The sequence below is a fragment of the Triturus cristatus genome, chromosome 4_2 (genome assembly GCF_964204655.1).
Source record: "Triturus cristatus chromosome 4_2, aTriCri1.1, whole genome shotgun sequence".
NCBI lineage: Eukaryota > Metazoa > Chordata > Amphibia > Caudata > Salamandridae > Triturus > Triturus cristatus.
Genome location: NC_140586.1, coordinates 230220484 through 230342379, shown reverse-complemented (window position 1 = coordinate 230342379; position 121896 = coordinate 230220484). Strand labels below are relative to the sequence as shown.

The window sequence follows — 121896 nt, the reverse complement described above, 5'->3', positions numbered from 1 at the left end:
AGGAGGGACTAACCAGCCTCATAATGAATCGGAAGCCAGCGTTCAGGAAGGACAATGGCACAAGCCAATTAAAAATATGGACGGAGAGTGGGCGGGGCTTTATAGTGCATACCCTAATATAGCATCCTTCGCTGACTGAGCAGCGCATGCGCGCTGCGCTGCTAGGATCCACCTAAAAAGGATTAAAGTAAGGAAACGCAGAGAGAGGAAAATGGAATGAGTGAGAGAGATGAAGAGTGTAAAGTAAGGATGGGGAGAAAAAAAATCTGAGTAGTTGCAATGGGAAAATAAAGAAAGGGAAAAGGGAACAAGGGCGAAAGAAAGGAAGAAAACAAGAACGAAAAGAAGAAAGGGCAGGTAAATAATGAAATGGAAGGGTAGAGTGGAAGGAAGGTGAATTAATGGTGGGTAGGCTGAAAGGATGGACAGAATGCAGGGGTAAATGGATAGGTGGAAGAGGGAAATGAATAATAAAGGAAAAGTGAATGGATGGAATGAAATGTGAAAGGGAGGATCGATAAGTAATAGTCTGAGGGGATGGAAGAATGGACAGATAAGTGAAAAGATGGAGGAAGGAAGAGAGACCGGATTGATCGTTGCAGAGATGGATTTAATACTTGGCTATATTGGTAGGTGAAACATTCAATATATATATGAACCGTTGAAAGGATAGATGGATTGAAGAAAGTATAGTTATATGGTGAGTGGAAGGAAGAGTGAAGGGAAAAATAGATGGTAAAGTGAGAGCACTGATAGTTAGCAGAATGGAGGAAGAAGGTGTGAATGGGACTCTCTAAGCAGGGGCGGGTTCGCTGGCTTTGTGTGCTCTCTGTGACTAGAGTTATGGTTCAAAGTGGGGATGATTTTCGTTTTCTGGCTATTCCTTTGGAACCTTAACCCATGCCCGGCGCCAGTCATGTCAGGACACGACCATGATGACTCTTTGGCAATTTGACAAAAAATAGGAAGCTGCTGCACCCCACACACATGCAGAGCCACCTGACCTCAAGTCAGCACTCAATGTGGAGTTTTAGGACGACAGCAGCTAATTGCTGCATTACTTAAAGTCAACACTAACAAATAATTTACCTGTCTATGTGCACCTGATGCAAGAACAACAGGTAAAGATCAGGATTGCGTGGCAGAATTAGGACCAGGCAAAATTTCAGGTATGTGAGTGTAATCTTGCATAATTTGCCACGTTTCGCATTACGCTTGTTACGCGAAATGCCCTGGATCACCATGTTGCATAATTCAGATGTCGTTGGGGTAAAAAGCCTATCATGGGAACACCTGAACAGTATGAAGGAACAGAACACTAGATGCTGCTGTGTACGTCATTCACAATTTTACACTATTTTTAGTTCAAAATGTGTTCTTATGTACATTTCCAGTAGATGCATGTATGTAAAAAAAATAACACAAAATGCAGAATCGAGTTTTCCGCATAATTTTGGGCGTAATGTCGCGTAATATCCGCAGAGCAAACTGTGAGAATTTAACACAGGCCAAGAAAATAATGTTTCAGTGCTGTTATGCCGTAACCAGTGGCCTATTTGAATTTAGTTAGCCCCTGGTGACTGACAGTTGGTAGGGGTGTGATGGGCCCTGTTTATTGTGTGCTTCGCACAGGCCTTGTGAGAGCCATAAGAAGGAATCGCTCTGAGGTCATGGTCTTTTCTTGGGGGTTCTACCCTAATTTAAACTAGGAGTGGAATTGACAGCACCGGCGCCCTCCCATCTATAGCAAACAGAAGCAGCCAGTCTTGGGGCCCTGCTATTCTGTTCTACGGGGGGCAGGATTTAAGCAACCATTGCTGAACATCTTAACAGCCCCGCTGATGTAAATCATGAGTCCCACTCTATAGGTGATGGGTCCTTCCAATCATACCTCTGCTGCTCTTCTACAGGGGCTATAAGCTGCCAATATTCGAGTTGTATTCAGTGCTTCTTTTGTAAACTATTAAGTGCCGGGGCTCTGACCAGGAGGCTACTGTTGCTTGCACCACCCATCGCCCCCGTCATCACTGCCAAAACAACTCCTCACCATCTCTATCGCATGTAAATGCGACAGCTCAGATTATTCCAGGTCCCCAAAGCTAAAGGAATGGCTGAGGAGGCAGTTATTAGTATTTTTTTTTAATGTATATTGTTTTCCTAAACAACTGTTATATTGCTGATCTCTAAATTACATGAGCAGCGCCACCTTGTGGCAGACTGCCCGGAGTGTGGTGTTGACAATTAGGTGCCGGTGCCGAGCACCGGAAACCAATTAAGTGCCGGTGCTTAGCACCAGAAAGCTGGGTGGCCACTCACATTTTAATGTCGCACTCTTCTATAGGGGACAGGAACTGGCAGTTCTTTCAGGGCCGGCTTTCGGGCAGTACGACCGGTGCAGGTGCACCTGGCGCTGTGCTCGGGAGAGGGCGCTGTATATAGAAATATCTTATGGGTTTGAAAGAAGTACCTGTTGCAGAGTTTCTTGCATGTCCAGCCTTTTTCGGGCAACGATACAAATGTCAAGATAGCTCTAGTGATGAATGTTTCTGCTGGAGAGAGATACGAGTTTTGCCTAGTGGCAGTTTTGATTCATCATAAAGTAGCACAGAGAGTTAATGTGCCTGCTGCAACGAACGTGTACCATGCAGAACACAGAACTGTATTTATTTGGATAGCTCAGAGGGTTAATGCTTTTGTCACAGAGATCCTTCTGTTACCTACAGTTCATAAAACACAATGTTAATATGGCACAGTGTGTGACCTGTGAACTGTCACCAAAGAGATGCATGTAACCTGCATAGCGTAGGTTAGAACGTTATGATTTGTCTCTAGACTTCCATTAACGTAATGGTGCTAAAAAGGGGTCCGTTTGTGAGAGGGGGGCTATGGAGAGATGAGGGGCCTGGTTGTAGGGTGGTAGTGAGAGAATCTCTGGAAAAGGAGGGGGGGGGGCAAAAGTGTCAATCGCACTGGGCGCCACCAGCACTAAAGCTGGCTGTGAGTTCTTGTGTCACATTCTGTGAAGTTCTGACATTATGTTAGGAAATGGAGCAGTCGAGAGTCACGATTTTTTTGTTTTGCACTTATATATGGGACAACATCACTTAGTCTCAGTGTAACCACCTCAGTGATCCAGGCCCCTTATATTAAAGAGAGCAGGCAGTTTTGGGTCACTGAACCTCTGTCTTTCCTTTCTCTAGGGCAGTGGATTTTAACCTTTTGACTTCTGTGGATCCCCACCTAACTATTACTGGAACCCAGGGACTCCCAGTGAATCATTATTGGTATCCGGGAACCCCCACCGAGTCCTTACTGGAAGCCCGACCCGACCTAAACATTTCTGATGATTTGAACAGCAAAACAATACACCAAAATACAGAAATAAGCATCCATCAAACTAGTCCACAAATGATGAAATATTTTATTCAATTTTATTTTATTCAATTCACAAACTTATTTAGAAAAATCTAAATCTTAATGGGAAGGTTCGCTTTACTAAATTTATTTGAGGCCACTCATTGTCCATACGATGTTCTGTTTGATGCATTTGTGCTGCTCGGACAAATCTTTCTAAGGATACTAACTTAATTTTTAGCCTCCAATTTTAAATTCCTTAACATTTACAGAACATCCGAAAATTTTCAATTTTGCGTTTTGTTTCTATATTTGTATACACTTTATTAATCTGTTAATAATCTTTAATTTTCCAACCAGTTGTGGACCCCTTGAGTACGTTTCATGGACCCTCGGGTCCCCTGACCACAGGTTTAGAACCACTGCTCTAGGGGATGGTGCTGCCATTCCCGGATTCTTGTGCCTTAGTAGTGGACAGGAGGTGGATAGTCATGTCCCATGGCTTCGGCTTCTGCCTTTCCGTCCGGAACAGGAGCTGCCAGCCCTAGTGTCTCATCCATGAGGTTCTGGGGTATTGTCCTTCTGTAGTAGAAATGAGCCATCAATCCTAGGTTTACAGATCCTGGCTTAGGCCCTTGAGTAGGTGATTAGAGCCATCAGTCCTGGAGTGACTGGTCATTTGGTCGTGCTGTTCTATAGAGGATAGAATCCGTTAGTCCTGGAGTTGTGTTCTTGTGCAGTGTACAGTATCAGTTAGTCCTAGATCCACAGACCCTGGCACCAGCCCTTCTATAGGGAAGGGGCGAGATCCATGTATCCTAAAGTCACAGAGCCTGGGATCATGTTCTTCAGTAAGGGCAGGATCCATAGTTCCTGGGGTTCTGTATCCTGGGATTCTGTATCCTGGGACCATGCTCGTCTGTAAGGTGCAGAACCTGTTTCTCTTAGGATAGCAGTCCTCGCTCTTGCACTTCATGGGGGCCAAGAGTCATCTTTCCAGGGATCTAGTATTCCTCTTCTCAGGGGAGCTGGATTAGTATGTCCTGGGGTCTTGTTTACACTCAAAACCTCCGCCTTGTTCTTGTTTGGAGGCAGGGCCTGACACAACCTCGGTAAGAGAGCCTGGAGGCTTGGTCTACCACGGGGAAAGAATCTTTCCGTCCTGGGGTCACAGATTTAGGGGTGTGGCTGTTCTATAGTGGTATGGTTCACAGATCTGTGCCCATGATCTTTTGTAGGGGAACAGAAGCCATCTTTCCTAGGGTCATAGCTTGTGGAGTCTTTTTCTTTTACTGGAGCCCTTGGTCCTGGGGTAACAGATCCAGGAGCGATGCAGGTGCAGACTGTTCTGGTTCACTGACCTTGTTCCTGTGTGCCTGATGTTCTCCTAGTCCTGGGCTTACTGACAGTGGAGCCTTCATATTCTGTAGGGGACTGGAACCATCATCCCTGTTTTGTTTTTTTCTATAGGGGATTAGAGCCATTTGTCTTGGGGTCACAAATAGTGTCAGCTTACTTTTCTAATGGGGATAGGAGCCGTTAGGTTCACAGATCCAAGGGTCTTGATTTTCTGTAGGGGACAGGAGCCTTTAGACCTTGCTCACAGATCTCCTGGCTCCAGCCTTTCAAAAGGAGCCATGATTTTATAGTCCTGGGGCTAGAGTTGCAGTTTTGGGGGTTGCTCAGTTTCAGTGTGCAGTAGCTAGCGAGGCCCCATTTTAGGCTGAGCTCACCAGATAATGGAAGCTGTCTGGTTACAAAAGACCTATTGTAGGCTACCAAGGACTTACTTGGGTTTACAACATGCCCATTGCTCATCATTGGGTGGCTTTCCTGACACTCTTATTTGCTTACTTTATATTCGATGGCTTGCATTGTTTGTTTGTCCATCTTCTGTCGCTGCCTTTGAAGCATAGCTTCTTCACATTCTCTCTGATTGACTGGCTTCTATCCTTCCACTGCTCACATTTAGGAAACTGCTTTTGTTTTTGCTTAAGCACTCCATGAGAGCTCACGTTTTCAAGCTTTCTCCTTTGTGTGCTTCACCCTCGCCAAATACCCGCCTCCCATGCTCTGTGTTGCTGTTTCCCTTGTATTGTAAGCTTTCTAACCCACCAAACTCCCTGCCTCCCTTGCACTCCCAGTTGTTTTTTTTTGCTAGTTTGCTTCTCCACCTGCCACCCATGTTGCTTGCCCTTGAATGCTGCTTTACCCCTCACCCGCCCACTCCCCGTTGCTTGACCCCATGCCCATCGTAGGTTTTAAACATTATTTTATTTATTTGTGGGTGGGGCAGGAAGACCCAGCAGCAAGTTGCTGCTTGCCCCTCCGTATTAAAAAACATTTTCAGGCTACTTCTTTTTTATTTTTTTAAATTAACTGGCCCACCTTTGCTCAGTATATTTAAAAAAAAGTCTCCCCAGTAGTTTTGTAGCCAGGCATATGTAATGACACATGCACACACACGTCATCATGCATGAGCATGCCTACATAATGACGCGGCTGCTGCATCCTTGTGCCTTTTTTGTTTGCTTTTTCCAATTATTTTTTGCCATGCTACACAGCATCTTGCTGATGCTATATAGCATCACAAAAAGGCATTGGCGAAGCCGACGGGTGAAAAGGCGAGAGCTATTGATTTTGACATTGCTTCTTTTTTGGATTAACTTTTCTATGCCTGCAATCATTTCTCACAGGTGCGTTTGCTCCTCGGGGGGGGGGGGGGGGGCTGTCTTCCCAGAGCACTTTGATAAGTAGCATTTGGATAATACAATGAGGCTTCTTAGGTCTATAAATAAGCCCAACGAAACTACTGCCACGATCAATGACTTTATTCAATGAACATAAAACACACAGAAAGAATAATGATACAATTAAATATATTTAAAAAAAAATCCAACAGATTGCAGCTAAATGAGCAAACATGACATGAGGATAGTAAAAAACAAGAAAAAATCTCCCTAACATACTCGTCCCACTCACTGTGTCCTGTACCCTTTTCGTCAGTTGGCCATAGTTGCCTTCCTTAAACCTCATTTCTCTATATCAGACTCAAACACTGTATAAACCAGAGGAAGCTGAGTTGAATTTGTCCTGCCTCTTGTGAACAAGGCTTGACATACCATGGTCACTATGGCAGATGTGGTCAAAGCATCCGAATATCCGAATACAGCCCATGGGCAGCTGGGTAAATAAGATGCTGCAGTCTTTGCTCATTAGTAGCTGCCATGCACCCTGCACTGACTGAACAGACGAGGTACAGCTGCACCCAAAACACATGGCCCCATTAGCACCCACTTTCATGCCACACAGAACTAAGTGAAATGCAGTCCCATCTTGTTAGTAGTGGCCCTACATATCCCTCCCATTTTCACATTCCTGGCAGCCATCATGCATCTGCAACTGACACACGTCCCCATGAGTACCCTTGATGCACCCCTTACTTTCCTCTCTAGGCAAGATGCAGCACCTCCCTTTTTATGTACATTCTTTAGCACCCCAAATTTGACTGACTTGGTATGTGCAGCTTCCCTCTTTCGTCCATCCATTGTATATCTCGAAATTTGGCAGACCGTGTAAGGCGCAGGTGCCCCCTTCCCGTCATTTGCATGGTTCGTACACACCAAAGTTATCTGGATGAGTGAGGTGCAGCTGCCAGGGAATGAAGGTCTTCCTAACAGGAGGCCTGTGGCTCTGTGACACCATCACACTCACATCCTGGTCATCCAGTAGCCGGATCATGTCCCCGTTGTCATCCCGGTAGTTCAGAACTATCTTCTCCTCTTCTGGCAGCTCCTTCCTGCAGGGGGAAGATCAACATAAACAGAATCATGGAAGGGAAAGGTAAGGACAATATGAAGTGGCGAGAGAAACTGGGGACATGCAGCAGGTATAGAGAGAATATAGGACAACTAACCATTGGCAAAGTTACTGGTATTGGCTTTGTCATTGTGCGTCATTTCAAGAGCACTCTTTGTGTGAATAAGAGTAGTCACACAGTCATCCAAACAGGAAGGAGAGATGCTTCCCAGGACTTCCAGTCATGTGCCCTGATAAACTTCCTGTGAATGCTCTTCTTTTTACCTCACCATTAAACTCTTCAAAGTATCTAATAGGTCTCCTGGCCTGGCCTAACCATGGCAGAGGGAGGGAGATGCTGGTCAATTTTCTTGAACAGCTACAAAAAACACAGGGAGTGAGGGTAAAAGCAGTGCATGGCGAGGGTGCATGTTTCAGTCTGCATGTCAGAATATTTGAACGGAATAGAAGAGGAAGATATTTGAGAACTCATTTAAAATGTGTCGTAATGTTGCTTTCTACAGGACTAATCATAATTTCTATGACAAAATGAACCCCCTTACTTTGTTGCTAAGTGACATGTTTTAAGTTTTACCAGTCTGATTCAATCAAGATGGCTTCAGGTGTGCCACATTTTTGTCATAAGTTAGGCTGCTAGCGCTGTAGTTGTCCTTTAGAACACTCCGGGGGGCTCAAGTCGCACACAGATGAATCAATTGACAGGCTGCTTCGGTTGGAGGTACATTTTACTTGGAATGTCAGACTTTATTTTCACATGGCTGAGAAGGGTAGCTTATGGAGCACCTCCCTTCCATAACCCCTATGAGAAAATCATGAGAAAACTGTTTTCTCTTAAACACGATTCATGAAATCCCAGCTGAAGTTCAGCTTTTCACAAAGTAAAATCACTTTATAACACATCACAATTTCTAAAATTAGGATGGTACATCACGGACCATTCCAAAATATATCTGAAGGTCAGAGTTTACGGTTAATCCAGCACTGTCGCATTGACACCACCTACTAACGACGCGTTTTTTCTTATTATACCGCATTAACGTTAAGCATGCCATTCCTAAATTCACTAATTTCGGTGCTATTTACATCACTGTTTGTGCACTTCTCATTGAGAGTTACACACGAGCACGCGATCTGATTTTTGCCATTAAGTAATTGATTCGTTGAGTATACGAGCACTAAAAAGAAGCGCGGGCTTTCTCAATGTTGTTGATTTCACTATGCAATTTCGTTTTTGCGCCCTTTCCACTTTTCACCTTTTCACTCAGTTTGCTACTTGAAACGGTCAATATCACAACACACCTGTCTTTTCAACATATGAAAATAATATTGATTTTGATTCAATGTCTTATCACAACATTTTTTAATGCTTTCAAAATACAAGCCCCCTGATGAAGGGCACGCCCGAAATGCATTGGGCAGAAATATGTGAAATGAGCAAATAATGTTCGGAACACTATGATTGGAATAGTATGAATTCCTAATGAAATTGAAATAAAATTTAAAAAGAATAAGTTAAACAATTTAACGCCTTCAGTACAATTATTGGAAATCCTTCTCATGACGGAGTGCTGAGTAAGATACGCTACTCCCACGGAAGATACCGCTTTCATTCTTGTTATTTCGCCCTCATGCTCAGGAGGGTCCACTTACCAGGCACCCTAAATTAATTCATCTTTAATCACCTGCTTACACCAGGAGTGCGAGGATCCACATTCCATTTGGATTACTACTAGTAGGGACTTGGCCATCTAATATGGCTTGCATGTCTAAGGGATTGGTCTACAGTCTAATTATTTAATATAAGCAAAGGTAATTTATGCTTTACATGATTCTGGGCCATTTATTACTTATTTACGTATTTCAATGGTTGTACTTGGTTTTAGAGTAAACTGAACATCAGTATGGTGGATAACTTCATCAGTGATGACATCAGTTATCTTATTTGAGATGTCATCGGTGTCAGGATTGAAGTAACCGCGCCTGCCTAGCGCGTCCAGCACTACAACTCCCATGATGCCCAGCGGGAGGAAGTACTTGAGGGGAGGACGCACATCGGCCGATGCGCGCAAGTCCGGTTTCCCGTCTGCCGACTCTTTCGAGCAGCCGGATGGAGAACTGATGTGAGCCAGGGAGAATGTCCTGCTGCCTTTGTTTCGTTCATGTTCCGGACAGCGACTGATGTTGGTGAGCGCCCCTGTCTCCCATGGAGGTTCAAGACGGTCCGGTAGGGTTGCTCACCTTTTCACCCCCCCCCCCCAAAGCGGAATGCAGTAGTTGGCTGCTACGCATTGCCGTGTTTGGTGAGACGTTATCAGAGGAGCTTCTTTGTTTGTCGTTTTTGATGCTGCAGGAGTGGCTTGTCAGACAGTGCTTAAAGCGGAGTGTGGTGGTGCCCTAAACCACACGTTACCGTTTTCAAATCGTCAAAAGAAAGTAACTGTTTGGGTGCTACTGCGGAACGCGGTGGTGATTGGAACCACGCGTTGCCGTGTTTTCTTTGTTTGTACATTCTTTGATTTACGAACTGGCTCAAAGAGCGGAATGTGGTGGTAGGCAACCACGCATTACCGTTTCTAAGGATAGCTCCTTTCTGTTTTGCCTTTGGCGTATGATTTAGAGCTTCCGGGAAGGAAGGGACTCTAGACTGTTCACAGTTGCTATCACTAGGCCATTTGTGACATTTCACCTATATTACTGCATATATGTGTTCTAGACCGAACATTTTCAGTTAGGCTTCAATGGCGCTTGATGGCAGAAAACCCAATATGAGAAGGGTCCTGAGGGTTCTACTGAACTGAGAGGGTGTTCAGTTCCTGGAGAAGGTACAAGAGGGGTTAGTGAGAATATATGAGAGTAGCATGTGTTAAGCTCTGTTTATATCTGTTGTTGTTTGTTGTTTCTGGCTCCTTTCCCCGCTGTCCCTTCCCTTTCCCTCGCCTGATCCCTCGAACTCCCTGTGTACTGTGTCGGGGTGTTGGTGATATCAGGAGGTGGACCCTTATTTGCTGCAACAGGATCCTGCGGAGCATATCTTGACAATCGGTGATGGTATCAATGATGAAACTGAACATATCATCAGTGATGTAATATTGAGGTCATAAGCAGTGCGTGGCGGGGGAGCAAGTGATAGTTAGCTCATTAAATTATAACTGGTAAATTTCAGTGTGTTTTTCTAGTTTACAATTGTATATTTTAGCTGGCATTTTCACCTAACTATAATGTCACTTTAACCTTTTTTTCAGTGAAGTTCTATCGGTTTTAGTTAACGTTAAATAAGATATTACCATACCTAGCCATAATGTCACTTTAACCTTTGTTTTTTTCAGTGAATTTCTATTTTTTTTTTTAACATGAACTAACACATTTTTACCACCTCTAACTAGAACATCACTTTAACCTTTGCTTTTGTCAGTGAATTTCTCTGGTAATTTTTTGACATAGAAAGTTAAATATTACTAACATACCTATTTGTATGTACTAGGACCATGGCTACATGAGGAAGCTCAAGTATGTGAAGGTAGTGGGCTGTCTGTGAAGAGCTGCATAGAGAACACAGGCTGTGTGTAGAATGGGCTTTCCACCTAATGGGGCTAGGTGTCTGGAAGGAGTGGTCTGTACACACACATTCTGCACACACAGGACAGACTGTGGTTAGTAGGGTTTTGTTAGGGTCTGGCTTCTTCACAGAGACCTATGTAAAGCAGGAAGGCTGTGTAAAGTAGGGTTTCTTGAGGAACTTGCATCTTCGCAAAGACGTCTGTACACGGTTAGGACTGTGCATAGTAGGATTTGTTGAGGGACTGGCCTCTTCGTGAAGACCTCTATACAGGGAAAAGGCTGTGAATAGGTTTGGTGAGGGATTCGCCTCTCAGTGAAGACCGCTGTACAGGGCGAAGGCTGTGCGTTGTATGGTTTGATGTGATGTGGGAACGGCATCTCCATGAAGACCCATGTACAGGAAGAAAGGCTGTGCATAGTAGGGCTTGGTGTTGGATAGGCCTCTCAGTGAACACCTCTGTACAGGGTGAAGGCTGTGCACAGTAGGGTGTGGTGAGGGACTCTCCTCTCCTTGAACACCTGTACAAGGCAATGACTATGCAGAGTAGGGTTTGATGAGGGAGAAATTGGTCTCTGCGTGAAAACCTCTATACAGAACAAAGGCGGTGCATTGCAAGGTTTGGTGAGGGACTGGACTCTTCACGAAGACCGCTGAGCACGGCGTAGGCTGTAATTAGTAGGGTTTGGTGCCGGAAAATCCTCTGCACAAAGACCTCTCTCTGTACAGGGCAAAATGTTTTGTTTTTTAAAATTCATTTTTGTACCGTGGAACACCCGCAAGAGTCTCACGGGTGTTCACGAGACTGCAGGGCAGCCGCAATGGTTCCCCCAAGACTCCAATGTGATCGCTAAAATCATATATATATTGTTTTTTAATGTGAACCCAGGGAGGACCCTATTGGACCTACCACATAGGATCAGGTACCCCTATACTGCCCCCTTGTGTTGTTTTAACATTTTTGAGAAAACAGGGCCGAGTCTCCACAACATTTTTCTTCATGTTGGGGTCGCCAGTCACATTGCTTGTGCCCGCAAGTCACTGTGGCCTGACCAATAAGAACGTATGTTGCTCCCCATGCAAGAATCCAGCGGAGACCAATATCTATAGATTTCTAACCTTAATTGCTCAAAAACTACTGAACAGAATTACACAAAATCACAAAAGCAGGCTTTCTGAGTAAAGATGTTGCTTTCTGCCAAATTTAGTGTCATTCTCTTCAGCCCTTTTGGCTGTAGTCTTATCTAAAATTCCCTATGGAAATTGCATGGGGGTAAAGCATTTTGCCCCGCGCTCAATTCTCCCTTTTTCTTGGCCCTCGCTTAACAGATCATCCAGAATCTTTTCAGGAAGGAGCTGAGGTGGATGAACTTTGTTGCTTGGAAAGGTTTGTGGAGATACGTCAAATGGCGCCAAAAGAATTAACAAAACCAAAAAGGCACTTCCTATGGAAAGTCTAACCTAACTAAAAGTACACAATGGCCACCACCACTTTTTTTTTAAAAAGTGAAAAATTATTTACATTTTTAACTTTTAAACAAGTTTACTAAAAGTAAATAAAATATATATTTTTGTGAGGTGTCAAATTTTGTAATTATTATTTTAAAATTTATATGTATACATGAAATGTATATAGTTACAATCTTTTATTATTTAACACACATTCACTTTGTTGAGTTAATGTTCTGTAACATTTTTATTAGCTACAGATTAATAATTAATATTTTTAATTTACATTTATACTCTATGTTAAACTATATTGTAAATCAGGCCCATTCAAAGTTAAGGGTGCCACTTAGCCATGTGGCCACTAGATGGCAGCAAAAAAAAGACCACAAACAGATCTAAAGGTAAAGATGACAACTTGAAACTACTTTAGTAAAGGACATAAAGAGTAGGCCTGGGCAGTGACCTCCGCTCCATTTGCGGAGTTTTCTGCACTCCGCGAGCAGGAGTTTTCTGCACTCCGCGGAGCTCGCGGTGTGCAGAAAACTCCACTTCGCTTAGTGCAGCGGAGTTTTTCCCCTCCTCGCGATCGCGAATGGTAAGTTCGCGAGTGCGAGTTGCCGCTCGGGTAGAATTTCTACCCGAGCGGCAGGAAGCCCAGCACGAACGGCAGTTCGCACTGCACTCTGCCACTTGTGAAACTCCGCTGAGTTTTTTTGTAACTTCACGGAGTTCTGCGTAGCAAGACTCCACAAACTACGCCCAGGCCTGATAAGGTGGGAAAGTAGAAGGCATAGGAAAATGTGTTGCATGATTTAGATTGATGTAGCTAAGAGAGGGAAAATGAAGAGGGAGAGCATTAGGAAGAGGTATTAATATAGGGGTTATTTGGGCTACTAGGATGCTCATAGGGAAGTTGCCAGGATACTTCTGGATGGTGGACATGTTATATATGTTTGGTGTTGGCATGGGAGAATTGTGGGGCGTTTGCAGAGTAGGAGGAAGTGTTAGCCACCAATTGCTTAAATGGTGTAGACAAATCCTACTGATGGAATACTCTAGGGTATAAAGATAGGAGTATTCTAGAGTGCAGGGTTGAGAGTACTCTATGGTGTACAAAATGTCATTGTGTTTGGTGCATTGATGGGAGTGCTTTTGGGTGATGAAATAAGAATACTATTGGGTGTGGGGCAAAAGTCCTTTAGGGTATAGGAATGGTAGACCTCCATGGTGTAGCGATAGAAGCTCCAGAGGGAGTAGGTTTCAAACAACTCAAGGATTAAGCAGTAACAATGCTCTGGGAGATATAAATGGGAATTCTCTAGGGTGCTGGGCTGATAGTACTCTAGTGTTTAGAGATGAGAACACTCTGGAGAGTAGATATGGGGGTATTCTATGGTGTACAGTTGACACTCTTGGCTGTACAGCTGGGAGCACTCTAATATGTATGAGTGGGAATACTCTAGGGTGTAGTGTTCAGAGTACTCTATGTTGTAGAGATAGAAATACTATAGGTCACATGGTTTGGAGTATTCAGAAGTGCAGGGATAATAGTAGTGTTGGGGTGGGAGTGCTGTATAGGGTGCAAGGGTGATAGCCCCCAGAGTCTCACAAGTTGATCCTGACACCAGAGTAGCAAACAAGGGGACTGCATGATATTTTAGAATAGGGTAAACATCATGTGGCTACTGTAATCGATTCCAGACTTGAAACGCATTAATTCCACTGACATCTTATCAATTGAACTTGTACACCCTTGCAGGGACCACGGATTAGAATCTACGTTTGTCACCTTTTCTTTTCACTCATGGGTGGAAGCAGTCTTTGCAAAAACAACTCTACTACAAGGCAGAGGAGTCTCACCCAAAACAGTGAAGGCAAAAGGATACCTGAATGTGATTACCTGCCAGATTAAATCCCCTACATACTTTGTATTAAAAAATGCACAAGGAGCGCAAGGTCTTAAAGATCCAGAGGATAACTTCAGTGAGTGGAACTAGCCTCCACCCGTCCTTCTTGCCAAAAACAGTTGCTGACAAAATGATGAGAACCCCTACATTGAACAAAATACCCACACCAAAAATGAAAATATGGAGGGAGGAGCCAAGATGGCGACCGGAGCAGACGCTTGAGCGCCCGGCTCCGCCGGCCCTTGGCCTCGGACTATCATCCTGATTCCTATCCTCGCCGATTTTCGAGGTGCAACGTGCGCGACGACGCGCTGACCGCGCCGCCGCTTTCCCGGAGTCTGAGCCCGCCCGGATGCCGGAGCTCTTGGTGCCTTTGTTCTCCGCGCTGGACCCCTGCTCCATTGTGGCCTTGGTCGGCCCCCTGGAAGCTCCGCAGTCACTGGACCCCCGGCGCAAATCAGAGCCCCGCGGCCCCGATCCCGCCTCACACCACGGTCTGTCGCCAGACGAGCCGGGGGAGAGACGCCCGGACACCTCCTTCACCTTTCACCTGACGGGCTGGAGCTATAGGGTAAGCCCCGGTGTGGCGGGTCTCCTGCCCCGCTCTGTGGCCCGCGCTGTGGAAGGCTGCAGACCCCCTTCTTCTATTGCCTAGTCGGCTGCAAAGAGAGTCCGAGAGAGGGGAAGCGACTGTTGGCTTTCACCTGTTGCGGCGCAGACCGGCGGGGAATTGCCTCCTTGTTACGACCCCCCCCCTGGCCACTGTACCGTTCAGCGGTAAAACATGGCGTTGATTGCCTGCTCGCTGCTGGGGGGTGATGCTCCGGTCTCGCCCGCTGCCTGCTTCGCCCTCCCTCTACCGGACTCCAGCTCCACAGTGCCGTCCCGGATTGCTGCCGATGTGGGGGCGCAGCTTCCGCTGACATGCGGCTCCGTTCTGGCTGCCCTGCGGGACTTTCGTCTGCAATTGTGTGTTGGCTTGCAAACGCTGAGTGAGCGGTTCGACTCCATACTGTCGGCTGCGGGTCGTGAGCGCCCCGTTTGTTCTCAACAAGACGTGGGTCTGCCAGTGCTTCTGTCCTCTTGCGGGGACGCAACGACTGGGTATAACCGTGCTGCACTGGTGTCTGCATCTGGCTTTCCCGGCACCCAGGATCAATCGATCTCCTGCTCAATTGTGGACACTTTGTTTCCCCGTTCATTGCTGCCTGCTTTGTTGTTGCCTGCCTCACCGCGCCCGCAAGAGTATCCAGCTGAGCGACACCTGACGTCCTCGAGGAACTGTTCATGGTGGCCTACGGCTTCTTTTATGTGGAACTCCTGTACTTTACAGGCCAGGTCTGGATTTTATATGGTGCACAAGGGGACCTCAATAGATGATCGGCGGCCATTTTGTGACTCTACTTCTTCATCTTCTCCCAAGCGGCCATATTGTCTTTGTTTGCACGGGCTGCGGGGCCTTCATGTGGGGGCTAGTCTAATCTTACGCCCGCGATCGGGCCAGGGCTAGATTGCTTTCTATCACCAGGGTTTCACGGATGGGCTGGACTGGGACTGGAACTGTCTGCATAGGTTGTGCGCACTCGTCGCGATTTGTCTGCCTTCCTTATATTGTTGTGACACGTTATCTTCACACGACCGCCTTTGGGTGTAGCGGGTTCTCAGTGTGTGGAGACGTAGTTGGCCGGTGGTTTCGGGCGCTCCGAGGTTACGTGGGCTCCTCCCCGCTTTCTTCTTTGTTTTCTTATTTTCTTTCCTCTATTCCTACTTTCTCTCTTGACTATATTTCGGGTTCATTGGGCGACAGGCACTATGCTGGGGGGGGGGCAGGCCGTAGCCTCCGCATTGGTGTAGGGTGGGGGGGTAATTAACTGTTTCTTTTTAGTTCTATGGGCCTTTTTCTTCTATGTCTCTGCGCTATCCTTGTTTCCGATTCGGGGTCCGGGTGTGGGGTGGATTGAGTGGGGGCGGCTTTGGAGAGGTGCGTATTTACTCATGTGACTATCCTGTTATATAACTGCAACGCCTCACTGTCTGAGATTTTCTATGGCCGTTTCTAATGATGCTGCTGCTCTCCTGTGTGATGAAGCCATCTTGCGGACTCGAATCTCCTTGGTTCTATCCTCTACTGACTTTTTTCCTCGATAAAATCATTTTGAAAACCTTAAAATTAACCTTTACTTCTCCTTCCCCTGGTGTCAAGGATCTCTCCAGTGTATAACTCCTGAATCGTTGCTAATCTTGACCATTGATGCACAGGGGATGTAATGTTTGTCTCAGTGCTTAACCGTTTTGTGGCCGGCCTGATGGTTGTAGGCCCGTATTTGTTCTTTTAATATGCACAAATAAAGGTTTTTAAAAAAAAAAAAAAAAAAAAAAAAATGAAAATATGTTCATGGAACATTCAAGGCCTGACTCAAAAACTTAACGACATGACATCACAACTTTCTAGAGCAACTTCGAGATCCTCATCTTTGAGGAAACCTGGGCCCAAACAACTGTCCCTCTGATGGTTTACATAGTACACCAGAATCCAGCCTCCAAAATCTACAGTTACGGACACCCAATGGGAGGCCTAACAATTTATATCTCGCCATCTTTGCACTGCACAGCGGAGGAAATCCCCTAGACGGAATCAAGGGTGCATGCAATGAGTTTTAGTACCTCCCTCATCAACGAGAGGCAATTCCTTCTGAAAAGATGCAATCCGACTCCGATTGACGAAGACACACTAGGGATGCAGTCTCAGGTCGAGTCTGCGCAGACTCGATTCCTCGGCTTACCGCCTGCCACACCCTTTTCCCAACTCGTCACAGGGTGGCCCACCACGCCCTGTAATGAGTTGGGAAAGGGCTGGGTGACAAGCTCTCCACTCTCTGATTGACGTGGAGGGTTAGCGATACCGGGCTTGGATTGAAAACTCCTGGGGCTAACTTTACCTCCACGCCATCGGGGGGTGGAAACTGGGCCTTGAAGCAAGGTCTTTGCCGAGCTGATGACCTCACAGGCTTCAGGGCTGAGAGGTTATCAGCACGGCAATACACTTAGGCTTCTCTCGGCCCGCCGAGGCACAAGCAAGCAGAGTCAGTGTCACGTGACTCTGTCTGTTTACAATCGTCACTGGAGAACGGCAGCAGTGTTGGTAAGTGGGGCAGACAGTGCCCGTGTTCTATAAATACTTACACTACATAAAGGGGATATTTTGTTTATTGAAAACAAATATGAGCATTGCCATTGTGAAAGTAACGGGCGGAGCCCCGACGCCCTTGAAGAGAAACCACCACTGGGAGCCGAGGGTCTGAGGCAGTCTGAATCTGAACAGGTTGCTGTCCGGAGTACTTGGACAGTAGGACTACTAAATTGTGAACTTGGGACTTCGGGTCCAGGAATCGGGTGGTTCAAAGGTAAGGCCAAGGCGGGCATTTCTAAATTATATATGCCCATTTAGGGCCGTTTACAATCATGGATGGATGTCGGGATCAGTCTGGGCATCTAGTTTAAGCTGCAGAGTCTCTGCACAAGCCCTTGTATCACCCGGTGTTACAGGGGTACTATCTAGTTTGTCATTTGCTTGAATCATTCTTCTTAAATGGAAACTTTTAAATTAGATAACCGATGATTTTAACAGAGGCTTTAAGGGTGATAGGAGTGTCGGTGCGCAACGATGAGTCCTTGCACAGTTTTGAAAAAGTCATTAGTTTTTTGGGGGAAACTTTATCACACTACAAGTTTGTTGTGTGCATATTTTTAGAAGAAAGGATGCAGGTCAGAGAGCTGAATTGAATTGTTTGCAAGCCTTGGTCGCCTCCTCAAACCACTGCCATGAAAGAGATTTCATGTGGAAATGTTGCGTCTCTTTTCTTTTCAAAACGATGGTGCAATGTCACTCTAAACGTGAACTTTTGCACAGTGGCAATTCAAGAGGTCAGACATTGAGATGATTTAACTCTGCGAATTCAGGCCAAAGTGGCCATCTTGCAGGTGGCATCTTTGTATGTGTTCATTGCTCACTGATTCATGATTCGCTTCTGGATAGTGTTAGGTGCCAACTTGCACAAATCAGGTTAGAGGTACATGAAAGCACGCCTTACCTCTTCAAGATGAATCTTCAAATAACAGACTTCATCTGTTTGCTTTTACAAAGTGAAAAACGGAGAGGCAATCAGAAAGCTATTTAATAGTCTTTAACGGGCTAAGTAATGGAATGATCGATATTTTAAGGCATATTACTTGGAGAAGCTGGAAGGGTGAAATGTCCCATAAGTTCTGTGACTCGTAGCGGAAATGGCCTACCCTTGAAGATCCTGATCCCTGCTTGTTCTTTCTGTGAGAAAAGTACCCCTTTTCAAGATGCGTAAGTTTGTGTGTGTGAAACAGGGAGACCTTCTCCTTCCCAGGCTTTGACTGCTGTACAGGTGCTGTATGGCTGAAGGAAGCGTGCATGACCTCTGCTCATGTTGTATCTATGCTCTGCAAGGAATAGCTTCTACTGCCAGTGCTGGTCATAGATGGGCACACTTAGGGCAAATTTACCAACACTAAACAATCTGACATAAAGTGATGCAAAGTGTTGTTAAAGTATTTACTTTCCAAATGCTCTTAAAGTAAAAGCAGACATCAGACATACAGGGAGGTGACAACTACACCAGACAGATGCGGGTGAACATTCTATTCATTTCAGGGCTTCTATCGACATCACTCTTTGCAGATCGACTACACAAAAGTTTCCTTGGTCTTTAGGCAGTGACTGGTGGGATGGACGGTGTGGGATTAAGATAGTACCCTACACTCACTGTTCAGTTATTTTTGCACATCTACGTTATACATATTTTCAATTTGCCGCATGGGAAGATACAATGATTTGCTAAGGAGCATACAGTGTTTTAGTGAATTATAGAAGCACTGCACAGTAAATGAATGTATTTATTGTATAGTTAAAACCATTACAAGTGTATCAGTAGGCGGATATAACAGTTTATCACTGGCCCATAAATCAGCCACAGTGACCCCGTGTTCCAGTCTGAAGTGTCCCCCACAACAGTACAAGAGGAAATAAAGCAAATAGTCTACTTTCTCAAAATGTTTAATGTTCATGTGGCCACATAGTTGTGCTCTATAGATTGCTGCTGCTTGCACCGGCTTTCTTTCATAATACAAAATATCTTTCCATTAATGAGTAAAGCATGATTATATTTTATTTAAGAATTGAAGTCTCAGGTCGTTTTGGACAATTAGTTAAGCAACAGCAGCTTTTTGGTGAAAACATTGAATCTAATGAATGACTGTTGTGAGGAGTGTGTGATGTTTGTAAAATGTTTGTAAAATCTGGGCACAACAGTGTTCGCTATTTGTGCTTGGACACTGTCACTGTTGATCATGTTAGTGACATAAACAGACAGAAAGAAGTGCACGAGTGCAGTGTGGTTTTTCTGTGGACTCTGGAGGGTTTTGGTGTAACTGGAAGCATGGTGCTGCTATGTACATAAACCAGAGCGTTGCTCTAGACTAATTATTAATTAGTTTAGGCCAACCCTCACCTCGTTTTTGACTGTGAAGAGTAAAGTGCATGTGTTCTCAAATTTGCTTGGAAATGCACCATTTGCCCACTCATTTTTCAACATTTTCTCAGGGGGAAAACCCTCCCGAACCCTCTTTAGGTCGTTCAGGCTCGCTCGCTCGCTACGGTGTGCTCCACCACTAATTGTGTGCCTCACCACTTTCAAACAGCACCAGCCACTACTGCTTCTGATCATCAACATTTACATATTGCCTGACAGATTAGGAAAGAGGGCGAAACTGAAAAGATTGCTAACAATTACAAGAGAGATAAATATAACATTCCCATTTGTTAACATCCTGCTATCTGGAGATTTCAACATAAACTTGTTTGGCAGCATGATAGGACAGGAAGTCAATGACCTTGACATAATATGTGATATCCTACCGTAAAAGGTGCCTGCTAAAACTCACGCGAGCAACCTAGCAGATTCCTTTCTGACAGACTGCGAAGTTTTGGACCTCAGGCTCTTGAATGAGTGGGGACACCCGTCCTTTCTCGATGCGTGCATTAGGAAAGTCCATCTCCTACACCGACTTGACTTTGTGTCAGCCGTCTTATTCAGATCCATTAATAATTTCTCCCTTAGGGGCTGCCTCGAAGATCATTACAGACCGCAGCAAATTGCTCTAGCATGTCACATCTTACAACTGGAGGCTGACCCGACTACTAGTTCAGGAGTCTACACTGAACACTTTAAGAGGGTGATAGACGACCACCTGGATCTGGTGCCAATACAAAGCTATCGCCTCATGCATCAGCTCTCGGATCAAACAAACCATGATTACTACTCCCAGACCATATACTTCAGACTAAGCACTCCCCCCTTACAAAGACATCTGAGCCTTGACAAGGAACCGGAAGGTCTTAAAGAGGGAAGTGAATCATAATATATGTGACCTCCTGCGGCATCCTTTCTCTCCAGCTGCAAAACTGAAGCTAAAAATATCCAGGGCCAACTTTAGAAGCTCAATCTGGCTGTCCAAATGAAAAAATAATGATGAGTTTTGGGCCCATCTCTTGTATGCAAGCAAAAAAAAGAACATCAAACAATTTTGGCCCATGGTTAACCAAATTCTAACAGGTGGTAAAAAAGGCACAAACGCAAACATCACCGAAACTGCATGATATAATCTCGGACAACACACTACACAATCAACAATAATTCTAATGAGTCATTGTCTCCAAACCAACAGTCATGTGTGCTCCCTGATGTAATTGAAATCTCCAAGAGCAACGTCGCAGCTCTGTTAGTGGTACGCTCTGTCAATTCAACTCCAAAGACTTGTCTAACCAGCTTAACGGAGGAACGGACTAGACTCAAACTGGCGATAATGCGGAAAGATGGGTAACCTTGGCGAAACGTTCTACAGACACCCCTTTTACATCTGACCCTCATTCTGAGCCAAGGTAATGTCATCACTGTTAGGATTCCCCTGGTAACAAACTGCATTCCAGACTCCTGGAGAGGATTGATTATTCAATCAATCTTTAGGGGGGCTCTAACGCCTGCTCCAGCCACTATCCACATATAGCGCTCACTGACAACAGCGCTTAATTATTTGCTAGCCTTCTGCTTGATGACCTGAAAGCCGGGGCCGACAAAGCCCGGTTATACCCAGAAATCACTGCGGCTTCAGAGATATCTGCAGTACCACAGCAAATTTGATGGTGCTGACACTAATGCGTGACAAAGCCCTCCAGAGAGGATCTGCTCTCCACTCCTGCTTCATAGACTTCAAAGCCGCTTAAGACAGCGGTCCGAGAGGCTCTTTGTGGCGCAAACTGCAGGACTGGAGCCTCCTAGCTGACATAATGAAATCGATTGTGAAGCTGTATTCGAACACCTGGTTGCAGGTCAAACTAGGGGACGGCACATATATTTTGAGGAAGATCCCAACAAACGTGGGGCTGAAACAAGGTTGTGTACTTGCCCCCATGCTTTCAATCTATATATCGCTGATATGTTGGAGGCCTTAGAGAAAGTCAACTGCCATCCTTCCAACCTGGGAGGCCACTGTATGACACACCTATTATACGTGATGACTTTGTTTTGCTAAGTCAAACTAAAGAAGGCCGTCAACCCCAACTTTCCTGCTTGTTCAACTATACCATCAGGAACAGTATCTTGAAATAAATCACAATAAAACCATGACGGTTATCTTCAGAAGGAAAACAGCAGGCTGTCGCAGGTGGCACCTCAATGGGGTACGGCTTTTGCACAGCACTGAGCATAAATACCTGGGTATTTTATTTTGGACAGTCAAGGGTCATTTAAATCTCATCTGCTCATTGAAAAAGAAAGACACATGCCTCATGCTCGCTCTTACTACTCTTGCCCAGAACTTCAAAGCACCGAGCCAAGACCCCTTACTCCAAGTGATAAAAGCAAAGGTCACTCCTGCCCTGTCTTATAGAAGTGAAATCACCCTGTGCATTGAGGCCACATTGTTGGGCCAGATCATCACTCGAATCTGCCATAGCGAGTGCCACCAGCACAAATAAGGCTTGAATTCAACATAATACAGCAATCCTGGGCCAGAAGCACAGAATTTTTAAATTTCTGCCACAGGTCAGACTTGCCCTGCCAGACACATTGAACTGCTTACTTTGGCTGGATTTAGACAGCCCAGGATCCTCGTTCAGGCACCATCTCTGGGTCAAATGAAATGGCCTCTACCTAACAGAAGCCTGGGGGAAATACCTCCTACAATCCTCATTCAAAAAAGTCACTGCAATCAATGTGAAAAGGCTGGATGACTTGACAGTGCTGATCAAGTTTTCACACACCTGGGCAGGAATAAACTTCTACGCCCCATGGAACCAGTAGAAATATACCACTTGCACCTACCTGCTGTGGCTTAAAGCCAGATTTGGAGCACTGAGACTGGGGGATTGTAACAAGTGGGGGCATCGAACACTGCAGCTCAGGGTGTGAAGTGTCGTCTCTGCGACATGTGTGCGGAAACCATCACTCACATGCTAATCATCTGCCCCTAGCTGCTTCAGCTAGGAAAAGACTTGCTTTGCAGAGACTTAGGGCCTGATTTATACTTCGGCGAATGTGTTACTCTGTCACATCGGTGATGGATATCCTGTCTGCCGAAATATAAATCCCATATTATCCTATGGGATTTCTATTTCGGCGAACGGGATATCCATCACCGTTGTGACAGAGTAACCCATCCGCTGAAATCTAAATCAGGCCCTTAGTTTGCTTGGGAGTCCGAACCTGCTGTCAGGCAGTAATTGCCAGCATGAACCCAGAAAACACCACCTTATATGATAAAACAGTCAAATTCCTCCAGGTGGCTGCAGAAGTTGTGGAAAACGTGTAATATTTTACTTGGCCTAAGCGACAGCCATTTTGGCTGTGGTGTCCATTTAAGTTTCCTTCGTAATTCTTTCGTCTTTTCACTCTGCCTGTGCTATCTATTTTAGTTGACTTCCTGACTCAGCTAAAAGCAATGTACGTGCTGAGAGTTTGTAGCTGCCAGAGCACCTGGTCTCAGATGTTAACTGGCAATCATTTACTGCTGCCTTAAGCACTCCTGCTCCCCCTCTCACTTTTGCTGACCAAGTGGTTATTCATCTGCCCTTGTTTGCTGAAAACTATTCCTAAACCTTGTTCTCCCTATTTCTGTTCACATGCTTACAGTGCAGAAAACCTGTATAAAAGCCCTGTGTTCTGTGACTTCAGTGTACTACCTCAGGCAGCACTTGAGAGTGCTGTGTGGACGTGGCCCACTCATGAGTGATTAATAAACTTATTTATTTCTTACTCCAGTGCTGATCTCTACTTTGTTGGTCTTTGAACCCGTGGACAAAAGGGTGACCCTGCACCACTGTACCCCTAAAAAGGTACATTTCCACAAAGTGGCTGCAATAAAACTGGGGTCAGTCTACACCATTGGTGGCCCAGAGCCAGGCACCTAAAATCGTTTACATCACAGCACAGCTGCCAACAAACATCCAATGTACTCTTGGACACTCATTATGGTTGTCTCTTCACTTTGCATAGGCTGCATTCACCAGTGTGAACCTAGAGCATTTCATATGATATGATAGCCTTGTAGCCCGCCGTAGCGGGCTATACCGGCAATTAAAGGCCTGCTCCAGCATTAAACGCCCGAGCCGAAGGCGAGCTACTTTAACAAGGGACCGGGACTTTAATAGCCGGTATAGTCCTGCTACCAAGGGCTATAAGGCTATTAGAACATTCTGCCACTAGAGGGCAGAATGTTCTAACAAATAATACAAAGGCCTCTCGAAGCTCGAGGGGATTTAAATCCCCTCGAGCTCCGCAAGGCTTTTGTAAAACATTGGAATGTTGCTCTGCTGGCCTTTACCGGCCCTTAGAAGCGTGGAGCACTCCATTGTCTACAATGGAGCTCCCAACATTCCAATGTTCTAATAAATGATACATATTAATATCTGTGTTGCCCTGAGCCCCTTTGATGCTAAGTTTACTCTTCAAAAGTAATTTCTTGCCATTAAGTACCTGACTAACAATGATCACTGCTCTTTCTTTGCTGCTAAGTTCTTGACTAATATTGACAGCCTGCCTTGTACTTTAGTTCCTCAAGCCTTTTAACTAACCACTTCAGGTGCCTAGCGGCCCATTCCATTGTGCTCATCCTTTAAGATGCCAATTCTTAAACTCTGTCTGTTTTTCACTAACAAAACACACTTTACTAACCAACTCGTTCGGGGGGCTCGGCGGCAGGTTTTAACATCCTTACAATGTATTTATAATTGTGTGTTTTGAACCGGTAATCAATGAGATATATTTTTGTAAAGGTTTTAATTAACTGCACAATAAACTACTACTACTTTGGGTGAGTACTTTATTGTGTAGAGATTGGGGTTCTCTGAAAATATTCAGGAGTGAAAGGATGGATTAGCAAGCAGTGTAGTATTGAGAGCTCATTAGTGTGTAGAGAAGGAATTATTTTACGGTGTTGGGTAGAGAGTACTCCAGCATATTGGCATAGAAGTGCTCCAGGGTGCATGGATGGGAGTACTCTTAAGGTTTAGAGATGGAAGTACTTTAGGTGCTGGGCTGTAGTGCAGAGGATAGAGAACTTTGCATTGTAAGAAGAGTGTACTATAGGTTTTACAGAGAGGAGTACTCTGGGGACGGGGTGTTATGGGTGTAGGGAGAGGAGTATTCTGTGAATTAGGAGTACTGTGGGTGCTGAGAATGAGTTCCAATGTACCTGATTAACTCCAGTAGCTCCTGGAAAGAGGGTATAACTTTGACGTCATCTTCCAAAGCGATGTCCCTAAAAGAAAAAGCTTCATCAGAAACGGGGGATTGAAGCAAGCATCAAACACTGCATCACCCAACACCCTCCGACCAAACACTCCCTTGATCTATTCCTCTATACTGACACCAGACACTCCCTACCACCCACCCAATGCCTCTCACTTCACCCCCGCCCATCCCCTGCCCTGTGTACCACTGATTCAGCTTACACTATCACCCGGCACTGAAGTCTTCACACAAGATACTCCTTTCTAAACAACCATGAAAGTCCACTCACATGATCCAGGTCAGAGGCCAGCAGGGGCGGCGTCTCCGCTATGGCGGAGGAGCATTGCCCCACTGCTTTTAAGCCGTACACTGCAGAGTAAAGGAAACATAAAATTATAGTAACTTTTAGTTATTATCATTTTATGTTCCCGCTGCTTTGCGGGGGCTGCTCTGCTCTCGGGCAGAGCAGGGGAGGAGTGGTTTTCCTACTCTTAAGTGCACATGACTGGCCGGCCCTCTCGGGCTGCCAAAAACTGTCAGGTGCACTTTCCCTATTCTCCATGCAGGCTGCATTACAGCCTGCATGGAGAACATGGTCAGGCCCCTATTCCCTGACTGAGCATCCAACCTGGACGCTCAGCCCAATCACAGCGCTATTTTGTTTTACATTGCACACCATTTCCCCCCTCGGCGTGTCCCGTTCCGCATTTACCACCCTCGCCACCCGCGAACCATGCCCGTCTGCCACTGGAGGATAGTCCTCATTATATATATATATATATATATATATATATATATATATATATTCACTGAAAAAACCATAGGTTTCACACATGTTATAGTTAGCGGAAATTTTACTGATAAAAAACCAGTGAAATTGCCCCGTTATAGTTAGTGCTGGCAACTATAACTCACGGGACCGCAATCTTCTGCTGATGCTAATACTGTATTTAGACACTTATTTGCCCATGTCTTCTTCCATACATTTTTAGCTATACATATATTACAAATATTTTTTTTTCATAAAGACACATATGTCATCAGCAGAAGATTGCGGTCGCGTGAGTTATAGTTGCCAGCACTAACTATAACGGGGCAATTTCACTGGTTTTTTATCAGTAAAATTTCCGCTAACTATAACATGTGTGAAACCTATGGTTTTTTCAGTGAATTTGCAAGGTTTTTTAAATGCTAATTCCTAACTATAACGTGTGTGAAACCTATGGTTTTTTCAGTGAATTTGTACGTTTTTTTAAATGCTAAGTTACTTTACGCCATTCGAGGCGTGCGCGCCCACTTAACGCAGTTCGTTCCGTACACGGTTTTTATCAACTTTAATAAGCCCTGTACATTTGGTGGCCTTCGGCCACCAAAAGCACAGGGGGTGGGGTCAATGTGGATAGTGTTTTTTTTATTTCGATTTTATAATTTCATGTTGCCAAAATTTAGTTTTTTTTACCTATTAATAAGCCCTGTACATTTGGTGGCCTCCGGCCACCAAAAGCACAGGGGGTGGGGTAAGTGTGGATAGTGTTTTTTTTTTTTTTTTTACCGTACGCTTACGGTAAGCGTACGGTAAGCGTACTCGGCGAAATTGACGAAAAAAAAATAAAACCGTTTTTGCTCTTGGGGGATGTTTGGGGACTCCCTCAACATGACTGTGTGGGAGGGAGTTGTCAAAAATGCCCCGTAACATGTTTTTGGGCATCAAGTTTGAGAAATAACTCTCAATGCGAGAGACAAAATGGCGGACGCCGCTTCCTGGTTTCGGCCGATTCGAATGTTTACTAAGATCTAAGAGCCAATCAGAATCGCGCTCGCGCACGCCACCGTACGCTTACGGTAAGCGTACGGTAAGCGTACCGTAAGCGGGCTCAGATATATATATTGATTTAAAGGCTATTTTCTCAGAATCTACTGAACAGATTTACACCAAACCTACAAAAGGCACTTCCTTGACCTAGGGACTACCTCTCTGCCAAATTTCTAGTAATTCTGTTCAGCCGTTCGGGCTGTAGCTCGTTCTAAAGGTCCTATGGAAAAATGCATGGGAAAAACGCGTTTTGGGACCCCCCTTTTATCTCAGCCCCCGCTTGACGAATCCCCCCGAGACTTTCAGGGTAGGAGCGGAGCGTAGCGCCCCACCTATTTTGAGAAATTCGCGAGGATTCATCGACCGGCGCCAAAGTTATTCAAAATAGAATGTTGAGGTTTTCCTATGGAAAAGGGGTCCTAACTATAACTACCTACTGGCGACCGCCAGTAGGTAATATATATATATATATATATATACAGTATTTTTAAAAAGTCACTTTTCAATGGTCTTTTTCTGCCTTTTTCTCCCCTCACCCTACACTCTCGTTGCAACATGTGTATATACAGATCTGCCAACTTAGGAATAAAATTTGCAGTGTGAGAAGGGGCTTAGCCCTGGTGTGGGTTGGGGTTTTATACTGAGAACTACCTTTTAGGCTCCTCTGCCCCTGGCCCCATCGACCTCTTCCCCCTTCAATAAACCAAAAACACAAAGGTTGCTGGGGCTGCAGCCTATGTCCTCGGGTGTTTCCACATCTCTCAAAGGACTTCGGCTGCTTACGGCCTCCAAAGAGGAGCTGAAAATCCACACTTTTCAGTGGTTTTCAGATCCTCTTGTCTGCCACCGTGTGATTATGGCTCCTTACCAGGTGACCGAGTAAAGAGAGCTGAAATCATGTGACACACTGTGGCACTGTGTGAGTTGGTAGGTCTGCATATATGATCCCCATTGGTTATGTGGGACTGACAAAGTCTGCTGAACCCTGGTACTGAGACCCCACCTGCTGGTCATACAAAAATATGTTCTCTTGAAGCTACCTTCCAATCTTTCAAGCATGCTGCTACTGCTGTGTTGCATTTCGCTTTATTTGCACTGGGAACCCTATGGGACACACTAATGTCTAAACAGGTGGGTAGACATGATATTTATATCAATGTTGCCATATTATATACAGTGGCCAAAAAACCTGTGCTGTACATATAAGGATATTACAAGTCACCCAGGAGAATTGTGACCATATAGATGAGCAGGCTGAAGGCTTACAACAGCTTTTTACTGTATGACAGAGGGTATTTTATTCCTTATAATACATGGTCACACTCTCCACAAAAGCTTAAAATCTGGCTTCTTATTCTTTCATATGCAAGAGATAGTAAAATTGCAAACATGAAAAATAAAAGCCAAATCTGCACTGCAAAATGAACAGGCAACAAGAAAGTAGTAATTTGTTGCACAAATATATTAAAACGAGTTTAATGTTAGTCATATTAAAATTTGCTACATCTCAGAATGTGTAGAAGCATCCATAATAAATAATCACTATTATTATATAAAAAAAAAAACATCACTAGAAGAAAAGGCCATTTCTGTTTTTTGTTCTTTGACAGATGTAATTATGCTCTGTGACCTGCTTTTCACCTTGCTGTTGGCAACAGGCATTACGACATAAGAACTCAACTGTAATAATCTATTACGTTAAGCAGCTACGTCATTTCTTATTAAAGAGGACTAAAGATGTCCCAACTCAACTGTAAACAAGAAATTTGAGACTGGGTTTTATATGTTGATTGCAGTTGCCCATGCTTTGTAATATATTTTACTGGAGTTTAAACCTCCCAATTCAAAACTTTCTCATAATGAGAGCAACTGAGGGGGTCGGTGGGGGGAGATGGAAATTGCAGGAATGTCTTACTTGAATAATAGAGGTGACTAGACAGGGGAAACATCTGTTACATTGCGGTGTTTACACTGCAATACCTTTACAACGCGGGTATTACAACGCAAGTCATTACAATGACTTGCGCTGGATGGCGCTCTAACCTAAGGAATTGTATGATTTACTATTCCAACACCTTCCCTACTGTACGTAGAATGGAGTTGGAATAGTAAATCATACTATTTCTAAGTCCCGCACCCTCCAGCGCATGTTGTTGTAACGACTTGCATTGTAATGCTTGCGTTGTAAAGGTATCGTGGTGTAAACACTGCGATGTAACGTCGTATATTCGGCTAGGCAGTGGCAGGAGAACTCCTGGTGTTGTTCTCCCCACTCTCACACATGCCAATTATCCTGCTTGGTGTGTGAGTGCTGGAAAGAAACACAATGAAACTTGTTGGGCCCTACAACATCAAGGCCCTTTATATATAAATGCATTTACATATAAACACCAACAGGCAAATCCAAACAGGATTTCGTCCAGGAAGAGGTTTAAAACCTGACCTCATCGCCATCTGGGATGACTGTAAAAACGTAGTAGACCGGAAGGGGTAGTTGCAATACGTCTCTTGGACGTTTCAGTTGCCTTTGACACAGTTTGACACAGTTGACCATGAAACTCAAATCTAAAGACTTTATGAAGCCGAGATAGAGGGGACTGCTCTCGACTGGATCATATATATCTATCCGTGGAGGATTGCACCGGCTGGCTCAATGATTTCAGGACTGCTGTAATGGAATGGCAGCCCGATCGCAGCACAGAGGAGAAATTGATTTAAAACTGCACATCCTTTCTCGAGGCCCACTGGAGGGCTATAAACATTGTGAGAACATTGTGAATGTTGTAACTTTGGACAAATACATGGACTCTACTGAGGGAAATATCGGCACTGCAACACCCAACATGCTATTCACTGGAGAGTGCATGCTAATGGAACAGTATGTTTGCAGTGTGTTCTCCATGGTTTGTTTTTGCCCCGCCCACGATTAAGGTGAAGTGTCACCGAAACGCGTGAGGGACTGTTAAATTGATTAAGAAAGGGTGTGCTGTTTTTTTAATAAAAAGTTCTGTTGAACTCTCTTCCGCAGGAGTGGCGTCCTTGAGCTCTGGGGCAACTTTGGAGGATATATATATATAAGTCAATCGTTATGGCAATAATAGTCTGTTGTTCGTATCTATTGAGGAGCGAATCATGTGACCCTGTATTTTTTGCTTAAAATGAAAACGTTTGGTCCACATTAGATTGTGTGAGCAAGGGATACGTCCCGAAACGCGTTATGTAAGAAAATAAAACCCAAGCCGGACGGCTGAAAGCATCCTGAGTGTCGGTGTCTGATTTTGGAGAAAGTCGGATTTGGTAGCAAATATTGTGCCGCTGAATTGCTGGAACAGCGGCGAACCGACGCGACCTCGTTCAGGAGCATCCTCGACTTTCTGGCAGTTTGGAACGGAGTGTTGTGAACACTACGAGGAAGCCCCCCCAGAGCCGCCTACCTGTATATTCGATCGGTGTTTCTGAGAAGACGTCTTCTGTAAGCAGCGAGCATCCACGGAAGCAGCTTGCCGAACGAAGGCGCCAAGGAAAATAACGGTCAGTGAATCAAGGCAACGGGGAGAGGAGCTGGGTCCTAGAAAACCCGGCGGGATACGCTCAGCAGGCAGAGGGTATTTTCAACGTAAACTATATCTAATAACTAACGTTTTTTGCAATCCGTTGTGAGAATGGATACCATTATTGAACAACGTGAGGCAGCGGCTGACTCTGTGTTTAGTGAAAGAAGCAACACAGAAGTAATTTCAAAACCAGGAGTGGATTCGGGAGTAAAGGAGTCTAATGACAACATTGTAGCGCTAAAGAAAAAAATTGAGAAACTTTATCGAAATGAAATCTCTAAGTGGTGGGAAGTCAAGTCGCTAAGCAGATACCTGGATGTGGGGAGGGTTCCCCGAGGTCTGCGAGTATTGACAGCCCCTACGTATGAAAACCCTGATCCTGAAATGTTAAAGGAGTGGGCAGCCAATAATGCACAGGCTTCTGAGTGCATGATGAAAATTTTGGTGAAATATGCTGTGAGAGACCGAGAGAAAATTCTAGTTGAAATTACCATGTTGGAAGCGGAGTTACTAAAATGTTTGGGAGAGGATGAAACAGCTAAATTCAAAGCTGACGTCAAAACCCGCTTAACCAAGTACGAGCAATCAATAACGGCACGAAAAGCAACTAAGTTTCAACGTGACAGACAAGATTACTTACTCGGTCAAATCTATACTTTTGCACGACGCTTCGACACAATTAGGAAGCAGCGTCTTTCACAGGTACAGACCTCAGCAAGTAAAGAAGCAACAACTAATACCCCACCCAACATCTCAGGAGAAACGTCGGATCTGAGCTCAGTAGCAAGCTCGGATGTTGAATCGCTTTCTGAAGACGGAGGAGCACAATCACTGGCTATGGTAAACCCTCCATCGGTAATTGAGGAGTTTGGTTTTTTATACAAGGACCGGACTCAAAACCAACGTCCCTCGTTCCAAAATCAAAATCAAAGAAAAGAAAGCTACGCAAGCGAAAAAACCGACGGAGTAGCCATGGAATTACGTTCAGGGAAGAAGAAGCAATTTCAACGCAAGGGCTGGAAGAAATAGAGTCAACGGTTGTAAATCTAACGGATCTTGTTTTAACGGATGAAGAAACAAGAATCCTCTCACTAGGCTTTTCTTTCTGCAAACGAACTAACTTTAATTATACTCAAACGCGCATTGACTTCTTTAAGTTTGTAAGAAAACTAAAACTACAAAAATTCTTTGATGTAAAAAATACTAATCGGAAGGAAATGAGACCAGTTGTCAGCGAGGAACCAGGAAATCTAGATGTTGGGGACATGCAGGTACTTTTTGAATGTCAACAACTCATAAGAGAAGGGGAAGGTATGGGTGTGGCAGATTCAGTCAGTCAAGTTAGTCAAGCAGATGAACTTTTTTGTTTAGATGTTTTTGACAGTACCACCATGAATTTTAGACCTAAATCGAGTTTCACACCCAATACCCCTAGAGATACTCTGGATATATACTCTGACCTGGTAATAAAAGATTTAAAGGAAATATCCTTAAACTCTAGCAAAGAATTTTTAAAGAAAGCTTCAGGTTTTGATAAAAAATATGAATCTGTGATGGTTAAAATTCAAAGTAGACAGGATATAGTTGTAAGGCAAGCAGATAAAGGTGGAAACCTAGTGTTGTGGTCCCTTAAAGCATACAATTGTGAAGCAGCCTTACAATTGGGAGACAGAGAATGTTATTCTGTAGTCCCCAATAGCAATCTAATTGAAATCAAACTTAAATACCAGAAAGACCTTGCACGATGGCGAGGAATTGGGTTGATTAATCAACCAGAATATTTGTTTTTGAAGGTGGACAACCCAGTGGTACCTATATTATATTTAATACCAAAAATACACAAAACACAAGGATAAACCACCAGGGCGTCCCATCATTTCTGCCATCGGGAGTCTCTTTGAACCAACCTCCAGATATTTAGACTCATTTTTACAACAATATGTGAGGGCATTACCCGCTTATATTCAAGATTCAAGGGATTTCTTGAATCAATTAGAGAATATAAGATGGGAGGAGTCTTATCTCCTCATAACATTGGACGTCGTGAGTCTGTACACAAGTATTGCCCATGAAGATGGTCTAAGGGCAATGAGGCATTTTTTAAATTCGCGACCTATTAATCTCTACCAGCATACTAATATGCTGTTGGAGATGTGTAGGCTATGTCTCACCAACAATCACTTCCTTTTTGGAGGTGATACTTACAGACAGAATAAGGGCACGGCGATGGGCACCTGCTTCGCCCCCAGCTATGCCAATCTACACATGGGCTGGTGGGAGGAGCAGGTGCTCAAAGTTGACTACATGAATGAGTGGAGAGAAAATGTCATTAAATGGATCCGTTTCATTGATGACTTATTCATCATATGGAACGGATCAAGAGAATCGGCACAGAAGTTCATTGAAAGCATAAACATAAACAAATTGAACTTAAAATTTACTGAGAACATAAGCTCAGAGAGAGTGACTTATTTAGATCTAGAGGTGTATATTGCACAAAATTCAATCCAAACGTGCACTTTCAGAAAACCAACTGCAGGAAATTCGATCCTGCATGCAGCTAGTTTCCACCCAACTAAACTTAAGATGAGTATCCCCTATGCAGAGAATCTGAGAATGAAACGCAACTGCAGTGAGACTACTGCTTTAGGACAGGCTCAGGAAGCATTGAGCCACAGATTTCTCCAAAGAGGATACAAAATGGGAACGTTAAGACAGGCTCAATTGAAAGTAGCAAACATGGAGAGAAGTGCATTATTGAAACCAGATACTAAAAAAGTTGAAGAAAAGCGGAAGAATACTGGAAGTCAGATCCGCATGATTACTGGTTACAGTACATACCAGGCTAGAGTGAGAGATAGCCTGAGTAGACACTGGCACCTTGTTAAGCAGGATCCTATTCTAAAGGGAAAGGTTACACGAATTCCTTTGTTGACTTTTAACCGTGCTAAATCTATGAGAGATGACCTATTTAAAACAGATTTTGAAGCGAAGAAAAGTGGGGGTTGGCTTAAAGCAAGCCCAGGCTTCCATAAATGTTTTAAATGTAAGGCCTGTAGACACGGTAAAAATACACAGCAGATATTGTCTCCCCTTTTGAATAGTCCATGGAAAATAAGAAAGCCACTAAATTGTAAAAGTGAATTTGTTGTTTATGTCTTGAAATGCTCTTGCCCTAAGATGTATATAGGAAGCACTATTCATATGGTCCACGTGCGTATCCTGCAGCATCTTAGGGCAATCACTAATAATGACAAAAATTATGTGGTTGCCCGTCACATAAATGAATTTCACAAAGGCAATACTAATGATCTAATATACTTTGCCATTGACCAAGTCCCTAAAGAACAAAGAGGAGGTGATAGGGAAAGGAAATTAAGAAAACTAGAGTCTAAATACATACTCATGTTTAACACAAAAAGTCCTCATGGTATGAATATTGAAGAAGATCTACATATACATTTAAAATAGAGGTATCATTCCCAATTACGTTGATTTTAAAAAAGTTGTGGTTTTAAATTTTGATTTTAAATATAACTATCCTGTGATGGATTGATTGCTCCGTCTCTTCTCTTCTTTCTTTACATACTACCCAATATAATCGATTATAGGACAACCGTTGTATTACAGTGATTATGGGATTCCCCGATATTTTTATACTGTTGCACTAGCACTTTATTGTGATAACATTGCGATTTTTTGCACAAAGATAGGCATTAGCACTTTACTCTTAAGCATTGAATTGCACTAAGCACTAGCACTTTATGGGTATCGAGTTGAATCCTATTGTTTAATTATGTCACCAGTGTATGTCCTATTATGATATTATTATGTGTCTTTTCTTTTCCCCTGTCTTTTCCGCCTTGGTTCCTGGATGTAAAGGTTACCAAAATGGATTACAAATGAATTATTCATTGAAAACTTCGTTGATCCTAAAATAGGAGCGATGGACAAATCAACTATGACAAGGGATCTAGAGTTACATGACTAAATCATGATGTGTGTAATAATGTTACAAATGATTGCGTAATGATGTTGAAGAGAGATACACTATTGATAGATTGTTATTGTCCACAATGTTATTCTTTTTTGAAATCTTTCTCCTACTTTTTATGGATGCTTTGATTTGAATATAAATATGTAAATATATGAAATATTTGTAAATAATTTTTATATCCAATCCATTGTTGATTTTATTTAAATGAGATAAATTTGAATATAAGAAAGATTTCTGGCACTATGTCATGATAACGTTGTATTGAAAAAGTCAATCGTTATGGCAATAATAGTCTGTTGTTCGTATCTATTGAGGAGCGAATCATGTGACCCTGTATTTTTTGCTTAAAATGAAAACGTTTGGTCCACATTAGATTGTGTGAGCAAGGGATGCGTCCCGAAACGCGTTACGTAAGAAAATAAAACCCAAGCCGGACGGCTGAAAGCATCCTGAGTGTCGGTGTCTGATTTTGGAGAAAGTCGGATTTGGTAGCAAATATATATATATATATATATATATATATATATATATATATATATATATATATATATATATATATATATATTACCTACTGGCGGTCGCCACCAGTAGGTAGTTATAGTTAGGACCCCTTTTCCATAGGAAAACCGCAACATTCTATTTGGAATAACTTTGGCGCCGGTCGACGAATCCTCGTGAATTTCTCAAAATAGGTGGGGCGCTACGCTCCGCTCCTACCCTGAAAGTCTCGGGAGGATTCGTCAAGCGGGGGCTGAGATAAAAGGGGGGTCCCAAAACGCGTTTTTCCCATGCATTTTTCCATAGGACCTTTAGACAGGGCTACAGCCCGAACGGCTGAACAGAATTACTTGAAATTTGGCAGAGAGGTAGTCCTCAGGTCAAGGAAGTGCCTTTTGTAGGTTTGGTGTAAATCTGTTCAGTAGATTCTTAGAAAACAGCCTTTAAATCAATATATATATCTGAGCCAGCTTACGGTACGCTTACCGTAAGCTTACCGTACGCGTACGGTGGCGTGCGCGAGCGCGATTCTGATTGGCTCTTAGATCTTAGTAAACATTCGAATCGGCCGAAACCAGGAAGCGGCGGCCGCCATTTTCTCTCTCGCACTGAGAGTTAGGTTGTAAAATAAAGCCAAACAACATGTAAAGGGGCTGTTTAGACAGCTCCCACACACAAAGCCATGTTGAGGGAGTCCCCAAAGACCCCCCAAGGCCAAAAATGCAATTTATATTTTTTCGCTAATTTCGCCGATTACGCTTACCGTACGCGTACGGTAAAAAATGTAAAAAAAAAAACACTATCCACACTCTCCCCACCCCCTGTGCTTTTGGAGGCCGCAGGCCACCAAATGTTCAGGGCTTATTAGAGGTATGGAAAACCACAATATTTTAAACAAAAATAATAAAAGAAAAAATTATCCACACTCTCTCCACCCAGGAAAATTACGAAAAATTAAAATATTACCTTTCAAAACGAAGTGCATCATATGTCCTCCATGTGCGCACGGTGCGCGAAGCGCATCATGCGTACATGGCCCATCTAGCGTAACGTGGGCACGCGGTGCGCTACGCGCACCGCGTGCCCACCGTGCGTGCACGGCACTAACTGCGTAAAGTGGGCACGCGGTGCGCGAAGCGCACCGCGTGCTTACTGTGCGCGCACGGTGCGCGAAGCGCACCGTGCGCGCACGGAACGAACTGCGTTAAGTGGGCGCGCACGCCACGAATGGTGTAAAGTAACTTAGCATTTAAAAAACCGTACAAATTCACTGAAAAAACCATAGGTTTCACACACGTTATAGTTAGGAATTAGCATTTAAAAAACCTTGCAAATTCACTGAAAAAACCATAGGTTTCACACATGTTATAGTTAGCGGAAATTTTACTGATAAAAAACCAGTGAAATTCCCCCGTTATAGTTAGTGCAGGCAACTATAACTCACGCGACCGCAATCTTCTGCTGATGACATATGTGTCTTTATGAAAAAAAAATATTTGTAATATATGTATAGCTAAAAATGTATGGAAGAAGACATGGGCAAATAAGTGTCTAAATACAGTATTAGCATCAGCAGAAGATTGCGGTCGCGTGAGTTATAGTTGCCTGCACTAACTATAACGGGGGAATTTCACTGGTTTTTTATCAGTAAAATTTCCGCTAACTATAACATGTGTGAAACCTATGGTTTTTTCAGTGAATATATATATATATATATATATATATATATATATATATTAAATACACAAATTAGCTCTACATACAGCAACACCTGAAAGTCTGAATTTCGGACTATCTATTCTTACATGCACCTATGGAACTTTATGCAATACTATTTTACATCTCTTTGTTATTTTCCTTGTACATGTATAGCCTTTCTGTGTTATGTATCTATATATTTATTTCTTTGCTCCAAAAAAAACCCTTTAACTCCCTCCAATGCACTACTCTATATCTCATCCTATACCTCTCTCAATAAATCCTCAACCTCCACACTGACTGATCCCAAACCTCATTCTACTACTGTGATCTCCCTAAGACCCTTTCCTAACTCTTCCTTACTCTATCATTCCTTGATCACCCCAAGCCTCGTTATACTAATATGATCTCCTAAATAACAATTTCTAGACTCTTCCCTCCTCTATCCTTCCTTTATCCTACTCATTCAGACTCACATGTGCACATTTCAAGATAACAATTTTAATTTTTCTATGCATCAGGGGTAGTAAGCGCTACATAAATAAAATGACAGTTACTTTGCCTGTGTACTGTTAGAGGAATCTAAATGTGTGAACGTTGTACATGCAGCAGCCTTCTTTCCCTATACTCTAACTGGCACACTGCCCCCTTTATCACCTGATCTCACAGCGATCTTCTCGGTGCAGGTAGCAGCGCAGCCAGCTGATGGTGACGATCTTATCCGGTAGATCTTTGATGATCCTTATATAGGACTGTGGGAAAATCCCTGTGATGTCGTGGACGGTTCCCTGGCAACGAAAGGATATGTCAAGAGGAAAAGATGAAGACTGAGTTACATCTGCGGATTTGTGCTCATTTGTCATTGCTGGAATGGTGGAAAATGCTACAGGCCTGTACTGAGATGCACTGACAGAGCAAACTAAGGATGTCGATGCTGGCAGGAGTGTTGCTGGCCGGGGTTTATGTGCATGCAGAGCTATGGAAAAGAGACAGCGCTCGAACAGCCGGAAGTCTGCAGGTCAGGAATAAGGTGCATTGAATGAGAGGTCTGTAGGTCCCTCCGCTTCCTGCAAGTTTTCATGTTCTTATCCACGCCCAACACTCACCGCACCAACAGCACCCAACACCCCAGTCTCATCCTCACACAGTCCTGCAACCACCCACCCGACATTCCACGCTTGCATACATGTTCCTCAACACCTGCTATCTTATCAAACACATCACAGAGATTGGGGACCTGCTGAACGACAATGCCCTGTGCATGCTTTTCCTCAAGGAAATCTGGCTGAACCCTGCATTGGCACCTGACATCGCCACAGTCATCCCCCTCCATCTCCCTAACTACAAGATTGCCAGACAAGACAGACTTCACAAGGCCATAGGTAGAGTTACCATCATTCTCAAGAACACCACCAGCTGCACCACATCCAGGTATGCATCATTTTCTAACATGCAACACGTGTAATGTAGGCTCAGTGTCACAGCTAACGTCACTCTAAGTGGCACTCTCATCTACTAACCACCAGGACAGCACCAACTTTACCGATACCATCACCGACTTCGTAGCACCAGGTACCCTTGATGCTAGCATTTTTATCCTACTCCGAGACCTGAAGTTCCACCTGGAAGACCATGCTGACCACAACTCAAGAGCACTCATTGAAGACATTAGAAGCATGGGCCTCACTCAATGAGTAAAGGTACCTATCCACGTCTCCAGACACCTCCTGCACCCTATTTGTACTAACATCAGCAACATCTGAGGAGATGAGCCCACACCAGTCCTGGACAGATCACACCCATATCAACTTCAACATCTCTGTCCTGGTCCAATGCACACGCACCACCACAAGACCAACCCCAAAAACTGGGACAGCATCACTGACTAGGACTGGAACACCGCTCTCAACACCCACCACCCGAAAACATCAACAGCATCCCCAAAGCCATCAAGAATTTCAACAATTAGATCACCTCCTGTGCCGACTCCCTGCCCCTCCTCACCCCACCCCCTCAAACACAGCACAACAAGATCCAGATCCTAGGCCAGTTTTTACGTGGAGGAACTCGGACTGATGAACCGCCACTGCAAACAACAGGAGCTCAAATGGAGAATGAGCCAGGACATTGCAGACAGGAGCACATTCAAATTTTCCCTACTAACAAATGATCCGAACCACCAATCGTGCCGCTCTGGCAGACAGCATCAGTGTCCAAAAGAAGCAAAGCAATGTTCACCACTGTGAAAGATTTCACCTCACCATCTTCCACCACCAACTCAACCACCCCCTCAACCATCCCCTCGCAGGACCTCTGCAACAAAATCACTACCATTTAGAGCAACCTTTACCCGCAACCAAACCTGACAGACCTAACCAAACATCTCCTGATCTTATCCAAAGAAGCAAAGCTAACCACATGGCCCAACATCACCCCAGAAGAAAATGTTGCCCCCAGGCAGTCCATCCAATCAGGGGCTCCATCGGACCCCTACTCCCGCCATGTCTACTCTGGAAGACTGCAACCCATCAGCGTCATGCTGACACCTATTCTGAACTGCTCCACCTCTTCCATGACCTTCCCAGATGCTTGGAAACATGAAACTGCCCTTCCATTGCTGAAGAATCCCTCTGCAAATCCTTCAACGCTCACCAAATACAGACCGCTCTCCCTACTTGCAATTCCTGACAAGGCCTTAGAGAAAATCATCAACAGACACTTAATCGAACACCTCAATGACCACCAACTAACTACTTGACACCACTCAGTCTGGTTTCAAACCCAACCACAGCACGGAAACTGCCCTCAGCATTGCCACGGATGACATCCAAATGACTCTGAACAGAGGAAAAATGGTGGGCCTTATCCTCCTGGACCTTTCTGCAGGATTTGATATAGTCTCCCACCCCAACCTAATCCAATGCCTATACGACATCGGAATTCTAGGAAATGCACTCTGATGGAGCTGCTCCTTCCTGACTGGAAGGACCCAGTCAGTCAGTAAGCCTGGCACTGTACACCTTGGATGCCTGAGAACTCATCTGCTGAATTCTGCAAGGATTCTCCCTAAGCCCGTCGCTCTTCAACACACAAATTATCCCTCTTTTTTTTTTAAAACATATTTTATTGATTTTTCATACAGCAACATCATATGTAAAAAGAGGCTGCACATTGTTACAATATATGTACTCAACATATCGTATACAATTTCTTCACTTTGACAAGAGTCTCTATACAATTCCTGACAGCCTCTTACATATCTTGAATGACATTGTATTATGTCTCGTATCTAATAAGGACTGTTCCTGGTTACATTTCCATATGACATTATTGCTCATGAACATCCTTTAGAAATCAGCCAGCATATGTCATTTGTAGTACAAAAAAAGTCAAACAAATACATCTTGACATGTTTCATCTAACGTACTATAACAAACTACCCCCTCCCTCCCTCTTCCCACATGCCCGGCAATCACTTCCCATCACCTACTTATTCACATGCTCCTACCGTGCACTCGCTTGCATAATTTCTGTATTGGCGCGCTTATCCTCAACCCATCTTGTCCTGTAATAGATAATGCTGATATCGTATGTATGTGCGGTGGTTTACTTCAGTTTGGGGTTTGGGTATATACAGCCATATCCCCTCAGTACGATTGTATATCAATCGTGGCATATTCCTCCATTACGGCATTCCAATCCATAGACATCGGTGTCTCTCGTAAACCCCTATGTTCTTCTCTCTTCAATTCAACCCCTTCCGCCTTACCCCACCTAATCATTTCTGCATGCCAGTCCTGTAGAGATGGCGCTCTATTAGCTTTCCACCGTGTTGTAATGTTCCTCTTGGCTAACAGAAGCGCACGATTAGCAAACTTAACAAGTGGGTTACCCTTCTTACCGCGTGGCCCCAGTCCTAATATACAGTACTCCAGTGAGTCATTATTTTGCATTGGGGCAATATCCTCCAACATTTAGCACGCAGACGCCCTTGGGCAATCCCATATTATGTGTATTAGTCCTGCGTCAGGGGCGTGGCAGCGCGGGCACATATCCCCCGTACCCGGGAACATGGTGCTTAGTCTGCGTGGGGTCAGGTAAGCTCTATGCACCAGCATCAGTTGGATAAATTTAAATTTGGGATTACGAGACACTTTTTTAGGAATCTCCAGTATGATGTCCCAGTCACATAAATTATCCCTCTAGCCAGCATCATCCACTCTCATGATAGCAACGTCCTCTCCTACTCCAATGACACGCAACTCTTTCTCTCCCTCACGGACAGCACGCCCTGTACCCAGATCAAGTTCAATGCCTACATGACTGAAATTGCCCACTGGATAAAGACCAACTGTCTAAAGCTGAACACAGACAAGACTGCAATCATGGTCTTCGGTAACAGCACATCACTGTGGGACTCAACTTGGTGGCCACCAGAGCTAGGACCACCAATGCCTACAACCTCCGGATCATCACTGATGGCAAACTTGACATGACCTCCCAAGTCACCGCCTCTTGCTTCCATACCCTAAAGATGCTGAGGAAGATATTCAAGTGGCTCCCAATCAGCACCCAGGAAGCCGTCATGCATGCCCTGATCAATAGCAAGCTGGACTACGGGAACACCCTCTATGTCGGGATCAGCCAAACAACTCACCAGAATGCTGTAGATCATTCAGTACTCGGCATGCAAAATCAGTCTCAAACTCCCACGTCGCACTCACATCACCACACCTGAAGGAGCTCCACTGACTCCCCATTCAGAAACTAGCACAATTCAACGCCTCGCCCACACTTTCAAGGCACTGTATAACGCTAGCTCAGCATACCTCAACAATCTCATCTGCTTTCACAAACCTTCCAGCCACCTCCACTTGTCTGGACTCCTACTTGCACAAATCCCACCCATATGGAAAATCAGGTCTGGCGGTTGAGTCTTCTCCTACATCGTTACTAAAGCATGGAAAGACCTGCCGCTACACATAAGAGCCTCCCCCTTACTTCTTGAATTCCGCAAGAAGTTGAAGACATGGGTTTTTGAGTAGTCCCACTAGGCTCTGGGTATGCCTAGGCACACATCTGCTCATCGCCAGGATACCTTCCCGGGTGGTAGTGCGCTCTACAAATCTGCATAGCATAACGTAACAATGTTTGATTAGCGGGCAAGCTACAGGTTAGGATTGAGATGCATTAGCAGAGCTGTGTGTGCATTTCCCAAAAAATAGGGTGTGGAAGGTCAGCAAAGAGGTGCACTGTCAGAGCTGTGTTATGGTCTCAGTGTTGGAGTGACAAAGGGGTAATGCTGATAGTGTGCTGAGGTGATTTAGCACCACAGTGTGTGTGTGCCAGTAATAGAATAGCAAGGTTGCTGCATGAAAAATTAGCTTTATTGACAGAACAACTTGTAAGTCTTGGCACTGAGATAACAGGGGGTGCTGCAGGTCAGGAATGAGGTGCACTGACAGAGCTATGTGTGTCTCATTGTTCATTGGCAGAGGATCATGCCAGTTAGAGTATATTTTCAGAGTGGTATGCTGATGCTAATACTGCATCTGCAGCAGGTGCTTGGTGTTGGGGTTGAGTGCCCCAACAGAGCTCTGTCCCAGATACCCACACCCTCCGGTCTCCTCCTCACCTCCAGCCATTCCTTATTGATCCTGCTCAGCAGATACACCAAGTCTCCTTTGCTGAAGCTCAGCTCCATCTTGTGGTTTCCCATGAAGTCATAGAGGGCCTGGCACAACATAAATAGCAAAATCAGGTGGGGAAAATTTGAATATTCAGAACAATGTGTTACTGACACTAAAGAAGGGCATTCAGTGGTGGATGGAGACATCTCTGGGGTATATGAAGAGATCTCAAGGACTATGAGGACACTTTAAAATGTAAGTATAGAGATCTTGGGTTATGCAAAGAGAGCTTGTGTGAGGTGCAGTGAGATCTCAAAAGGGTGTATGCAGAGACATCCCAAGGTATGGTCAGAGAGATATCATGGTGTACTTGGAGAGTCCCAGTTGTGTGAAGATTTTTGAGGGTGTGCCTCCAGAAATCTCAGTGCATGTGTAGGGAGATCTCAGAGGATGCGTTGAGTGGCCTTAGGATATGCAAGGAGATCTCCTGTGCGGTGCAGAGACATCTCAAAGAGCATGTGCCTGAGACATCCCACGGTGTGTTTAGAGAGATCTCAGGATGTGCTTGGAAAGAGCTGAGAGTGTGCCTGCAGAAGTCTCGGCGCATGTGCAGACAGATCTCAGTGGATGTGTCAAGAGACCTCAAGGCATGTGTAGGGAGATCTCAGTATATGTGGATATATCCGGAAGGATATGCAGAGAAATATCAAGGGGAAAGTGTTGAGATCGCAAGGGACTGTGAAAAGGACTTGTGGTGTTTGTAGAGAGAGACGAAGGTTTGTTCAGAAAAATCATGTGGCAAGAGATCTCAAGCATGAAGATTTAACAGGGATGTGCAGAGAGATCTGTGGTGGAGGAGTGAGATCTCGCAGATGGGTCTCATGAGAGATGGAGAGATCTCAGAGATGGTGGAGACATCTCAGTGATGGGCGTACAGGCTTGAAGGAATGGGGTGGGGGGGATCTCCACTGATGTGTGGCGAGGAAGCAACATCATAGGATGCATTATCTGTAGACCATTTAACAAGTGGAGGTGCCTACCTCTGCCCTTGGTCTCTCCGAGTTAGGGATCAGGGCTGAATCGCTCCTCCTGTGGGCAAGAGAAGGAACCATCTTTAATGGCCAATAGAAAAGGAGGATAGAGACGGATGGAGCAGAGGTGAAAAAACGAGGGGCTCAAAGTGAGAAGAGTGTGAGATAGGAGAGGAGAAAATAGTTAAATGGAGAGAAAAGAGCCAGACACAAAAATAAAGTTAGACAAGGAAAAATATGCTAGAGAAAGAGAGCTAGTAAAAAGAAAAGTGTAAGAATGAAAGCATGGAGAGAAGAGTGGCGAGAGAAGACAGTGCTAGACAGAGAAAGTGGAAAGAACGAGAATGAGGGGGAAAAATGAGAGGATGGTGTGGGATACTAAAAGAGAAAGCAAGAAAAAGCTGAGTGACAAAACATAGGATTGTAAAAGAGAAACGAGTAAAAGAGAGATGGGAGTCAGAAATGCAGAGAAGCAGGGTATCGATGAATGTAGAGAGAAGATACTGCTAAAGAGAGAATAGTGAAATAGAAAGAAAAACAGAGTGAGAGAATGGAAGAGGTTTTACGGAGAGAGAAAGTGGGAGATGGAGACAAAAGATACTGAGAAATACTGGATAGTGAAAGAGGGAAAGACGAGTGAGAAGGTATCAGCAATATCGACACTTAGGGATAAAGAGAGAGTGATAAAGAGAAGAAACAGAGTGCAAGAGTCGGACAGAATGAGAGAAAGACAACAGAGAGAAATTTTTAAAGAGACCACAACAGGAGTCTGGCACCAACACTTTGCGGGTGGGAGGGCGCAGTCTGCGCAGGCGCCCGCTGGGCATTGTTTCCTGGTCGTCAGTGGTCTGATAGAAGAATAGCCGCACATCCTTGTCTAGTAGAACCCAGGTGGGGAGAGAGAGGAGGCTCTGCAGAGGAGACACAAGAGAATGATACAGGGAGAACTGGGAAGTGGACAGATATGAGGATACAAAGTGTGCATCGCTGTGTACGTTTGAGACAACTAATGGCTCCATGATTCAGACAGCACTGTTCCAAACCACCTGGTTGCTGAGCATTTGCCACAGTAACATCCACTCCAGTTAATGTGACGGCAACCAAGGGATGCCAGAATTCTTTGTGCTCCTGGGTCAGACATGTCATGCAGGACTCCACAAATGCGAGCACCTATTTCTAAGTTTAAAAAAAAAATATTGAAGGAAATTACACATTTCTGCACGGCCACCCCTTATATTTCACCTTCTGCTGGACTGTATATTTTTTCTGGTGTTAGACCTCTGTATACCTTAACTCTAACTAGTGGTAAAATGGCTCTGCTCCCCCTTAAAACAAGGTTGAATTGGCATGTCCTTAATTGGTATATTTGACTTGTATATATGTCTTTAGTATACGGTACAAAATGTACTGACGGCCTGTGAGTTAAATGTCACTGTTGAATTGCCGCACCTATTGTGCCATCCCATATAGTGACAGCGTAAAACATGCCTTCAGGCCTACTATTGTAGCCGAACTGTGGCACTTTAAGCACTGCAACTCATCCTGTCGAACTAAAAGGGAGATCAAAACCTCAATTTTAAATATGAATAAGTCACCCCTGTGCAGGCCTTGTAGTCTGCAAGACAGGGTGCACAGTATTTGGAAGGTAAAACAATTCTAAGGAAAATGGGTAGCCAAAACAGTTTTTGTGTATTCACTGTCTTACCTGGAAAACACTTCTTGGTTCTACCAGATTTCTGAGTCTGGGTTGATAGGGGTACAGTGACTTATTCAAACTGGGCTTTGGTACATTCCTCACCCCATCTCTGTGCAATATTGTGCTATGCACGGCCGAAGCCAGGGCCAGCCATATCTTGGAATAACGAGGCCATAACTCCTCCCCTGTGATAATCAGGCGGTGCCATTTTGCCTTCACTGATCAGTCATCCTTATGAAGTTGATAAAGACTCTGTCAAAAGATTAGGCACTAGATACACCTGACCTACGGGTGCACAGGTCTTTGGGACATACGGCATTTGATTATATGTATGTATCTAGATGTGGGTATTTCTTTGTGCAAATGTGTATAATGGCTATGGTTGTTTAAATATATAAATGTTCTTTGGGTCTGTTTGACAATTGATAACTCTATTCTTGACGTGTTTGTGGGTCACTGCATAGGTTTCATATGGGTGGTTTTATTGGATGCCGGTGGGTCTCTGTTCTGTTTGTCTGTCACAGTACGTAAATATTGTCACGGCTATTTTGTCTACAGGTGCTTCACTGTTGAGGTGTTAAGGAAAAGCGAAAAATTTAAATAAATTGAACAAAATAGTTATAAAAATGCACTGATTAATTGGCTTCGGGTGCAGCACTTGGTGGTCTGAGTTTATGCAATACAACTTTGAAACTCTGTGTTGTCTTCCTTCTACATGTATACCTTTTCTGTTTGGTTATGTACCTGTATGTTTTCTGCTTTACTCCTACTGTAGAACAAATAAAAAAAAATAATAAAACCTTTGACTCTCTCAAATGCTCTACTCTGTCTCATCCTACACCTCTCTCAATATATCCTCTACCTCCACTCCCTGACTCATCTCAAACTTCATTCTACTACTAAGATCTCCAAAATAACCCCTTCTGGACTCTTCCTCCTCTATCCTCCCTTGTCTCACCCCAAGCCTTATTTTACTATTATGATCTCCCAAAACAACTCTCTAAATGTATTTATTTCGTGTTTTATAGAGCCTGAATGTGACCCGTTAGGGTGTCAGGGCGCTTTACAGGGTTAACAAGTTGTTTACAAAATTCGGAATAGGCGATATAACAAGCTATTACAAAGAGTAGGGATAGGTGATCATGCGTACACTTGGGGGGGAAAACAATTTATTTACAACGTTTGGAACAGGCAATCAAGAGAACACGTTGCAGAGATAACAAGCTATTTACAGGGAGTAGGAATAGGCGATCATGGTTACCCTAGAGGGAGATAAAGCAGACGTTAGCGGGAGCACAGGAGGACTGTATAACCCCAGCCTCTGCCCAATAAAGTGACAATGAAGTAAGAATGATGCAAAAAGATTAGCAAACGACCATGATACAAGAACGCAAGGTTACAGCAAGATATCAAGACCCGCATACATGGGTACAGTTCAAGTAAGGAGCAAAAGCAAATTGCTAGGCCGCTGAGCTGTATATGTACAGATTCTTCCTTCATGAATCTCTCCTTTGACTCATCCCAAACCTCAATTTCCTACTAGGATCTCCTTAATCCCTTTCTAGAGAGACTTCCCTCCTTCATTTCTCCTTTACGCACCCCAAACCTCACCTTACAACTATTATTTCCCAAATAAACACTTTCTAAGCACTTCCCTCTTCTATCCCTCCATTATCTTATTCAATCCAACTAACAGACCTGCATGTCCACCATTCAAATTAACTCCTATTTCCCTATACTAATCCACCACTAATCCTTTTTAGGTCGAGGACTACCGGTCTGCCGAAAGGCAGAACCGGAAGTCGGAGATTTTATGACTTGGAGAAGAGGGGCTTTAACCCGCCCCTCTTCTCCCCTGTTCTCCATTGGCTGGCCTCATAAATGCTGGCCAGCCACTGGAGAAGAGGTCAGTCACTCCGATTAGGCCCCGTCCTTTTCGGATCGGGGGGCGTGTTTTTTGCGAGAAGTCTCAAGGAGGAGACAACAGCAAAACACGCCCCCGAATCTGAAAAGGACGCTGCTCTGCCTCGGAGAAAGGCGGTGGTGTGCTTTTAACATTATTAACCTTTGACGATGGCCAAATAGCTCATCCGGCGGAATTAATAAACATGCAAATTTCCGTCTGCTTTTGTTAACGGACTGGCAGGCTCTCGACAATAAATATTTCATGCCCTTCCCGCACGCCCCTGGGTGCCCAGTCTCGCCGCATCCTCTGGGCCATTAGTTTCGAAGCTGTCTCTCAGGGGCCACCTTAACCCCCCTCATATGGTCTGTTTTTAGTCATTTAGGATGTTTGACCTTTAAGTCGCGTTTCTTTAAAAATAGAGTCAACAGAACTGGGGGTTCTTCCCTGCTGCCATGGAGGCTCAGTAGCTGAATGCCTGGAGACTGGCACGGCCTTGGGGGGATGGAGCCTGCAGCAATACTTGGTGGCACAGCAGACGCTTTTTTACCTGCAACGCTGATTTGCAGCTTGCTTCTCTTACGCAGTTTCCCCACGCTATTCCCGTTCTTTCTATGCGCTATTACACTGTGTAATTATAGCACCTGCTATCCACAGCGCTCTGAATGACAGCAGTGCGCTACGAAGCGCTTTATGCAAAATGACTTAGTACTATTTTGACTTTGGAAGAGTGGGCCTGGCATGTAAACACGCACGTGATTCAGGCTGCAGAAACACCTGTGGTGCTCGGCTGGGGCCCCTGGCTGGCCCGTCACCTGCAGCAGGGAGAGCCAAGCGCTGCGGAGGGCCCGGGCTCTGATGGGAGCAGACAGCCACCCGACAGGAGCTGGCGTGTGCCTGATCGAGGGGGACAAAAGCCCTGGGAACCGGCGGACACGGCGGCAATTATTCCTCCACGCTGAGGGCGGATTAGAGCGCTGGAAAGAAGCATATGTTTGGCCCGGGGCTACACCGCCCCCCGGCTGGGCTGAGAGAAAGGAAGAGAGGGGCCGAGCAGCCTCGAACAACTGCAGCAGGGGCTGACTCCCCCATAAAACGGCTAATGGGGATCAGGAGAGGGGGCAAGGGTCACGCCGCTCAGAGAGGGGACGTGGGTGATAAATATAAATGGGGGTGCGGGCGGGGCTTCCCACAGCGCACCTTGAGCTCTGTGGGCTCAGCCTGTAATGCGAGGGCTCCGCCATGAATATATGTGTCCCAAAAGATGCCGCATGGATCCGCACTCTGCGGGGAGCCCCGGGGAACAATGGGACCCAGCCCCCCCAAAACCCAGCCAATAAAGAAACCTTTCACGCTGTAATTACTTTCAGAAAGACAAATGAGTGTCAGCTTCCGCGCTGCGGTCCAGAAAAATAGGCCTTGGCGTTTTTTGTAACAAAAAACAAGGCTAAGTAAGGCGTGTGTAATGCTGGGATTTTTATAGACACTCGTTCCTGTAGTAATGCCAGAATACGAATAATTTTAATTTAAAAGTAATCTCTGGGAGATGTCGGGCAAACTGTACACGTACCAAGGGCTTTAATATCCAAAGGGTTCTTTCTCTGTTATTTCTCTCAGCTGTAGACAGGAAACGATAGAGATCTCTGCTTCACAAGGCCCTTAGAATAATACCAAAATAAACACTTTTGAAATGAATGTGCAAAGAGTGTGTCCTGGGGTCTGCCGGCTGCCCCGGTACCCTGGGGCTGCAGCTGGAGTCGAGTGAGGGATTTTGTGCACAGGTTTTCCTTGTAACTTTTTCTAGAGGTTTCGTTGGGCCTAGCTGCCTGGGGTGGAAGGCTCAGGCCTGAACGCCTCCACCAGTCCCCACCATCAGTGGCGTAGCAAGGGTGTCACGGGCCCTACGGCACATGCCCTATGTAACAGGATACTGTAACAATCAGAACTCAGTATGCCTCCGAACCCTCTGGGGCCCGGTGCCACTGCACCTGCTGCACCCTAGATAGCTACGCCCCTGCCCACAAGGCTGACCGGGACAGAGTGGTACTGTGTGTGCAAGACAGCTTCAGGGCGTCTCTCATGAGGGGCTGCGATTCTTTCACACCTTGTTGGGCCGGCTTCCAATAAACGATAGCGCTTCTTTGGCTAAAGTCAAGCACCTCTCTCGAGCACGGATCAACTCGGCAAGTTTGCAGTTGGGCAGCTGCGCTCTACGTCCGTTTCCCTTCTGATTCTCTTCCCTTCTCTCTCGCTCACACTCCCCTCTCTCTTACCCACTTTCATCTCTCCCTTTCTCCGCATCACTCTCCCAAACGCCTGCTAAGCATATTCTGTTTGCTGTTTCTCCTTTGAACTCTCTCTTTCTCTCCTGCTTTCTTATTCGCCTTCTGTTTTCTTTCTCTGCCCCACTGACTGTCCATCTCTCTCGCTCTCTCCCGCCCTTCCTCTCTGATTCGCTCGCGGTCTCTTTCTCGCTTCGAGCCTGCCACCTCTCTCCCGCGCTTTCTCTCCTGTTGCTCTGTCTCGCACTTAACCTCGCACTCAGGCCATTTTACGCTGTCGTCCTCTCGTTGCCCGTGGCAGGCTTTGTCTCGCTCCCTCTCTCTCAGGTCTGTTTATCGCTGTCTCCTTCCTCTTTCCCTCTCACTGCTCTTCCTTTTGTATGCTATCTTTATCCATTCACCTCTCCTCCCACTCCTGTGGTCCCACCTGAGGGGACACTAGTACACCGCGTGCCCTTGTGTTTCTTAGAGAGCCCCCGTTTGTAATCCATGAGCAGACACGTTTGTCCCCAGCCTCCTGCAAACGTTTGAGAGGGTAAAAAAAAATACAGGGTCCTGGGGCTGCGTGAGAGGGCCAAACTACAGTGCACTGGGTGGGGCTGGGTGAGAGGACCCAGGGGCTGCGTGAGAAGGTCACTACAGTGTACTGGAGCTGCGTGACAGGGTCAAACTACACTACAGGGTACTGGAGCTGCGTCAGAAGGTCAAACTTTCAGTGTACTTGGGCTGCGTGAGAGGACACAGGGACTGCGTGAGAGGGTAAAAGTGCAGGGTACTGGAGCTGCGTCTGGTGAAACGCTTACAAAACTACGAACATTTTTCTATAGATTCATGTTGTAGTCCATTCCCCAAGCAAGGCCTCTCTTCACGCCTAGAAGGACCTGCCCTCTAAGCGCTACTAAAAATGTTTGCAAAAAGGCAGACACACCGCTCAGCCCGTGTGTGTGGGGGGGGGGGGGGGGGAGGGGGAGGGGGGGGGGGTTGGAAGGACGGTCACTATAAGCAGCTCAGAAGTTATTGTCCAGAGAGACTCTTTCTATGCAAGGAGGTGTAAATGCTGCACCCTGCCCCCAAGAGCTGTCCCAAAAATATTTAGTCTAGTCTGGCACTTTCCGTGGAAAAGCCTCTCGCAGCAGCTCTGCCTGCTGTGGCTTGGGGGTGGGGGTCGTTAATGGTAAAATATTAGGGGAATTAACCCCTTTGTTCGCTTTGGTCTGCTTCTGAAACACAGCCCTGTGCTTAAGAGTCACAAGATAGACGCTTAGCCCCAAATCACCGGGAAATAATACGAAATACACACACCTCATTCTCAACACACACGCCCAGGAGAAATCCCATTGCAACATTCAGCGGCAATATACATGACACATGGACCGCCATCCAAGAATGCAAACGATACGCAAACATTCACACGCACACGTCACAGAATATACGGCAAAATTTTATCACAATGACACGATCTACACAGAGCGGAAATCACCAGAGATAAACTACACTCGTCACCAACAGGATAGAATCACCATGACCGTCACCACGAAACACGAACTTCTCACTGAAGAATACATATAAAAGGCACGCGTCATTACCGAATAAACATTACAAACACATGTAATCACTAAATAATAAAAATGACTCGCACATCTTCGTCTCGAAATATGTTGCGCACACGCATCATCAATACCCAGACAACATATAACCGTCACCATCAAAAGAAAACCAACAAGCATTTACAATGCAACGGTGTCGGCATTGTTAAAGTTAGAGCTATTGGCATTGCTCATGACAATGCCGTTTCTTTAAATGTTTTAAAAACAAAAACATAAACAAAAATAATGTCATGAGCAATGCCAATAGCTCTACCTTTACCAATGCCGAGACCGTTGCATTGTAAATGCTTGTTGAATTCTGGAGTAGCATGCTACTCCCCGAAAAGCGCTTCGATCCCTCTTCAGGGGTAGTAACCTCTATGTAAATATAATTACTTGTGGCTGAATTTCCTCAATGAGAATTCTCATTATGGAGGTTCTTCCATGACTGCAGAGCCTCAGTTTCGACTGCGGAGACACCTTGTGAATTGGAACCTCAGAGTCCAGGTTTAGTGTGACCACAGACTTTTGCCATCTTGAAAATGCCCAAAGAGAGTATAGTTGGCCCCAGTAACTTTTACCCTGTTGGTTAGGGGATGCCCAGGAGTCATTCCCTTCCACTAAATGTGGCACTTTCAGGCACCCACTTCAGATTAATCCTGGACCTGAGGAAGATCAGAAGAGGAGTCAACCTGCTGTCTGTGACCATGGAGAAGCCCTGGACCTTCTCAATCACGCACCCAAGGCAAAGAAGTGGACTCTAAGGGTCATGAAGCTGACCACACGTTAAAGCTTCAAGGACACAACACGCTACAAGAGAACTCTTCCTGCAACTGCATTGCTGATTTAGTGGCAAGTAGATTTGAATTGGGCCCTGCTGTTGGCTTCTGCCCGACACCTTTTAAGTCACTAAGTTCCTCTAGAAGGTAAAATCTTTGACCAGGACAAACCTAATTTTTGCATCCGACCTGCACTTCACTGTGGTCATCGTCAGATTGCTCCTAGATCCGTGTAAGTCCCAATCTCATTGATTATCATAAGCACTTTAGGCTTCTTGACCCTATTCTTTATTTAAAACTTTAAAAACTCATATGTCTGGTTCACTTTATTGGATTTGTGTAGTTTTTGGTGTCATTTTGTTTTTACATTTTACGCCACTTTTCTAATTTGGTTGTGGATTTTTATTGTTCTACATTTCGCCGTTACAGTAGTTTTGGCACTGAATAAATACTTTACACATTGCCTGCTCTAAGTTTAGCTTGTCTGCCCTGTGCCATAGCTACCAGGGGAATGAGCTCAGGTTTATTTAGTGACTTACAAGGCTCACCCTGACAAGGGTTGTGATTATTCCTTGAGGTGGGTAATAGGGCCCCCAAACAATAATCCATTTTATTATATCCACTTAGCTGCATGGCAAAGGGTATGGCTCTGACAGGCTCTGACACCACCTTAGCCCAAATTGGTCTTACACAGGGTAGATGACGGGCTTCTTGCAGAGTCTAGCAAAGGGCGACACACGATATTCTCCCTGTGGCAATTGTAGCTTTAGTAGTCACTGGGCTGGCATCACTGTAGCCATAAAAAGTGGGTGCAGTGGATGCATAGCCCTGGTCCCTTCATGATAATAAATAGAATCCCCTTAGGGATAAGGGAAAGTCCCACTGTGCACAGCTGTGTGGTGCAGGGAACTGCGAGTTACAAGGTGCACAAACTCCCTTGTTATATACATGCGCCCTATTCACTTTACTTCCTTTATCATTGAATGGTATTTTTATACATTTTCTCTACAGATTGTTCATTATGTTGAATATGTTAAATATCATTCCCTGATGAAGGATCCTTCCTGGGCCGAAATGCGGTGGGGTTAGCGTGAATTGCACAGTAGTTGTTGATAACCAATGAAATGGAGTATTTATAAACACATTGCTCTGGGTGCCATCTACAACTTTTTCAATGAGTTTGAATAAAGAGGCACCAAAAGAAGAAATGTTAGCGCTTGTATTGTTTATTATAGACAACACTCTAAGGCTAATGACCAGACGGACCAGAAGGGGAGAGATGTGGCGTAATTTCCTGAGCTGCCCACTAAGGAGCTGGTGGGAACCAGGTTCGAGTCTCGTCGTCAACATCCTGTGATTTTGGGCAAATCAGTTAATCTCCCCGTGCCTATTATTCAGCGCCTTGAGACCCTCATGGGTGAGTGTTTCTGCGCTTTACAAATCCTGGATTATTAGGGATTGAGGCAATCCCACGGCTGTGCATAGGAAGCGACCCCCTATTGCTAAGTGGATAGCTAGTGCTTATAGCCACAATAGTTCTGCAGGGCAGAAGATATTCCACAAACTTTGTAGAAAGGAGCATTCCCAATAAAAGCTTTGATGGCAACTGGAGCTTGAAAATAGGTCCTTTTAAAGAACCAGAGATACGACTTGATTGTCAAGGCAGCTCCCTGGTGGATGTCCTGAGTGTCAGTCAGAGAAGGAAGGGCGTCGCTGCTGACTGGTCAGATGACCTGCAGACTGGGAACAGAGAGGGGGGGCCGTATCCCCCACGCTCCCTACCGCTGGCCAGAACCACAAAGACCGAGGGGAAGCTTCGGCAGTGTCGGCACTCTTTTAAGTTGGCACAAAATAACTTAAATAACTTCACCCCCTGTGGTGTACTCCTCCACAGGAAAGGATTCCCAGAACTAAATGCACTGTGCGAATAAAGTCTTGGAGCAAACAGCATAAATGCCGCCGACCACGGCCCCCGCAGGGGGCCACTACAGCGGTCGGCGCCCTAGTGCCACCGGTCACCCCTCCCCACCCCCTCCCTCCTCGTGCCGGCCGGAAGTGACGCCTGGCCCCTGTGGGGAAGGGGAGGCTATTTAGCCTTCCCCCACCCTCCTGGCGACCTCTTTGTCGCCCACCACGCCACATTCATCACTGAGGGATCTGTAGGGGTATAATTCCCATAAGGGATGGTGGGCAGGGGCAAGAGTCGCCCCTTGCCCATGGTCACGCGCTGTCAGCTAGGAGCACTCCTGTGCACCAGGTTTAGCATACAGAGGGGACTGTCCAAAGGTTAAGTAAAACCCTTCTCGCCATAATGGCCAAAGCAGGCAGGCGGGTGGGGGAGTGGTCACCTAGCAAGTCGGCTGCTATCCCAGAGATGGGCACGCAGGTTCAGGCACACCCGGTGCGGAGGGCGGCAGCTAGGTGAGATCATCAATTTGATGGGGCTTTGCGAGCCTGGGTGCCGGCATCCTCCCGCCCAGATTTGTGAAGAGGTGTAACTTTCCCGCAGGGGGGCGAATAGTTCTTGGCACATCTTCACAGGCCCAACGGGTCCTTTATTTTAGCAGACCCTATCCGACCCAGGATAGCATTTAGGGCTGGGGGGACATAGATGGGGCCATCTACAACACCAGGAGCTATAGCTCACTGGTAAGTCGTGTGCCTGTGGTTGTAAAGGATCTCACAGGACAAGGGTTTGAGTCCCGCTAGCGCTGTCAAATTGTCATAAGGTGGCGTAATTTCAAACTCCTCTTTCTGCAGTGATGGTTCCCTTCCAGCTAGTTGCAGGAAGCCCTAGACAGGAGAGGTTGCAGGTAAGACTATAGTGGGTTGGTGGGGGGCCCTGGCTGCGACGGTGAGCCGCCTCCAGGGCTGTGGCGGAGTTACAGGGTGATCTGGAAGCATGCCGGTACAAAGGGTACCTCTGCGCGGCATCATAGGGGGTGCCTGAGCCAAAACCGAGGAGCCTCAGGGGAGGGTCCCGGAAGCCGTGTTGGCGCCCCACTAGTCCTGCGGGCGGTTGTGGGCCTGAACAACCGGGGGTTTGCTAAGCGACGCTCCGCCCCGAGAGGGGGGACCTGAGTAGAAGTTACCAACGGCACGTGATCGTAGAAAGAATCACATGGATGGCAGCAACGGCGGACATCGCTCCCGCGCTGCCCGGCTCAACAGGCGGCCCAGTTGGTTGCCTGCCCTTGGATCGCCCGCAAAATAACCCACCCATTACATATTCTGGATTATGTAATAAACCTGCAGCAATTTTACCCAACTCAACAGTCTCTGTGTGTGTTATTTGGGTATGCATGTTGGGGGAGGGGGGACAGAGGGGTGCCCCTGGAGGTACTAGAGCTGAGAGCCTACGGTGTAAGAATCTTCCTCAAAATGTCTGGTGATCTCTGGGCAGCTGTGGAGAGATCCGAGCGAAGTCGGGGAAGATCTAAAGGTCTCAAGGATTGTTGAAAAAGATCTTGTGATGTGTGTCTGTCCAGCCCGCAGCTGTACAGCAGACCTGGGTATATTCTGTCTGTTGTCCCTGTCCAGGCGCGGATCGCGAAATGTTGGTGCCCACATTAATGAGAGCGGCCAAACGCGAACTCTTCAAGGCACTGCAAGGCCAGCTGACCCACAGGGGGCCCGCGTCGTTCCACGAGGGCAGGATCCAGAGTGACTTTCAGAATACCCACAGAACATACATTAACTTGCAGCTAACCTGACTATCACCATTTACACAGGGGTGATCCAGAAAAGCTGGATTGGCTGAGCACAAAACGATGCTACCAAAATATGTGTCAAAATGCTGTGTCACAGTGTCAGCAATTCCCAGGAACAGCCGTTGTTGTTGGCCAATAATTGCAAACAACTCATAGGAAGGGGAACCCAAAAAATAACCTAGAACGTGGGGGTTCATCGTAAATCCAGTACGGCAGGATCCGGGTCAGATTTTCCAAATATCTACATCAAACAAATGTACATTTACAGAATCTAAATAACCCATATTCTCATAGTCCGTGGCGATCCTGAAAGTCTGGCGTGGTGCTGACCTCCTGCCCTGTAAGATCGTTGCTCAGCATCGTGGGAGCACAGCTGAGGAGATACAACCAGCCCGATACCACGGGGACGCCAAGTACGGAGGAGAGCCGTGATATGTGACACAAACCACGGGCAAGTTCCCGCCAAATAATGGCTGGGCAATACCAGACTGGGTATAGAGGTGCAGGTGTCTGACGCAGAAAAAAACAGAAACCCCGAGATGCCGGGATCTCTAGCCGTGAAGCAGCGACCGAGAGACACTTTTTTCCATCACTGTTTCACATACAAAGATATTTGGGGCACACAGTCCCCCTGACATTCTGCGAATAAACTGAGGATTCTTTGAAGAAATGAAGAGGCAAAACGCAACGCTTAATTTGTAACAGTGTAAGCGCCAGGGTCCGAGGTATTTCTCCGGAGGCCACCATGGTTGGCATTATTCAGTGTCGTTGCCACCAAATTCTAACCATCACACACTACACGTTTGACTACTCCGGGTCATGCAGCGCTATAAATATGGCCTGGGCCTCTAGCTTCAATTTTTTGAGTATATTGAACATGTCGGTGAGCTCGGCTCAAAAATAGACAGACAGCGCCACTGTGTGGTGGTAGCCTGTCCAACATAAGTGTTGGTGCCAAGCCTTAACAAACACCAGCACTAAAATACGCACTGGCACGGGGTAGACTTATTCTTGTTGCAGTACTGAAACAAGCATTTACAATGCAATGGTCTCGGCATTGGTAAAGTTAGAGCTATTGGCATTGCTCATGACATTATTTTTGTTTATGTTTTTGTTTTTAAAACATTTAAAGAAATGCCAATAGCTCTAACTGCTCCTCCTGTTACCTCCAACACTCCTCCCCCATGCCAGTCTCAACTCACTTGAGGTACCATAGCCCCAGCGCCCGCTCCTCTCCCTCTCTGATCTTCTCCCCTACAGGCTCTCATCTTCATTCTGTTATGCACTCCTCCTCCTCGCCCCCTCCTTCATCTGCAGCCCCCTTCCTGTCTTGTTCTTAACCCTGCTGTCTCCAGTTTACTCCTCTCCTGCCTTTCTTCTTTCTTTACCTGAGGGCTCCCTCTCTATTCTCACGCGGCTCCCCACGCCCCTCCCTTGTACCGCTGCCCTTTGAAGTCCCCCTCAGAGGTCTCCTCCCCTTGGGTTGGCCCTCTATTCTGGCATCTCTCCACCCCGTGTTCACTTGTACCATAGCTGCCAAGGTTTCAAATTGCTTATGTGTGACCTTTTCATTTCATTTTAATTATGAGTGACATTCAGCGATTATGAGTGACACTTTCTCGCGAACGGTAAAATGCCACCCACACTCAGTAGAATAATGTACCCCTGCAGTACACCACTCCCCCTGTTATACAGTCTCTCTCCACTCTCTCCACTGTCTCTCACTTCCTCGTGAAGTCTACATCCGTGACGTAGCACGGGTGCCTTGGTCCCTAATGCAAGCAATCAGATTGGACTCCACGCCCTGTTTTGGTAGTAAAAACGCAGCTAGTAACTGGGGTGAGGTGGGCCGCTAACATACCTGGGGCTTGGTGCCACTATGCCTGCTGCTCTGTTGGAAGCTATGCCCCTGTTCTGAAACTATCCTTGCACACAAACAGCAGCCCGTGCCTCCCCTGGAGCTTGCCACCTCCCTCCGTTCCCCACTGTGGTCTCTTCCCAGCTCTCCTCCCGGTCTCTCCTTCCTGCAGCCCCCCTGCTCTAGTCTGTCACCTCTCTCCATCTTCCTCTCAGGTCAACCCCGTCCTTCGTGCAGCTTGCACCCACCCGTCCCCTGTGAGGTCGCCTCTTCCTTCCACCTTAGTTTCCCTCTCAGCCCCTGCAGACTTCCACCTCCCCTACTCCCTTTCACTCTCACCCTACCTCCTAGTCCATAGCTCCTTCCTCCGGCAGTCTCCCTCTTGGCGGTTCTCGTTCTTTGCGCACCTCTGCCCTGTAATCTTCCACCTCCCTGCACTCTCACTTCCAGCTCGCCTCCATCAGTCTTCCCCCCTCCCTCTGCCCTCCCGTACCCAGCAGTGTCTCTCAGATCTACCCATTCCTCTCCAACGTGCAGCGTACCACTCACTCCCAGCTCTCCGCCCTCTCTCCTCTCTCTGCCTTCATTCTCCCCTCCCGTACCCTGCAGTCTCTGCCGCCGGTCTCCAGTCTCCTCCTCCCCGCAGCGTCCCCCCCCCCCACTCCCCCGCCCTCCCCGTCAGCCGGATGGTTGTCTCCGGGGCTGGAGGAGGCGGGCCCGGCATGTTCCAGGGATGATGCTGAGCTCCGGGAAGGCTCCGGACAGCAGCAGGTTCCCGCTGCATCACCTGGTCTGGAGGAACCGACCCCTGGAGCTGGAGAAAGAGCTCAGCGCGCGGCAGGTGGGTGAGCGCGAGGGGAGGGCGGGGCGCGGCCATAAGGCATGTGTGGGGGGGGGGGTGGAGACGGGGAAATACTTGGGAGGGTGAGTGAAAGCAAATCTGGAGGGGCTGAGGGTGTGGGGGTAAAGGGATAAGAGGGTAAAAGAACAAGGCAATAAATCAGGAATCTATGCGCGTTTTCGCAGCTTTCCTCGGGACAGAAGGCCACCGGCCGAGTGCTGTGACTCCAGCGGGTCCCTACCACGGAGCTGCTCCTCTGTGCTGTTTGCTGCTTTAATGTTCAGTTTCTGGCAGGACAGAAGTGCCTCCAGGTGGCTCAGTGAAGCGGTGTCGCGAGACTCTAAGATGTAAGTCCATTTTGAAACAAGGCAGAGCAAAAGGCACACCACTGCCTTTCTCCGAGGTCAAGAAGAAATGCCTCGGAGAAACGCAGTGTCCTTTTCGGATTCGGGGGCGTGTTTGTCTTTTCTCTCCTCCAGCCATTGGCTGGAGGAGACAATGAGACTTCTTGCAAAAAACACGCCCCCGATCCGAAAAGGACGGGGCCTAATCGGAATGACTGACCTCTTCTCCAATGGCTGGCCAGCATTCAAGAGGCCAGCCAATGGAGAACAGGGGAGAAGAGGGGCGGGTTCAAGCCCCTCTTCTCCAAGTCATTAAATCTCTCGACTTCCGGTTCTGCCTTTGGCAGACCGGATGGTCCCGAGACCTAAAAACACTGACGAGAAGCTGCTCCAGTAGAAGAATTTCTTAAGCTCCATAAAAAATGATAGTTTGTTGTCGGGGCGCTCATTCCTCTTTACGAAAAGACTTGTTTTGAGGTCATTTGTTGCTATCGGGTGTATCTGTCTTTTCTGCCCCAGAACCCGTGGGAGAAAAACACAGAACCCAGCATCCCTGCTAAACATGCGTCGTGCTGTGACCCCAGAGCAAGGATAACAAAAGCAGTGGCAACGTGATTTTGATGTAGTGGCCGCTCAAACAGTTTTGGCCCTTCATATAGTTGTAATAAGAGGATAGCAGATTCACAGAGCTTATTTTATTGACCCTGGTAGGCTGAACGGGCCAGCCGATGCCACTTGACCTTAGCCCAGATGGTATCGCAATAACTGACATCACTGAAGTTGCATTATAACTGTCATTAATATAAAAATAGAACACATCTCTCTTTTAGATACACCTATATTAGGGCGCTGATATAATCTTTGAAAGTGGAAGGTGTAACACAATACTTTAACTAAATTGTTCTGAGCAAAGAAAATTAATATGTGCTCTTTTGCATGATTTCCAGGAAAGGGGTTCTCACCACAAGAACATTTTAAAGAAATGGGACGAATGATGCATTTTAACGCAAACTTTTTATGTACACCTGCAAGAAACCCATTGGCTATGAAAGGGCACTCGTTAAGTATACAAGGGCCTGATTCAGACTTCAGTGGATGAGTTACTTTGTCAAAAACATGATGGATATCCACCATATTACAAGTGCCACTGGGTATGATGGACTTGTAATGTGGCACACGGGGTATCCGTCAAATTTGTGACAGAGTAACCTGCCCGACCAACTCTGAATCTGGGTCTAAGTCTTTCACGGTGTGCAGAGCCAATAAAACCGAGGTTCCACAGGAGATTACCTCATTTTTTCAAAATGTGCTATGGGCGCCCCCATGTGCCAAAAATAACCTCCATTGGGTCAGGTCCTTTCACCATGACAGTCCCTATATATGCCTTGGGTGTCCCCCTATGACAATAATTTCATATGTTATACCAGTCTCTGAATTTTACTATTAATGTTATCCATGTACCATGGGTGACCCTTATGTCAAAATTTACTTCTAGTATGACAGGGCCAGCATTTTGTCATGTTTGTCCTCTTTCTGAATTGAAGAGCTCTCCTCCTTTATACCCAAGAATCCCTCCAATGTGCTGGCGTCAGGATTTTGCTATGGTGTCCCATACCAATAATGACCTCAAGTATCCTGTGCCAGCCTTTTGCTGGTGATGTCACATATATCAAGTATTATCTCTAGTTTGTCAGGTCCCTTCTGTTAATAATTACCTCCAGTGTTTTGCTAGGGCCAAGGGCAGACTCACAAGCTTAACACCACATTCTCAGTCATGCTAATTTACATTCTCTAACGCACTTATTATAATCTACCCACTCTTACTAAATCATTCTCACTTACTTGCACCCATTATTTCTCACTCTCTTGCACTCATTCTTACACTCAAACATTGTCACTTATGCTTACACTAATTAACTCACATCATGTCACTCACATTGACTTGCACTCACACTTACTCTAATGCTATCATTCTCACTCATTCTGACTCACTCATACTTAATTAATCAGGAGTTTGTAAAGCGTGCCTACTCACCCATGAGTGGCTTAAGGCAATGGGGGGACTGCTGATTCATCTGGGCGTGGAGGTTCAGTCTAAGAGCCAGGGTTTGAGATCCTTCCTTAATTGAGTCAGCAACGGGGATTGCCTGAGGTGAAGGGGCAGGGTGTTCCAGGTCTTGGCAGTGAGGTAGGAGAAGGATCTTTCTCCGGTTCTGGTCTTGTGAATCCGTGGGAAGGTGGCCAGGGCAAGTTGGGCAGAGCGAAGTTGTCTGGCGGGTACGTGGAAAGAGTGGCGGTGGTTGATATGCTCCTACGTCATGGAGAGCTTTGTAGGCATGTGTGAGGAGCTTGAAGGTGATTCTCTTTTTGACTGGGAGCCAGTGGATTTGTCAAAGGTGTCTGTGATGTTGCTACGGCGGGGAACGCCGAGGACCAGTCTGGCTGCGGCATTTTGAACGTTTTGTAATTTCCTCAGCTGTTTCTGGGTGACGCCTGCATACAGTGCGTTGCAGTAGTTGAGTCTGCTGGTGATGAGTGCGTGGGTGACCGTCTTTCTGGATTCTGTGGGGATCCATCTGAATGTCTTTCGGAGCAGGCATAGTGTGTGGAAGCAGGATGAGGATATGGCATTGATATAGGGGTTAATTGTGAGCAAGGAGTCCAGTACTCACTCACTGACATTAAATCTTGTTTATTGCCACTTTCCAATCTCTGACTCTCACTTTCAGTCACACACACATACTCTCATCCACACACTTTGGCACATAAATACGCTCTTTCTTACACAAACACACACTCGCCTGCAAGCAGACACATAACATATGTTTGAAAACATTTTTTACTACTTGATGTTCCAGTTTTTATTACACTGATAGGAAGTCATTAAAAATGAGCTATACACATGGAGGATGAAGCTGCTCCTGTCTTCTTGGCACTGATCTTGCCACCTCTGAGGCCAGGGGTCACAAAGTTAGTTCCAGGGGTCGCAGGGATTGAGTGAGATGTTGCAGCTAAACGCTGGGTGACCCCTAAATAATGTCCATGTTCCTACAGAGTGAATGGACAGATAAGTGCTGTAATGAGGACACAGGAGCTAATGTTATTGTTCGGAAGGTTAGCTTTCCTTGTGTGTGCAGGGCTTTAAGTGGGCCGGGTATCACTGGTGCTGAACACCAGCAGTTTTTGAAAAGGGGCCTTGAAACAGGTCCTTATCGGGCTCTGTTTTCTGGCCTCACATTGGCAATTCATTTTTTTCCGGACTGCAGTGAGAGCATGCACAACGATGTGCGCATGCTCATTTTGCTCACTTCTGACTAGTGTAGGTCACAGCATGATGTCATGACAGGTGAGCGTTGCAGGAGGAAGGGAATTCCTTTAAAGAGAGCCATTTCTCTCAGGTTCTCCCTTCTCTTTTTGCAACGCAGGAGCAACAGCGTCATGGTGCCAGCCTTTGGAGTGAAGTCATCGTCGGATGTACTACCAACGTACCAACGAATGGACAGGACTTGCTTTGAAAACTGATGTCAGACGACCACAGGCAGCCTGCCCCAGCACGACCCTGCTCTGACCTCCCTGAGCGTGGAGCCTGCAGTGTAATCCAGCCACAAATGACGCATTTCTCCCTCCCCTTCCAAAGGGGTTTGCAGAGAGAGGAACTAGTCTGCGTGATCGTGCCCCAGCCCTAACAGCAACAGCAAGTGAAAAGCCAGCTGAACTTAAAATCGACCGGATGCCGCCTTTTCCAAATATAGGATAATTGAAAGGGTCAGAGAAATAATTGGTTTCACATTGGTTTCGGCATTTCACACCCAACCATTGCTTTGAAACTACATGGTGCAAGATGTGTACACGTGTCACCAGTGTGCAGGCAGTGTGTGCATGGAGCCTTAGCAGGGAGTGTGTGTATGTGTGTGAGAGTAGTGTGCAGGCTTTGTTTACCAGTATCCGTGTGTGAGGCAGCGAACAAGCCCAGTGTATGCAAATCGGGATGGAGTAAGTAGACAGGAGTAGAGTACATGCAGCTTTCGAATCGAGCAGGAAGGAAGGCAGAAAATAACGATTCACTTCTCGTGTGTGAACTATTCACTGACCATCTGTAACAAGTGTGTGCGGATGAATAAAAAGTGTGGGTTCAGTAAGGGAGAAAGCAAGAGTCACGCGTTGGAGATTCAAACTCGCCATAAATTCATGAAACAAAATCTGCAAAATGTAATATTTATTTAAAACTTTAACAATTTTACTAAATTAAATGCAGGAACAAAATTTCTCGCTGTGAACCCTCTATTGTTCATGCCAAGAGTATAATGTGGGGTTCACTTAAATTGGTCTGTATAATACTACAAAAATAGAAATAATAAAACGTGTTTGTGCAGAAGTGCATGTGTGTTTAGACAGTTCAGGGAGTGTGTGTGGTGTGTTGCAGTTGCTCTCAGTTGTGTGTGGCAGTAGAGTGTGTTTCTATTCAAGAGGAAGAGAGCACTAATTTGAGTGTTTTTAGAAGTGGCTATGTGGGCTACTCAGGGAGTACATTCAGTTGTGTGGCCTGGCTGGGTGGTCGGAGTGTGTGTTTGTATGTGTGTCTGTGTTTGTTTGAAGTTAGAGGGGCTTATTCCATATTGTTGTATTTTGCCTTCTACCTCTGCCTGGGATAAATGTCCAGTGGAGACATGTACTAAGCAAGCACCCATGCCATAATATAAGATATCATTTAAACAAGGAGCTATAAGATAAACAGATTCTTCATTGCAAGCAGGATGTTCACACCTGAATGTTGCTAACCTGCCTGTAGATGATCAATCAAAGAGAGGGAGTGTAGAAGTGGAAAGGTTTTAGAATCAAAATCATTAAAAGAGCAAATCATCCACTTGTGTGTCACTCTGAAAACTCCCAAAGTCTATCTAGAATTAGCATTAACTTTTTTTTTTTTTTTAAACTCTCACCCACTGATTGGCACAGTGACATGCTTCATCATAGAGTTTTCAAGGCAGCACTAATTTGGTAGGGACCTTGAAAAGATAAAATTGTCTAAACAGAGCCCTAGATCTGTAATTTAAAATAGGTCTGTGTGGCAAGATTAAAAACTAAGGGGGATGCTTTATCTACGAAGATATGCTTGATGTATCGATTTATTTTCTTGATAATTTCCATCACATTTCTTCTTAAAACAAGCATTGACTAAGCCAGTAGGCCTCGCCTTTGTGATTGGCTTTCCCAGTGGTTTTTGCCATACTGCATGGCATCTGCGATGCCGAGAAGCTGGGACACGAGTAATAAGCAGGCAACTGAGAGTGACAAAGAAAACCAACGAATGGAAGACAATGGGCGGCTCCGAGCCTGTTCATGGTGAGCCACAGTTTACTTTGCAACAGGCTTAGCATACACTGTCTAGAAGGCTTGACCTAAACACAGCTGGTCACTGGTGTGATTGCGGAGCCCGTAATCTGCAGTGCTCCAGGCCCCTCTGTGCACTGTTAATGTATGCTATGGATAAAGCAATGGAGTCTCCAGAAAAGTACAGAAGGAGGGATTATATCGGTCTTATTTACCAAGCCTTATTTGGAAATACTTCCATTAAATTGACAAAGTAAACACAGTCACAAAAATGTAATATCATTGATTCATTAAAAGTTTTTCGGACATGATACATGCTGCAACAGGTCTCCCTAACATGGGAATATAGAACTACTAAGGTGTGTGCAGGCTGAACTGGTCAAAATCGGTTGCGAACCACAGTTTGGGAAACAGTTACTTAGAGTGCAGTTGTGAAACTATACATGTCCATGTGTTTAGAGTGTCATTGTGTGATAAGTCTGGTTAGATGTACTGGTGCCATCTTAAGGACTTTTGGAATCCCGGGCAAGACATATTTTGGGGCCTCCAGATCAGGAAATTCTTGCAACTCCACTGCACAGTGAGAGATCCTTTCAGGAGCAGCACAAAATGAAGAAAAACATCTGCCTGCCAGATGGCACTTCAACAATGTTAATTGATCAATGTAGTAAACTATTCAATTTTTATTGCAGATAAGAAGCTAAATATTCTTGTTTTGTAATGCAAGGCATTAATACCTGGAAACCAAAACCAGCAGGGGATGAAGATTTACTTTTCTTTTCTTTTTCAGATATAGCAGTCCAGCCTTCAAGAAGGAAGTTCTAAATTTTTACATGGCTATTTGTGGCTTGTCTGTTTCTGCTCTGAAGCGCAAGTCTCTCCAAGTCTTCAATGATTGACTTCCTACCATCACTGAAGCACCAGCATATTACAGGGAAGTCTTGTCCAGCGCAACAAACTAGTGATGAGGCTAGTAAAACTCTGCAAGAGTTTACCAAGGACAGTCCACCTTTACAAGGACTTCAACGTGTGCCAGAGAAAGAAACGGTCAAACTCCCTGACTGCTGTAACACTAAACAGTGGTATTACTTTCAAGAGGAATATAAATGGTTGTATTTGAAGTCAGGCAATATTGGATGTTCTTCCTGCAAACAGTCTAAATCAATAGGTCTTTCAGTGCACCATAACGTCCAGGGCATGCGCATAAGTAGAGGATGGGCAGATGGCAAGGTTGGTCCTTCTGGTGACTGAAAAGCTTTCAGACAGAAACCGCTCAAGAAGAAGATTATGGCGCATAAGGCGAGTGCTGCTCACTTGACAGCTGAAGACATTTGTACAGCTAAGCAGAACAATATATTGGTGGTGGCAGTACACAAATGCATTGTAAAACAAATGGAGAGCACATGCAGGGTATTTGACACTTCCTACTACTTGGCAAAAAAAGATCGCCCTTTCACGGACCACCCTGATCTAATTCTCCTTCAGACAAAGAATGGCAGTGCAATAGGCCGTGTGTTGCACAGCAATGTGACTGCAACTGCACTAATCAAACAAATTGCACAGGAAATGCAAGATTGGTCTGTAATATTAGACAACACAAACCTAGCTCACAGTATTAATTGATGAGAGCACTTCTTTTACCAATACTTCTACCGTAATCATCTACCTCCGTGTCATTTTTGGAAATTAAAGTACCCAAGTGACCATCTATTTCGGTCTTCTGGAGCTGGCATAAACAAATGCCCTTGGCATAAAGACTGCTCTCCTAAGCTATTTCGAAAAGTGTGACTCACAAAAAGTCTACTACATCATATCCTGATTGTGATATGTTCAGATGGAGCAGCAGTAATGTTTGGTAAAAAAGTATTAGTAGCATTGCTGAAATCGGAATTTCCAAATCATGTACTGACATTACACTGTCTGGCTCACAGACTAGAACTTGCTATGGCAGATACAGTTGATAAGGTTGCAGGGGTCAATCACTTCAGGATTTCCATGGACTCATTGTATGCCACATACAGCATGTCACCAAAAAAACAGAGAGAGCTTTATCTGGCCGCCAGCGAGCTATGTCTACAGATTGAGAAGATCGGGAAAATGCTTGATACTAGATGGGTAGCATCCAGTTACAGATCTGTGAAAGCTGTTGGGAGCTGCTTCCCTGCATTGTGCAAACATTTTAAGAATGCTTCTAAAGACCCATCCAGACCCATAAGAGACCACAGTAAGTATGAAGGTCTCTTGAAGAAGCTACATCATATTCTTTTATCAGAGATTTGGGGGAAATGTGTGATGCACTCCAGGAACTCAAAGACTTATCACTCTCCTTACAGAGGAGGGACATTACAATTGTTAATGCCCACAGACTTTAAGCCAGTCAAGTACGGATATTTAGAGTAATGAAGGACTCACCAGGTGAGTTTGCTTCTGAGGTCCAGAGAGCAGTTGACGAGGGCAAATTCAAGAATATTCCTCTTTTCTACAGAAAAAGTAACTCTGTTGCCCTTAATCAAAATCAGTTTGACCAAAGTCTGTCTGTAAATATCAATAAACAATGTGCTCCTGATTCTGAGAAAGAACTTGTAGCCGGCTTCAGTGTGCTAGATGCAGGCAACTTTCCTGCTGGTGATGACTCCATTCTTTACGGTAAAACAGATATTCAGAAGCTGTGTTCAGAGTATAAGCTGCCAGCAGGAGATACTACCCAAGTGTTTAGACTTTTCAAAGATTTTGGTGGAAAGAAAACTCCTGGAGCACTAAACAAAAAAGTAGTAGTTTGCATGGAAACCCTGCCAGCAAGTAATGCAGATTGTGAGAGAGGTTTCAGCGCAATTAACTTAATTGCTTCATCAACAAGGGCCTCTCTTCTTGTAAAGTCCATGTCTTCATGCTTATGGGTAAAACTCAATGGTCCTCCATTTGAAACATTTGACTCAAAGTTGTATGTAAGGAGTTGGCTGGCACAAGGTAGAAGGTCTGCTGAAGAAAATTGTTGTGAGAAACCCCAGCAAAATAGACACAGTGAATATCTTCAAGGGTTTTGGCAAATCCTGCAATAGATTTCTAAATAATTTTTGTAATTTATTTTTATTGCTTATACTTAATAAAGATACATTTTTGCCTATTTTATTATCCTTTGCTGAAGTGGTTATTTTTATTGCTTATACTTAACCCCTTGGGTGCGGGTTTATTTCCCGCGCTGTGCGGGAGAAATAAACGGTGGGCGGGATTAGGACGGCTCCTGGCCGTCGTGCGCACACGCCCACCGTGATGCATGACGGCCGGGAGTCGTCATGAGCATACAAGGGGTTAATAAAGATACATTTTTGCCTATTTTATTATCCTTTGCTTAAGGCGACACTATGATTTTCTTAAGCACACAATGCAAGTTCTCATGATTTATACCACACCCTTAATTGGATTGGCCACACCCCTTTAAAGGTTTGCCACGCCCCTTTGTTGTTTTTCCCCCACTTTTAGCCCTGTGTGTGTGCATGCCTGATCCTATTTGTACCATTTCATGGCAGTGTTGTCCATGGCCAGACAGGCCTTTTATTCCACTGGGCATTTCCCTGGTAGGCTGGAGCCCTTGGAAACAGATTTTGAAAGTCCGGGCCCCAGCTAGTGCCTCTATCACTTTCCCCACCTCCATAAGATTAATTGCAGCAGGCACAGGAGACTTCAAGAGAGAGAGAGAGATAAAGAAGGCAGGGTAAGGGCAGAGAGAAAGTGGTCATAGATGAAGAAGAGAGAGGAGAGGAGGAGAGAGAATGCAAGAATGGAAAGAGAGAAAGACTACAACGAGATGAAGGGAGCTGGGTTGGTATGAGCATTTTTGCGAGGGCTGCTTTTGGTTCCCCTGTGCGGCCCTGGTGTTGACATTGGTTGGTGTAGGCCAAATTAAAGTTAATGATCCCCGCACCCTACTTCCCCGTACCCTAACAACAAGAGGGCAGGAAAATGGGGTACCCAAATTATCAGTGTAATTGGCTAGGTTGTACGATAGAGATAACCACATCTGTAAGTTCAACTCATTTTGGGGGAGTGCGCCATCTGCCTTGAAGGTGTTTTACCCTCCCTACAAAATGATATTTGTAGATGTCAATAACCTACATACACCCCCTGTGAAAATTACTCACCTCCAAAATGTTGCTCAGCTTCCGTACGATAACCTGCCACAGACCCCCTACATCACTCTTTTTGGGAGTATTGATTGATGGCTTGGGGTTTAAGGCATACTAATAATTTGCCTACATTGACAATGCTCTGAAAGGATGAGGCAGTCTTGGAGACCTTAGTGAGGCCACTAAGGAAGTTGGTGCTTCACATCGCCCGAAGTGTTCCTCTTGTGAAGACCCTGCCCACTAGGGTGAGTTAGGTTCACAGCGCCATCTCCCCAAACAAGCATTGGCAAAGTCAATAGGTCTTGCATCTGCGAGAGCTATTGGCTTTGGCAATGTGTTTTAGTCATGTTGTAAACCTGTGTGGCTGCTATTAAGCATAGATAAAAGTTAGTGGTGTGGAGTGAGGTGTGGTAGTTTGGAGTGAGTAGATTGCAGTAGAGTTGGTTAGATTGGAATGGAGTTGCATGGGGTAGATTGGAGTTGAATGGGGTAGATTGGAGTGGGGTGGGGTGGAATGGAGTGTGGTGTGGTGTAGTAGAATGGGGTAAATTTGAGTGTGGTAGATTGGAGCAGACTGGGGTACAGTGGGGTGGATTGGGGTGGAGTGGTATGGGGTAGGCAGGTGGAGTGGAGTTGGGTAAATTAGTGGGGGAATGGGGTGGATTGGGGTATATTGGAGTGGAGTTGGGTAGACTGGGGTGCATTGGAGTGGGGTAGATTGGTGAGGGGTAGATTGCAGTGGATTGGGCACAGTGGGTGGGGTAGATTGGAATTGAGTGGAGAGGGGTAGAGTGGAGTAGATTAGAGTGGGGTAGATTGCAGTGGAGTGGGTACAGTTGGTGGGGTAGATTGGAATTGAGTGGGGAGGGGTAGAGTAGGTTGGAGTGGGGTAGATTGCAGTGGAGTGGGTAGAATGGAGTAGGGTAGATTGGAATTGAGGGGGGAGGGGTAGAGTGGAGTAGATTGGAGTGAGGTAGATTGGAGCAGGATAGATTGAACTGGCATAGATTTGACTGGGGAGATTGGGTTGAGGGTAGAGTGGGGTAGACTGGAGTGGGGTAGACTGGTGTTGGTTGGAGTGGAATGAGGTAGAGTACAGAGGAGTGGGATAGATTAGGGTAGAGTGGAGTGTGTTAGATTGGGATAGAGTGGAGTGGGGTAGAGGGGTGGAGTAGGTTGGGGTGGGGTAAATTGGAGTGGGGTTGATTGGGTTGGATTAGAGTTTTTAGTGGGGTGGAGTGGGTTAGATTAAGGTAGAGTGGAGTATGGTAGACTGGAGTGCAGTAGGATACATTTCTGTAGATTGGAGGGCATAAGAGTGGGGTGCAGTAGAGTGGGGTGGGTAGACTCGAGTGGAGTAGGGTAGACATAGTGGAGTAGAGAGGAGTAGATTGGAGTGGGGTAGATTGGGTGCATTGGAGTGGGGTATATTGGGTTGAGTGGGGTAGAATGTAGTGAGGTAGATTGAGGTTGATTGGAGTGTGGTAGAGTGGGGTGGATTGGATCAGAGTGGAGTGGGATAAATTGGACTGGAGTGGAATGGAGTGGGGTAGATTGGGGTGAATTGAGGTGGAGTGGGGTAATTTGGAGTGGAGTCGGGTAGATTGGGGTAGAGTAGGGTAAATTGGAGTGAGGTGCACTGGGGTAGACTGGAGTAGGGTAGATTGGAGTGGACTTGGATTCAGTGGGGTAGATTGGAGTGGCATAGATTTGGGTGGAGTAAACTGGGGTAGATTGGAGTAGATTGGTATACATTGGTGTGGAAAGGAATGGGGTAGATTAGGGTGGAGTTGGGTAGATTGGAGTGGAGTTAGGTAGATTGGAGTGGAGTGAAGTAGATTGGAGTGGAGTGGGGTAGATTGGAGGAGAATGGACTAGACTGGAGTGAGGTAGATTGGAGTGAAGTGCAGTGGGGTAGACTGGAGTAGGGTAGATTGGAGTGGACTGGAATTGAGTGGGGTAGAGTGGAGTGGGGTAGTCTGGGTAGATTGGAGTGGCATACATTTGGGTGGAGTGGGGTAAACTGGGGTTGATTGGAGTAGATTGGGATACATTGATGTGGAAGGGAATGGGGTAGATTAGGGTGGAGTAGGGTAGATTAGAGTGGAGGGGGTAGATTGGAGTGGAGTGGGGTAGATTGGAGTGGGCTAAGTGGCATAGAGTGGCGGGGTGTAGGGTAATGTGGCACATCCTGAAGTGGCATATTGTAGAGTGGAATGGGTTATTGTAGAGTGGAGTGGGGTGTTGTAGAGTGGTGTCTCAGTAGAGTGTCGTAGAGTGTTGTAGAGGGGAGTGGCATGGCGTACAGTATTAGGGCAAAGAATGGATTAGAGTATTGAATAGCAGAGTGGTGTGGTGTAGAGTGGCATAGTGTATCGTATGCATGGTGTGGCCATTACAAACAGCACATTTTCAATTGAAACGACCATTACACTTGTAAAGACATACTGTTTTACTGTGCACAAAACCATAATGTGTGGAAATGTCATCACCCTGTGTATTGATGTGTTTTGATCGTGTTCAGTGCTTTAAATGGGCTGGTACTCTTCCCCCCCCCCCTCCAAGAGTACCGGCACTTCTCCGTTATTAAATAGAGTACCGGTACTCACTGTCACACAAAGTCATATGAGCATGCATCGCATTCTCACATATTGGTGATTTCACAAGGAGAGCAGTGACGCCATGGCGCCAAAGCAGAGCAACGTGTGACCCAGGTGCGCAACGCCAATTGGACTCAAAGGCCTTCAGTCCCCGCCCCCCTCCCCGTGTGTGCCAGCCTGGGATGAGACCGCTTCCCGGGCACACACACAGCCGCACCCGAGTACTTCACAGGTCTTTAAAAGACCTGTTGCTTGTTAAAGAGGCTTTGATGTTTTTCACCCCTTCTAAGAGCCCCTGCAGCTCCATTCTGCCTTTTGCTTGAAGAATCAGCCCCCCCCCACGAAATCTGACTCTAGTTGTGCCTCTGGTATGACCTCACCCGCCAGGAAGCTGTGCTGCGGGAAGAAAGGGAAGCTCTTTAAAAAGCACAATTTGCTCTGGCTTTCCCTTTCTTCTGTGCGAAAAAGACGGAGTGGATAGCACAGCAGCTGGCGGGTGAAAAAGGGGACAACTGAGGAGAGCTTTCAGAAGTGAAGGGGTATAAGCACAGTCAGCTAAATAAATCGAGGGGTTATCTGAAGAAGAAGAAAGGGGTAAGCAAACGATATTTGAGAATACACTGCGGGCGCGGGGCAGTTGGTTTAAAATAAAGCACCTGATGGATGAGATGAGGATCATCTGATGAGAGTCGGGGGTGGGTAGGTGTCCCAAGAAAGAGCCAAGGCTTTTGAGAATGACACAGGTCGGCGGAAGGGGCCTGTTGAGTGAGGACAGAGTGACAGCTGCAGTGGCAGAGACTGGTATTTTAAATGGGGGGAGGGGTATCCCAGAAAAGCAAGAGAAGGAATTTGATGAGATGAACGAGGGGACATTTAAGATGAAAGGTGGTGTGACCACCAGAAAAAAAGAGAAAATGTAAAGACACATGGGGCATCGGAGGGGAGATGGGGCTAGTAAGTAAGGACTAGGGACATCAGAGGGTAGAGGTAAGCGAGTATCTCGTCATCCAAAAGAGTGTTCTCTAAAGCGGGGGCGGCAGCTGAATAGAAAAATAATTTTGAGGGGAGGGTGGTATTTTAAGTCATGTGTTTTTTTTTTATCAGCTAATATAAAGTTTACCATAATGTGACTCATTTTTTTGTAACGAAGTTAAACAATGAAAGGCCCAAGAAACAATCATAAGAATTCAGATTGCATACTTGGAGGAAGAATGGATTTATCAAAATACTTTATCACAGTATAGACCTTACTGGGGCACACTGGAAGGTGAAAAATAATGTGCACAGAGTTGAAAATGGGCATTTACCAGAAAACACTGAATGTAGCTAACAATATAAGCATTCAAACACGACTAAGACATGATATGACGTCCCATGGCTTGGTGAATGTTTCTCATTCATTTCTATGATGTTAGATCACAATTTGAATTGCTTCCAGAATGCTTGTGTCTGATATCAAGCATTTCTCTGAAACAAGGCCTATTCCAGATTGAAAAGTACGCTTTTTTGCTGTCATACACCTGCATTGTCACACTTTTTGGTAGTTCTTTGTTCTTTAAACCCGATAAGTGCTACTCTTCAAACAAAAGAACTTCAACACCCCATCAGGGTTAACAAGCGTTATATAAATGCAAACCTTTTTCCCTCTTCTATCCCTCCGCTATCTTTCTGAATCCAAATAACTGACTAACCTATCCACCACTCAAATTACTTTCACATTTTCACTATACTACTTCAACACTAATCCTTCTTGGGTTCCCGGAGTAGCGCGCTACTCGCCGAAAAAGCGTTTTGACGCCTCGTCAGGGGTAGTAAGCGCTATATAAATGCGATTACAATACCTTCAGTTTTGGTGGATTTGGCCAACTTCTACAAGCCCTAGATGGGAAGTGTTACAGTGGTTAAGGTGCTTTCATGGGTGTCTGAATATTGTTAAGGAGGCTAATGGGCAGTGAGTTGCCTCCATTCAGGTGGGTGAGGACCAGGGCTTCGACTGACACCAACATCTGGAAGGAAGGATGTCTGGAGGCAGAGCTCTTACCATACTGAGACAGGCCCATATCCAGTTACCTGCCACAATTGCAGAAATTACTAGATTCCCCAAACAGTGACTGTTACTGACATCCTACAATAATCACAAACTGGGAAAATCAGTTTTATTTCTGCATGTCAAAGACTGTCTGCCTTGGGGAAGGGACACTTACAGCCAGCCCTTCACCTCCTTTTATAGCAAATTGGTGCAAATTCACATAACTTTCTGGGGAAAATAACTGCAGTTTTCAGCTAAATAAAGTAAAACCATCTATTTTAGGTCTGGTTTATCTTTCATTTGCTGCCTTCTTCTGGATGCACACCCAACACTCCAGCTTGGGAGTTCTGCACCCACAGAGTGCCACTACTGTGTTGTGACAAAAGTATAATATGAACATGGATTTCCATCCATGTAAAATTAGTGAATTGGCAAAGTGGTACACAGACTACTGTAAATATTGTCCAAGAATGTAGTTGTCATTTCAGATGTGGCCAGAGGGCTAGACCCCTCAGGCCAGGCAGGGAGCTTAAGAACCACCGACACCACTACAGGCCAGGACACATATCCGCGCACTGGAAGGAGGGAGCAGGCAGAGAAGTCAAAGAAGGAAGGATCATGGTTAGCCGGGGAATCTCAGACATGTCTTTCCAGGACAATGCCGTGGAGGCATCCATAAGTGTGCTGCTGTGAGCTGTACAGAGATATGAACGTGAAGTGCCAAATGTCTTCCCCTCCCAATGTCCCTCCCAATTTTCACTACAGCAGCTTAGAAATCTGTAGGGTTCCGCTGCGCTATGAGGTGCACCAGACTGGTCATCACCAGTTGACACAACAGCTGGCTGTATCTGATATTCATGAAAAAAGTGAGCCAAACAGGAGTGGGAGCACCAGGGAACCCAAAGCACCCAAGGGAGGAAGCCAAGCCTTGGACTTGAGGAGAAGGAACAGGCCTAAGGGAAGCTTTGAGCATCAAATACATGTGGGTACAGGGTGCCTCCCATATCAGAAACCGTGGCTACAGCAGGCCTGCTGACCACCATCATCAGTGACACCGTGCTCATATGTGCATGGTTTTATGTGCCTCCATTCTTTTACTAGCCCCTCAGAATGTTGGACTAGATTTTGCTGGGTGGCACAGTATCTGAAAGTGAATGAAAGGGTGAAATATTATTGCTCTGTTGTGAGACCCCAGATAACTTTCTTCTCCCAGGATCATTAGCATGACCACTGATGGCTTCCTTCCACCCGATGCGGGTCAGAGTTGCATTTTAGGATGTAGTCTTTTTTCCTTTAGTTAATTTTCAGTAAAACAAGTCTCTGCACCTTTTAATGTTTTGTTTAATATACATACAGGTGCCTCTGACATAAAGGGAAACCTGATAGTTACCTTTCAATAGTCTGTCAACTAGTACAACTTAATACATGCAAGGGCATCAACAAAAAATTGCAGAGGGAAGCAATTTGTCATCATTCGCAATCCCCAAAAATTCTTGAGCCCTTCAAATGTTTTTCATTAGACCCACCCTTAGTCCCGCCTCTAGCCCCGCCCCCAGCTTGATCTGATGAGTACCTGCACTTTTTTCCCCATTTAAACCACTGATCGTATTCAAATATTTATTTCCACCACACTTCAGAATTACAGAAAAAGTTTGTGTAATTTGTGCTTTCCTAATTGTGATATATTCTGATATATTTGCACAGTTCCTTTAGACATATGTTTAGTAAAATTAAAAGGCCCTGGCTAATATCAGATCAAATAACAAATGGGGGAGAGGGGTGAGGAAACACCGCGCTCGTGACAAGCCTTCCCATGGGCTCGATTACTTCACAGTCGGGGGTTGTGTAGGAAGTAGTAAGTGCGAGCTGGGGGGAATTGCTTAATTGCAACACAGTAGTCGAGTAAGAGGAAGTTGAGGCAGTAGGCCACAGCTGACATTAGTTGGAGGAATTGTGAAACTATTTGTAACTTCGATTTCGATATATAACTATTGAATGGATGCAATTTAGCGCCAGCAGCTACCACCCATGGCTTGGACAGCAATGTTTCATTTGTAAAAGAATAATGTGCTGGGGTCTAAAATGTTGCTCATAAGCCCGCATCCCGACCTATCGAATGTTGGGAGTGTCGAATACACGGACTGCAGTTTCTATTCCACCTCATGCCTTCTACTCCATCTTCAAACAATTCCTGCCCCCCCTTTTCTCATTCTTTCAGGTTTTTTTAGGCCGGTTTTTTTTTTTGTCACAAATGTTCCATCTTTCTGTTCGTCCTTTCCCCTTTTATGTTATTTCCCTCTCGTGACCAGGTTTAAGTCTGATGAGGAAAAAATACGTGCTGGTGTGCCCCACCTGCAACGACCGAGTCAAATTTAGCAGTGAAGGAAAGTCTGTTTGAATCTTTGTAGATAAGATTCCATTTGCATTAATCATTCGATTTGTTCCTCCTCCTGTGACGAACCGCCACACGTGGCGCACTGTAGGCGTGGTCCCTCGGTGCTCGTGCCAGCCTTCCGAACGCCGCTGGAACCGGTCCCAGCAGGCATTACACATTGGAGTATATTAAAGAACCATGAGGGGAGCGGAGCGTACATTGCTTTAGTAGTAATCAGCGTTATCCCTCAACCAGATAAAAAAAATTCCCACTCATACCCGCCCCCCCCCACCCACCCCCCTCCCCCACGACGCGCATATACTCCAGCAATGTCCCTTGCCTCATCAACGAAGGACTTTGTGGGGAAACATTGAAAGAATATTTGGCTACATGAGTCCTCAGTCGATGCTAGTCAGCATCGGGGACAGTATCCTCTCCCATAACTACATACAGGAAGGAGCATTTGGTACCTGAGCTGGGGGCACTAGAGAGGTTGGATGGCATCGCTATCATGGAGCCGCCTCTATCCTCCTCACTGTGTTTATCCTGAATGTCCCAATTAGGCTTAGGACATTCCGAGAATGAGAACGGTTCAGCCAGTGGGGGTGACCTTAGATGGGGTCTGCTCCCCAGTCTCATTGATTCCTCCAGTATAGCACACGGACGTGAATGACATTTCCTTAAGAGAAGGGAGGTGCTTAACAAGAACCGAACTTGTTATCCCCGCACTCGGAAATACAAGGTACGGGGCCATCGCCGATGGTGGACATTCTCCTCCTGATACAAAAAACCTTATATGGCATCCTGGAATCTACGGTTACGACAAATTACAATTTAAAATCCCATGGACACCTATTAAAGAAGATTGAGCATGAGCTAACATTAACTCCTGTATGCCATCCTTAGTAAGGCCAGTATTGCTGCTGGAACATGGAGACACCGTGGAGGGATCGGTTTGTGTGGGGGTGGGGGGATTGTGCTTCTGTATATGTATACAGGTGGCCTATGTTAGGGAACAGAAGGTATAATGCTTCACTAGGGTAATAGCACTTGTTACGCCGTAGGGGAATAATGCATGTAATGATGGAGAGGGGGGTCATAAAGTTCTGTATATGGTCCAAGGAAGGTAAAGAAACCCAGAAGGAAGTCTCCAATAGCTAGTAAAAAATCAGGGTTTAATGGTAATAAAGGAACAGACAAAAATGCCACAGGAGAAAAAGTCACAGCCCACATAGGACTTGGAGTCTAAGCAGGCCCAAATTAAAGCGAGGGGTCTGTAGTCTAAGGGGCTCCAACTTAAAAGGTCTAAAAAAGGAAAGAAGGAGCGTTTGAAAGACAGGGCTACGGGCTGGGGTAAAATAACGGAGAAAGAAGTCCCCATGACTGCGACAATTCAACAATTCTCCCCTAGCCAGGACTTAAGTGCTAGAATCCTTGACCAAGATCATCCCGACAGATTGTCTAATACGCCGAGGGTAGATAAGAAAACTACCAACCTATATTGTGATGTTTACAGGGTTGGGTAGAAAATGAAAATATAGAAATCCCTAAATAGATCTACGTTGCTGAGGGCCTTTGGGAATTGCAGCGCCCTAGATGATATAATGTCTAGAGATATCTAGCAGGGAAGTTACAAATGTAGGCTTCAGTCCTTGTTTGGTTGCTAATTTAATTCAGAATGTTGAATCTGAATTTACTAGACTTAGCTTCCGTTTTGTGCCAGAATAGGAAATTGAGATACAGAGGGCAAACAAATCTTTTAAAATAAATCATGCTGGCATGAGTCCAAAACAAATTCATTTGATATTCAGCAAGGAGGGTGTAATGCCCCGAAGATGATCAGTGGGGTTCAATCAAGAAAATCTATAGAGATCACTATAGTTAGTAGTTTTATGGGGAAAGTAAGAGATGACTCCACTAATAAGTAATCGCTTCACATGCTTAAGTGCTCACCAGGAGGATTATTCCTCCTGGTTAGGTCAAGTGGACTAGGCAGACGCTTCGCCAGTTAACATCTGTGTATTCTCGTGGAACAGTTGCAAAGGTCCGTTGATCTGTCTAAGGTATGGAAAGAATATTTGTTTCCAGAAAACCTGGTCAGCTGGTGAAAACCAGATTCACAGTAGATTCATGACATTTTCGAAAGATGTAATCAAAGTGTGAGCTGGGGGGCTTTTAACTAGGATATCTACGAAATGTGTGAAAACGGCCTGGCTTATACAGACCAATTGTGATAGGGTGTGGGTGTGTTGTCTTAATTTGTACCGCCATACGAATATTTTAATTGTGGTTAATATATATGTGAACCTTTGGTCAAATTTTAATAACGAATTGCAGTGGCAGTTGTTTGTTAAAGATTTGGCTTTTTTGTGGGGTTTGTCCGGAGCTTCCCCTTAATAATTGTGGGGGATTTAGATCAACGTTTTTGCCCTGCATGGGCTAATAATATACCAGACGCAATTTTTCCTTCTTGTACCCAGTGGAGTATAGCTCAGCTGTGGATGAAGCATTTACCTGAGTTAGGATTTTTCTGTCTAAATGGCAATAGTTGAAAAGTATGTACATGACAACCAGAAGTGTCCAATAGATTATATGTTTTTACAAGCATGGTTCTTCGGGCTGTGCCAAACGTTTAGAGCTGTGGAGATTATGGGAAGTGATCAATGGGGCCTAATGGTTTCCTTTCACTCAGTGGCTCAAAAAAGGCAAACAATGATCCCTCTGGAAACCTCTTTTTTTATAACGGCTAACAAATAGATGATAGGTATATGGCATTCTTGGTCATTACCAGTCCACTAGGGTGTTTTTAAAGAGTGGGAGGGGGGAGGGGAGGGTGCTGATGTGTTACAGTGGTATAGTCAAACCATTGTGGAGGTGGTGAATTGTCTGACCCCACTTATTGTTAAGTGCAGTGCTGCCCCCTAAAGATCAAAGACTCCTTTAGTAAATAAACAACCCTGGTTTGTTCATCAGTGCCAAGTATTAACAAGCATTTGCAATGCAATAGGTCTCGCATTTATGAGAGTTTGAGCTATTGGTATTTTAAATGACCATGCCTTTTATTTATGTATTGTTTATAAAAAACGATAAATAAAAGGCTTTGTCATTTACAATGCCAATAGTTTAAACTCTCAAATGCGAGACCTATTGCATTGCAAATGGGTGCTATAACGTTTTTTAAAAGCGTTAGGAGAGAGCGTGTCCTGCAGACAATGCTATTTGAGAAAATATTGCTCGGAGGTGGTTATTAAAGCCTACCGAGCAACAACACTCGTAACGGGGGTGTCGCCATGGGAGGTAACAAAATCAGACTAAGCGGTACAAATGAGGGGCTACTAATCCTTTTGACCAATGAACAGCCACAGTTTACAGTGGACAATGACACAGGCCAATGAAAAATGCGGGCGGAGAGTGGGCGGAGCGTCAAGTCCTACCTCAATACAGCATGCCTCACAGAGCAGCACATGCGCTGCCCAGGCTCGACCTAAAAAGGGACAAGAAAGAAATGAGGAAGAGCAAAGATGAAGAAAGCAAAGGCGGAGACAGAATTACTCCGGAAACGAGGAATGACATGGAGATGAGCAATGAAAAGGAGACTGGCAGAGAGAAAAGGAGAGAAGGAAGATTGAAGTAATAACAAGGGAGGTAGGACAGCATGTGACTTCCAGATCACCACACAGGCTTGCGGCACAAGTTCCACCGCACGTGCAATGCATGGGAGGCTGTTCTCAGGCCACCCCTCCTGTTGCCTTTGCGCACCGGATCAGACCGCATTGTGCCATAGAGTGAGTGACAGACAGGTCATCCAAGGAAGCTGTGGTCAAGCAGGCTACCACAACATGCACCAGTGGTTTAAATGGGGGAAAAATAGTTCAGGTACTCATTTAAATGTGGCGAGTGGGCGGGCTTGGGGGCGGGGCTTAGGAGAAGTCATGCCGATACTTCTTGACTTCTATACTACTTGCAGCACATACCAAGGCACATGAGAAATGTCTTTCAATAAACAAAGGTTTGTTTACTCATTATACAAGTAAATCCAAACTCCTGATATTTTAACATTTCCCATACTGTTAATTGCTGTTGCTTGGCACAAAACTATATATTCTCGAGCGACACAAAGAAACCAGCAGACGTGCACACACAAGCAATCCACACATTTCATTTGATATACCTTCCATGAGTGTCTCTATTCTCTCCCCCTTTCTCTCGTATTTCTCTCACACAAAAACAATCACAGGCAAGCAGACAGGCATAGGCAGACACTTAACAAAAGAATCAGGTGGGATTAAAGCTATTTGAACCTGGTTACCTCCCAGGGATTTCTTAATAGCACTGTCACCGGCTGCCTCGATGTCTGTGTTTGCAACACAGCGTGATGGTGAACACCCTGACGGTATGCAGATGAGCCCAAGCTGAATAGTTCAGCGGGGCTCGGCTCAGGTCTACAGAAGTGCCTGGGCTATCAGAGACAGACCGCCAGCACCAGCGTTTCATGAGTACAAGTACTCTCCTCGGCAGTTGAGAAGTGCCGGTACTCAGAGAGATAAAACTAAGAAGTGCCGGTACTCAGTACCAGTGAGTTCCCTGCCGATTTAAAGCACTGCTTTAGATGCAAGTTCCTACCCGCAGCGCAGAGGGCAGGGGGCTCTCCCACTGGGATCTGGGAAACACTCATTCTGTGTGAAGCGGATAAACGGAGGTTATACTAAATATATCAGATGAATTCAGCACAGTGGCACATGAGAAAACATGGGGAGGGAGTGGAGGCACATGTTGGAAGTGACAGTTAAAACAAGCTCTCGCCATTGCGCAAAGGCAGCCACTTGTTTATATTTGTATAGCGCTTTCACTTTAAGTGAAAGCGCCATGCAAAAATAAACACGCGGCCACCCTTGCCAAAGGCGACTGAAAAAGCATAGTGCCTACTGACTAATGAACGAGACCGTGTAACAACTGCAAGTAAAAGATCCAGTCCTGATGGACGGTCCCAAAATAAGATAGGGCGGTAACAAGGAGGGACTAAGAAGCCTCATTATCAATAGGAAGCCAGCGTTTACCATGAACGATGATGCCAGCCAATGAAAAATATGGGCGGGGCTTCCACACCACTTGTAAAGCATACCCTACTACAATATGCCTCACAGAGCGAGCAGCGCATGCGCGCTACAACGCTAGGCGAGACCTAACAAAGAAGTTACAGGAATTGAGGTATAAAAAGGGGTTCACAGATAATACAGAGGGAGAGAGAACTGTACAATAAGGCCAAAATGGAGTCTGATGCCTTGGTAAAGGCAAAGAAGCACGGTTATTATAAAGCAAACTGGGAAAAAATATTAAATGCGTTAATTTCAAAGATATGAAAAATATCTGGAAATTAGTACAATCAGGCTGTAAGATGGTAGCAGAGCCAATAAATTGTGCGGTTCTGGAGGTTTTGTGGGTTACGTATTTAAGTAGTATTGATAAGGTACCTGAGCCCATAGGTAGAAGTGATGGGCGCTCCCAGAGGTGAGTTTGTTTAGTTTGCTAAGTGAAAGTTCATTGAAAAAAAATATCTTCCCTTAACTTGATGAGAGTGACTGGGCCAGATACTTTACCGGCTGTTATTGTGAAATCAAATCCCATCTGGTGGGCTAGCTTCTTCTGTAAAGTTGTACTTTTTGTAACTAAATCTGGAATGTTTGCGGCAAGTAGGAAAGGGTGGTAATCAAATCAATCCTTAAAAATATGATCCATCCGATCCAAGTAACTTTTGTTTTGATAAGCTTAATAGATGTCGGGCCAAACTATGCTCCAAAGCTATCTTATTGTACATGTAGGAGTGCATAGAGTGTAATAGGTTGGTCCCCATTGAACAAGGAGGATTTAAACTGGGGCGTTCCACGACTGAGCACTGTTTTAGTTTGTGAGCTATGGGACAGAAGGTGATTGAAAAAGCATGCAACTTGTATTGTTTTTTTAGATTTTGGTTCTGCATTTGATTTAGTTATTTGTAAAATTGTGTGGTTCAAGCTGAGGGACATGGGTATTTCTAATTGCCTCTTGGTGATTTTAGAAAAACTCAGTTGGATTGAGACAGGGGTGTGTGTTGGCTCCAATGCTGTTCTCCCTCTACCTCGCTGACTTGCCTCAGGCTCTGATGGAAACCAAGGCTTTCCACTGAAAATGGGGGAAGACATATATTGTGCCTTTTATATGTCAATGATTTGCCAATTTTTGACCTGGCACATGGGGGCTTCAAAGAAAACGTGAGTTGTTTAGCAAGTATTGTGCAGTTAATCCTAGCCATTAATATGTATAAAATGAAAATGGTTACATTTGGTAAGAAATCCAAACCCTACACGTGGGTATTGGGGGAGAAGCCTGTAGAGGGACCCACCTTCATAAAAATATTTAGGAATGCTATTTACTGAGAAACTAAATAGGACCATGCAGTTGGAGGCGCCCAGGTACTATCTAAAGTTGGGGGGGGTTAATAACATTTAAAAAAGGCTTTGGGGGCCCTTTGTTGTCTCCAGTACTCCCGGAAGATAAGGCCATAGTGCTGCCTACAATCCTTGTATGGGGTAGAACCCCTATGCCAAGGCTTATATTTAAACTGGGATCAGAGCGAAGGTAAATGTTTAAAGAAACTACTTAGGCACCCTACAGTGTAATGCTCCCTGCTATAAGAGTAGAAGCTTGGTTGCTGTCTTGGAACTTTCTGGCTTGGAAATCTAGCATACGTTTTTACGGCAAACTCTGCTGTCCGGATGATCAGAAAATGCCAACCTCTGTGCTGTGGAAATTTTCAGCAGTGAACTGCCATGGTCCTTGGTTGCTTGTTTCTGGTCCAGGGAGGACCTAGCTTGGCAGTTTGGGTTGGACTGTTCCCATGAGGAGAAGGGTCAAGACTGATTTGCATATGGCTGGGTCTAAACTGGGGTGGCATAGTGAGCAAAAGAACAATGGATTTAACCCAGATCTCTTGACTGGGGTGAATTTTTGATTTGTTCTGCATTCCAGCCAACATTTGTTTGCCTTTTCGTTTCTTGCCCTTAGTGCACCGGGTATGTCTAGATGTGGGTCACAAGCTCACTGTGCCACTGGATTCAAGCTAGCCTGGCTGATGAGACTTGTACCCCGAATATGGTCCCAAGTTGCTTATTTCTGACCTAGGGAGGACCTGGCTTAGCAGTTTGTGTTGGACTGTTCCCATGGGTACCAGGGTCAAGACTGCATATGGCTGGGTCTAAACTGGGGTGGCATGGTGAGCAAAATAATGATGGATTTAACCCAGATCTTTTGACTAGGGATTGAATGATTGATTGGTTCCACGTTCCGTCCATCATTTGTGTGTCTTTTGTTTTTGCACACTATGGCGCAGCCTGTTTGGTGCCAGAAGGGTGAGGCAGATGAGATGACTCAAGCTCCTTGGAGCATCAAGCCTAGCCAAATAAGCCGAAAGGACAAAAAAGAGTCTGTCTCTGTCAGTCCTGTTACACAGCTGCCTGGTCAGTCTGCCTGCAGGTCAGTTCTTCATTGCAGGGATGTTTAGGCTTAGAGAATTGCAGTGGCACAGATTGGCACTTTACAGGGAAACTTAACTATTTAAATGTTGTGAATCTAACTTCTTTTGGTGCCGAATCATGAATGACCCTCTTCTACTACACTGTGGCCTTGCCCTAGACACAAAAAGTTGGGTGAGTTGTATGAGAAATCTCGCTAGAAATTTCCTTTTTAGACCTGATGGCATCTGTGTTTATGCCTATGCATAACGGCTCTGACCTGGATGAGCTACAGTGTAAGAATGGTCAAAGGTGTCTTATTAAGGGAGAGGTCATCAGCTCCCAATGGCTTCAACCAGACCTTGTTAACAAGGATGCACTAGGAAGTTCGCTCACCATCATGCTTCCTCTCCTATAAACTGGATCACGGTTTTTCCCAGGAGCCAAGCCTGGTTTTGTGAGCGTTTTTTGTATGCTAGACTGATCATCAAACTAATAGTAGCATAATAAAAGCACCTGTCACACCATAAATAATGTCACGTTTGGAAGAATACTTTTGAAAACTTAAAAAAATAACCACATATTTCACACATGCCAACAAATCTAGGTCAACTGAAATTTCTTTACAGTGTATGTACGAAACATACACTGAGACTGTAATCTTGCACTGCCACAATGTTGTGCAAGCAGCTTTTCAATCCTGCACCAGGTTTTATAGTTCAGATAGGTCTCTACTGAATGTTTGACTTTTGCAGAATCAAACGTATTTTAAAAGAAGTAAGGAACATGTGACCACTTTACATGAGACAGACATTTGTTGTACTCAAAGGCAGTTCATGAGGTCAGCAATGGTAAAAAAAATAACAAGCATTGGCATAGCCAATAGGTCTCGCTTTTGGGACCTTATAAGTATTTAGTTATGCAACTGTTGCATGGCTAAACACTTATATGGTCCCAAAGGCGCGACGTATTGGCTATGCCAATGCTTGTTTTCTTTCTAATCGCGGCACCGGTGCTTTACTTTTAACATTAAAAGTAAAGCGCGGGTGCCGCGATTATAGCAAAAGTAAAGAAATAGATGTTTGTTTCTATTTCTTTACTTTTGCTATAATCACGGCACCTGCGCTTTACTTTTAATGTTAAAAGTAAAGCATCGGTGCCGCGATTAGCAAGCTAAAAATGCTGCCGCCGGCCACAGTTTGCAGTGCATGTGCGCGAGTTGTGCGCACGCAGCAGTAATCACGCCATATGGCGCCTCTGCTGAAGCGCGTGCCCGCGCACATGCACTGCAAGCTGTAGCCGGCGGTATCATTTTTTAAAGCCCTTACTAAAGTCTCTCCGAGCAGCGCATGCGCGCTGACTCAGCAAGACCTAAAAAGGACATGTGTTATCTGTTGGACCTGAGGTGGCAAATAAATCGAGATTGTCAGGCCTGAGTATCATCACTGCAACTACAAACATATTGTTCTCTACATGACAGTGAACATAGGAGGGTATAAAGGTAGATGTGAGCCTTTCTTGACCAAAAAGCAGAATGAGGCAAAAAGCTTTTGGGGGCTCTTCATTATTTTCTAGTTTCAATACCAGTCCTCTGTCCTAACCAAAGGTGTGTTTCTAATTTGTAAGTCATAATGCTTTTTTACCTACAATCTTATCTACAGTTTAATAAGCCATTTTGATATATGCATATATTCCAGATGCCAAGTAGTGACTTTTTTTTTTAGCTAACCGACATAATACTAATTCAAAGTGGCCCTCACAGTACCTTCATATACATGTTAAGGATAGGGATGCGGCTCTCTGCGATGTCTCGTTTGTTTCCCACATAAACCTTTCCTACAAAAGAGAGAAATGGTTCAAAATGTAGTTAAAGAAAATATCAAATGTGGGAAAATAGAAGAGCTAGAGAGCAGGAGATAAAAGAACAACATCACATTGGTGGGGAGCAGTGGAAAGGAAGAGGGCTGCACTTTCTCACCTGGCATTATTGGAAGGCTGATTCTGTAGGTGCTGTTGGGGCTTTCGGGATCATACCTCTCTTCCAGGGTGGCATTGAGGTCAAAGAATTGGTTGTAACGACGATAGATCAGGTAAGTCCCGCCTCCCTTTGTCTTGACACTGATCAGAAACCTCTGGAAAAGAAGAGGGATTTGGGTACATTTTTAGGATTCAGATTTTATCCCCAATTCCCTCCCAAACATCCTCAATTTTTGTTTGGTAGAAGGATAACAATTCCTCCTAGCTAGGACATTGCCTAATATGCCTTCATTTGGTCCCAGACAGTGTTTAATTTGTTGAAGAATAAGTGCTGGTGCCCAAAGCTCTGCTCAGAAGCCCAAGGCCAGCACCAGTGTGCAGAATATCAGGGCTGGATATCTTGAATCAATCTTATGTCTCTTTGATCAACTAATAAACTCTCCCTGCCCTTTTATATCACACTTGCTGTTTCCTGCTTTCTCTGTGATCGTTTTTTCGTGTTTGTCTTTCTGCTTCTTTTCCCTTTATGTGTTTTTCTGCTCTTTCTCTCGAAGTATCTGATAAGGAAAAATAAGTGCCGGTCCCCAAAAATGAGTGCTGGTGGCCCTCACAGGAATCCACCGGCTCAAAATAAGTACTGGTCCCAGCTGTCAGTGCCATGCCTGGATTTCAGAATTCCTATAGAATATGTGAATAGTTTCTATTTAAGTTAACAGTATCTATATATTTGGATACACTGAAAATCTGGCATGGTTCCAGCCTTTGCTGATGTACTCAACGACCCTCTCGCTCTACCAACACACACATGATCTATAAACAGGAGGTGCTTACAAAATAACTGGACCAGCCTTTCTTCTCCTCTATGTCGGCGATGTGAGCGGACACCGGCACATCATCTGGCAACTGGGCGAAATCACTGAAAGAGAGAGGCTACCGTCAGTAGGTGCCATGCCGACAGTAATACACAGAAAGCACTTTATTGTCACAACAATTCACGCATGTTTTGCCAAGGAAAATACTACGAATGTATTAAATCATACCAGAATTAAAGATGAGGGGGTCCCAGGTTCGATGAAGTCAGTTTCATAGCAGTGGAGTATCTCTCTAATACTGGCAGACAGTGCATATGCAATCCGTGTTGGCATCCTTGGAGGTGAGGGGTTTCTTTAAAACTCACTTTACTGTCACACCCAATGACACACTTAAGAACACCCACACTGAACAGTGCATGGTGTGCTTTGCCATGCTGAAATCAGTTACACACTTCACCGTTCATGGGTGTGTGGCACACTTCACCATTTTGGAACGCGAGACATGCCTCACATTTTTTGAGAGGCATTAGTGACCATTTCTAAGTGTCGAACACACTTCACCATTCTTGAATGTAAGACATATCCCACCATCCTTGAGTGTGTGTGTCACACTTGGCCATATACAGGTGTGCAACACACTTCACCAATCTTGACTGAGGCACATTTTACCATTCTTGAGTGTAAAGCTTATTTCACCATTTGTGAGTGTGCAACGCACATCAGAGTTCTCTGGTGCGTGACACACTTTATCATTACCGTGCGTGGTGCACTCTTCCTCATGCCCAAGTGTGAGGCAAGCCCACTGATAATTATGCGGCGCTCTCCTCACCCCCTAGATGGAGTAACAATTTAACATTCATGAGCAAGTGACATAGTTCAAGGTTCTTGTGTACGACGCACATCTCTGCTCAAGGATATGCAACACAATTCCCCTCTCCTGAGTGTGTACGACACAATTCACTAGTCCTGAGTGTGAATATGGTCCCTGTAACTCATTGTGTGCGCCACGGTATCTTTCCTAGGTGTGGCCTGTTTCATCACTGCAGTGTGTGACAACAAACACTAACAATTCCAGAACGTGCAACACAGTTCGCCATTCACGAGTGTGTGACACATCTCGTCCACCCTTGTCAGTAACGACCGGTTACTCACCGATAATGTTCATTACTCCGAGTCGTAGCCCTCCCCCTCCCAGTCCTGGTTATGGTTATGTAGTTAGGACTGGGACGGGGACGGCTGACGAGGAGGTTATACGGTCGCTGCTTAGTACACCAACCTTAGTCGTGATTTCACGTACACCACATCTCTTGTTCAGCCGGTCCCAAGCGCCCTGAAGCTACTGATCACCTACATATGGCGCGCTACAAACTGCTGATAGCATCACTGCGCTGTGCTCACCTCTCGTCCCTCAGTTGGCGTGGTAGCGACATTCCTGGATTAAGAGTTTCCAAGACCGGAGTACAGCAGGCCCCGTACGGCCCAGTGCAGCCCAGTGCAGCCCCAAAGAGCCCAGTAAAATCCTGGACGACACAGTGCCCCCCGGTGGCCAACAGGTGGCTTTACTATCCAACAAGGCCCAGTGCTGTGCAAACGAGCACGGTGATGTCCAGATAACGCAGTGTAGTTCCAGCGGTACGGGGGCAGTCCAACAAGCCCGGTACCTTCCCACAGACCGCGGTGAATGCCAGCGAGGCTCTGTGCAGCCCTCGGCGCTTATAACAGAGTACCTCTGGGCCGTTTCTAATCGAAAGGGGAAGTGATGTGAGTGGGGAGAAGAAGAAAGGGGAAGTGAGGCCTAAACATGAATGTTGGGAGGGCAGCCGTCAGCGACAGGGCAAAGAGGGAGGGCACGAGGAGAGAAAGACCGGAATATTTACCACCTCATTTCACATGATGACTATTAAGCCCTATGTCTGGCCACGGTCCGCAGATTTACCCACAATTCACTGCACTGTTTATCCCCACCGCTGCCCGTGCCTGATCTGAAGTGCTACCCCTGTCTCGAAATCATCGACCCCCATGTCTGTCTGTAGTTTCCAGCTCTAGCTCTCATTTCTCATTCATTATCCTTGGTCTCGAGATGTCCCCCCCTGTCATTTCTAAGTATCTGGTCTCCAGCTTTACCTCTTCCTTCCCCCGGGCGTGTCTCTGGCCTCGAGTTTCTCTGGTGGTGCACCACGGAGCCGAGCGCTTGTTTTATAGTCAATACAGGTAAGTAACCCCGTATTTCTCCAAGTAACAGCTTCACTTTCAGGCTGTACAACTCGGAAACAGTGGACAAGGGCTGTCTCCTGAGCTGTGCTGTCTGAAAATTAAGCATTAGCTCGGAGAAATAGCGGGCGCATAATAACAGTGCACTTCTCTGAGCCAATGCAGCGCACAAGGAAACGACCCCAGGTGACTTTTTAAGAGTTTGTTGGCATCTGTTGCTTGTTGGCTGTCTGGCAGTGTCCATACATCTCTGTGTGTCTGATGGTGATCTTTGACGTCTGGTTGTCAGATATTGTCTGTTGGGTCCCCCACAGCCTGGGTGTATGCAAATGAATATGCCACACAAGGAGCTCTGGATTGTACGTCTTTATTCCCCAGCATACAATCTCACACTGCACTTTGATTACCTCATAACCTTTAATAACCACACCTTAACCTGCCCAGCAAGTTACACAATTCCTCAAGGGTTCTAGCGCACATAATCTCACAACACTACATCTCCCTCCTTTGTTAAATAAAAAGTACAAACAGCAGTTGCATTATATTTCTTTAATGAGTTGTTGAGGCACTCACACTACTTGGCCATATGGAGTGGGATGAGCTGGTTGGGATGTATTCTGATCGTGCACAGATGGAACAGGTTCGGATGGTAGATTTGAACTGTCAGGTGGGATTGCCTCAGTCGTAATGGTAGGAGCTGGTGATCGTAGAGGTAGGTATTTAAAGTGTAATGAGTCCTGTGTGATGGACTTTCTGGAACGATCGGCTGTCACTGTGTCTTCTTTGCATGTCACAACATTCAGAGGATCAAAAGCGGTCTGGGGGCAATCCTTGCTCAACATAATGTCATCCAAATACTCATAGACACATTGTGGCATAATCTGGTCGAAGCATGTCTGACTCAGAACATGCCAATTCTTAGCCCAAGAAGGAGAGTCTGGCTGTAGTTTGGACCTGCAAACTTACCCCCAGTCACTATTATATCTGGAATGAATTCATCATCGTTTCTTAGCTCGCTTCGCCACCGCAGTTCAGACCCAGTAATATGCAAATCAGTCTTGAATCTGTTCACCATGGAAACAGTCCAGCCTGAACTGCAAAGCAAGATTTTCTTTGGACCAGAAACAAGCATCCTGGGACCGGTTTCGGGGTAACACCCCTCATCAGCCAGGCTAGCTTGAATCCAGTGGCAAAGTGAGCAGGGACCCACACCTGGGCATACTCTGCCAACTTAGGGCATCTGGCCATACCCTGCCAACTTGGGGCACACAAAGCAAACACAAAGAATGATGGACGGAGCGCTGAAACTTTTCAGACAGTCACCCCTAGTCACAGATCTGGGTTTAATTCATCATCGTTCTTTAGCTCACTTCACCACCCCAGTTCAGACCTAGCCATATGCATATCAGTCTTGACCCTGTTCCTCATCGGACTGCGGAACAGTCCAGCTGAACTGCCAAACCAGGTTTCCCTGGACCGGAAACAAGCATCCTGGGACCAGTTTCTGGGTAACACTCCTCATCAGCCAGGCTAGCTTGAATCCAGTGGCAAAGTGAGCAAGGGACCCACATCTGGGCATACCCTGCCAACTTAGGGCGAACAAAGCAAACACAAGGAGATGATGGCCGAAACGCTGAAACTTTAAGTTAGGATAGACACGGGGAGGGGCCTGTGACTATGGGTTGCCCAAAAGCAAAGCACTAAAAGATTCCCATATGCACTTTTTGAAAACTATTTCAGAAGCCCTCCCTAGTAGAAAATAAATAAATACATTGCTCTCTCCACTGTGAACTATCTCTATTCCTGAAGAGCTAGAGTAAGTACAAGGCCTCTGCACCCTATCCTAGGAATGTAGGGAGGTGTACTATCCCAAACAAAAGTACCTTCCTCCTTAGCGAGGGGGGGCAAAGGGCTGCAAAGTCTGTCAGATCAGTGTACTGTATTGTACTGCATTGTAGTGTTTATATAGAGCTTACTACTCCTAACGAGGGCAGACACTGAAGCACATACCTGCACTGATAGGGTAAAACACTGTGTAGGCTGTGAGGTTGGAAGGATGTTGTCTTTGTTTTGATCTTTTGTGGGAGGCGTTTCTATGTCGTGCGTGATAACCGTCAAGTTACGGTTGTGTTATTGGAGGCAGCATTTAGCAGTGTGATAGATGAAGAAGTTTGAGAGATAGATGCGCAACTATTGCTTACTGTATGCTGGCAGCTTTGATCAGGTCTGCAGGTCGCTTTACAATAATATTGATTTTCTTACATACTCTATCCAAGTTGTTGGTGACAGCAGAGGAAAAGTAATTCTAATATCTATTAAACCAAAGCAGAGGATCAGTCACTATATCTTATGAACCAAAGCAGAGGATCAGTCACTCTAATATATTATGTACCACACCACAGCACAGGCTAGGTCACTCAAATATCTTACGGACCACAGCACAGGTTCAGTCACCCGAATATCTTATAGACCAGAACAGATATGTGTGGGAGACTGTGAGAAGTTGGCCTGGCATATGCTGGTCACTAGTTATAGTGGCCGCCTTGCACCTGTCCAATTCGACTCTTATGGTAGATAGATTTAAGACAACCTTTTAAAGAAAGCTATCCTAGTGGTAGCTGTGGAGAGCAGACTTCAGGCTAAGTCTCTGAGGAATGTAAAGCAGCTTGTTTTACCTTATAATCGCTTGAATTACCAAATGAAAGGACACCACACAGGTATATATATCAAATATATATGTATTTATTTCTAGACACACTCTACTAATCTCTTTATGAGATTAGAAGCCAGGAACACATTCAAATATCAACGTTTCACAATACGTTTAGCACAAATATGGCTGGGGCCCTAGGGGCGTACCAGACCATATACTAAAAATGAGGTTTAGGAAAATTGACTTGCAGAATGACAAGGCCTAGGGCCTGTAGAATCGCTGGGGCTTCACTAATGCAGTAAAAGCAGGTAAGTAACAGACCCACGGGAGACGCATACAGTGTGAGAACACAGCCGCGGGTTCCCTATTGATTACAATGGAGCAAGTCGTGGTTTGATTTTTAAAGTTTTAGGGTACTTAGAGGAAGTCTACAAGCAAGCCACTTACAAGGTAAGTAATTCGAGGGCCAACACACACTAGGGTCCCAGAGTGCACGAGTTACCTCACCCAGGGAAGCCGGGTGCATAGGTGTCTTTTGGTGTCGGGTCGCGTCACTGTTTTCTATGGAGACCAAAGAAGATTTGCTGCTTGCGAAGACTGAAGAAGTGTCCGGTGGAATCCAAGGCTGGATTCAAGATGCAGATGACCTGAAAATTGAAGGGACAGTGTTCACAGTCACATGCCAGTGACCCAGGGCCAGGAAGATGGATGTCCACGGAAGTCGGTGATTTCAGGTGATCAAGGGTGTTTTGACTCTTCACTCACGAGGACCAGGAGGCATCGACGATGACCAGCAGCTGGATTTGGAGTGTCCCACAACGTCTGCAGCTTACTGAGGTGTCGGCAACCGGATTAGAGCCAACAAGCCTTGGCAACAGCAAGTCTCGTGAGAAGTGAATAAAGTCAGCGTTGCAGACCAGCAAGGTCTGAGGGACTCACCCAGCAAGGGTGAGTGAGGGCAGACCTGGAGCTACCAGGGGAGCCCTTTGAGTCGATAAGAAAGTCTTCGGGGGACCCACAAGCCAATGGGCAAGGGATTGCGAAGACGTCTCTTGAGGAAATGCTTCACAGGAGCCCACGATCACTCGGGATGGGGTAGGCCTCTGATTTTCGCTGCAAAACCTGCTGGAGGCTTGGGCTACAAATGGTCCAATGCACAAGTTCATATAACGTCGTGAAGGGGTTGCACTCGACAATATTGCACGGTACCCGGGTATTGCTGTTCTTCGTCACTCGTGGGGCCACTCGCCTCAGCTCTGCTGGGGACTCACAATGGCCGTCGAAAAGTCAGGAAATCCACTTCCGGGGCTGCAGGGACTTCGGACTCCGGCGGGAGCGGGAAAGTTTGCGACCGTTGATTAGAGTTTTTGGTGCCTGCCAAGCAGGGGAGTCACTCCTTGACTCCAAGGGAGATTCTTCTGTCTTCCAAAGGTAGTGGAACGTCAAAGGGCCAGGATTCTTCTTTGTAGAGCGTCGTCCAGGGTTATCTACTTTGCAATGGCAAGGTTTCCTATCTTATACTGAAGATAGGGGAGGGACTAGCTCTAGGACCACTCCTCTGGGAGGTTCAGGGTAGGGGGTGGTTACACCCACTTCCCTTTGTCCAGTTTCGCACCAGAGCAGGGACAGGTAGCCCCTGAACCGGTTTGAGCTGGTATATGCACAGAGGAGCTTACTGCTCCCCCAGTGCAGGACTTCAAAGCACTCTAGAAGTGACCCACCGAGCCCCAATACACTAAATCCTGTCTGGAAGGTGGTGACACCTCCCTGTGACAGGATGCCTATTGTTGGGCTTCCTCCCCTGCGAGTTTCAGTCAGCAGCCGGAGGGCAGCCCAGTGTCTGTGCTGGTGGCATCCATTTTGTGATGCCAGAGCTCTTTCAGGTTTCTACCGTGTTACCACAGTAGGTACATGTCGTCCCCTCTAGAAGGGTGGGATCATACTCCCACACCAGTTACTGGTGTGGAGGTATGATTCCAAGTTGTTTCACACCAAACACGACATGTTTTGATGCAGTCATTCCAAAGTTAGTATTTACCGGTAGGTTATAATGCACTTAAGAGTATATGGTTTAACCGCATCCACAAACAGCCACAGGGAATAGACCCTGCCAGCTGCAGAGGGGTTCTACTCATACAGAGGCACCCCCTCACATTGTAAACCAAGCACCCTGCCCTCAGGATTGATAGGGACTGCCATAGGGGTGGCTGATAGGTTTATATGTGTGTGTATGGTGAGATATAGGAACCTATACCTCTGTGAGGAGTGCTAACACTACCTCACCCAGGCTGCAGTAGCAGGCCTGTGGCGTCAGATTGAGTCTGCTTCCCAGGGGTGGCATTATACATGCTTCAGCCCCTGGTAGGCCTGTGACGTGCCTATGCCCTAGGTACCATATACTAGGGGCTTATAAGGTACCACAGTATCCAATCACTAGTGCATCTAATATGCACACTAAGTCGTTTAGAGAGAACAGAGAGACTGGGGCCCTGATTAGCAGGGACCCAGCCAGACTATAGCCAGAAACCAGTATATGCATCAGAAAAAAAGTGGGGGCAACATAAGTGCAGATCCTACTCTCCTACACCCCCCCCCCCCCCAAACGCAGGGACACTAAACTAACCTTGACCAGTTGAGTCTTCGTGTTCTAAGTGGAAATACCTTGAGAGTCCATCTGCATTGGCATGTTGGGTCCCAGGTCTATGTTCCACTGTATAATGCATCCCCTGTAGGGAAATGGACCACCTTAGCAGTTTAGGATTTTCACCTTTCATCTGTTTGAGCCATAGGAGGGGCTTGTGGTCAGTCTGAATTATGAAGTGAGTGCCAAACAAGTATGGCCTCAGCTTCTTCAGGGCCCACACCACAGTAAAGGCCTCCCTCTCTATAGCTGACCAACGTTTCTCTCTAGGGGTCAGCCTTCTGCTTATGAATGCTACTGGCTGGTCTTGACCTTCATCATTTAGTTGAGACAGTACAGCTCCCACACCCAGCTCTGAAGCATCTGTTTGAACAATAAACTTCTTCTTGTAGTCTGGACTCTGCAAGATGGGGGCAGTGCACATTGCCTGCTTGAGGTCATCAAATGCCTTTTGACAGCTAGCTGTCCACTGAATCTTTTTTGGCATTTTCTTAGAGGTCAGATCATTTAAGGAGGTCACTATAGATTCATGTCCCTTAACAAACCTCCTATAGTTCCCAGTCAGGCCTAAAAAGGCTCTAATCTGTGTCTGGGTTGTTGGAGCTACCCATTCCATTATGGTTTGGATTTTGCTCTGCAATGGTTGAACCTGGCCTCCACCTACAATGTGGACCAGGTACACAACCTGACTCTGCCCTATCTGGCACTTAGTGTCCTTGATAGTGAGGCCTGCTTTTTGCAGGGCCTCCAAAACAATTCTGAGGTGGACCAGGTGATCCTGCCAGGTGGAACTAAAGACAGCAATAGCATCTAGATAAGCTAAGCAATAAGTTTCCATACCAGTCAGAACTTTATTCACCAACCTCTGAAAAGTGGCAGGTGCACTCTTCAAACCAAAGGGCGTCACCACAAAGTGATAGTGCCCACCAGGGGTTGAAAATGCTGTTTTGGCCTTGGCATCATCAGCTAACTTGATTTGCCAGTAGCCAGCTGTTAGGTCAAATGTACTAAGATACTTGGCGGAGGCCAAAGTATCTATCAGTTCATCTGCCCTGGGGATTGGATAGGCATCAGTCCTGGTGACTGCATTGAGGCCTCTGTAGTCAACACAAAACCTAATTTCTTTCTTATCACCCTGGGTATGAGGTTTAGGCACAAGGACTACTGGACTAGCCCAAAGGCTATCTGAAGGCTCAATAACACCTAGTTCCAACATTTTCTGGACTTCAGTCCTGCTACAGTCCCTGACATGGTCAGGTTGCCTGTAGATTTTACTCTTTACAGGCAGACTGTCTCCAGTGTCCACCTCATGAGTGCACCAGGAAGTCTGACTTGGGGTCAGGCTAAACATATGTCTGAACTGTTGCAGAGCGTGTCTGCATTCAGTTTGCTGATAATCAGTGAGGCTGCTTGCCAAACCAACACCATCAACTGACCCATCATCAGGGTTCTGTGAGAGCAGGTCAGGGAGAGGGTCACTCTCCTCCTCCTGGTCCTCATCAGTTGCCATGAGCAAACCCATGTCAGCCCTGTCCACATATGGCTTTAATCTGTTGACATGGAGCACCCTAAGGGGGCTCCTGGGAGTTCCAAGATCCACCAAGTAGGTGACTTCTCCCTTTTTCTCAACAATTGTATGGGGCCACTCCATTTGTCCTGGAGAGCTGCTGGGGCCACAGGCTCCAACCCCCACACTTTCTGGCCTGGCTGATAAACAGTCAGGACAGCCTTTTGGTCATGCCAAGCTTTTTGTAATTCTTGGCTAGCCTCAAGGTTTTTGGTTGCCTTCTTCATGTACTCTGCCATCCGGGAGCGGAGACCAAGTACATAGTCCATCACATCCTGTTTGGGAGGTTTAGAGGTAACTCCCAGCCCTCCTTCGCCAAACATCATGGGCCTCTGACAGGGTGCCCAAACAGAAGTTCAAAAGGGCGGTAGCCAACCCCCTTCTGTGGGACCTCCCTGTATGCAAACAGAAGGCAGGAAAGTAAAGGTCCAATTTTCGCCTAAGCTTTTCTGGGAGGCCTTTAATCATTCCCTTTAGGGTTTTGTTGAACCTTTCAACTAACCCATTGCATTGTGGGTGATAGGGAGTAGTGAATGTGTAGTTGGTACCACACTCCTTCCACAGTGCTTTTAGATACCCTGACATGAAATTTGTACCTCTGTCAGATAGAACCTCCTTAGGGAAACCCACTCTGGAGAAAACTCCAATGAGGGCTCTTGCCACCACAGGGGCTGTGGTGGTCCTGAGGGGAATTGCTTCTGGGTACCTGGTGGCATGATCCACTACAACCAGGATAAGCCTGTGCCCAGATGCTGTTGGAGGGTCAAGGGGATCAACAATGTCAATCCCTACCCTTTTCAAGGGAACCCCCACCACAGGTAGTGGTATCAGGGGGGCCTTTGTTGTGCCACCTGACTTGCCACTGGCTTGGCAAGTGACACAGGAGCGACAAAACCCCTTAGTGTTCTCTGACATGTGTGGTCAATGAAAATGAGGGACAAGCCTGTCCCAGGTCTTGTTTTGGCCCACGTGTCCTGCCAATGGGATATCATGTGCTAGGGTCAAGAGGAACCCCCTAAACTTCTGAGGTATTACCAACCTCCTGGTGGCTCCAGGGGTAGGATCTCTAGCCTCAGAATATAGGAGTCCCTCATCCCAATAAACTTTATGGGACCCACTAGCACTCCCAGCAGCCTCAGCAGCAGCTTGCTGTCTGAGGGTTTCAAGAGAGGGGCAGCACTTTTGCTCCTTACTCAGATCTTCCCTGGAAGGTCCCCCTGCCCCCAAGAACTCAACCTGGCCAGGCTCAAGTTCCTCTGGGGCAGTTCCTTCTTCAGGCTCTGCTTTTCCTCCCTCAGGAGGGGAATCTGAGATCTGAGACATAGGGGAAGGCACAGCCTTAACCCTACTGCTCCTCCTCTTGGGTAGCATCTGGTCCATAGGTTGAGGATCCAGAGCTGGTTCAGCTTTATGCATTTTGGCCTGTGACCTGGTCACAGCAAATACTTATGCAGGTATGCCCAACATCTCAGCATGAGTACATAACTCCACTTCAGACCAGGCTGAAGTCTCCAGATCATTGCCCAATAGACATTCGACAGGGAGGTCTGCACTGACTACTACCTTTTTAGGACCAGTTACCCCTCCCCAGGAGAAATTCACAACTGCCAGACTATGGTTGGTCCTGACATTGCTTGCATTGGTAACCTGGTACATTTCACCCAGGATGATCTGTGCAGGGTCCACTAGGTTCTCTGTCACCATGGTGACACTAGCACCCGTGTCCCTGAATGCCAAAGCCTGTTTGCCATTTATTATAGGCTGCTGTTTGTATTTGCCCAGATTAATGGGGCTCACTAGGAAGGACATGTCAATGTCTCCTTCACAAACCAGCACTGCCTGTGTGGTTTCTCTGACTAGGCCAGAGTCCACATCAGAACCCATGGTCAACCCTACTACACCCTTATTCTGATTACCACCTCCACCAATACTTGTACTAGAGGGAACAGTTGCCTTAGGGGCTTGAGTGGTGGTGGTTTGGTCTTTGGACTTGGTACAATCAGAAGTCCAGTGCCCTTTCTGTTTACAGAATTTGCACCAGGGCTTCCTTTGGCCTTTTCCCTTTGTAGACTGTGAATCCCCACCAGATGCAGATTTTTGGGGCCCTTGTGAAGACTTCTGGTCTTTTGCTTTATCCCCACCTTTTTCTGAGCCTTTAGGATCCTGCTTCTTAGTGTCACCCCCTTGGTTCTGGGTTTTCTGCCTCACCCTGGTTCTGACCCATTTGTCTGCCTTCTTTCCCAATTCTTGGGGAGAGGTCAGATCGGAGTCCACCAGGTACTGATGCAACAACTGTTTTTGGCAATTATTAAGGATCTGTTCTCTCATCATAAGATTATACAATCCCTTAAAATCAGTAACTCTACTACCAACCAGCCAACCTTCCAGAGCCTTGGTTGCACAATCAACAAAGTCAGTCCAATCCTGAGTCTGTGCTTTCAGGGTATCTCTGAACTTCAACCTGTACTGTTCAGTGGTTAAGCCAAACCCATCTATTAATGCACTCATCAGGGCTTCATAGTCATTAGCATCCTCTTCTCGAACAGTGAGGAGCTTGTCTCTACCTTTATCAGAAAAGGAGAGCCACAAGATTGCTGCTCACTGTTTCTGGGGGACCTGTTGAACTTTACAGGCCCTCTCCATAGCAGTTATCCATTTGTGGATATCATCCCCACTCTGGTAGGGAGGAACAACCTTGGACAGGTTCCTATGGTCTGGAATGTAATCTCTGCCTCTAGGGACACTGTTGCTGCCACCAGGGGTTTCTAACCCTTCTTTTGTAGAAGCTCTCTGGAGCTCAAAGGCTTCTCTATCTAAGGCCAATTGCTTGGTTCTGAGGGCAAGCCTAGCTTCCTCATACTGGAGCATCTTGTACCTTTTTTCAAAGGAGGTCTCTCTATGAAAGTATGAGTTCCTCTGATGGACAGAATCTTTGTCAGAGTGATATGAGTGGTTAGATTCCCTTGAAGGGGACCTAGGCCTCTCTTCCACTCTGTCAACTCTCTTAGGGAGAATTCCTCTGTCCTGTTCAGACCTTTCTGGGTCTGGCCCTTCAATCACAGACTCCAGGTCATCTTGATTTTCATCATCTGACCCAGAGACTATGGCTGACCCACCCCCTGATCCAGATCCACTAGCCCCTATAGCTAGTCTAAGATCATCTGCTACCAGTAGATTTATCAGGTGTAGTGTGGAGGGACTCTGTCCTAACTCCAGGTGTCTTGCAACACACATGGCCTTCAAGTCAAAGAAGGTCATGTCCTTATACTGAGGTTGGGTGGACCCACTGGCTCCATCCCTTGAGGACATTCTAGTGTTATGCAGTGTTGCACTACCTACACTAGTTTGTGGCCTACTGATTCTAGCTTGAGCTGTAGCAAGGGTGTGATATCCCTTCACAAACAACTCTAAGTTCAGAAGAACTTATTGATACTAAGCTTGACTTTTATATGTACCTTGAGTACCTTTAGTGGTTTTCAGTTAGTAATTCAAATAGAGATTTTCTGGTAAAACAATGGCAAGCTGGAATCCCACACGCTGCCCACCAATGTGAGAAGTTGGTCTGGCATATGCTGGTCACTAGTTATAGTGGCCACCTTGCACCAGTCCAATTCGACTCTTATGGTAGATAGGTTTAAGACAACCTTTTAAAGAAAGCTATCCTAGTGGTAGCTGTGGAGAGCAGCCTTCAGGCTAAGTCTCTGAGGAATGTAAAGCAGCTTGTTTTACCTTACAATATATACCTTATATTACCAAATAAAAGGACACCACACAGGAATATATATCAAATATATATGTATTTATTTCTAGACACACTCTACTAATCTCTTTGAGATTAGAAGCCAGGAACACATTCAAATATCAACGTTTCACAATAAGTTAAGCACAAATATGGCTGGGGCACTAGGAGCGTACCAGACCATATACTAAAAAAGAGGTTTAGGAAAGTCGACTTGCAGAATGACAAGGCCTAGGGCCTGTAGAATCGCTGGGGCTTCACTAATGCAGTAAAAGCAGGTAAGTAACAGACCCACGGGAGACGCATGCAGTGTGAGAACACAGCCACGGGTTCCCTATTAATTACAATGGAGCAAGTCGCAGTTTGATTTTTTAAGTTTTAGGGTACTTCGAGGAAGTCTACAAGCAAGCCACTTACAAGGTAAGTAATTCGAGGGCCAACACACACTAGGGCACCGGAGTGCACGAGTTACCTCACCCAGGGAAGCCGGGTGCATAAGTGTCTTTTGGTGTCGGGCCGCGTCGTGTCGCTGTTTTCTATGGAGACCAAAGAAGATTTGCTGCTTGCAAAGAATGAAGAAGTGTCCGGTGGAATCCAAGGCTGGATTCAAGATGCAGATGACCTGAAAATTGAAGGGACAGTGTTCACAGTCACTTGCCAGTGACCCGGGGCCAGGAAGATGGATGCCCACGGAAGTTGCGTGATTTCAGGTGATCAAGGGTGTTTTGACTCTTTACTCACGAGGACCAGGAGGCATCGACGATGACCAGCAGCTGGATTCGGAGTGTCCCACGACGTCTGCAGCTTACTGAGGTGTCGGCAACCGGATTGGAGCCAACAAGCCTTGGCAACAGCAAGTCTCGTGAGAAGTGAATAAAGTCAGCGTTGCAGACCAGCAAGGTCTGAGGGACTCACCCAGCGAGGGGGAGTGAGGGCAGGCCTGGAGCAACCAGGGGAGCCCTTTGAGTTGATTAGAAAGTCTTCGGGGGACCCACAAGCCAACGGGCAAGGGATCGCGAAGACGCCTCTTGAGGAAATGCTTCACAGGAGCCCACGGTCACTCGGGACGGGGTAGGCCTCTGATTTTCGCTGCAAAATCTGCTGGAGCTTGGGCCACAAATGGTCCAATGCACAAGTTCGTAGAACGTCGTGAAGGGGTTGCACTCGACAATAGTGCTTGGTACCCGGGTATTGCTGTTCCTCGTCACTCGTGAGGTCCACTCGCCTCAGCTCTGCTGGGGACTCACAATGGCCGTCGAAGTCAGGAAATCCACTTCCGGGGCTGCAGGGACTTCGGACTCCAGCGGCAGCGGGAAAGTTTGCGACCGTTGATTAGAGTTTTTGGTGCCTGCCAAGCAGGGGAGTCACTCCTTGACTCCAAGGGTGATTCTTCTGTCTTCCAAAGGTAGTGGGACGTCGAAGGGCCAGGATTCTTCTTTGTAGAGCGTCATCCAGGGTTATCTACTTTGCAATGGCAAGGTTTCCTATCTTTTACTGAAGATAGGGAAGGGAGTAGCTCTAGGACCACTCCTCTGGAAGGGTCAGGGTAGGGGGTGGTTACACCCACTTCCCTTTGTCCAGTTTTGCACCAGAGCAGGGACAGGTAGCCCCTGAACCGGTTTGAGCTGGCATATGCACAGAGGAGCCTACTGCTCCCCCAGTGCAGGACTTCAAAGCAGTGCACCCACCCAGCCCCAATACACTAAATCCTGTTTGACAGGAAGCGTATTGTTGGGCCTCCTCCACTGCGAGTTTCAGTCAGCAGCAGGAGGGCAGCCCAGTGTCTGTGCTGGTGGCATCCATTTTGTGATGCCAGGGCTCTTTCAGATTTCTACCGTGTTACCACAGTAGGTACATGTCGTCCCCTCTAGAAGGGTGGGATCATACTCCCACACCAGTTACTGGTGTGAGGGTATGATTCCAAGTTGTTTCACACCAAACACGACATGTTTTGATGCAGTCATTCCAAACATGCCTAACCAGTTGCATTGGTTAGCTGCCATGAACTGGTAAGGGTATGGAATGATGGACATGATTTGTAGCAGTTTCATCTTTTCTAAGTAGGGCCATTTGGTGTAAACGTGTATCATGCAGATATAATCTTCCCTGGGGGAGTTGTTTCTGGGCTGTACCTAGAAGCAACAATCCCTAGAGCTCCTGTGTCCAAGAGAGAGGTGTTTCCCAAGGCTCAGGGGTAGTTGTTTCCACTGAGGGGTATTGGAAGGCTGTGCTTGGTGGGGAAATCCCGTATGCCAAAGGTAGTTTTCCTCGCTGTGGTGGGCTTACATGGTGGTCTCAGTGTGGAGTGACAGAGTTTCTGGTCCTGGTTATTTCATGTTCAAGATCCCTCATTGACCGGTGAGCAGGAGGGAAAGCAGGGTGGGAGAAATGTTAAACATGAATGGTCACAGTAAAGACTCCACCACAGAAAACTAACAGGAGTAGCAAAAATCAATTGAAAACGAATCTATTTTTCAGATCCTTCTTCTCCCAGCCCTGGAAGAGGCACATTGACTCCTTTGAATGCAACTCCTGTCACCTGGGTCCAAGGCAGCCTATTCCATTCTGCTCCTAAACAATCCATAGTATAAAGGCCAGGTCTCCCTTTTCAATGGGCAGTCTCCTCAGTTCAGTCTGTCTCTGCCCACCCAAACCCGGAGAGAGCCCTTACAGCCACCCGGTGTTCCTGATCCAAGAGGAGCTTCCTAGGTGCACTTCCTGAACAACCAACACCATAATACCCAGACCTTTCCATGCCAGCAGCAGGCTCCCTGTCTGCCCTCGCAGACACTGATCCCAAGACAGTGCAGTGCATGCAGCCCCTACACACCCACTAACAGAGCCCTGTCTTCCTGATCTTAAGGCAGTCGCCAACATCAGGTTGTGCGGCTGGACAGCCCCGAGCCTGTCTAAAAGAAAGGCTCTTGGTCTTCCTAATGTTGAAGTAGTCTCTAAGGTCTGGAGCATCCGTGACCTATAACACACAGCCCGACCTTCTGGATCAGATGCTAGTCTCGCAAAACAGTGTGACACCCCACACCAGCCCTAGAAGAACCCAGACATTGCGGCCACCAGGCTTGCTTCATCTGAGTACTGTACTGTATTGTAATTGTATTTATCTAGTGCTCACAACCCTTGACAAGGCTTTGAAGCACTTTAGGATGTCACACCTACCTATCAGTAACCCAAAGTTAGTGGTTATTTGGATTAGCCTTGTGCTCTCAATGAAGCCATTCCTTGCATTAACTCCAGTTTTTGGAGCAACCAGCAGGAATTCGGTGGGGCAAACCAATCCCGGTCAGGAGGTGCTAAACTAAAACTGCCCACCCAGACTTAACTGAAATATCTAACATGCTGAGACTTCGGACCTAATTTTAGGCAGCGTACTGCTCTGCTACTAATGCTTGCTAAAAGAAGAGTGGAGATTCACTGGGGGCGCCCCCTCCCTCCCAGCTGCAGGGTCTGGCTGAAGGATGTTGTATTGTGCAAGGATCAGACAGATTTCTATTGGGAATTGATGCACCCCCAGGCTAGACCTAAGGAAATGTGGCGACACCCCAGGGCAGACCTCATTCGACACATCTAGACGTGGCCCGAGAGCTGTAGTCAGCACTGTGCTTGCAGTGTTTTTCGGTTGGATGTGGTCAATCAAATATGTCTGTCTTAAATGCTGTATTGTTATCATGATTGTAACTGATCGGATTTCTATGGATGGTATTAGAGCCAGACTGACCATTTATTCCATCAGGCATTTCCCCGATGGATTGGAGCCACTGGAGGCCAGTTTTGGAAGGCAAGGGCTCGCGGCTGGTTCTTTCTGTCACTTTCTCCAGATTCCCTATGTGTTGGAAACGCCCACTCCCACTCCGCAGGGTGGTGGTGGACTCCCCGAACACACTGTGGTAGCTTGGCTCGAGTGGTCAGGAAACAGGCGCAGTGCTAAGCATACAATATACCCATACAAGAACCATGCGTGCATCCGTTCCAAAAACGACTCTACACCGTAAAAATTATGAAAATATTCTTTCTTTATCTTTTTCTCTTAGTTGCTGATTGGGAAAATAAATAGGTCAATCACAATATACAAGTTTCAATTAGTGCAGGTCAAATAAATATTGGCTGTTTGATGAAATAAATAGGGGTGATCATAAATAACAGGGCATAAATACAAGTGCAATATATACAGACAATTAAATACTTTGAGGCAATAAATACTGTACCAATAAATATTGTACACCAACAAGTCCTGTGGACCTATAAATATAGTGCAGCAATAAATAGATAAAAATTCAATAAATACAGTATCCCCAATAAATAATTACAAGTATACAGCACCCCTCATATAATCAGATGACACTTCACTTCTTAAGGGCTGATTTGGCCCAGGCACAGCTTGTAGGGTTGTGGAAGGCTTGAGGGGGGAGGCTACTCCCTGGCTGGGACAAGGCTGAGGCCTAAACTGAGGTAGATCAAAGGGGGGAAATACCAATGCCCTGGCTTTCCTTCTCCACACAACCTCTCTAGGTTAGTCCCAGTTCACCCCAGGCACAGTCAGATGGGTTTCAGCACCTCCCTAGCCCCTTAGAGCAGTCTCTCAGGTCTCCACAGGGCCTTAGGCGCCCTCTACTCCACTTACTGCCCTTTTTCTGATGTTCCGACGCCGCTGGAGTCGTGTCGACGCCGTGAGGCGGTTCCGGTTCGGTCTCGGCGGCCTCGGCACAATGTCAGTTCTTTGACGACGCCGGCAGGCGGTTCCGGTCCGATGTCGGTGGCCTCGGTTCGATCTCGACCTCCGATTCGACGGCGTCAGGCAGTCTCTTCACGATGTCGACTTCGGGCGGCTCCGGTCCGATGGCGCTCTCGGCTCCGATGACGTCGGCCGGCCTGGCCTCGATGTCGACTTCCGGCGGCTCCGGGGTGCGATCCTCACCCCGACCTCCGGTGCTCCTCCTCACAGGCTCCGGGCGACTCCGGAGTGCGATCCTCACTCCCGACCTCCGGGGCTCCTCTACCTCGGTCTCCGACGACTCCGGAGGGCGGACTTCACTCCTCCGATGACGCCGCTCGCTCGACCTCGGTTCACTTCCTCCTCGACCTCTGGTATTCCTCACGACCTCCGTCGGCGCCCTCTCACGACCTCAGGCGGCTCCGGGTACGACGTCTGCTACTTCAGTCAGCGCCGCTTCTCCACCTCGGGCTCCAGGTCTTCAGGCTGCTCGACGCCGGACTCCAGGGAAACCAGTTCTCAGGTCAGGATCTTGCTGCTTTCTGCTTCTAAGGCCTGTTCCTGCTGTTCAGGTCCTTAGGATGAGTTTTTCTGTCTTCTTCCCACACAGGGCTATAGGCTGGGATCCATCAGTAGGGACAAGTATCAAGGGTGGGTTTATGGACCCCACTCCAGGCACAAGTTTCCACCCCTGCTGCTTCACTCCTTCCTCCTTCACTGTTGTGCTCCTCTCTCTTCACCAGTCAGGTGCCAACTGCCAGCTCCAACTGCCAACTGCCTCTCTTATCCTCCCAACATTCTAAACGGTCTCCAACTGTCACAGAGTTCTGGAATCTCCTGGAATGTTCTGGAAGGTGCTGGTAGGTTCCAGTGGATGCTGGTGATGTCACAGGTGGCCACCATTTTGTGCTTCAGGCCCTCAGACAGAAGTTTCAGGGGTAGCTAAAATGGCTCCCTGAATCTGCAGCAACACGAAAAAGTCTGGTGGTTCCCAAAAAGGAAAAATTCAAACAGGGTTTGAGGCAAAAGTGGGACAAAATAAATAATGATGAGGAGGGACCACCCAAAGGGCTGACAGGTCTAACACGCGTCCCCCCCAGCTGAAAGTGGGGAGAGCTACCCAACCCCTTGGGAGTTCTCATCACTAAGGCGGAAATACCTTGAGAGACCGTCTGCATTGGCGTGGTCCACTCCAGGCCGATGTTCCACCTGAAAGTCCATCCCCTGTAGGGAAATAGACCACCTCAACAACTTGGGATTCTCCCCCTTCATTTGCATCAGCCAACGAAGGGGTCGGTGGTCGGTCTGAACTAGGAAGTGCGAGCCAAACAGGTATGGCCGCAACTTCTTCAGAGCCCATACCACTGCAAAGGCTTCACGCTCTATTGCACTCCACTTCTGTTCCCTGGGAAGTAGTCTCCTGGATAGGAAGACCACGGGTTGATCCAGACCCTCTTCGTTGAGTTGCGATAACACTGCCCCAATGCCATGTTCTGATGCATCTGTCTGGACAATGAACTTCTTGGAAAAGTCTGGGGCCCTTAAGACCGGGCCCTCGCACATGGCTTTCTTCAATTTCTCAAAGGCTTGCTGACAAGCCTCCGTCCAGACTACCCGTCGAGGTTGTTTCTTGGACGTGAGCTCCGTGAGAGGGGCTACGATGGTACCGTACCCCTTCACGAAGCGGCGATAGTATCCCGTGAGGCCCAAAAATGCTCGGACCTCAGTCTGTGTCTTGGGGGGTTCCCAGGCCATGATGGCCTCGATCTTCGCCTGGAGGGGTTGCACCGTTCCCCTACCCACCAAGTGTCCAAAGTACACTACCGACCCCTGCCCGATCTGGCACTTGCTGGCCTTGATCGTCAATCCAGCTTGTCTCAGGGCCTGGAGAACAGCTTGCAGGTGACGCAAGTGATCCTCCCAGCTGTTACTGAAGACGGCTATGTCATCCAGATAAGCAGCAGAGAAACTCTCCATTCCGGTGAGGATCTGGTTTACCAGGCGCTGAAACGTGGCAGGTGCGTTCTTGAGCCCAAAGGGCATCACACAGAACTGGTAGTGGCCATTGGGCGTGGAGAAGGCTGACCTTTCCCTTGCTCCATCAGTCAAAGAGATCTGCCAGTACCCTGAAGTAAGGTCAAAGGTACTTAAATATTGGGCAGCTCCCAGCCGGTCAATCAATTCATCCGCCCTAGGGATCGGATGAGCATCAGTTTTTGTCACTGAATTCAGTCCCCGGTAGTCCACACAGAACCTCAGTTCTGGTTGGGCACCCGGTGGTGCAGCTTTTGGTACTAACACCACCGGACTGGACCAGGGGCTGCTAGAAGGTTCAATCACTCCTAGCTCCAGCATCTTAGTGACCTCACTATGAATGCTGGCCTTCACCTTGTCTGACATCCGGTAGATCTTGGACTTCACAGGTGGGCTGTCTCCTGTGTCCACGTCATGGACGCACAGGTGAGTCCTACCCGGGACAAGGGAGAACAACGCAGAGTACTGCCCCAGGGCCTGGCGACAGTCCTCCTGCTGTTCAGGAGTTAGAGATGGGGAGAGAATCACTCCCTCCACCGACCCATCCTTTTCTTGAGACGCAAACAGATCAGGGAGAGGCTCGCTTTCCACGTCCTCTCCTCCGTCAGTCACCATCATCAAGATGACTTCGGGCCTCTCGTGGTGGGGTTTGAGGCGGTTGGCATGCAGCACCCGCAGGGGCTGACGAGGGGTCTTCAGGTCCACCAAGTAGGTAGCCTTTCCCTTCTTCTCCAACACCTCAAAGGGTCCTGACCAGCGATCCTGGAGGGCACTAAGCTCTCCTGGTTCGATCACCCACACCTTCTGGCCAGGCTCCAACTCCACCGGGTGAGCGTTGTGGTCATACCACGCCTTCATTACTGCTTGGCTGGCTTCCAAGTTGTCAGAAGCTTGCTTCCACAACTTAGCCATTTGGCTCCGGAAGGCCAGCATGTAGCTCACCACATCCTGGGGGAGCTTTCTGGGAGTTCTTTCCCATCCGTCTCTCACCAGGTTAAGAGGTCCACGTACAGGGTGCCCATACAGAAGCTCGAAGGGGCTGAAGCCCACTCCCTTCTGTGGCACTTCCCTGTAGGAAAAAAGTAAACAGGGTAGGAGGACGTCCCATTTCCTCCGCAGGCTTTCAGGCAGACTTCTGATCATGCCTTTTAAGGTTTTGTTAAACCTCTCCACCAGACCATTGGTCTGGGGGTGGTAAGGAGTGGTGAACCGGTATGTCACTCCACACTCCTTCCACATTGCCCGCATATATGCTGACATGAAGTTGGTCCCCCTGTCGGACACAACTTCCTTGGGAAAACCCACTTGGGTAAAGATTCCCATCAGGGCCCTAGCCACAACAGGTGCTGTTATGGTCCTCAGAGGTATCGCCTCTGGGTACCGTGTGGCATGATCCACCAGAACCAGGATAAACCTGTGACCAGCTGTAGTCGGTGGATCTAATGGACCCACAATGTCGATGCCCACCCTTTCAAAGGGGGTGCTAACGACAGGAAGTGGTTCCAGGGGAGCTTTCAGCTTCACCCCTGTTTTCCCACTGGCTTGGCAAGACACACATGTCCGGCAGTAGGTATCGGACGACACTTTCATCTGAGGCCAATAAAAGTGTGGGACAAGACGGGCGAAGGTCTTGTCTTGCCCCAGGTGTCCTGCCAATGGTATCTCGTGAGCCAACTCTAAAAGGAAGGCTCGATAACGTTGAGGAACTACCAAGGCTCGTGACGATCCATGTAGGGGTGCCTTGGGTTCACTGTAGAGGAGGCCATCCTCCCAGTAAACACTGTAGTTCCCTTCAACGTTCCCTGCTGCCTGGGCTTCGGCCTGTCGCCTCAGCCCCTCAAGGGTAGGGCACTCCCTCTGGCCCTGGCAGAATTCCTCCCTGGACGGGCCTCCCTCCACGTGCCACTCGGCCGGGATGGGTAAGTCCTCCAGGTTGGTAACGTCCCCCTCCGCAGACTCCTGGCCCACCACCTCCGGTGGCCTATCCGTCCTACGGGGTGGAGACGCCGAGGCAGGCTCCTCCTGTCCTCGGTTCTTCCCTTGACTGGCAGCTGGCTGGGCCTTTGTTCCAGGCTCCAGCCGGAATGAACTCCCTCTTCGGGTAGTCTCGGACCTTGTGCTAACACAGGCCCAGTCAGGTGTACCCAGCATCTCGGTGTGAGTCCGGTATTCCACCTCCTTCCAAGCGTTGTGCTCCATGTCATTGCCCAGCAGACAATCGACTGGCACGGCAGGGCTTACGGCAACTCGAAGTGAACCTGCAACCCCCCCCCATTCAAAGGGAACCTCGGCCACTGGATAGTGACCTGTTCTGCCGTCAGCCATCGCGGCTGGGTGGAGTACATCGGGAATTACCTGCTCTGGAGACACCAGTTGGCTACGCACCATAGTCATACTGGCTCCTGTGTCTCTCAGAGCCTCCCCTCTTTGGCCGTTGATGGTGATCCACTGCCCATACTTTGCGGTATTTGCGGGCACCTGGATCTTAGGAACCATCTCCCGTTCTCCCAGGGACACTAAAGTGACACCCGCCCACTCCCTTCCCTTAGTTAAGGGCATCTCCTCCCCGAGCACTACACTAGCTACTCCGGGGGGCTTTCCTCCAGTGGGAGGGGGTGATCGTTTCTGACACTTCGGGTCTCCTTTATAGTGTCCAACGCCACCGCACTCGTAGCAATGGACAACCCTTGGCTGCTGACTCTGGCCAGGATTAGGGTTTCTGGGTGGGTTAGCCTTAGAGGTGAATCCTGTTCCCTTCCCTTGGAAGTTATTTTGGGGGCCTTTGGAGAACTCCTTTTTCTTTTCCCCTCCCTCTTTCTTCTGGGGGGCGCCCTGTCCGGCCTTTTGAGTATCCCCTCCAGTCCCCCTTGTGGACACCCGGGTACTGGCCCAAATGTCCGCCTCCTCAGCAAGCTTCCGGGGGCTGGTCAGCTTGCTATCCACCAGGTGTTGCCGCAGTTCAGGGAAACATTTCTCGAGTAGGTGTTCCTTCAGTACTAGGTCAAACAGCTCCTCGTAGTTCCTTACTTCACTGCCCTGAATCCAACCTTCCAGTGCCTTCTTTGCATAGTCCAGGAAGTCCACCCAATTCTGTGTGCCCAGCTTGTGACTACCCCTGAACTTCTGTCTGTACTTTTCAGGTGTTAGTCCAAACTTTCTGATGAGCGCCAGTTTCATGGTGGGGTAGTGGGTCTGCTCATCCTCTTCGAGGGCCAATAAAGCATCCCTACCAGCTGGAGGCATGTACCTATACAATCCTCCTCCCCAATACTTCACTGGAACCCCATGGGCCCTCAACGAGACCTCATAGGCTGCTAGCCACTTGGCGATGTCGTCACCCGCCCCATAGCTAGCTACTATGTCCTTTGGCAGGTAAGGTTTGGGTTCCCTGGTGGACTCTTGGATTTGGCTGCCACCATTAGGAACAGTTGGTGCTCCAATTCTTAGGATCTGAAGCTCTATCTCTTTCAGTCTTATCTCATGAGCCATCCTCTCTTTCTCCGTCTCATGAGCCAACCTCTGTTCCTCCTTCTCCTTCTCCAGCTTTGCTAAATCCCATGTGAGCTGTCTTTTCTCTCTCCGATCTGCTAACTCCACGCTGGATAAGCCCCCGCTAGAGACAGTGCTGCCCTTCCTAGAAAGTGTCCTGGGCCCTGCTGACAGGTTCCCCACCTCAGGTTGGTACATCTCAGCCCCCTCGGGGTCAGGCTCTCCATCCCTGTCTTCCTCCTCAGCCTTGCTTTCCCGGCGTGCCTCCCCCCAAGCCCTTAAGCTGGTTTGGAGTGCACCCTTCTTTGCTCCTGGGGGACAGTACACCCCCTCCCGCTGGCAAAACTCCCTGAGTTGGGCCACAGTGTACGTTTCTAGATTTTCTAGTACAAACTCCATCTTGCCCACTCAGGTTAGAGGACAGGTTTTGTGCAGTAACAATGTAGGGGGGTACCTTTAGTAATACCTCCTCCCACCACCAAGGTAAATTTGGAAAAAACAAAAACCCACAATTAGGAAGGCCGCTGTGAGAAAACTCCCGGTGTAGGCCTATGGACTACCCACAGTTATTGTTGAGTATATGTAGGCACAGCTCTATCCCACCACTGAACACCAATTTATGTTGGAAACGCCCACTCCCACTCCGCAGGGTGGTGGTGGACTCCCCGAACACACTGTGGTAGCTTGGCTCGAGTGGTCAGGAAACAGGCGCAGTGCTAAGCATACAATATACCCATACAAGAACCATGCGTGCATCCGTTCCAAAAACGACTCTACACCGTAAAAATTATGAAAATATTCTTTCTTTATCTTTTTCTCTTAGTTGCTGATTGGGAAAATAAATAGGTCAATCACAATATACAAGTTTCAATTAGTGCAGGTCAAATAAATATTGGCTGTTTGATGAAATAAATAGGGGTGATCATAAATAACAGGGCATAAATACAAGTGCAATATATACAGACAATTAAATACTTTGAGGCAATAAATACTGTACCAATAAATATTGTACACCAACAAGTCCTGTGGACCTATAAATATAGTGCAGCAATAAATAGATAAAAATTCAATAAATACAGTATCCCCAATAAATAATTACAAGTATACAGCACCTCTCATATAATCAGATGACACTTCACTTCTTAAGGGCTGATTTGGCCCAGGCACAGCTTGTAGGGTTGTGGAAGGCTTGAGGGGGGAGGCTACTCCCTGGCTGGGACAAGGCTGAGGCCTAAACTGAGGTAGATCAAAGGGGGGAAATACCAATGCCCTGGCTTTCCTTCTCCACACAACCTCTCTAGGTTAGTCCCAGTTCACCCCAGGCACAGTCAGATGGGTTTCAGCACCTCCCTAGCCCCTTAGAGCAGTCTCTCAGGTCTCCACAGGGCCTTAGGCGCCCTCTACTCCACTTACTGCCCTTTTTCTGATGTTCCGACGCCGCTGGAGTCGTGTCGACGCCGTGAGGCGGTTCCGGTTCGGTGTCGGCGGCCTCGGCACAATGTCAGTTCTTTGACGACGCCGGCAGGCGGTTCCGGTCCGATGTCGGTGGCCTCGGTTCGATCTCGACCTCCGATTCGACGGCGTCAGGCAGTCTCTTCACGATGTCGACTTCGGGCGGCTCCGGTCCGATGGCGCTCTCGGCTCCGATGACGTCGGCCGGCCTGGCCTCGATGTCGACTTCCGGCGGCTCCGGGGTGCGATCCTCACCCCCGACCTCCGGTGCTCCTCCTCACAGGCTCCGGGCGACTCCGGAGTGCGATCCTCACTCCCGACCTCCGGGGCTCCTCTACCTCGGTCTCCGACGACTCCGGAGGGCGGACTTCACTCCTCCGATGACGCCGCTCGCTCGACCTCGGTTCACTTCCTCCTCGACCTCTGGTATTCCTCACGACCTCCGTCGGCGCCCTCTCACGACCTCAGGCGGCTCCGGGTACGACGTCTGCTACTTCAGTCAGCGCCGCTTCTCCACCTCGGGCTCCAGGTCTTCAGGCTGCTCGACGCCGGACTCCAGGGAAACCAGTTCTCAGGTCAGGATCTTGCTGCTTTCTGCTTCTAAGGCCTGTTCCTGCTGTTCAGGTCCTTAGGATGAGTTTTTCTGTCTTCTTCCCACACAGGGCTATAGGCTGGGATCCATCAGTAGGGACAAGTATCAAGGGTGGGTTTATGGACCCCACTCCAGGCACAAGTTTCCACCCCTGCTGCTTCACTCCTTCCTCCTTCACTGTTGTGCTCCTCTCTCTTCACCAGTCAGGTGCCAACTGCCAGCTCCAACTGCCAACTGCCTCTCTTATCCTCCCAACATTCTAAACGGTCTCCAACTGTCACAGAGTTCTGGAATCTCCTGGAATGTTCTGGAAGGTGCTGGTAGGTTCCAGTGGATGCTGGTGATGTCACAGGTGGCCACCATTTTGTGCTTCAGGCCCTCAGACAGAAGTTTCAGGGGTAGCTAAAATGGCTCCCTGAATCTGCAGCAACACGAAAAAGTCTGGTGGTTCCCAAAAAGGAAAAATTCAAACAGGGTTTGAGGCAAAAGTGGGACAAAATAAATAATGATGAGGAGGGACCACCCAAAGGGCTGACAGGTCTAACACTATGTAAATACAGCAGGCACAGAATGTTCTTTAGGGGAGAGAAATAAAAAAAAGAAAGACGAGAAAGAGAGAGAAGCAGGGTGAGATATGAGGAAGGAGGAAGGAAGTAGGCTGGTTTCCTCATTTTAGTCAGGGCTGCTTTTGGTTCCCAATCTGGCCCTGGATGGTATAACTCCTTAGATAAATTTGGGGTCAATTTGAGTATGTTATTGCTCGATAGCCAATTGCAAACTTTTCTGTTGCAAATATGGCAAACTACTTCATTTTTGTCGCTGTCTTTTATAGGGGATTATATTTGTTAACTCTTGGAAACGTTACAATTAAGTACAGTTTAATCTGCTCTTTTAACAGCGAGCAGTGCAGAAATATTCAGGAAAGCAAAAACAATCCCCAAAACTCAGCATTATCACAATAGGGCTGCTTAGCAAACAATGGGGATGTAGCGAGTCTGTCATCACCCACAAACTCTTCAGGTGTGCAGTGTGTAAATAATGTTGCTATGTCTAGTCAGTGGATCGTTGTCCTGCATCCAAAAACTCCGGAAGATATGCAGAACTGAAAATGTTTATTTTTTTGTGCGCAGTGCACACACCTCAAGTTATTCTGTAGCGTGAAGTTATCCATTGCATATATTTTGGTGCGGGAGGAAATCTGAGCAATCATGTCTGTGTTTGAAGGATTAAGGCAGAAGGGTCTTCAAAAATTCCTCAAACCGGTCTCCCTTTTTCTGATGATCACACTATGGACACTTTTACACTTTAATAAGGCCTGGCTGACCAGAATAGTATGTTGGGCAATCACGTATTTGCATTTTTAAACGGTGTAACAGAACTTAACTGCAATATTTAAATGTATTTAAATACTGCCAATTTAACAGACTAATTGTGAAAAATGTGCTGGGGGGAGGGCCCCATGATTTTCTTTTTTTTTTTTTTTACACGGGGAGGGTGCTAAAAAGTTTTAAGACTACTGGCCTACACTCTACACTTACGCATACATAGTGACTTTGTTGATATTTTGGTTCTCACTATTTTTCCCTCGATTTTCTGACAGCATGATATTCTGCCCTCAATATTTAGGTGGAGTTCCACTTTAGCAGCCTGTGCAATATATCTGTGTACAACTGCCTTGTTCATATTTACATGCGTGAGGCCTGGGAAATATAGATCAACGAATTCCATTTACAGTGAAGTCTTTTCCTTGGAATAGGAGGGCATGTTTGGCCTGCCTCTCACCTGTGGATTCCCGGGCCTAACAGATTTAGGACAAGAAACCACTTAGTTATTCTGTTGTTTCAACAGTTCCGTAGCCTAATATTTTGGGCACCAGTTGGTTATTCGCCAACCGTACTTTGCTATGTACCGACCATATCTAATGCCCACAGATGCAGCAGTGCCATTTAAGATTGTTAAATAAATAAATATCTGCCGTAAGTCACCCCAAATTCTGAAGCTCAATTAAACAACAAGCATTGGCATAGCCAATAGGTCTCGCCTTTGGGACCTTATAAGTGTTTAGCCATGCAACAGTTGCATAACTAAACACTTATAAGGTCCCAAAAGCGAGACCTATTGGCTATGCCAATGCTTGTTTTAACTGCTGCAATCTATTAAAGCCTCACGGAGAACATCAAAGCGGCCCTGCTGCCGCGAAAGTGATCGCGATCAAACATCAAAGCGGCCGGCTGTGCGGCGGCGAAAGTGAAAGTAATCCCGGTAAAGCGCGGCGCGCGTGCCCCCGCACATGCACTCTAGCTCTAGGCTGGCCTGGTAGCACTTTTTGGAGCCCTCACAAAATGTCTCGCCAGACCAGTGCATGCGCTGGGTCAGGCGAGACCTAAAAATGAGTGCCTTAATAACCCATATCAGCTTCATTTTAGGACTTGTATGCCATTCTTGCTCCGATGCTTGCTTTACAAAGCCATTCACCTTGGTTAAATACGTCGAAAACCTATCACATTCTCAGCCAGAACCCTCGAGGCACACACCAATCCCTCGATGAGCATGGAAACCATCTTAAATAAGAAAGCTCGGTTTCAACTACTGTGCATTCTGAAAATCGACCAACAATATCCTCGCCATACCAAACCTCTATGTGCAGGGGGGCGTGGCCAAGCAGGCTGCGATGGTGGACATGCCTTGCAGAGGCTCCACGGCGGGCAGACAATTCATCCGCTTTACAGCGTCGATTCCGGCAAAGAAACGGACATTCAGTAATCGGAACACACGGGGCAGCCGGCGACGATGAGCCCCTGCTGAAACAGAGCGGGGCTGCGAGACACACAGAGCCTTTGAGGGACCCAGCGCTTGGCGGCAAGATGGTGGCCGCCCGTGCCTTCGCCCGACATCCGTGGGTCTGGTTCTACTGAGAGGGATACGGCCAGAGGCGCCGATCACGAGCCCGGGGAGACCGGGCTACGAAGGACTGGGGCGGCCAGTCTACCTGGCAGCAGCAGTCGGCGGATAAGACGCCGCCGACAAAACCCCCAGACACCGAGCGAGTCCCCGGAGCCTCCGCCATCTGAGCCGCAGCGGACTGTAGCTGACAGGCGCATCGGACAGACCACAGCCGATCGAGGCCGAGAAGAGGAAACGTGCTGGACAGCCGAAAACAGGTGGCACCGAGTCGACTCCCCCTCACGGCCCGTCGGAAACCGGAGCATTAGCTAGACCGAGGCTGCCTGACTCCAACATTGTGCCCGGCGAACGCGATTGCTGAGCCTCTTTGTGGGGGGGGCAGAGAGCCAGACCGGTTGGGGATGAACAATGCAGTCTTAAAGAGGATGAGTTGTGGGTACCCCCCACTCCCCCGGGCTGCCTGAGACCGGGGAGTGTGCGTGGTACCCCCTCCCGCCGAGGCCCAGCTCGACAAGTGCCTGACCCTAAGATGGCAGATTAACAGACCGCTTGGCGCCCAGATGGGTGCTAGGCCCTCACCAACCTGACGGCCGCAGGGAGTGAGGCACGACACGTTCCTCCATGGCCCCACAAGACACTGGGGGGGCCATGCCGGTCTGGGCCCCCCTGGCTTCACAAGTCACCTAACAGCAAGACCAGCGGGCGGGGAAGTAGGAAGAGACCAGCGCCCACGACGGCTGTACCCCGCAGAGTGACCCATACGGTGCCCACCACAGAGCGCGAAGCATCCCCAGGTCGGACAGCCGGAGCACTCTCCTCGCCCGGCGGAGTGGGCGAGGGACAGAGCATACCCAGAACCCACATCAGAGGAGAAAAGGCCCTGCACAGGGTCTGCCAGGCCCCAACACCACAACACACAGACCCGAGAGGGACAAGGCTCCCTAGGAGGCACGACGGGGAAACCTAGGGCCACGCAAACCACCACGGTGCCAGAGACAGCGCCGGAAAATATGACACATCCCAAGATGGGGACCAAGTTGACAATGACCCCGCCCGACCTATCCATATCGGACAAACTGGACCAAGTATTGACAGCCATCGAACTCTCCAGGGTGTCTATGGAGGAGCGGCTTGGGACCCTGACGACCGACTTCAGCCTTATCAGGGATGACCACCGAAAGCTAGCCGACAGGGTTAACGAAGGGGGAAAGATCATGGCGGACTTGCAACCTGCAGTAAAAGACCAACAAAAGACAACCGCGATGTCCTGACCCGCCTATCCACAATGGAGGAACGAATGGTCGATCTGGAAGGACGCTCAAGGCGGTGTAATATACGGGTGCTTGGGCTGCCGGAAGGAATTGAGGGGCAAGACCCGGTGGGGCACATGGAGGCATGGGTGAAGTCCTTTAACCCAGCTGCAGACCGGTCGGCCTTCTTCTCCATTGAGCACACCCACAGAGTCCCAGCGCGCAGACCCCAGCCTGGAGCGCCCCCCCGACCGATGCTAGCGAAATTCCTGCACTTTAGAGACCGGGATGCAGTGCTTAGAGCCACTAGACGATCAGGCCCCCTCTGGGTCGAAGTCACGCAAGTGATGATCTTTCCAGATTATGCACGGGCAGTGCAGCAGCAGAGGTTGCTCTTTCTGGAGGTGAAACGGCAGCTAAGGGCGAATAACATTCAATATTCCCTGTTATTCCCCGCCAGACTCAAAATTATCTTCAACGACTTTGCTTTATTTTTTACCTGCGTGGAGGAGGCGAGGGATTGGGCGGACCTGCACTGCCCGCAGCTATCCGGGTCAGGAACCGAGCATGGGCAGAGAAACAGGGCGCCACGACCCAGGAAACGCAACCCAAACAGGGGGCGCAATGGTGAGAACACTGTAATATGGAGCCCCGCACTAGACTCCCCAGATCTGAAGCAAATTATGCAGGAACACCGAGACGCTCTACGGACCGTGGCAGCATTACAGGCCTCATCGCCTTCAGACGACATGGACAGAGCCCCGCGCCTGTTCTCCGCAGGTGAAGAGGATAGCGATGAAACCTCATCTAAGGTAGACTCAATCGCCCTACCCCAAGTCACTCCCCAGACAGCAGATCTCATAAGTTAGGGAGCATGCAGGGTAACACAAAGGAGACTACCACAGAGACACTGTCCTTAGTCTCTCGCAGCACATAGACGCAGGGTAGCCCTATTAACAGTTGTTCAGGGCCCCCTACACAACTGCAGCTCTCCCATGATACGCAAGCAACACTGTTCCAACACTGCCAGGGACCTGATGACGCACACTGATCCTTCATAGGCCCCCCCAAGGACCACCCTCTCATGCACGCACCACCACTCCATGGTTGTTAATTTTTCGTTGACCCTCTCCTTCAGGAGCGCCTGTTTGGACGTATGGTTTCCAGCGATAGGTCCCCAGTATTGGGACTGTTCCCCGACCCCAGTTCTCAGTTTACCCACCCCATATACCACACCTACAACCCCACACAGCTTCGCAAGCGGCACCCATCGGCTAGAGATAGGAGACTCCACTCCCCCAGAGCTGTCACGGCACAATTTCTTATCCAACATGGCACACGCAGACTTCCAGTTTTTAACCCTAAATGTACCCTAAATGTACGGGGCATGCACACAGCCAGGAAACACTATGCGATATATGCGTATGTTAAGCGACAGCAGGTGCAGATCATATCCCTCCAAGAGACCCACCTCACTCAGGAGGAATTGCGCAAACTCCAGAAGAAGTGGCGTGGCACATTCTGCGCCACAACCTACTCCGCCTTCGAGAGAGGAGCGCTGATCTGGATTCAGCCCGGAGTGCCCCTTCACGAAACCGGTATAAGGGTGGACCCTGAAGGCTGCTATGCGCTACTAGAAGGGTTATTGGATGGGCAGCCCATCCTCGTAGGCAGCATCTACGCCCCCAATATAGAGCAGGCACCATTTTGGGAGACCCTGACTAGCACATTGGCGGGATTCACATCTGCCCCGTGGATACTAGGAGGGGATTACAACTTCTCCCTAGATCTTGCACTGGATAGATCCTACCCCCCCACCAAACACTCCCCAGCCCATGCGCACACAACCGCATTCCGTGCCTGGGCTGCCCACTGGTCCCTAGAGGACGCATTGAGACATACACACCCGACTACCAAAATATATTCATTTCATTCTATACCTCACAACTTAAGAGTCCGCCTGGACTGCTTCATGTACACACAATCTATCCTTCCACACATCAGACATTTAGACTACTTGGGCAGGATCATTTCGGATCACAACGCGCATGTCGTGTCACTCGCATGGCGCCCACCCGTACCACCGATCCCTATGTGGCGCCACCCCAAGGACTGCCTTACAGACCCAGTGTTCCAACGCAAGCAGTCAGAAACCATTCAACACTACCTTGCTGAAAATACAGGCACTACACCAACTAGGTCACTAGAATGGGATACTTTTAAAGTAGTCTTACGGGGAGCATGCATCAGGAAAATTACAGGAGTGAAACAAACACTAGAGAGGGCGGTACCAGCCACGGAACAACAAGTAGCGCAGTTATCTAAAGCAGCAGATCAGCGGGAGCTCCCCCCGCGCAACTAGCGGAGGCCAAAACCAAATACGAGGAGGCGTGTGCCGACCTACGGCGCTATAATTTCCGCACATACACCACTAGAAGGGAACCGCGCCGGCACCCTGCTAGCTTGGCTCATTCGTCAGGACACGCAAACACAACCGATCACCGGCATTCACAATGCCGTAGGGGAGGTGGTCTACGCGCAGGCTGACATTTTATCAGCCTTCCACGACTACTACACCATGCTATACAAGGAGCCAACCCAGGACAGGGGGGGAACACATTTAGAATATACTAACCACAGATACCATAGTCCAAATCACGGACGAGGAGCGCACAACATTAGATGCTCCACTCACAACGGCGGAGATCAAATCCGCCATTCGTCGCTTGGCCAAAATAAAGGCTCCGGGACATGACGGTTTCCCGATAGAATTGTACTCCACATTCTCCCAGCAGCTGGTCCCGCAGCTCGACGCAGTCTTTCGTGAGGCGTTAGAGGTGGGGCTACTTCCTCAATCTATGCAGGAATCCGTGCTGGTAACGTTCCCCAAACCCGATCGGGATCCTCTGGTCTGAGCTTCCTATCGCCCTGTAACCCTCCTGATCACGGATTGCAAAATTCTGGGGAGAGTCCTGGCAGATAGACTCTCAGAGATACTCCCCAGGCTGGTACACACGGACCAGAGTGGATTTGTCCCTGGGAGAAACACCTCCCAGAATATAAGTCGACTGTTCCAGGTCCAGGACGGGGTGCGGGGCAGGTTCCCACATGCGGCGTGCCTTGTACTGGATCTCGAGAAGGCATTCGACACCCTGGCGGGGCAATACCTTTTTGAGGTGCTCCGGAGGGTGGGCACAGAGTCTCAATTTATAGAGTACACCAGGCTATTATACACTGACCTCACCACAAGGGTTAGAATAGGCCGCTACATCTCCGCTCCCATCCCGATCATGCGCGGCACACGCCAGTGTTGCCCCCTGTCATATTTGCCGTCGCCATGGAGCTGCTGGCAGCACGGCTACGGGAGGTGGGCGAGCACTGGGGCATCCCACTGGGAGGCCGCACACATTGCGTCTCCCTCTATGCGGATGATCTACTCATTTGTGCTAGGGACGTCACAGCAGACCTCACCACCCTCTGGACCACACTCACAGATTTAGAGAGAGCTGCAGGGTTACGGGTGAATTGGGAGAAATCCTCTATCTATCCCCTACACCCACAGGAAAATTCGACTGGGTGATGCCTCACTGGCATGGACGGGCGACGCCCCGCGCTACTTAGGTGTCAGATTCTACCATGAACCCCGAGACCTCCTGGAAGGCAACCACTACCGGGCCCTCCGAGGACTTAAGTCAAATTAGTTTTTGGCGGACCCTACTCGTGGCTCCCATCGGGAGGGTAGCCTTATCCAAAATGATCATGGTGCCCCGACTTCTTTACTACTTTGCTAATATCCCGGTCATCCTGCCTCAGACCTTCTTCCGAGAACTAAACTCATTACTAATCTCCCTGATATGGGGGAGGGGCCACTACAGAGTGGCCTTATCGACCCTGCAGCTGCCTCGCGATAAGGGAGGGATGAGCGCCCCGTCATATGAAGCCTATTTTTTAGCTGCGCAGCTGCAGTGGCTATCACTCTGGACAGCACACCGCAATCTAGGGGAAACGGAAACCCAAGACGGACAGATAACAGTCTCGGAGCTGCCCCGAATACTCCCTCCGGGGACCAAACCCAACCCGGCTCATCCATTATTGGTCAAAGTGGCCAGATCCAGTACCATGCGGGTTCACCGTATGTCCAAAGGGACACCAATATATTCCCCATTACTGCCGCTGGCAGGTCTCCCTAAGGGGCACAAGTTCTACACCGCGGGAGAGCTCAGGATTTGGACCGAACATCAGCTCACCGAAACTGAAGCCCTGTTCTCTGACGGCCGACTGCTCTCGTTCGCAGGTTTGGCCGAAGAGAGCGGGCTTCCAGCCGGCCAATTCCTGCTGCACCGGCAGTTGGTGTCGGACTGCAGACGGACCTAGGACCATGGGGACGAAGAACCCGAGACTCACCCGGTGTTGCACACACTACTACATATGGGGGCTGGCAGACACCATATCACGTGGATCTATAAATCCATTATGGAACTCACACACGTACCGCTGACACGATTACGGCTCCGCTGGGAGGAGGACTTCGGACGCAACCTCCATGATAGAGAGTACGCTGATGGCCCTAGAACATCACAAAAAGTGTCCCGCAACCAAAGATTAAAAAATATCCAGTTTAACGTGCTGTACCGCACTTATCTCATGCCGGCGCGGCTTAAACGCTTTTACCTGACATCCCACTTTGAATGCCCCCGCTGTCACACTCCGGACGCCTCATTTATCCAAATGTTTTGGACATGCCCCATGATACAAACCCTCTGGATGACGGTACACACCACACTACAAACAGTCACAGGCCTAACAGATTTCCACACATGGGAGGCATGCGCCCTGGGCATCTTTAAGCGTAATAAACGGAAGAAGGTAGAGACAACATTTGCTTTGCTGGTCGTACTACTAGCAAAACGTAGTTTGGCGATGCACTGGCGCGCAGCAGAGGGTCCCCCAATAGCAGCATGGTGGGGAGCGGTAAAGAAATGGGCCGCGGCCGAAGAAGATCTCATCCGTCAGGAGGAAGCTCGTGGCGTACGACGGCGTCCTATATCATTAGAATGGGCGATGCTCCTACATGACTTTAAGCAAACACACACTGCTGGCGCAGAACCCCCGCAAGGCACCCAGGCGGAACCAGCGCATCCTAATCCGCCCACGCTCCCCCCCTATTACGCTGGCTCACCACCCGGACCACCCACTGGGAGTCACGCCATCGGTCAGGATAGGGAAAAGTGCCTACAGTCAACGGAACAACACGGAGCTCTGCTACACTTACCCCAGCCTCATGCGACCCCAAGCCCCTCCCCTCTCCCCGACCCCTCACTTCCCGAGTTACGAATCCCCAAGTTCAGTTTAGAACCTGGATTATCATTTGACAACACCCTTCGCAGGGGACTATGGACTAGAGACTGTCATACGGGTCGGAGAATTGCGGCACACTTACCAACGGCTGCTTCCTCGATGCCTCCCGGCATCTCCGGCGGAGATGATAAGGAGGCTACCCTCCATTAATTAACTAATTAATCACTTGACTAATTGCCGTGCTGCTCTTTGACACGCAAATGTTACCATCAATTGTAATACTGCAGCAGACAAGCATGATTAATGTATGACATGTAGAATTATGAAATCCAATAAAAAGGTTTAGGGGAAAAAAAAGAAAAAAACCTCTGTGCAGATTTGAGATGCCCATCCTTCAGCCTACTGGATTCATTATGCTGGTACTCTCGTCCTAATGAGGTGTATTCCCTCTGTCTCTACTGTTATTGTGCAAGAGTGCTCTTATGGGATGTCTCTTCTTTCAAGAATCAACACAACATAATTTCACACCCAATCTGCCCCAGTATATATTCATATGTGATAAATGTATGGATGTGTACTTTCAGGACACCGGACCGGATGTAATGGCGAGGAGGCTTAATTTGTTTCTCAATTGTGTCTTTTATTCAAAGTATTGTGATATTGATATACATACATGTAAATGAAAATCTCTTCAAATATTGATTTCTGTCTTCTCTTTCTAGGTCTTTGAGTGTGGCTGGATTGCCCGGATTCTCGGTGGAAAAAGAAACAAGCGGTAAGTAACAATTCCAGAGATAATACCTAGAAATCTCCATCACCAAAACCTCTGGTGGTTAGGTAGGAAAAGGAGTGTTCCTGTGAAGACACCCGAAGGTTATAGTGGGACTACTCTACCATTCACTATAAATAAAGGATTAGATGTCCTCCTCTTTCCTCCCTTCCACATAGGAGAAAATAATAGTATCAGAAGAGAAAAGAAAAAAAACATCTCTATATCCCTTATCTTGGGACTGTTCAGGAAAGTTTACTCAAGGTGGGTTTCTAGGCAATATCCCTTTTCAAATACTTATCTTAATCCCTTCTGGTGAGGATACAATAGAGATTTCAATCTACTTTTCTTTATATTGTCTGCCCCAAAGTATTCTAGGACTGGTAGTTCTTTCCTCTCTTCTCTTCCGGGGCCCGCTCTTCCTTTTTCTTTTTACAGTCTTGTAGTAGTCTCTCTTTTACCTCCATGTATATTCTATGTGCATGCTCACGTCCATTATCACTATGATGTCATTGTCATGGAAATGGAGTGTTGTGCTTTGAATCTCTGGGATAACCAGTTGTTTTCCTGGAAGCTGTGGAGACAGACAGTTAATAAATCCAGTGTCCTACATTTACTATTTGTAATGTAATTACTACAAATTTGGCGACGAGAACTGTCTTTGTCTCCACCCATGCGTGCAGTGAATATACTCCGAGTGAATTGATCCTGCTGCAACCTCAGTGTCTCCTTCTATTGGCTTGTGATCTACGGGAGGATATCCTACATTGAAAAACGAACTGAAGCCGGCATCATACACACAGCTGGACATCATCTGATTCAAAGTGGTCTCTGTTTGGTGAGCGCTTTTGTTTTCAAGCATATCATCAAATTTCGCGGGAAATTCGTGTTACTCTGCCGCATTTCGGAACGTGTTTTAGCCGGAATGCCAAAGCTGCGATGATCAGATGAGATACACAGTATAGACTTACTTGTGTGTTTCTGAATTGCTGTGGCTGACGGCTTTTGCGTTGATGTGCTCTCGCTGAGTGGTCCGCCCTTGCCGATGCCCTCGGACAAGTGATGACGCAGTCGAATCTTCAATAGGACTCAGCGAAGGACATGCCGTCACAGTTGAGGTGAAGGAGTGTTCTGCAGGCGAGTGCACACAGGGAAGAGGTGCACACGCTCGCTGTGTAAGCAGAACGTCAGTTACGAATATTATACCAGGAAGTGAAAGCAGGCGAGTGCGCTCAGGGGAGAAGTACACACGCTCGCTACGCAAGCAGAGCGTCATATAGCAGGAAGTGTACGCGCACGCTATGTAAAGAGCGTTGTGTGGAGGTCACGTCAGCAGGAAGTCGAGGATGAAAGGAGATTCAGTTGTTTGATCAACTTGGTATCAGGACTGTACATTTGGGAACACGAATGGTAATTTCATTTTAATTCAAAGAACATCGTGTGACTGGTCAGTTGTCTATTTAATTGTAGCCTCGTTGGTGGGGTGAGCGCGTGTACTGCATTTCGGAGCATCTATGTAAATGCCCACGTAGAGGCTGCAAAACACATTGGAACACACGGAAAGTGGAGTGGAAAGTTTATCAAAGTGCTGCCCTAGCGTTTATTATCGAGTGTTTTTACAGTTGAAAGAAAAGTGTAATTTCAAGCGCATTGACCAAATGAAACATCTTGTCATGCAGTGATACCTCAAGTTGATGTTCAGGTGGATACCAATTGTA

At 46.9% G+C, this 121896-nt stretch overlaps 1 protein-coding gene across 1 annotated transcript; it reads right to left on the bottom strand.

The window, feature by feature from the left end:
* Positions 1–6172: 6172 nt before the first annotated feature.
* Positions 6173–86595, bottom strand: NCF4 (neutrophil cytosolic factor 4). Its single transcript, XM_085601330.1, has 10 exons — positions 86252–86595; positions 84873–84957; positions 84043–84196; positions 83830–83900; positions 43901–44031; positions 43130–43178; positions 42095–42193; positions 37117–37247; positions 24862–24927; positions 6173–7153 (listed from the first exon to the last, which is right to left on the bottom strand). Exons 1-10 carry the CDS (start codon positions 86281–86283, stop codon positions 6955–6957), a joined length of 1017 nt encoding a protein of 338 aa, XP_085457456.1. The 5' UTR covers positions 86284–86595; the 3' UTR covers positions 6173–6954.
* Positions 86596–121896: the final 35301 nt, after the last annotated feature.

Excerpts from the sequence above, each read along its gene's own strand:
- NCF4 (XM_085601330.1), bottom strand. The coding sequence starts at position 86,283 with ATGTCGCTACCACGCCAACTGAGGGACGAGAG. Across the intron at positions 84,197-84,872 it reads AAGGCTGGTCCAGTTATTTT|AGGTTTCTGATCAGTGTCAA; the intron begins GTAAGCACCTCC and ends CTTCTTTTCCAG. Across the intron at positions 37,248-42,094 it reads TCAATAAGGAATGGCTGGAG|GGAACCGTCCACGACATCAC; the intron begins GTGAGGAGGAGA and ends TTTCGTTGCCAG.